At 39.1% G+C, this 133,564-nt stretch overlaps 11 protein-coding genes and 1 pseudogene across 14 annotated transcripts; 1 reads left to right on the forward strand and 11 right to left on the reverse strand.

Moving 5' to 3' along the window:
* Positions 1 to 366: 366 nt before the first annotated feature.
* Positions 367 to 8,458, reverse strand: LOC133733685 (probable disease resistance protein At4g27220). 2 transcript variants are annotated; one of them, XM_062161332.1, is made up of 4 exons: positions 7,771 to 8,458; positions 4,154 to 7,670; positions 2,586 to 4,038; positions 367 to 501 (listed from the first exon to the last, which is right to left on the reverse strand). In XM_062161332.1, the coding sequence occupies exons 1-2, from the start codon at positions 8,283 to 8,285 to the stop codon at positions 4,913 to 4,915; spliced, it is 3,273 nt and encodes a 1,090-aa protein (XP_062017316.1). In that variant the 5' UTR covers positions 8,286 to 8,458; the 3' UTR covers positions 367 to 501; positions 2,586 to 4,038; positions 4,154 to 4,912. The 2 variants fall into 2 exon arrangements, with proteins under 2 accessions (XP_062017316.1, XP_062017315.1); XM_062161331.1 differs by having other exon boundaries at positions 2,586 to 7,670.
* Positions 8,459 to 14,031: 5,573 nt separating this feature from the next.
* On the reverse strand, positions 14,032 to 23,775 carry LOC133728332 (probable disease resistance protein At4g27220). The gene is made up of 3 exons (XM_062155749.1): positions 23,103 to 23,775; positions 20,119 to 23,001; positions 14,032 to 14,348 (listed from the first exon to the last, which is right to left on the reverse strand). Exons 1-3 carry the CDS (start codon positions 23,615 to 23,617, stop codon positions 14,267 to 14,269), a joined length of 3,480 nt encoding a protein of 1,159 aa, XP_062011733.1. The 5' UTR covers positions 23,618 to 23,775; the 3' UTR covers positions 14,032 to 14,266.
* Positions 23,776 to 42,499: 18,724 nt separating this feature from the next.
* On the reverse strand, positions 42,500 to 51,081 carry LOC133731854 (probable disease resistance protein At4g27220). Of its 2 annotated transcripts, XR_009856838.1 has the most exons (4): positions 50,415 to 51,081; positions 47,426 to 50,320; positions 46,614 to 46,728; positions 42,500 to 42,765 (listed from the first exon to the last, which is right to left on the reverse strand). XR_009856838.1 is itself a non-coding variant. In XM_062159283.1 (3 exons), exons 1-3 carry the CDS (start codon positions 50,930 to 50,932, stop codon positions 42,684 to 42,686), a joined length of 3,495 nt encoding a protein of 1,164 aa, XP_062015267.1. In that variant the 5' UTR covers positions 50,933 to 51,080; the 3' UTR covers positions 42,500 to 42,683. The 2 variants fall into 2 exon arrangements, 1 of the variants encoding a protein (XP_062015267.1); XM_062159283.1 differs by lacking the exon at positions 46,614 to 46,728 and having other exon boundaries at positions 50,415 to 51,080.
* Positions 51,082 to 52,381: 1,300 nt separating this feature from the next.
* LOC133731856 (uncharacterized) lies at positions 52,382 to 56,632 on the reverse strand. The gene is made up of 2 exons (XM_062159285.1): positions 55,899 to 56,632; positions 52,382 to 55,276 (listed from the first exon to the last, which is right to left on the reverse strand). The coding sequence occupies exons 1-2, from the start codon at positions 56,630 to 56,632 to the stop codon at positions 54,670 to 54,672; spliced, it is 1,341 nt and encodes a 446-aa protein (XP_062015269.1). The 3' UTR covers positions 52,382 to 54,669.
* Positions 52,852 to 53,172, reverse strand: LOC133730419 (nucleosome assembly protein 1;2-like). The gene has a single exon (XM_062158014.1). The coding sequence runs from the start codon at positions 53,170 to 53,172 to the stop codon at positions 52,852 to 52,854; it is 321 nt and encodes a 106-aa protein (XP_062013998.1).
* A 52-nt stretch (positions 56,633 to 56,684) lies between the features above and the next one.
* Positions 56,685 to 59,681, reverse strand: LOC133731855 (disease resistance protein At4g27190-like). Its single transcript, XM_062159284.1, has 3 exons — positions 59,407 to 59,681; positions 58,779 to 59,241; positions 56,685 to 58,678 (listed from the first exon to the last, which is right to left on the reverse strand). The coding sequence occupies exons 1-3, from the start codon at positions 59,606 to 59,608 to the stop codon at positions 57,367 to 57,369; spliced, it is 1,977 nt and encodes a 658-aa protein (XP_062015268.1). The 5' UTR covers positions 59,609 to 59,681; the 3' UTR covers positions 56,685 to 57,366.
* Positions 59,682 to 73,905: 14,224 nt separating this feature from the next.
* On the reverse strand, positions 73,906 to 79,394 carry LOC133730135 (probable disease resistance protein At4g27220). Its single transcript, XM_062157793.1, has 4 exons — positions 78,977 to 79,394; positions 78,349 to 78,877; positions 75,497 to 78,274; positions 73,906 to 74,891 (listed from the first exon to the last, which is right to left on the reverse strand). The coding sequence occupies exons 2-4, from the start codon at positions 78,831 to 78,833 to the stop codon at positions 74,075 to 74,077; spliced, it is 4,080 nt and encodes a 1,359-aa protein (XP_062013777.1). The 5' UTR covers positions 78,834 to 78,877; positions 78,977 to 79,394; the 3' UTR covers positions 73,906 to 74,074.
* Positions 79,395 to 79,535: 141 nt separating this feature from the next.
* On the reverse strand, positions 79,536 to 82,477 carry LOC133730136 (probable protein S-acyltransferase 3). The gene is made up of 11 exons (XM_062157794.1): positions 82,142 to 82,477; positions 82,004 to 82,070; positions 81,821 to 81,908; positions 81,610 to 81,654; positions 81,265 to 81,361; positions 81,029 to 81,112; positions 80,856 to 80,893; positions 80,659 to 80,724; positions 80,493 to 80,552; positions 80,195 to 80,246; positions 79,536 to 80,103 (listed from the first exon to the last, which is right to left on the reverse strand). Exons 1-11 carry the CDS (start codon positions 82,455 to 82,457, stop codon positions 80,015 to 80,017), a joined length of 1,002 nt encoding a protein of 333 aa, XP_062013778.1. The 5' UTR covers positions 82,458 to 82,477; the 3' UTR covers positions 79,536 to 80,014.
* Positions 82,478 to 84,140: 1,663 nt separating this feature from the next.
* Positions 84,141 to 89,196, reverse strand: LOC133733509 (probable disease resistance protein At4g27220). Its single transcript, XM_062161131.1, has 3 exons — positions 88,753 to 89,196; positions 85,893 to 88,679; positions 84,141 to 85,449 (listed from the first exon to the last, which is right to left on the reverse strand). Exons 1-3 carry the CDS (start codon positions 88,947 to 88,949, stop codon positions 84,651 to 84,653), a joined length of 3,783 nt encoding a protein of 1,260 aa, XP_062017115.1. The 5' UTR covers positions 88,950 to 89,196; the 3' UTR covers positions 84,141 to 84,650.
* Positions 89,197 to 90,213: 1,017 nt separating this feature from the next.
* On the reverse strand, positions 90,214 to 94,798 carry LOC133730420 (uncharacterized). The gene is made up of 13 exons (XM_062158015.1): positions 94,651 to 94,798; positions 94,344 to 94,515; positions 93,818 to 93,848; positions 92,688 to 92,767; positions 92,395 to 92,482; positions 92,197 to 92,241; positions 91,845 to 91,941; positions 91,610 to 91,693; positions 91,421 to 91,458; positions 91,216 to 91,281; positions 91,050 to 91,109; positions 90,491 to 90,842; positions 90,214 to 90,406 (listed from the first exon to the last, which is right to left on the reverse strand). Exons 1-12 carry the CDS (start codon positions 94,796 to 94,798, stop codon positions 90,741 to 90,743), a joined length of 1,011 nt encoding a protein of 336 aa, XP_062013999.1. The 3' UTR covers positions 90,214 to 90,406; positions 90,491 to 90,740.
* A 15,004-nt stretch (positions 94,799 to 109,802) lies between these two features.
* On the forward strand, positions 109,803 to 115,238 carry LOC133728580 (U-box domain-containing protein 13). Of its 2 annotated transcripts, none has more exons than XM_062155992.1 (4): positions 109,803 to 110,241; positions 112,043 to 112,159; positions 112,718 to 113,170; positions 113,588 to 115,238. In XM_062155992.1, exons 1-4 carry the CDS (start codon positions 109,969 to 109,971, stop codon positions 114,776 to 114,778), a joined length of 2,034 nt encoding a protein of 677 aa, XP_062011976.1. In that variant the 5' UTR covers positions 109,803 to 109,968; the 3' UTR covers positions 114,779 to 115,238. The 2 variants fall into 2 exon arrangements, with proteins under 2 accessions (XP_062011976.1, XP_062011977.1); XM_062155993.1 differs by having other exon boundaries at positions 110,107 to 110,245.
* An 8,549-nt stretch (positions 115,239 to 123,787) lies between these two features.
* On the reverse strand, positions 123,788 to 131,712 carry LOC133730421 (uncharacterized; annotated as a pseudogene).
* Between the last annotated feature and the right edge of the window lie 1,852 nt (positions 131,713 to 133,564).

Genomic DNA, 133,564 nt, shown 5'->3' on the forward strand with positions numbered 1-133,564 from the left:
AATTCACTAATATAATACAAGAGACAGATGCTATGCATAAACGTTATGAGTAAGAATTGAACTAGCCACATCATGATGAGTTGAAACAAAGCAAGCATGTGTATTTAAACCAGTACGTAAAGGATGCCAAGTTCTTCTTTTGTATTATTGGCCAGATTCTTGAGGAACTAGCAAAAGCCAAAACAGAGACTAGGGGACGTATTTGAACTCCTCCGAAAGAAGAACACATGAATAATCAAGCAACCTCTATTGGAAGAACTATGACTAATATAACAGCCTTAACAGAGACAGATCAATATCTATGAGAATTATTATTATTACAAGAACATCTAGAAGTTCTTAATCACATGCAGTTTCCCATATCAATAGAAATTGTCTGTGCATATGACAATCTACACAATGTATACTACACATTACATTTAAGAGCCAATTGAGAAATCTCTTTCTTTTTTGGAGAAGAACTGAGGAAACTCTTCTGGATTGAATTGGCGGTGGAACAATCTGATAGCCAATTTGAAATAAAATAGAAGAAAATTAGTGAGCAATATAATGAGTGTCTCAATAAATTACACTACAGTACACTTTCTAATGATTATAATAAGAAATAATCAACCATACAAAATTAATGCAAAAAAAAAAAAATCAGAATTGTATAAATCAAGTCAAAATATAAATTAACAGATATAATATATAAATATTTGTAACGCAGTCTTTTTTCTCAATTTCTTTTGAATACACGCTTTTACCTGTAATTTGTAATATTAGACTTTCACAAAACAAATCAAATTCACTAAGTCCATCTCTAACCAAGGGACTATGGGCTACTTTTAACCCCTCGAACCTCTATTTTCCATCTCCAATAGAAGAGTCATTGGCTAAAGGGCTGAGTTACATTTAACCCCTGGTTTAGCCCTCAACTGATGGAGTGGAACCCATCAACTTATGGGACACACAAAACAGATGAGATTTTTTGAAAAATATGGAGGACTAAGATTAATTGCCGTTGAAATCCAACGCTTAAGGATGCTAGATGATGTCCAATTAAAAACTTTCTAAATGTACCCAGCAAATATCTAAATATATCCAGCAGATTTTTTACACCCAGCAAAATCACAAAATCTCTAACTACACACAGCAAGTTTTCCAATATTACCCTTATTTTAATTAAACCCAGCAAAATTTGGGATGAAGACTAGTAATTCGCTGATGAAACTGGAGCAGAGTAGTGTGGATTCTGATACATGACTCGTGGGAGAGCATTGTTGTTGTTTGAAGGATTTGAAGAAATGGAGAAAAGAGGATTGCTGTTGATTTAATCACCAATCTCTTTGTTTGAGAATCAATGGACTCATGGTTAAAGAAGTAGGGCATGTAATTGGACTTTGAAGCAGATCTAGTCTTGGTGCCATTGTAAAGCGCCGAGTTCAATAATGGTGGTAAACTAGAAGAACCCATTTTAGTTCCATGAGAACCAAAATTCACAAAGTCCAATGATATGGAATTTTTTCCCACAGCAGATTTTTCAAAGACCCTACAAATTATCCATTCGTTCTACAAATTTGAGATCAAATTAGGGTCAGAAACAGAGTTAAAACGGAGGAAATCGTGATTATACTTGAAATAATATAATATGTATTAATCCAAAGAGATGAAACAATTATTATGAAAAGTGAAATTTGGGTTTAAGGTTTTGCTAGAAGAAATAACGGTAACACAGCGAATTGTTGGGTACAATAGAAAAAAGAGCAGATTTTATGGTTTTTTTTTTATATTATTATCTTAATTTACCATGACTTTTAATGTCATTTCTTAAGAGGATACAACTGTCTTTTCATGTAAATTTGATTTGCTGGGTATACATAGATATTTGTTGGGTACATTTAGAAAGACTCAAAAAAAAAAAAATAACAAAATCATTCCCATAAGTACCCATATCATCTCGTTATAATTTCTCACATTCTCTCACATTTTTTTTAGGTATAAGAGGATATAAAATCTAAAGAAGAATATGAACAATTGCTTATAAAGCGACACGTGACACTATCATATCCAAAAATTAATAAGATTTCATCAGAAGAATAACTATATAAAATTAGAAATAGTATCATAATTAAATGATACTATATATTTAAAAAGCATAATAAAAAATTATAAAATATTTAGTATTTAAATTTATAGCATTTAAGTATTGCAAGTAGTCAAAATAATAACCTTGACTATTTACATGGATAATAATTATTGGGAGCTAACAGAGTTGAAGATGACCCAAGATGTGAGGTGTTGATGTTCTATGTACACTTTTTATCTTTTTGCACTGTTGTATCATACACGGAAAGTCATTTGCTTACCAAAATAAAAAGGAATCTGAGTAAGCATTACCGATGTACAAACATAAATACTGTACGAAGTTTGAAATTGAACAGAAATGAAAACAAACATGATAAAATATGTCTTTGGAAAAGTACGGAGAAAAAGAAGACAAAAAAAAAAGAGAATGGAAGTTCGACGGGAAAAGAAAAGAAAAGAGAGAACAGAACAGAACAGAAGAAACAGGCATTAATGAACCTTTTGATATAGGATCATACCTTTCAAATATAATCGCAAAATGTCCTTCATTATTGGTTTGGACGTGGTTCTTGCTTTGGAAGTCAGAAGCAGCAAGGTTTGAAAGTCTGGGGCAACTGTACACGTACAAGTGTTCCAATGAAGGGCACACGACCCCCCCTTTTCTGTGGATCCCTCTGAGACGTGGAAGACTATTTAAATATATTTCCTTCAATTTTGGAAAATTGATCTCGGGTCTGTGGATCCCTCTGAGACGTGGAAGACTATTTAAATATAGAGAAAAATTTAGTCACCGTCCCCAAACTATGCTGCCAAGATCAATTTGATACCCGAACTCTCAAAAGTATCAGTGTGATACCCAAACATGTATTTTGACATCAACGTGATACTTCCGTTAAAAATTCCTAACGGGACCGTCTGTTTGCTGACGTGGCAAGTACGTGGGCCCCAAAAAAAATGTAAAATGACCAATTTACCCTTTTTTAATTCATTTTTTTCCTTTTCATTTCTTTTTCTTCTTTCTCTTCTTCTTCTTCTTCTTTTCATTTCTTTTTGTTCTTTCTCTTCTTCTTCTTCTTCTGGGATTTTCCTCTAGCCAAACCGCCGCAACTTCCGCCGCAAGCTCCGCCACCACATTTCCTTACTTACCTGAAATCGTCATCAGCCACCAGCCACCCACCCCAATTTAATGATTTTAATCATCAATAGTACAATACAAGCCAATACAATTCGATAGCTCGATCAATCTAATCACGGTGAAATTGCTAAGCAATGGCAGCGCCCAACCAACAAACCGGTCAACCAAGCTCCCATGTTCATGTGCTTCTTTAAAAACTTCTTCTCCTCCTCATTTCCTCATCCTTTGAGATATTAAATGCCAAACTCACTTTCTATAATCTGCTTCTCTCGGCATCAGACAACTATCTTCTCTCCAACATCAATCTTCTTCCCATGCTTGCCAACTCTCTCTCTCTCTCTTCTCATTGTCCAGACTATGATGTTCCTCTCTTGCTCTTGCTTTTTGCTTTTTGCTTTGTTTAAGTCTCTGACTTTTGTCAATGCCGAACTACTCATCATCTCTTTTTATCAATTTGATCATCTTTCTTGTTTTTTTTTTATAGTTATTCCCTCCTTTTTCTTCTCCCCACATCTTCCCCATTGTCTGCCACATCTTCCCTTTTTCTTTGTTTACAATTTCTTTTTCGCATGCTTGCACACTCTCCCTCTTTTCCTTGTCTGGTGTATCACCTTCCTGTCATGCTTTTATGTTATTTTTAGTCTCTCTTTTCCTTCCTCTTGCATTTGTTCCTCCACTTTTAACGATCAAGCTCTTCTTTTTGCGTCCAAGGCTCCAAGCACTCTCCATGTTCCAGAGAACGATCTTCTCTACCTTGTCTCCGATCTTGTCTCTGCCGCCTTCTCCGAGCCTCCCAGCGGCTGGTCCTCCCTCCACAAGCTCGCCGTTCTGCTTCTCTTCAATGTGAACACACCCAATCACAATCACAAACCCAATAACCATAACATCAACCATCCTCAATATCACACACCCATAATTTACCACAAAAAAAAAAAAAAATCTAATCTTTACCCAAGCCGTCGATGAACGCACGGCCACCGCCACCATCAAGGCTGCTTCTCTTCAATGTTAACAAAGAAAAATAGTACAAATCTTTGAAAATGGATTGAGGAGGAGGGGAGGAGGTCCTTGAGGGAGGTGTAGGACTCGGAGCTCTTGAGGGAGAGAAGCTCCAGGTCGAGCTGCGGCAGCCGATGGCGCGGCGTCACGGCACCGTTTGGGGTTGGGAAGCTGCAGCTATGGCGGGGCTTACTGGTGGGAGTGGTGGAGGAGGATAAGGAGGAGAAGAGGTGGCTGAGCTTGGTGGGGACGACGACGGAAGTGGAGATGGAGTTGCGAACCGGTCTCCCAGTTGGTTGCGCAGGACATCAGAGCCTCCTCCTTGTCGCCGACACCGGCGACGATCCCCGCTGCTCCGACTGTTCTTCATAAGCCACAAACGCTTTCGATTAAAAAAAAAATTCTCCATTTCGGCTGCTCTTTGTAAACCCACAAATCCATTTCCAGAAAAATAACCAATTGTGATAGAAAGGAGAGAGGATCAGATTGGCAAAGGAAGAGAGAGAGACAGAGCTCGATCTCATTTTTTTCTTTTTTAATGTTTTTTCTTTTTAAATTTTTTTTTTTTATAATTAATTAGTTGAGAAAGACAATTTTACCCTTACCACATCAGCAAACAGACAGAGCCGTTAGGAATTTTGGACGGAAGTATCACGTTGATATCAAAATAGGTCTTTGGGTATCACATTGATACTTTTGAGAGTTTGGGTATCAAATTGACCTTGGCAGCATAGTTTGGGGACGGTGACTGAATTTTTCTCTTAAATATATTTCCCCGCCGCTTCGTTCAATAACTGTCCTCAAATTAGAGCACTCCTCCACCCAAAGGAGTTCCAATTGGAAAAGAGATAGAGCTACATTGTACTCGAACAGATATCTCAGTTGGTGGCAGCCACGAATTGCCAAAATGTTAAGATTACTGAAGAATCCAAAGGGATAATCAATGCATATGCTTCTTAGGTTCATAAGATGACATAATGTTATCTCTCTCAACTTTGGTAACAAAAAAAACTTTGGTAAGTCAGCATCTACTATCCCTCCAAAATCAAACACAGATTCCAATTTGGTTTCTCTCGATTCCTCCGTGTTCTCACAATGTAGTATTTCCAGATTTTGTAGCCTTTGCAACAAATTTGACCTTAAAAGTGCACCCTCCAATGCCAGGCAATTTCTCACATTTAACAACTTTAGATTGCACAGAGACCCAGGTGGTAACTCAGCAACACATAACCACCGCAGGCCACGGACCCCTTCTAGATACAACTCTTCCAAGCTCTCAAACACAGGTTTATTTAGAACCCTTCTTCCTGACTTCATCAACTCTCCATACATATGGCACTCAATTACAGCAAGACACTTCAGCACATGTAATCTGCCATGGTCGTATTCCACAAGAATGTCGTCTAAGCCACTGTACCCTATGTACTCCAGTATCTCTGCTTTCTCTGTCACCACCTCGATAAACCAATCTGGTAAACTCTCCGTGCTTGTGTTTAGAGTCACATACCGAAAGAGATGTTGGCGTGGATCCGACTTGACAGTTAGTTTCCTCTCGAAAAAGCGTCCGTAATAGGACTGTCTCATAAATTCTTTTCTGCTGATACATATATCAAAGTTGACCCAATTGGGATCGAATCTAACTTTTCGGGGCAAGCATTTTACATCAGATATGTGAACTTTCAAACTGTTTAAGCGTGATAAGCCTGTTAACTCATCAAAGCTAGCATTCTTGGCAGGGCCAAAAACAGAAGAAAATAAACTACTGTCCTCAACTATTATACTGCCCCAGTCACAAAAGTCACATTTCATGTACAATTCTTCTAATCCATTCAAGTTTGATATCACTGCAGATGGAACTGTTTCAAAACATGAATCCGTAACATCCAACAACTTAAGCTTGGTTAAGCGTCCTATTTCTTTCGGCAACGCTTTTTGACGAGTTCCTCCCGTATTAATAATGTCAAGGTTCTTCATACTAAGAATCTGAAGGTTCTTCATACTAAGAATCTGAAGGTTCTTCAGTTTTCCTAGTATGGATATATCAACTATTCTCTTGCATTCATCTAAATACAAAGCCAGGAGGTTGGTTAGAAGACTTGATGATGAGGGTAGACACGAAATGCTAGTCTCGCTAAGATCTAAGACCCTCAATTCATTGGGACTTTGAAAGAAAGGGTTTGGAATCTCATTTATACTATTGCTCTGTAGTAATAAAATCTGGAGTTTTGAACATACCAACGTTTTGGGAAGCTCGTGAATTTCATTCCTCATTAGCGAGATTGCAGAGTAGCCTTCATGAGCAATGTTAATCGCTGGCCAATCCCTTAATTCACAACCAGCTTTAACCAAAAACCGTGGGCCATCTTCCAATAATGAAATTGATATGGCCACATCTCGAATGACATCATGCATCTTCACGAATCCGGGGTATGCACCGTCCAAAAGCAAGCTAGAAGCTTTCAGGTAATTGACCACCGAATGGGCTTTGGCTCTGGCTTCTTGTATTGTGTGGGCATCGTGAAATATTCCTTTCCCGATCGCATACATCAACAAGTCTTCGACCTCGATATCAAAATCTTCAGGGAATAGACAGCAAAGCAAGAAGAATGACTTGGCAATGTTGTCATCATCAGGTTTCAAGTAATCATAGCTTAACTTTATACATCTGAACACCTCTCTCTCATCTTCATAGTTAGCAGGTTGAGCAGCCTTTAGTCGTCGAGCTGCTTCTCTCCAATCATATAAGTCTTTATCTCCAAGTGCCCTTGCAACTGCTACCAATGCAACTGGGAGACCAGCACATTCTTTAGCTACCGTCCTCGCTACATCATAAAAGTTGGGTGACTCATCAAAAGACTTTCTTGCTTTCTTCACAAACAGGTCCCAAGCATCATCTTCTGACAAAACTCGGAGAGGAACGCTTGCTTGGTTCTCCATGGTATGGCAAACATTCAATCTCCTAGTGGTGAAGATGATTTTGGAACCACGCTTTTGAAGCTCTGTATGGTTCGGTATTCCGATACTAGACAATTCCATTCTCTCCCAAATGTCGTCCAAGATTATCAGGATCTTATATCCTCTCAATATCTCCGCCACTATTCTAGTGGCTCTTCCAACATTAGTCTCCTCCTGCAATTTTAAGCCCAGCAGATCGGCCAGTGTGCCTTGAATATTTCTCAAGTTGGGTGTTTGGGATACAACAGCCATAATCACACGATTAAAAAGCCCAATTTTCCGGGCCTGTGCACCGACATGATTCACCATGCTTGTCTTGCCAACGCCTCCCATTCCGAAGACTCCAATGGTCGTGACCTCATCATGTTGAAGTGCTCTCATTATCTTGTCCATGGCTCGTTTTGTTGCTTCAAATGCAACAAAATCTCCGGTGCACATTGCCCACTCTATATTAATAGGTCGCACTTTACTGCACACAGTTTCCACAATGTTTTCAACAAGTTCTTGATCAGACCTACAGGGAAGAAGTGTCAAATAATCATCAGATCGATAAATATAAATTCAGAAGATAAGTATAACTCATGTTAAATTTAAAGTAGTCCAATCATTCTTACCCATATTTTTTTGATTCCAACCCAGAGAGATTGGCAACTTTTGTTAAAGCAGCTCTCCACCGATTCACAGCCTCTACCCCGAACCTTTCTTCGTGGCTAGTTAATGCTTCTCCAAAACTCGTTTTCTGATGTCTCACATCAGAGGGATCCACGCCGTAAAAAATTGGGAGAACTATCATGTTCTTGTCTTCCATGCATTCAATAATCATCGCTAGTTCATGCAAACACCATGATGAAGAAGCATAGTTTGGTGATAGGACAACGATCGCTGACCAGGATTCTTTGATTGCTATTAGCAGACTAGGAGAAATCTGCTTCCCTGTTTCAAGCCCTGTATCATCCATGAACGTTTTAATGTCTCTTTTTTGCAATTCATGATTGATAGAGGAGGCAATAGTCCTGCGAGTGTCTACACCCCTGAAACTCAGAAAAACATCATACATCCCCGGAGGAGCAGATGACTCAGCTGATGATGAAGGACGAGATCCAGATGCTCTTTCGGTGCTCAAGGCCATCAAAATAATAAAACCAACAAGCAAGGAACTGAAGGAAGAACCAAATAACAAGAACTGAAGACGAGAAGATGGAAGGAGGTGGTAGGAACAGATGACGGAAAAGAGACAGATCTGAGGCTGTAGGTAGAAGTGAGAGCAGCAAGTGACTAATATTGATCGGTAATATTGACTCGGAGACTTTTCAGAAAAATAGACTCAGAGAAGATTGTTTTTATTTATTTTTTTTTTTTTTTTAAAAGAGGATTGTTGGGTAGGGCCGTGGGGCAGCATAGTAAGAATTTCTCTTCTGTGTCATCTTTCTTTCTCTCTAAAGCCAACCACACAGTGACACTTTGGCAAAGCAGTGTCTTCCCCTAGAATCTAGAGTCTAGACCAACGTCAGCCACTCACCTAGTCGTACCTTATCTCTCTTCCTTTCGGTAACACCACGGTGAACAAGGGAAAAAGATGCAAACACTACCCAACCTATGGTCCATTAGTAACTTCAGTACCCAAATTTTCAAAACTATCACAATGGTACCTGAAGTTCGGACCCCGACCCAACTTTAGTACCTAAAACACTGTTGGCCGTTACGGAGTTAGTCAACTGTCAAACTTTGAAGGGTATTTTCATCATTTCACTAAATTTCTTCTTCTTCCTCAAGCTCTCTTCATCTTCTTCTTCCTCCTAACTCTGTCATCATCTTCTCCAGACCATTGGCAAAAGAATGAAACCCAGAATTGGGGCAAATTAACTTCATTTCTTGGATCTGATCAGGCATCACCCATTTTTCTCTTTTTTTTTTTCTTTTCTTTGGGCTGGGTCACAATTTTTTTTTTCCACTCTTTCTCTCTTCTTCTTCCTTCCCCTGCTGGTAGATCGAGGGTGGGCAGGCTGTAGGCTTGCTGCGCTGGGTGGGCTGCGCAAGCGCAGGCGCGGGACGCAAGGCTGCTGATGCTGGGGCAGTAGCGCGGAGGGAGATGTACGCGCAGAGGGGGGGGGGGGCTAGGCGAGGCTGGGCAGAAGAGAGAAAGAGTGGGTTCGGTGGGGGTGGCTCCAGATTGGGTTCGGTGGGAGTTCGATTACGGCGGCGGCGACTTGCAGTGACGGCGGCAGCATTACCAATGGTTTGGACAGGTTGCTGTTTCGATCTTCCATGGCCGCTGCTGTTGGGTCTGGCTACTGTTTCGATCTGATACAACACCTGAAAAAGCTGCATCAATAAATTCAGTTGGTGGGTTTGTGCAGCTGCTGAGATGTGAGAGAGATAAGCGAATGAAGCTTCGCAACGGCAGAGGTCTGATCAGGTGGGCATTTCGAAAGCGAAACATTCAATGACAGAAGAGCCTCATCGAGCTTCCCAGCAGCCAAGGCAGCACAGCCTGCCTTGTAAGCCTGATCCGCTTTCCGGGCATCAAACTGAGGTTGAGCAGAGCTCTCATTCTTCGAGATTGAAGAAGAGGAAGAAGAAGGGGACGTCGATTCGAGAAGAACAGAGGCGCGTGCGTATTCAAGATTGTAAATTGCAGTGTTGATCTCGGCCATTAGAGCTTCTGGCATTGATGGGATGGTCTTGAGTTTCACGCCGTCGAAGACGCTCCTCCATTGGGAGCTTTTCTGGGAAGAACCCATTTCCCGGAGTTGGGATAAGAACCTGTTTCCAATTCAGGATTTTGAGCAAACACAATCTTTAATAAAAAAAATTGAAAGAAAGAAAGAAAAGAAAAGAAAAAGAAAGAAAGAAAGAAAGAAAAGATGGGATGGTCTGCACTCTGCAGATGGCAACCATGGTGGGAACTGGGAATGCTGGAGGTAAAGATAGAGGGTCGGTTTTACCCCTAAGAAAATGCCACGTGGCATGATAGTTAACGCCGTCATGGACGGCGGGTATGAAAGTTGGGTCGGGCAGGATATTTGGGGTACCATTGTGATAGTTTTGAAAACTTGGGTACTGAAGTTACTAGTGGGCCATAGGTTGGGTACTGTTTGTATCTTTTTCCCTGGTGAACAAATAGAAAACTTGACTTCACCATCATAGTTTGGCAAGTTAGCATCTCCAACCGCTTCTTTATCATTTTTCTATTATAAAAAAGCGAAAATTAAAATTTTTTTAAAAAATTCTGCTCCAATTCCAATAGATTCTCTATTTTAAAGATTCATAATTATTCTCTAAATTCTTCCCTAAAATTTTACAGATTGCTGTAAATATAGAGAATTTTCTTTTCTCTCTCATCACTATCTCTATTTTAGAGATAATTATAGGGAATCTGTTGGAGCAAAACAACCAAATTTTTCCCTAAAATGGAGAAAAATCAAGATATGGGAAAGCTGTTGGAGTTGCTCTAACACTCACCCACTTTTTCTTTCTTTCAATTTCATTTTTTCATTTTTTCTTTCAATACTCCCCAACACCATTTTCCACCATTCTCGAGAAATTTCAAGAAGCAATTAAGAGACTTCTACTATCCACACCATCAAGGGTTCACCAACACAAAGAGATTTTAGTTTAATAAAGAGTGGGGGCTTAATTTCAAGCTTAGTTCATGTTTGCTTACAAATTGTGAACATAGTTTGTGTTCCCTCTCTCCTCTATCATTTCTCTTAATTTCTTATGTATTAGATGATATATTTGATTATGGTTAGTGAGTAGTTCAATTTTAGGAGTCAGAATTGTGAAGCTCTAACTCATATTGTATAAATGTTAATGCTTTAATTGAAAATAATGCAATTTCATTTGTGTATGCTTTAAATTCGAATTTATTGATCCTTAGAAGCATGTTTCTAGGTTTTGTCACCCTTTAAAATTATGTTGTGGGTAATTGTGATGAATAGATTGATAAATTGACAACTTATTAGTCTTGTGGCATCTAGGATTTTATTGTGGTGATCATTAGCTAGCTTAATTGTAGCTAAGCTTGCTTGAGTCTCTATTATCTTAATCTCTAAGCCTCCATGGGGCAAAGGTGGGAAACATGATGATTGTAATTAGAAATGCAATCTCTAGTTTTGAGTCTGTTTCTAATTAAGAGCCGGGCAAAGACCTTAATCTTTGGGAGAATATTTATTTTCCAAATTTTATTCAAAAAAGATGATTTAGAATGAGGAGAAATACGATCATAATTAATGTAACCAAGAGGCACTCTTCAACGAAGGACCCCAAATAAAAGTATCTTGCATAGGAGTAATGGGCAAAGGAATAGCTATGATGGTGTCTACTATATCAATAGGCAAAATGTTTAAAAGAGCTTGTTTATTCCAAGTAGGGTTATGACTTATGAATAAAATGAGCTACCTTAAGAGACCAATCAATATTACCACTGATAAAGAGGAAAAGGATAAACCTAATTGAAGGACCAAAACATTATGAAATTTCCATCTCCGACAATCCATCTAAGGCCTTTGAGGAGAAGGTCTCTTGCATCTAAAATTCCTTTCCAAGTTAAGGAATGGGAAGACTTTTTTTTTCTTTTTTCTTTTTTGTAAAGAAAGAAAATTAGTATGAAATAAGTATTTCTTAGTGACAAGCTTAACCCAACAATTATCAGGTTGAGTAAGAACCTTCCATCCTCATTTAGCCAAAGCAGCTTTATTAAAATAATCTGCAAATCAAATTTCTAATCTGCCTTTCGTTTTAGGGACAATAACTTGAGACCAAGCCACATTAGGAGGAGAATGACCCCCAAAAAAAAAAAAAGTACAAGTGGTATCAATCTTACGGGTAAGTTTAGTTGGACACTTTAAACAATATAAAATATGGTTAGGCATACCTGTAATATTGGCTTTTAGTAGAGTAAGTTTACAATCTCTTACATATAGAAGGCTAATTTTTGTGATACATGTGCACTATGCATATAGAAAGAGAAAAATGAGTTGTTGTCAGTTACACATTTTATTGCAGTAAATTTAGGCGGTAATTATTCTGGTGAAACTGTCTTCGTCTAGTTGTAGTCTCTATCAAACTGACCTTCACATTGAAGTTTAAACATAGTAGTTGCTCCCTGTCATGAGCCGCACTTAAGAGTAGTGCTATCGTGACACTTAATGAAGGAGATGTCTAAGAGGGGTGAACCTTGGGGACCCAATGGCAAGCTTGGAGCTAAATGAAGGTGGAGTGGCATTATCGTAATTAAGAGGAACTTTGTTGGTTTCGGGTTCAAGGCAATTCAGCTTGGAATTTGGGAAAACTCAAAATGCAAGAAATGTCGAGGACCTTGAGGCGAGTCCAATGCACTTGACGACATGTCATTTGAACTTTGTATAAGTTAGTTATGGATTATTAGTCTTCTCGGATATTTTGATGTTTCTTCCCGCCTTAGTCATTTAAGCCCGATATGCTCTATAGGGCCACCTGGTGTCGCTCTCCACCACCCTCGTGTTGGCCTTCATGGGGCTCTAAGTAATACACGCAAAATCATAGGCCAATCGGAGTTTATTTGAGGTTGAAAAGAAATAACAATGTAAAACTGTGCAGGGGCCGGGCATAAGTCGTTAGAAAGGAACATCATATGTTTCCTTGAGTTAGGAAGTCTCGTGGACAGTATCGGCTGAAAAGTAGATATTGCAGGTCAGCGACGAGGGCAAGTTTCATATGTGGGCGATCCTTATACCATCGATGTTAGACAAATATGTGGGCTTATGGTAGATATCGGGACCCTGTGGTGTTCATTGGCCACGAAATAAGCAACATGGGCAGGAGTTTAGGTTCACCCTGCCCTAAGGAAAGTGATGACATCAAGCAAGGAACGAGTGACTCTGTGCTAGACTAAAGAAAGGTCGAAAGGGGCATCGAGGGTGAGTTACTCACTCGAACAGCGTGCCAACATGTGAGATGACATGCCCACTTGAGGATTGGCCTTCGGGCGAGAGCCGGCCTTAGAGCCAGGACGAACACTAAGAAGAGAATATTGTTAACCTCGATAGAAGGGAAGGTCACAAGAACAAGATGGCTTAACAGTAAGTCGCTCAAGGCTTGAATATGTGGGCATGTGTTACCCATGAGCCGAGTGGGTTGTGTAAGTGATGCCCACAAGGCGAATGAGTTGTGCATGCTACTAATGAATGACCCAACGAGGGAATGTGAAAGCCAATTAGGTCTTGGCGCACTGTCATGCTACTTGCTATCGATGTGCAGGATGCACAAGGATCAACAATGGACTGGCAGAAGCCGAGATGACATGAAAGCCTATCGGTTGGGCTAGTGTCTTAGAAGACAACCATGATACCGGGAAGCGATCGGTAAGTCACAAGATGTGAGACTCAAGAGTGACTAGCTTTCATTAGTAAACTCCACAAAGAATGGGGCTATATTTAGAGGGTCTAACTGGCAAGAGAAACACACTGAGGGAAACGAAAATGGAGTATCCAGGCAGAAGGGAAGATAGGCTGACCTCAGTCTAGGGAAACCTTGGCGCCTCACCAGTTAATTCCGCTGCATATGAAGTCGGCCCGTGACACTTCCATTTCTCCAAAAGATCAGTTCATCAGTCTAGTTCATGTTCATGAGTTGCTACGTACATATGAATGACTCTAAACAAGTTTCTATGTCTCTTCAAATTCACCAATAAAAAAGAGACAGATGCTCTGCATAAACGTTATGATTAAGAATAAACTAGACACATCAAGATGAGTTGAAACAGAGAAAGCATCTGTATTTAAACCAGTACGTAAAGTATGTTAAGTTATTCTTTTGTATTCTTGGCCAGATTCTTGAGAAACTAGCAAAAGCCAAAACAGAGACAAGGGGACATATTTGAACTCCTCCAACAGAAGAAAACATGAATAATCAAGCAACCTCTATTGAAAGAACTATGACTAATATAACAGCCTTAACTGAGACAGATCAAGAGCTCATATTTAACAAATAGCAACTATGGACACTGAGGAATGAGGATTATTATCATTACAAGAACATCTAGAAGTTCTTAATCATATGCAGTTTCCCATATCAATAGAAATTGTCTCTGCATATGATAATCTACACAATGTATACTACGCATTACATTTAAGAGCCAGTTGAGAAATCACTTTCTTTTTTGGAGAAGAACTGAGGAAACTCTTCTGGATTGAATTGACGGTGGAACAATCTGAGAGCCAGTTTGAAATAAAATAGAAGAAAATCAGTGAGCAATATAATGAGTGTCTCAATAAATTACATACAGTACACTTATCTAATGATTATAATAAGTTATAATCAACCATAAAAAATTAATGCAAAAACAAATCAGAATTATATAAATCAAGTCAAAATATAAATTAACACATAAATATATAAATATTTGTAACGCAGTCTTTTTTCTCAATTTCTTTTGAATACACGCTTTTACCTGTAATTTGTATTTCTAGACTTTCACAAAACAAATCAAATTCACTAAGTCCATCTCTAGCCAAGGGGCTTTGGGCTACTTTTAAGTTTTAACCCCTTGAACCTGTATTTTCCATCTCCAGTAGAAGAGTCAAGCTATACTAATAACAAATTTGATGGGCTAAAGAGCCAAGGGCTCAGTTACATTTAACCCTTGGTGGGTTCCACTCAACTGATGGAGTGGAACCATCAACTTATGGGACACACAAAACAGATGAGATTTTTTCAAAAAATATGGAGGGCTAAGATTAATCGCCGTTGAAATCCAACACTTAAGGATGCTAGATGTACATACCTCCAACAATATGGAGTATTTGCTATCTCACCAAGCATAAGTAACGCCCTCTTTGGGACACCCACAAGCCATGGTGAGGCCCAACCGAGACATGCATCGTGAAGCCCTATGTTCAAGCTACGCCACGGTATCCGGAAGTGGCAAATCCGTCGCCGGGAAGCCACGTTCCCGCCCTTGCCAAGATGCCTCCACAAACATGGCTTTTCTATACTAGAATAGTGATAATCTCATCCCACATCGAAGAGAATGTAAAGGAGAGGCATTCCTTCATCTATAAAGGAATGTCTCCTCCCACTTAAACAACATCCGATTACATCTCTTGTAATCCCCTTGGGCCGCAAGGCTCAACACACATAGTTAAACATTCAAGTGGACGTAGTCTCCCGCTCATGCGGAGGCGAACCACTATACTTCTTGTGTCTCCCTCTCTCTCTCTCTATCTCTCTCTCTTTGATGCTAACTAGAGATCCCACGGATCACTAACGTTAACATTGGCGCCGTCTGTGGGAAGCCGACACACAAAGGCTTCGTCACCTACCACGAACTTTGACCCGAAAGTGTCGAGTCAACGCTCGTTCAACATCAAATTGGGGCCGGTCAATGCTTGTTCAACGCTGGAGATGGTTGGTCAACGCCCGGCGGAGGCGGTCAGCCCATCAGGGTCCGGTCAACATCTGGTCAACGCTGACAAGGTTGGTCAACGCTGACAAGGTTGGTCAACGCTGAACCTTCAAAAAAAATTGGAGCAACTTGGGCGTCCAGCCCCTATGCCAAGATCAGCGGCAAATGTTACCCATCTTGGGCGGTAACTTAAAAAATAAAAAAAAAATAAAAAAATTTTGATGAGTCACACTGGACACCCAGAGATCTCCTCTGGGCACCCATTCCATTTGCATTCATCACCTCCGCTCCGCTACGCTGCTGCACTTGCTCCTCCGCTGAGCAAAACCTCCGCCAAGCACCCATGAGGCACCACCAGCTTTTAGCCTTACTTCTTGTGGCACCGCCGACAAAAACCACCATGGCCATAGCTCCGCTCCGCTCCACGGATCAGCGGAGGTATCCTCCGCTCAGTATCGTCAGCTGTCACCGTAGCACAACCGCCAACTGCAGCAACCTCCGCTGCACTACCCCACGCCGGGGACTTCCGCTCACCAGCCCCGAGCTCTGCAGCTCCGGTGCTCCGCTGGGAACAGCTCCGCCCGACTCTTCTTCTCCTCCTTCGTTGCATCCTCCGCCAGCAAGGCTCCGCCGCCGGCTAGCTCTTCAGCACGACTGTTCCGCTGACCAACTCCACGGCTGCCCCGGAGCTCCGCTGACCCGCTCCGCTGCCCAAACTCGGCGGCACCGCTAGCCTTTCAACCATCCCAGGTCGGTCAGCCAACAAGTTCCTCCGCTAGCCTTCGCTAGAATCCTTCGCCGGAGCTCCTCAGCTGGGCATCAACACTGCTCCGTCGGTCATGCTCCGCTAGATGCGAAAGCCAACCACCGCTAGATGCGAAAGCCAACCACCGCTGGCATCCTCCGCCGGTGGGTCAATGGGTGCCGGGAATGACCCACTATATTCATGTTAATTGTCATCAAACACAACATTTGCTTGTACACTTTGCTCACAATTTTATCAAAGTACACATGCAAATTATTGGTGTCGATTTTATAAATCCACATATTAATCACCCATTTTGTCTTAAAAGAAATTCAATTATTTCTATCGAGCATTCAACCGCAACTACGAGTTGACGGACATTATCGGAGTACTTTATCCACCACAAGCAATGGACCGTCATGCTTGGCCAATTCCGCTAGCCTCCAAATCGGCATAAGATAAGTCACTATATCTTATCTTTTACGCTCTCGCAATTAGAGCTATTGCCATGTCTATACATGTCTCCATGACCCTTAAGCATGCCTACAAAATGTTATTAGCACCTTTACTACAAGTACATGCTATACACATATGCCATGCTTCTATTTTCATTGCAACTCACTCGAACAACATATTAGTACTTGCTCTATGTGTTTGTCATTTTTTCATGCAGATACAAACTTTACGAGTCTATGGTCTACGACCAACTGCCAAGCGGTAAGGCAACGCCTCATAATAACAATGACCGCTACGCGGCATTGCAGCAAGGGACTAGTTAACACAGCCTACGGCAGCCATTGATCCGGCAGTTAACCCCGACGCTTGGGTACCAAAGATTGGGATCGCTACCCAACACCCTCTGCTCCGTGCAGCTCCCCCTCAACAACCAATTTACCGACCATCCGGAGGTCCGTCGTGGCTGGGGAGTCGGGGACTCCCTGGCGGGCCTAGCAAGGGCCCACCCAAAAGGGCAAAAGCGTCCGCTCGGACCAATTCTAGATGGACGAGCTTCCGCTCATGCCTTCCCGGCACCCATTGAGCTTCCGCTCATGCCTTCCCGGCAACCATTGAGCTTCCCGCTCATGCCTTCCCGGCAACCCATTGAGCTTCCGCTCATGCCTTCCCGGCAACCCATTGAGCTTCCGCTCATGCCTTCCCGGCACCCATTGAGCTTCCGCTCATGCCTTCCCGGCAACCCATTGAGCTTCCGCTCATGCCTTCCCGGCACCCATTGAGCTTCCGCTCATGCCTTCCCGGCAACCCATTGAGCTTCCGCTCATGCCTTCCCGGCAACCATTGAGCTTCCCGCTCATGCCTTCCAGGCAACCCATTGAGCTTCCGCTCATGCCTTCCCGGCACCCATTGAGCTTCCGCTCATGCCTTCCCGGCACCCATTGAGCTTCCCGCTCATGCCTTCCCGGCAACCCCGAGTTTCCCGCTCACGAGCTTTCCGCTCATACCTACTCGACACACCACACGTTAATGAAACATTGAATTCTTCTACCATTTGTCACTTGCGACAAATTGAATTCTTTTCGCGTTCCATTAATGCGACCGACAACCACACAAACACAAAGCGTTCACATATTCATCATTCACGGATTACAAACGCTTACCTTCGCACCGCTCATGCAACTTACATTTATCATATGCAATCCATACGCTCACACGACCATACGCGTATATGCATCAACATGTGTCACGCACCCCATACGTTTATATATGCCAACGCATATCCACACAACTCACATTTGTCGCCCAATGCAACGAGCATTCTACGTATGCCTGTTGTTTTGTCTTTCTTGTGCAAGTTAGACGAGTCCCTTCTTGCTTACGGAGTTCGGGGACTTGTAGGGGCTCCGTACCGCCCGGTCACTTATGCTTGGTGACATCTTGTTTATAACTCCCCAACCAAGAAGCTCCTCTTACTTGGGGACTTCGGGGACTTGTACATACCTCCAACAATATGGAGTATTTGCTATCTCACCAAGCATAAGTAACGCCCTCTTTGGGACACCCACAAGCCATGGTGAGGCCTAACCGAGACATGCATCGTGAAGCCCTATGTTCAAGCTACGCCACGGTATCCGGAAGTGGCAAATCCGTCGCCGGGAAGCCACGTTCCCGCCCTTGCCAAGATGCCTCCACAAACATGGCTTTTCTATACTAGAATAGTGATAATCTCATCCCACATCGAAAAGAATGTAAAGGAGAGGCATTCCTTCATCTATAAAGGAATGCCTCCTCCCACTTAAACAACATCCGATTACATCTCTTGTAATCCCCTTGGGCCGCAAGGCTCAACACACATAGTTAAACATTCAAGTGGACGTAGTCTCCCGCTCATGCGGAGGCGAACCACTATACTTCTTGTGTCTCCCTCTCTCTCTCTCTCTTTGATGCTAACTAGAGATCCCACGGATCACTAACGTTAACACTAGATGATGTCCAATTAAAAAACAAAAAAAATAACAAAATCATTCTCATAAGTACCCATATCATCTTGTTATAATTTCTCACATTTTTTTTAAGTATAAGAGGATATAAAATCTAATGAAGAATATGAACAATTGCTTATAAAGCGACACGTGACACTATCATATCCAAAAATTAGTAAGATTTCATCAAAAGAATAACTATATAACATTAGAAATAGTATTATAATTAAATGATACTATATATTTGAAAAGCATAATAAAAAATAATAAAATATTTAGTATTTAAATTTAGGGAAAATTTCACAAACAGTACACCAAGTAAATGCCACTAATAATTCTTATACATAAAGTTCCAAACCAAACATTTCGGTACACGAAATCTGAAACTCGACCCACTATCAGTACACGTCGTCAATTTTTGACACCAAAATGTCTATTATGCCCTCAGTTCTTTTTTTTTTAATAAATTTTTTTTTCTGTTATTTTTTTTTCCTTCGTTTTTTCTGTTATTTTTTTTTCTTCTTTTTTTCTGTTATTTTTTTTTCTTCCTTCGTTTTTATCTCTTTCTTTCTTTTCACATGACTAAATATTGGCTGAGTTACAAATATAAGCTGTAGGACCATAAATCTCACCAATTGGAGGGCAAGGGCGGCGTTGGAAGCGAGGGAGTGAGCCCGGAAGAAGGAAGAAGGAAGAAGAAAGAGATAAAAACGAAGGAAAAAAAAATAACAGAAAAAATGAAGGAAAAAAAATAACAGAAAAAAAATTTATTAAAAAAAAAAGAACTGTGGGCATAATGGACATTTTGGTGTCAAAAATTGACGTCGTGTACTGATAGTGGGTCGAGTTTCAGATTTCGTGTACTGAAATGTTTGGTTTGGAACTTTATGTATAAAAATTATTAGTGGCCTTTACTTGGTGTACTGTTTGCGAAATTTTCCCTTAAATTTATAGCCTTTTAAGTATTGCAAGTAGTCAAAATAATAATCTTTAGTATTTACATGGATAATAATTATTGGGAGCTAACAGAGTTGGAGATGACCCAAGATGCGAGGTGTTGATGTTCTATGTATACATTTTATCTTTTTGCACTGATCTATCATACACGGACAGTCATTTGCTTACCAAAAGAAAATAAAAGGAATGATTACATTACCAATGTACAAAGATAAGTACCGTACTTTGCCAATAAAAAAAAGATAAGTACCGTACGAAGTTTGAAATTGAACAGAAATGAAAACAAACACGATAAAATATGTCTTTGGAAAAGTATGGAGAAAAAGAAGACAAAAGAAAAAGAGAATGAAGTTCGACGGGAAAATGAAAGAAAAGAGAGAACAAAACAGAACAGAAGAAACAGCACAATAATGAACCTTTGGATATAGGATCATACCTTTCAAATATAATCGCAAAATGTCCTTCATTATTGGCTTCGACGTGGTTCTTGCTTTGGAAGTCAGAAGCAGCGAGGTTTGAAAGTCCGGGGCAACCGTACACGTACAAGTGTTCCAATGAAGGGCACATAACCCTATTTTGTCTGTAGATCCCTGTGAGATGTGGAAGACTATTCAAATATATTTCCTTCAATTTTGGAAAAACTAGGTCGTTGATCTCTGTTCCCCAGCTTGGTTCAATAACTGTTACCAAGTCAGCGCACTTCTCCACCCAAAGGAGCTCCAATTGGAAAAAAGATTGAGCTACATTGGACTCGAACAGATATTTCAGTTTGCGGCAGCAACGAATTACCAAACTATTAAGATTACGGAAGACCCCATCGAGATGATAATCGCTGCATATGCTATCTAGGCTCATAAGATAACATAATGTTATCTCTCTCAACTTTGGTAAGTCAATTTTTTCATCTCCCATCCTTCCAAAATCAAACACATATTCCAATTTGGTTTCTCTCGATTCCTCCGTGTTCTCACAATGTAGTATTTCCAGATTTTGTAGCCTTTTCAACAAATTTGACCGTAAAAGTGCACCCTCCAATGCCAGGCAATTTCTCACATTTAACAACTTTAGATTGCACAGAGACCCAGATGGTAACTCACCAACACATAACAGCCGCATGTCACGGACCGCTTCTAGATACAACTCTTCCAAGCTCTCAAACACAGGGTTATTTCGAACCCTTCTTCTTGAATACATCAACTCTCCATACATACAGCACTCAATTACAGCAAGACACTTCAGCACATGTAATCTCCCATGGTCGTATTCCACAATAATGTCGTCTAAGCCACTGTACCCAATGTACTCCAGTATCTTTGCTTTCTCTGTCACCACCTCGATAAACCAATCTGGTAAACTCTCCGTGCTTGTGTTTAGAGTCACATACTGAAAGAGATGTTGGCGTGGATCCGATTTGACAGTTTGTTTCCTCTCGAAAAAGCGTCCGTAATAGGACTGTCTCATAAATTCTTTTCTGCTGATACATATATCAAAGTTGCCCCAATTGGGATTGAACCTAACCAGTCGAGGCAAGCATTTTGCATCAGATATGTGAACTTTCAAACTGTTTAAGCGTGATAAGCCTGTTAACTCATCAAAGCTAGCATTCTTGGCAGTGCCAAAAACAGAAGAAAATAAACTGCCCTTAACTATTCTACTGCCCCAGTCACAAAAGTCACATTTCATGTACAATTCTTCTAATCCATTCAAGTTTGATATCACTTTAGATGGAACTGTTTCAAAACATGCATCTGTAACATCCAACATCTTAAGCTTGGTTAAGCATCCTATTTCTTTCGGCAATGCATTTTGACGAGTTCCTCCCGTATTAATAATGTCAAGGTTCTTCATACTAAGAATCTGAAGGTTCTTCAGTTTTCCGAGCATGGATATATCAACTATTCTCTTGCATTCATCTAAATACAAAGCTTGGAGGTTGGTCAGAAGACTTGATGATGAGGGTAGAAACGAAATACTAGTCTCACTGAGATCTAAGACCCTCAATTCATTGGGACTTTGAAAGAAAGGGTTTGGAATCTCATTTATACTATTGCTCTGTAGTAATAAAATCTGGAGTTTTGAACATACCAACGTTTTGGGAAGATCGTGAATTTCATTCCTCATTAGCGAGATTGCAGAGTAGCCTTCATGTGCAATATTAATCGCTGGCCAATCCCTTAATTCACAACCAGCTTTAACCAAAAATCGTGGCCCATCTTCCGATGATGAAATTGATATGGCCACATCTCGAATGACATCATGCATCTTCACGAATCCGGGGTATGCACCGTCCAAAAGCAAGCTAGAAGCTTTCAGGTAATTGACCACCGAATGGGCTTTGGCTCTGGCTTCTTGTATTGTGTGGGCATCTTGAAATATACCTTTCCCCATTGCATACACCAACAAGTCTTCGATATCGATATCAAAATCTTCAGGGAATAGACAGCAAAGCAAGAAGAATGACTTGGCAATGTTGTCATCATCAGGTTTCAAGTAATCATAGCTTAACTTTATACATCTGAACACCTCTCTCTCATCTTCATAGTTGGCAGGTTGAGCAGCCTTTAGTCGTCGAGCTGCTTCTCTCCAATCATGTAAGTCTTTATCTCCAAGTGCCCTTGCAACTGCTACCAATGCAACTGGGAGACCAGCACATTCTTTTGCTACCGTCCTCGCTACATCATAAAAGTGGGGTGACTCATCAAAACACTTCCTTGCTTTCTTCACAAACAGGTCCCAAGCATCATCTTCTGACAAAACTCGGAGAGGAATGCTTGCTTGGTTCTCCATGGTATGGCAAACATTCAATCTCCTAGTGGTGAATATGATTTTGGAACCACGCTTTTGAAGCTCTGTATGGTTCGGTATTCCGATACTAGACAATTCTATTCTCTCCCAAATGTCGTCCAAGATTATCAGGATCTTATATCCTCTCAATATCTCCGCCACTATTCTAGTGGCTCTTCCAACATTAGTCTCCTCCTGCAATTTTAAGCCCAGTAGATCGGCCAGTGTGCCTTGTATATTTCTCAAGTTGGGTGTTTGGGATACAACAGCCATAATCACACGATTAAAAAGCCCAATTTTCCGGGCCTGTGCACTGACATGCTTCACCATGCTTGTCTTGCCCACGCCTCCCATTCCGAAGACTCCAATGGTCGTGACCTCATCATGTTGAAGTGTTTTCATTATCTTGTCCATGGCTCGTTTTGTTGCTTCAAATGCAACAAAATCTCCGGTGCACATTGCCCACTCTATATTAATAGGTCGCACTTTACTGCACACAGTTTCCACAATCTTTTTAACAAGTTCTTGATCAGACCTACAGGGAAGAAGTGTCAAATAATCATCAGATCGATAAATATAAATCCAGAAGATAAGTATAACTCATGTTAAATTTTGAAGTAGTCTAATCATGCTTACCCATATTTTTTGGATTCCAACCCAGAGAGATTGGCAACTTTTGTTAAAGCAGCTCTCCACCGATTCACAGCCTCTACCCCTAACCTTTCTTCGTGTCTTGTTAACGCTTCTGCAAAACTCGATTTCTGATATCTCACAACAGAGGGATCGATGCCGTAAAAAATTGGGAGAACTATCATGTTCTTGTCTTCCATGCATTCAATAATCATTGCCAGTTCATGCAAACACCATGATGAAGAAGCATAGTTTGGTGACAGGACAACGATCGCTGAACAGGATTCTTTGATTGCTGTTAGCAGACTAGGAGAAATCGGCTCCCCTGTTTCAAGCCCTGTATCATCCATGAACGTTTTAATGTCTCTTTTTTGCAATTCATGATAGATAGAGGAGGCAGTAGTCCTGCGAGTGTCTACACCCCTGAAACTCAGAAAAACATCATACTTCCTCCGAGGAGCAGATGATTCAGCTGATGATGAAGGACGAGATCCAGATGCTCTTTCGGTGCTCAAGGCCATCAAAATAATAAAACCAACAAGCAAGGAAGAACCAAATAACAAGAACTGAAGACGAGAAGACGGAAGGAAGTGGTAGGAACAGATGACGGAAAAGAGCAAGGAAAAGAGACAGATCTAAGGCTGTCGGTAGAAGAGAGAGCAGCAAGTGGACTAATATTGATAGGTAAAATAGACTCGGAGACTTTTCAGAAAAATAGACTCAGAGAAGATTGTTTTTATTAATAATCGTAGTCATTACGCGTTGAGAGGCGCCATTAATACTAGACACTTCTGTGCATTTTCTCCAATTGCATATAATGAAAGCTTCACATCGTTGTCTTTGACTTCCTCAGCCAACTAATGATTCCAATCTCCGCTAAATCACAATTTGGCATTGTCATGTTGCAGAAGGTTGCACATGGGACAAGCTTTTGGTCTGTCGCGGAGGAGGGAGTCGAATTGTAGCACTGCAATATCAAGTTATCGTTTCCAGGCTCCTGGAGGACTGAAGATCTCTAATTAATGGCAACACCTTCATAAACCGGTCGCTTCATATTACAGTCTAGTATCTACAGGGTTTCAAAAATGATTCGAACAAAAACAACAACTTTCAAAAATGAGAGGATATGACACTAGGAAAAAGAAGTCTCTATGAATAATTTGAAGTGACTGCTGCCTGCAGTTACAATTGCCATATGAGGCTATGAGCTGAGTAATACTGTAGTTGGACATTATACTAGAAAATAAAGTGCATTGCAGAGGAATGAAAATTTACTATATGATTTCAGCTCTTACAGTACATATACACAAAAGTACAACCTTGGAATTGTAATACAAGGCACAAATCAAATTAAGAAGTCAAGCAATGCCAATATAAGCATATAGAGGAACCAAATGGCAACATAATACCATCACCAAATATTCGTCCCTAATTCTAAGTCCTTTGTTATATAAAAGAAAAGTTAAACACCCACTCTGCTAGTAAAACTTCAATTTGTAGATCAAAGCAAGAGATTGCATCAGCTAAATTACACAAACTCAGGGACAAACCTTATAAGAGGGCTGCAGCCCATGCAAATTTTTCATATTGCAATGAACGAATACCGACTCTGACTCTTGCTTATTCAAGTTTAACCTTATAAGAAATCCAAACTTATTTTTCTCTTTCCATACTTCATTTCAGAACACCTACCACGCAATTGGAACCAAACCATTACAGTGCGTAGCTAGAAGAAAGAGTGTATCAGAACCAATCCTATCAATGACAAAGTTCCATGGTATCTAAATTAGGCCAACTCGACTAATAGCACACAAAACTCCTCAGTCACTCGGCCATTTCTGGATTAAATTGCTATAATTTTCTATTTTAGTTTTGTTTAAATTCAGCAATTTTTCCATTGTTGGACCAAACAAGACATTCAACAAAAGATTATATTGACGCTAACCTCTGGAGGAAGCGCATTGGTCCCAATTCAGACATTCAAGCCACAATGTATTAGTTCAAGTGTTACTATTGAAAGTTAATTCACATTAAAACATCTAAATTATCCTAAATCAATCGAGCAATATAACTCCTCTGTCAAAAAGCCTTCCTCTGTTTTTTCACCTCCTCTGTTTTTAAATCATAGCTCTGTCATAAACTTCTTGCCCTAATCACCTTGCTCTAGATACTTTCTTACACACTGCCCAAGCACACTAGACTCGTTTACGTTCTGAAATCTATCACTTACTTACACAGTTATTTTCATCTTGGTCTGGGAAATTTATGTGATGTACTTCACGTAAATTTTGTTAATTGAAGATAGTGACATACTGTTTTTATTTTTATTTTGTATTCCTTAATCAAATTCATCGAAAAAAATGCATTTGAAGCTCGCGAAACCGAAAGAAATTGATGATTAATGGTACTTGGAAATCCGAGAGTACGCCCTGGGATTTGTAAAGCTCATATTAAAAAGTGAAGCAATGGCAATATGAGAATATGAGCTAGGCAAATACCAACCAAAAAATATTATATTGAAAGCTAAGAGAAGACCACAAAGCATAGGCATTGTACGAGTGACTGTAATTGAAATTAAATTTAACCCCAATCAGTAAATCACCGAATCAAACTATTAACCACTCATCGAAGAGCAGCAATCAAGTAGAGTAAAAGTTTCGACTTTACCACAAGAATGAGCGAAGTGGGTAATCTCCATATTCTTTTTTTTTTTTTGGCAAAGGGGTAATCTCCATATTCGAAGCGCCCAGTTCTTCACTTCTTCCGATGCCTACTGCGCGCGATCTTTCCGAGTGTGTGACAAAGACTGGGCCTTTTCTTTGGTCGATTGGACCCACCAATGACCCAATACAATGCCATTCAAATACGGCGAATACCATCTTAGTCTTCAATTTCCTCGGCCAATATTGACTAACAAAAAGTTGGGGGGAACCGGGAACCTCTGGTAGCGGGCATAGACCATAAGTATTGACTGACTAAAAGCATTGGCTAATTTGAATGGCATTGTATGCAGTCGTTGCATATGAAACAAGCTTTTGCATGATCTGTCTCAACGGGAAGTCCAATTTTTGTTCTAGAAATCGTACGCGGGAATTTGAATTTTAGCACTGGAACATCAAGTGATTTAATTTCTACAATTCGTCTCTTTACTTAATGACAGTTGCAGAAAGAATACTGCAGAATCATACATTGCATGGAAGGGGAGTGCTTTGTACAGTAGCGGAAGAAGTCTGTTTCAACTAGATGTAACTTCTCGTTACTTTCTAAACATGACCATGGCACGATCATTCAATTTTGAAGTTGTGACGTTTATGTTACTTTCTAATAAAGATAAAATATGGTTATTGGAACGCCAACACCCTCATTCATAGAATACTCAACAACATAATATCTCACTACTTAGTACTTTTTTTTCTCCCTCACTCTCATGCACAACCCATAAGCTCTATCTATGCCTGAAATGATTTGCCATGCTCTCAATTTATATGCAACTATCATATATCTGAAACAAACGGGCTTAGGACCTGCAATTAAGGAACTTGGGCTGTGGAGGCAAAGCCAGCGAGGTGCGAGGCCCAAAAATTCTCGCCTTTATCGTCAATTAATAGCTTGCCTAAGAACCAGCTTTGAGAGGCACGTGGGCTCGAAACATTAGGTGTGGGGCCTATTGTCGCGGTGCATATCTTGGGTCAAGAGACATGGTTTGAGACACTATAGAAAAAGTCTTGGGTAGGGGCTGCCACGTGGTAGGGCAGTGCGGCCCACCAATTAAAACTCAAAGAAAAAATTTCTTGTTCCAAAACTGTCCTCAATTTGTAAAATAAAATATCCAAAATACCTCCCCTGCTAGGCAGTGATTGGAGAGCCTCACTGCCCCACCACGTGGCAGCCCTACCTAAGACCTTCTCGACACTATAAATACACTTAGCAAGTCGATCCGATAAGATATCATTAACTTTTTTTTATCACTATTCACTAGGCTCATGGGCAGTGCCCTAACCTAGCTCTATATTTTGGGCTATGGATTGGCTCTCTCCAAACTTCCAAACTAATAGGTGTGGGAATTACAAAAGGTACGTTGGTCAATGAAAGTCATCAGCGAATTTTCTTGTACCAACATACTAACATACTGCGTACCATGAACCCGTACCTAAATAACCCACCATCCAACATTGATTGCAACTACTTGACATGAAAAAATCATTTATGCATTACTGATTTGAATGACTAGAAACATTGAGAAATTCACTGGTCACAAGACTGAGATGCTCTGCGACAATTTTATAGTGAATAATTAGACGTATGATGAATTCATGAATTGTAACAAGGCAAGGCAAAGATGTGGATTTAAAGCACTAATAGTAAAGGATTCTGAGTTCTTCTATGTTCGTTTTTTTTCTCTTGCAATCTAGAAAGCGTTGAAAAGAGAAACGAGACTAGAGTTTTGAGGTACTAGCAAAGCTAAAACAGACACCACCGGACAAATTTAAACAACCTTCAACAAAAGAAATATAGCCTAATTGAACAATCACTAATGATATAGATCAAGAACTCATACAATTATGTCAATACAAAGACCGAAACATTACAAGGAATGAAAATTGTTATCAATACAAGCTCAAACAATCATTTCCATATAAAGAACGAACATTTAAAATTTCTTGCATGCAGTTTCCAATTTATCCAGAATGTTAATCTGAAGCTGTCTATGCAAACATATACATTTAAAAGCCAATTGAAGAATCCTTTCCTTTCTCCGCGTGGTTGCCACAATCTAATAGCCAGTTTTAAATAAAACAGAAATAAATAAGTGAGTGTTGAAGGAAATTGACTTATGTGTGCCTATTCAAACTAGGATTAGTTTCATGATTGTAATAGGAGAGAATGTTCTAGAATTTCTAGTCCTATTCGGAATAGTTTTTCTTGTAACATTAGAACATGTACTTTGTAATCCCTATATATAGGGCTTCTATTCTCAATATTGAATACACAATTTTCTCATCAATCTCTCTCAAAACTCTCATTCTTAAACACGTTATCAGCACGAGTTCTAACCACAAAAACCAAAAATCCAAAAACCGAAATTCTCTTAAACATCACCTTTTCACCGTTGCACCTAGCCCGAGCTAGCCTAGCCACGGCTGCCCACCTGCGCTGCACGCTGCCCCTGCAGCCCTTACACACCCGTGTGCCGCCTACTGCCCCTGCAGCATCGCCGCACGCCTGCTGCCCCTGCAGCACAGCAGGACGCTTGTTCCTGTGCAGATCAGCCTGCTTGCACTCCCCAAAATGTCTTGATCGGGACCTCAGATCAAAATTCTTCCTTCATCAAAGTTGTTCGTCTCTGTCTCTTCTATCTGACCTCTGAATATCAGTCTTATCGAAGTTGTTTTGAGACCTGTACTCTTCCGCCAAAGCAAGCAGCACCTCCGGCCGAGCCTAGCAATTTCTTGCCACCTTTTCTCAAGAAACAAGTTTTTCAAATCGACGTTGCAATCCTGCACATCTCGGCCTCACAGCAGGGATTGAAAGATAGTTTGCAATCCCCGACCCAGGATCGATAGCACGTCTGCATCAACACGCGCGTGTATTAAGAATTTCAAGTTTCGAAATTCATGAGTAAGTTTTCACAAGTTGTTCCCGTTTTTGAAATTTAAATCTATTTTTATTTTTCTTCGGGGACTTACAAATTCCCTTCTTCTAGATCTCACCTTTCTGTAACGTGGGTTCGATTTGCTAAAAGCGGAATCGTGGAGATTCACGCTATATACGAACTAAGAGCGTTCGTGATCTTCGGACTAAGAGCGTCCGTGAGCATCGATTTTTACGAACTAAGAGCGTTCGTAGGCTACAGACTAAGAGCATTCGTAAGCATAAAAATTTGACCATATAAACGTCATTGGTTTCAATCCAAATCCAAAAATTTGGAAACTATCAACAAAGACAGTGGTTATAACTCTTTCTCACACTACACCAAAAATGTTATCAGACAACGGCAGAAAACCGTTGTGGGATTTGGAGACCCACCGTTGTAGAGTGAGCCGCTGTCTGATGAAAAATCAGACAACGGTGGAACACAGTTGTCTGAGAAACACACAGACAACGGGTATGTGTTATAATTGTCGGCAGATGGCTCGGCAGATGCCATGCACAGCTGCGCAGCAGTTGAGGCGCTGCCTTCAGACAACAGAACTTGTTTAAATCCGTTGTTTGTTAACCTTGTCAAACAACAGAACTTGTTTAAATCTGTTGTTTGTTAAGCTTGTCAGACAATAGAACTTGTTTAAATCTGTTGTTTGTTTAGTTTGACAGACAACGGAGGTCTAGTGCTTTCTGTTGTGTGAGAGTAAATTAGAAGACTTAATTTTTGATAAAAACCATTGTCTGATATATGAGAAATTTGTTGTATGATCATTTAAACAACCATTTTACCTAATGAACAGTAGTGATCAAATGGAAATAAAATTTGATGCAAACCATCAAATGAACTAGCAGTACTTCAACCCATACTTTAAACTTCAAAATACATTGGATCCACCAAGATATATTTGTATTAGTCATTGTTCCACAGAGTCATGAATCAGTGACAATTTATTGTCTTACATTGCATCAGAGACAAAAACATAAATGTGCTAGAAATGGATCAGTGATTATTGGACTATTTATGATTGCTTGCCCACTTCGGCCACTACTAATGCCTGCTCCTGTTGCTCCTCTTTTCTTTCTTCTACTTCTGCCATCACTGTGATGTAATGTTAGTTAACAAGCCAAGGGAAGGAAACCTTTAAAAAATTGACTGAGAGAATAAATTAACTTCTCTGCAATTGAATAATCTACAACCACAAAGAAAAACATCAACTTATTTCAAGAAGCTGCATACAATATTCCAACATCAAAAGCCACGCTACACATGAGTTGCTACATGCAAGAAGCTGCAGAAAAAGACAAAAGAAAAGGACTTGCATCTACATCTCGTAATGCAAACCCCAGTTTGGAAGACAGGTGATCTTTCAAAACCAAACTGTGGGACAGTAATATCATTTGCACAACTAGAATCCATATGTCTTATATACGACAAGTGATTGCCACATAATCAAACCATAGGCCCTAGAAATAAGATCTTGATACTTCTTTAAACTAACAAGTTTCTTGCTAACCCATAATCAATTCAGAATTAATTCAGGACCGCAATCAGATGAGATAACTTGCCTTTCAATAGACTCTGCAACATACTCCAATGAATCACTGAGGGAAGCCAGCAATATAAGCTTGTTGTCATCACGAATCAGGTTATCCTTTGAAATGGTTAAATATATAGCATCAATTCATAATCTTAATATTAAAGGAAATGATCACTGTTTCATTAGCAACCTCACAACCAACAATACATGCAGACAATTTAAGTCCGACATCTTTGACTGCCATGTTTGACTTCCCAAATGCATTTGATAAAACACAAACTCGACAATAGCTTTACAGAAGAAATCAAAAGCACAACGGACCAAATAATCTACAAATAAAACAGAACTGCTTCCTAAAAGTGGAAATACAAAACTGCAGAGCAAGACACTGCCAGTAAACACTTACTTAATAGACAATAACAAATTACACTCATCATAAGAAGCACATTGGAAAGTCAAAGATGCACAATGAAGGCACATGCAAGGATGCAGAAAATAAAAGAAATTACATACATGCAACAGGAGTACTTAGCTGAGAACAAGAAATAAACTGAGGCATGAAAACTAAATCTTTTCCTTTGCAAATGCATAAGACCAAACCATGGGACTGAAACTAAAAAGTAAAACCTGACCTTATAAAAAGTCACAAACAATTTTTTGCAAGTTATAAACAGAAAGTGTTGCAAATAGAGAAAAGGAAAAAACAGGAAAAAAAAAAAAGTTACAAGTTTCAAGGATAACGTTCATTAGATCACAAAATAAGAAAAACTGAAAAAGTTAAAGACTTGACCATGGACTTGGAACAATCGCTACGTTTAAAACTCTAAAAATGTAATCTTGCCATAAAAGTCTAAAAATGGAATTGAAAATCTCAGCACAAGAACAAAACCCCAAAAAATACAAAACAAGCACATGCATTTCCATGAAAACCTATAAATGCTAAGAATACGGAAAAAAAAATTACTACCTTAAAAGCACAAAAAAATTACTACCTTCCGCATACCCTGCAAAACAAACAGAGATGGATCATTGGTCTCCTTTGGATTTTAGGATGCCCTATTCCAGAAATAAACAAGTGTCACCAACTATTGAAGTGATAGATGGTAAAACTGGATTATTTTGGAACTGTACAGTCTGAAGGTTTAAGCATAGTAAACGTTGGCCAAACAAGCTAAAAATTTCTAGAAACAAACTTCAAGATGTACTGAATACATCCCAAAAAAAACAAGTAAAAACGATGAAAATTGAGAGAGTTATGCTGAAAACACTTCAGCTTGTCAGAAATTGCACGAAACTGATTTGCATTCCAAGTTCTTTGATTAGGCTGAAAATAACAAGCTTTGGATATTTGGCTTTAGCAATAACATCACAACATCACTACGGTGAAGTAAAGGCTTCACATTACTTACAAAGTATAAAGCCAGAGCCAAAGCATAATGAAAACACAATCAGTTTTGTTGATGTCTTATGACAGAACAAATAGAGTCTCTTGCAAACTGAAATTCACAGAAAAAAGCTTTGATATGCTAAGAACTTCAATCCAAAAAGGATTTTGTTGGTCCAAAAACGAATAAAACTCAAGGAGCTTGAGCAAGTGAACAGAATTCCGGGCCTCACATTTCAATCCCCTTAAGAAAATGTCGTCCTCAAAATTAATGGAACTATTCAAGTGAATGCAGTTACTTATTTCAGATGTTGGACTCCAGTACCCTAGTGCTTATTCTGCCCTAGCATTTGTAGTGGTGATCATATAAATTCACAATCTTGATTTGCTTCAAGCATAGTGAATTGGTTCTGTATTTTCTGGAACAAGATACTGAACACAAGAAGCCCTGTGATACTCTTAAGACCATGAACTATATGATCTTTAGCATAAACCCCACACACTGAATGCCTATAGAACGAGATATATAGGCCATACTTACCTGGTCTTGATAGTGATGAGTCTGTGTCAACTGTGAAATACTGGAATACGGAGCTGCCCTTGGTAGCGACATCCCTTTGCTTTGCTACTAGGACATCCTTCAGTAAGTGGCTAACCTCTTTGGCCAAGGAAGGAAACAACAAATTGCAGACAACTTTGAAGGAAACTTACTGGTCTCTCATTAATTGGTACATAATTTTCAACAGGAGATATAGTCACAACCTGATCAACCATTGTTGCTCCCTGCAATCCAAACCACAAGTTTTTTTTCAATATCCACAGCCAAACAGAAGAAGATGCATATGCTCATTGAAAATGACTCCCAAACACAAATTCAAAACCCTTTCAAAGTATACATTGAAGACTCAATCTCAAAGTATACATTGATGAGTTAATGAAGGAAGCGACCAAAACACAGACTTATTAGAAACAGTACTGATAGCCTATATCATGCAAAAATAAAAAGGAAAACACAGCTCCTTAAACTTCTCTATCTTTATTCCTCTTTCTTCCTTCTAGTTTAAAAGTTTAAACCCTGTCTATATTAAGGCAATATTCAAATTCTAAGCAGAAATGTGATGCAGTACGTTAAAGTGACCAAAACGTAAAATACACACAACATGAGGAATCAAATTACTTTCTAACATTACTCGGAGATGGCTCAGGAATCATTGCCTCCATATAAGCCTCTGTCAACTCTTTCCTCTGGCTATCTTGGATAGGAGCTCAAATTGCTACATATATTCTTTGACACGAAACTACGGCAATAAAAACATAGAAAACCAATGCAGCAACTCTTTTAGGTTCCCATGTCTTGATATCCTGAGAATAACAAATGACAGTGTTATCAGTAAATCAATTAATTGAAAGTTACACTCAGTTCCCGCCACAACTTGATCAAAACAAAAGACTCAAGCTTTGTAATAACTTCCATTATCTTCCAACACATTGCAACAACAAAATGAGAAGCTAAAACTAAATACAAGAACTTTACCTTCCATCTTTCCCACTGATTCCAACTCACAAACTCGGGCACTAACTCGGTCCTAAACCGTTCCAACTTAGTCCCACCTCTCTTTAATCCTTCCCCAGCTTGCCCCAAATACTCCCCCACCTTCACATTCACCTCCTTCCAATCAAACCCAGTTTCCTTCTTCACCGAGTCACCAAAATTGGACTAGAACTGCTCCGAACCGCGGCGTATAGACTGAGCCAGACTCACCCAAGAAAACCCATCAGGCCCATTTGGGTTTGCAGAGGCTTTAACATGAAAGTTTGACACCAGTCTTGGAGTTTGTCTTTCCAAGCCATGTTGACAGGAAGCATGGAACTAGTATACTAGCTAATTTGCTTTAAACATTGAGATAACAGATTCACAACGGGGTTGATTAAGTCAAGACTAAATTTTGAGCGATTACAATAATCACCATTTATACATATGTTATACAGGAAGTCTCACTAACCAGTAACCAATCCCTCTATTTTCTTATATTCATGTGACTCATTGCAAGAACAATTTCGGATTCACCAATTCATGGTTCTTACGTTGATATGTTATCAAAGAGTAAACTTGGGTTAATCTTCACTGTCATCCCTACCAAGTACTACATTTATGGTTTCATGTTACCATGCTTTTTTCCTCTTCTTGTTTAAGAAATTATTGCCCTTTTCCAAATTATTTGGTAACAACAAACAAATTGATGAAAACAAGGCACAAAAACAAATGAATGCAGTGAAATTTCACTTAAACTTCTTTGCCTCATTAAATTTGTTGAGACTAAACACAACTAAACTTCAAGAAATGTTACTTTCATATTTCCTGGCCTAATACAACAGCTATCCAGTAATATGGAAATTCAAGTTCTCAGCCAAGTCACCAAGTGACAGATAGTAACTTCCGGATTTGTAAAATTCTGTTATTTGATTATCAATGGGTTCAAATAGGTTCTTTATGCATAAATGAAGCATCTACAAGTTCAATTGGTACTTTTTAGCTTTCGGATGCCCGAATCAACATCATCTATATTCTCAATTCAATCAAATTTTCCCAAATACAAGCAAATGGGGTTAGGATTGTACCTGTAGAAGACCCATTAGATAGGCGAGACTGAGGAGCCATGTGCATTTGTTTCGATGCCGCATTCGAAACTTTGGAGATTTAGGGGTTTCCACTGGCATTGTAAACGTTTATTGAGTTCTGCAACCCATTCAACAACTTCTGAACCCTGGTCTTCTCTTGCTCCACTTGAACCTTCTCATGGTCCAACACTTTCTGCTCCTTCAATGCTATGTACTTGATCAGAATCTCAGACAAACTCAGCAAGCTCTTTGACACCTAAAACAAATTAAACACCCAAAATTAAAAACATTGAATTAGAATTTTTTTTTTTTTTTTTTTTTTTTTAAGATTTTAGTCTAAATTGATTGGGGAAAAAGAAGTGGGTACCTCTCGAATCGAAGACTAGGAGAAGAGCGAGGAGGCTTCAGTTTGGAAAACGAAGCAGGCTTCGATGTAGCCTGTTATCGGAGAGATACTTGTTGATGAGGAAGGTGATCTAGATGAGGTGCCCTGGCCCAGATTCTCTGATTTCTGGCTTCAGATTGCTTCGCCATTATTCTGAATTGGGAGAGAAATAACCGCCGGGGAAAAATTAGGGGATGGAGTTGAGATATGAGAGAGATTAACATAAGGGCGCAGTCTAAAAAGGATAGGCTAAGGCCACAAAGCGGGAATTGTGTTGGAGTGCGGTGGTGTATTAGGGGCTCGCGAATGAGTTGGAGAGAGCGAGTTAGGGTTTCAGTGGAGTACGAGGGAGTGGTGAATCAGTTGAGGAGTTGACAATTGGGGATCTGAGGGATGCAGGTTTCACTGGAGAGAAGGTGAAATCCATTGAGCGCTTCGATTGGATAAGGGATTTTCTTTTGAGTCGGACGAAGGTTGGCTGTTGATGAAGAAGAAGGTACTTGTGTTTCGGGGAGAAAAGAAGACTGATTAAGAAATTGTGTTTTCATTGTTTTTTGAAGTACTGGAAATAAATGAAGAGGGAAACAAAGTTGCTAGCCTTAACTTAATTAAGTTGTCAAAGGCCGAGCAGTCTGCTCCTTTTTTATTTTGTATGAATCAAACAACACATGAGTGAAGTTCTGTCGTCTGATTCTACACACATAATTTGAGCTGAGGCAGCAAGGCGGGGAAGCTCCCGCTATATGCAATCAAAATTTCAATTTGGGTGGGAAATGAGCGGCATTTGGAGGCAGATCCAAACCTCCCAATATATCTTCCTAGATCATACAACACAAAAACAAAAACTGTTGTATGACATTTTACAAGCTACACTCATACAACAGATATAACTATTCTGTTGTCCTTTGGAGCACCAATTTAGAGCCAAATTTGAGTTAGGCTAAGGGGGAAATCTGCCGCTATTTTTTTCTTCATTCACATAACGAACTATTCTTATAACTGTTGTGCAATGATCTACTAGCTAAAAAGTTCAGAATTTTAACCACCTTATACAACGCAAGTTTTGTAAACGTGTTGTGTGATTCACTTTTCTTCATCACACAACACTTTTTTTTTTTTCGTTGTGCAAAAAGTGTTGTGTGTTTAAGTTATTGGTGTAGTGTCACTAGGCGTACTCAAGAGTAATTGTGATGTCTAGGAAAAGTTTGAACTGAGAGAACGGTTTTTAAAGTGAGCAACGCTCCACCAAAATCTCGCCTTACCTTACCTGGTCACAACCAAATTGGAATTACCAAACGGATTGAGTAATTACTACTTGTCTAAGCTTGATTATCCTTTTTGGATTAAATTTAGAAACTTTGACGTAATCATTGGCTTTCATTGAAATAAAGTGTCGATTTTGATTCGAACTTTATTCATTCAAGTATGTTTTTCGGAGAGCTAGAATACCTCGTGGATAGTGCTACCACGCACACCATACTTCGAAATAGGCAGTTATTTCTTGAGATGACGCCTACTCGATCTTCAGTGACTAAGATGGCAAGGTCATCTAAATTAATTCATGGTCGAGGACCAGCTCAATTCTTGTTGCCACATGGCACAATCATTAATGTCACTGAAGCTCTCTACGCTCCTAGGGCTGAAAGAACCATTTTGACATTCAAAGATATAAGAGCCAATGGTTTTCATGTGGAAACACATTGTGAGAATGGACAAGAGTTCCTTTGCATCACCTCTAATGATTACGGACACAAAAGAGTTTTAGAGAAACTTATGTGTCGCTCTAGTGGGTTGTATGCAACCACTATTCGAGTAATTGAATCCAATCATGTTATGAGAGATGATTTATGGGATTCCGACACATATAGGCTTTGGCATGACCGTTTGGGACATCCAGGTCGTGATATGATGATCCGTATATTAAAGACTTCGCACGGACATCCATTTTTCAGAACGAAAAGAAGTAAAAATCTGATTTTGGACTCCGAAAGAGCCCCTGAGCCTCACGGCGCCGTTCACCCCCAAAACCGGCCTTCACTGGCCAGCGCCGCCATCCCTCTGCGGCCCAAGGGTGGCTTTGACGCCACCAATGCTCTTTTGGCTCCAAATTTTACTTCTAAAATCAATTGTGACTTCGTGGCTCAACCAAAATCCTCATTGGTTGTTTCTCAAGCCCATCATTCATTCTGCAAAGCCTGCTCTTTAGCAAAATTAGGATCGAGACCATCCTATGCAAAGGACACTACAGAAAATATACTATTCTTGCAAAGAATCCAAGGTGATATTTATGGACCTATTCAACCACCATGCGGACCATTTAGATATTTTATGGTGTTGGTTGATGCATCGACACGCTGGTCACATGTCATGCTATTTTCCACAAGGAACGCTGCATTTGCTAAACTCCTAGCCCAAATTATTAAGTTAAGGGCTCACCACGTACCCTGATCATCCTATTAAGTCTATAATTAGACAACGCTGGGGAGTTTACATCAAAAACTTTTGATGATTATTGGGATTGATGTTGAACATCCCGTTTCTCATGTTCACACCCAAAATGGTTTCGCAGAAGCCGCCATTAAACGACTACAAATGGTTGCTAGAGCATTGGTAATGCGCACTAATCTCCCTATTTCTGCTTGGGGCTATGCTATATTGCATGCAGCTGTGCTTATTCGTCTGAGACCCACTGCCACTCAACCCTTCTCTGCATCCCAGATGGTGACTGGGTATGAGCCTGATGTCTCACACTTAGGCATATTTGGGTGTGCAGTTTATGTGCCAATTGCGCCACCACAGCGCACCAAAATGGGTCCTCAACGACGATTAGGCATTTATGTTGGATATGATTCTCCAACTATTGTCCGCTATGTAGAACCCTTGACAGGCGATCTCTTTACCGCTAGATTTGCGGATTGTCACTTTGATGAGACAGTCTTCCCATCGTTAGGGGGAGATAAGAACATAAATTTTCAACAAGAACGACAGGAATTGTTGTGGTATGTCCCCACTTTGTCTCATCTTGATCCCCGAACTGCACAGTCCGAAATTGAAGTGCGGATAATTCTCGATCTTCAGAACGTAGCAGAATCGATGCCTGATGCGTTCTTTGATATCGCTAAAGTGACGAGATCACACATACCTGCTGCAAACGTGCCTGCAAGGATTGATGTCCCTAAAATTAGAAGACATGACGCCATCTCAAGGGCAACTGAGCATGGAGCCAACGTCCCCTCTCACTGTGATGGTGACGTTGTGGCTAGGCCCACGGCTCCTGCCAGGAAGCGCTGGAGGCCCATAGGTTCGATGGATTCTCTCGCCCAAGAAAGAAAGCGAGTTTGGCACAAAATAATCCATTAATCATCGATGTGAATAATCCATCTCATGAGGATATTCCGGATTATGGTTATATCCGAGAGACATCATTGGGGGACGCTCCAATGTCAGAACCAATTTCAGAGAATAGAGAGATCTCCATGAATTACACTAGTGTACATGAGATGATGGATAGAAATTCTATGACAATTGATGATGCATTTGCATATCATATTGCAAAAGGAATTATAGAATATGATGATATCGATCGAACCTCGCTCTGTCGAAGAATGTCAACGAAGAGCGGATTGGCCTAAATGGAAAGATGCGATCCAGGCTGAATTAGATTCACTAGCAAAGAGACAGGTGTTTGGATCTATAACGCAGACACCCCCAGATGTAAAACCTGTTGGCCATAAATGGGTCTTTGTTAGAAAGCGTAATGAGAAAAATGAGGTGGTTAGATATAAAGCCCGCCTTGTGGCGCAAAGTTTCTCACAACGCCCCGGAATCGACTACGAGGAGACGTATTCTCCGGTAATGGACGTTATAACGTTCCGCTACCTTATCAGTTTGGTAGTTTCCGAAAAACTTGACATGCAGCTTATGGATGTCATCTTTCTATCTATGGAGGTTTGAGTTAGATCCAACGGTGATTTCTAAAAGGCTCGTTTTACTATCGGTATTCTGGGAGGCGATTCGTATTGTCGAGGTGTGTGGGTTGTGTAATATGTTTTAAATATTCTTATTTTGTATAAAAATAGTGGAAAAGTATGATTTTATATATTTGTGAAATATCTCTTTATTTTCAAGTGAAGCATGTCTATTTGGGAAATATACGGAGTTTTTATATATTATGTGCTGGATCCATTGTTTGACTAGTCATGGAACATGAGAACTTCTTGATTGATTATGCTGAGGTAAGGATGTGTCACACGGTGGTATAGGGCTAGAGAAAGCCATTAGGGTTCTTGTGAGGTACACTAAATTGAAAGATAATCAATAAGAAGAGATGATGTGATGAATTGATGTGAATTGATGTGTATACAATATACTACTTTCTAGCGTGTGTAAAATGACACGGCTTTACTGACATACTACATGATCTACTCACTGAGCGCGTAGTTTTGTTCACCCTCCCATTTCTAATACCTTATGCAGAGAAGTATTTAGATCTTGACGAGCCTAGAATGAAAAGCCTAGAAGGAAAAACTTATTTACATTCTGCTTTGTAACACTCAAACCTTGAATTTGGCGTTAGGTGCTTAAAATTCACTGTCACTGGGTCCGAGACCTGACAGAGAAAAAGACCATACCTCAATAGCATACACGCATTGTTTAAAACCTTGATCTATAGATTCTGTATATTGATTACACATGGGGCAAAGGTGGGAAACACATAATGATTGTAATTAGAAATGCGATCTCTAGTTTTGAGTCTGTTTCTAATTAAAAGCCAGGCAAAGACCTTAACCTTTGAGGGAATATTTATTTTTCAAATTTTATTCAAAAGAGTTGATTTAGAATGAGGAGAAATACGATCATAATGTAACCAAGATGTACTCTTTATAGAGAATTGTCCAGAAGACGAAGGACCCCAAATAAAAGTATCTTGCATAGGTGTAATGGGCAAAGGAATAGCTATGATGGTGTCTACTATATCAATAGGCAAAATGTTTAAAAGAGCTTGTTTATTCCAAGTAGAGTTATGAATAAAATGAGCTACCTTATGCAGACTAATCAATATTACCTCTATCTTGTTCTGAAAGGAACTGATAAAGAGGAAAAGGATAAACCTAACTGAAGGACCAAAACATTCAAATTTCAAAGGAATTTTTTGTAAAGAAAGAAAATTAGTATGAAATATTTATTAGTGACAAGCTTTTGAGGAGAAGGTCTCTTGCATCTAAAATTCATTTCCAAGCTAAGGAATGGGAAGACTTTTTTTGTAAAGAAAAAAAAATTAGTATGAAATAAGTATTTCTAAGTGACAAGCATAACCCAACAATTATCAGGTCGACTAAGAACCTTCCATCCTATTTTAGCTAGAGCAACTTTATTAAAACAATCTGCATATCGAATTCCTAATCCGCCTTTCGTTTTAGGGACAGTAACTTGAGATCAAGCCACATTAGGAGGAGAATGACCCCAAAAAAGGGAGCTACAAGTGGTATTAGTCTTACGAGTAAGTTTAGTTGGACACTTAAAACAATATAAAATATGGTTAGGCATACCTGTAATATTGGCTCTTAGCAGAGTAAATTTACAATCTCTTATATATAGAAGGCTAATTTTTGTGATGTGCACTGTGCATATAGAAAGAGAAAAATGAGTTGCTATCAGTTGCACATTTTATTGCAGTAAATTTAGGCGGTAATTATTCTGGTGAAATTGTCTTCATCTAGTTCTATTCTCTATCAAACTGACCTTCACATTGAAGTTTAAACATAGTAGTTGCTTCCTGTCACGAGCCGCACTTAAGAGTAGTGCTATCGTGATACTTAATGAAGGAGATGCCCAAGAGGCGCGAGCCTTGGGAACCCAATGACAAGCTTGGAGCTAAATGAAGGAAGAGTGGCATAATCGTAATTAAGAGAACTTTGTTGGTTTCGGGTTTAAGGAAATTCAGCTTGGAATTTGGGAAAACTCAAAACGCGAGAAATATCGAGGATCTCGAGGCGAGTCCAACGCACTTGATGGCATGTCATTTGGACTTTTTATAAATTAGTTATGGATAATTAGTATCCTCAGATATGTTAATGTTTCTTCTCGCCTTGGCCATTTAAGCCCGATATGCTCTATAGGGGGAGACATGGTGTCGCTCTCCACCACCCCCGTGCTGGCCTTCATGGGACACTAAGTAAGCTTCTCCTAGGCACCCAATGAGGCCTAGAGGACGAGTATAAGTCGTTAGAAAAGCACATCATATGTTTCCTCCAGTTACGAAGTCTCGTGGACAATATCGGCTGAAAAGTCGATATTGTGAGTCAGCGACGAAGGCAAGTTTTGTATGTGGGCGGTCCTTATGGCATCGACGTTAGACAAATATGTGGGCTTATGGTAGATATGTCGGGACCCCGTGGTGCTCATTGGCTACGAAGTAAGCGACATGGGAAGGAGTTTAGGTTCAACCTTGCCCTAAGGACAGTGATGCCAGCAAGCACGGAATGAGTGACTCTGTGCTAGACTAAAGGAAGGTCGAGACCGGCATCGAGGGTGAGTTTCTCACTCAAATGGCGTGCCAACATGCGAGACGGCATGCCCACTTAAGGATTGGCCTTCGGGCAAGAGCTGACCTTAGAGCCAGGACGAACACCAAGAAGAGAATATTGTTAGCCTTGACAGAAGGGAAGGTCACAAGGCCAAGATGGCTTAACAGTAAGGCGCTCAAGGCTTGAGTATGTGGCAAGGTGTTACCTATAAGCCGAGTGGGTTGTGTAAGTGATTCCCACAAGGCGAATGAATTGTGCATGCTACTAATGAATGACCCAATGAGGGAATGTGAAAGCCAACTAGGTCTCAGCGCACTGTCATACTACTTGCTATCGATGTGCGGGATGCCAGAGCATGCCTTAGAGCCAGGACAAACACCAAGAAGAGAATATTGTTAGCCTCGACAGAAGGGAAGGTTACAAGGCCAAGATGGCTTGACAGTAAGGCGCTTAAGGCTTAAGTATACTGCAAGGTGTTGCCCATGAGCCAAGTGGGTTGTGTAAGTGATGCCCACAAGGCAAATGAATTGTGCATGCTACTATGAATGACCTAATGAGGGAATGTGAAAGCCAACTAGGTCTCGTCGCATTGTCATACTACTTGCTATCGATGTGCGGGATGCACGCAGGTTAGCAATGGACTGACATAAGCCATGATAGCATGAAAGCCAATCGGTTGGACTAGTGTCTTAGAAGACAACCATGACAACGGGAACCGATTTGTTAGTCACAAGATGTGAGACTCAAGAGTGACTAGCTTTCCTTGGTAAACTCCACCAAGAATGGGGCTATATTTAGAGGGTCTAACTGGCAAGAGAAGCACACTGAGGGAAACGAAAATGGAGTATTCAGGGGGAAGGGAAGACAGGCTTACCTCAGTCCAGAGGAACCTCAGCGCTTCATCAGCTAATTCCGCTGCGTATAAAGTTGGCCCATGACACTTCCATTTCTCCAAAAGATCAGTTCATCAGTCTAGTTCATGTTCATGAGTTGCTACGTACTGATATGAATGACTCTAAATAAGTTTTTATGTCTCTTCAAATTCACCAATAAAAAAGAGACAGATGCTCTGCATAAACGTTATGATTAATAATTGAACTAGACACATCAAGATAAGTTCGAAACAAAGAAAACATTTGTATTTAAACCAGACGTAAAGTATGTTAAGTTCTTCTTTTATATTCTTGGCCAGATTCTTGAGGAACTAGCAAAAGCCAAAACAGAGACAACGAGACATATTTGAACTCCTCCAATAGAAGAAAACATCAATAATCAAGCAACCTCTATTGGAAGAACTATGACTAATATAATAGCCTTAACAAAGACATATCAAGAGCTCATATTTAACAAATAGCAACTATGGACACTGAGGAATGAGGATTATTATCATTACAAGATCATCTAGAAGTTCTTAATCACATGCAGTTTCCCATATCAATAGAAATTGTCTGTGCATAGGACAATCTACACAATGTATACTACGCATTACATTTAAGAGCCAATTGAGAAATCTCTTTCTTTTTTGGAGAAGAACTGAGGAAACTCTTCTGGATTGAATTGGCGGTGGAACAATCTGATAACCAGTTTGAAATAAAATAGAAGAAAATCAGTGAGCAATATAATGAGTGTCTTAATAAATTACACTATAGTACACTTATCTAATGATTATAATAAGAAATAATCAACCATAAAAAATTAATGCAAGAAAAAAAAAAGAATCGTATAAATCAAGTCAAAATATAAATTAACAGATTTAATATATAAATATTTGTAATGCAGCCTTTTTTCTCAATTTCTTTTGAATACACGCTTTTACCTGTAATTTGTATTATTAGACTTTCACAAAATAAATCAAATTCACTAAGTCCATCTCTAGCCAAGGGGCTATGGGCTACTTTTAACCCCTCGAACCTCTATTTTCCATCTCCAATAGAAGAGTCATGCTATACTAATAACAAATTTGATGGGCTAAAGAGCCAAGGGCTGAGTTGCATTTAACCCTTGGTTTAGCCCTCAATTGATGGAGGGGAACCCATCAACTAATGGGACACACAAAACAGATGAGATTTTTCGAAAAATATGGAGAGCTAATATTAATCGCTGTTGAAATCCAACGCTTAAGGATGCTAGATGATGTCCAATTAAAAAAAAAAATCATTCCCATAAGTACCCATATCATCTCGTCATAATTTCTAACATTCTCTCACATTTTTTTAGGTAGAAGAGGATATAAAATCTAATGAAGAATATGAACAATTGCTTATAAAGCGACACGTGACACTATCATATTAGAAAATTAGTAAGATTTCATCAAAAGAATAACTATATAACATTAGAAATAGTATTATAATTAAATGATACTATATATTTGAAAAGCATAATAAAAAATAATAAAATATTTAGTATTTAGATTTATAGCCTTTAAGTATTGCAAGTAGCCAAAATAATAATATATTTATAACAAATTACATATAAGTTATTGATAAAAGATAACTTAACAAATACATCATTTAAAGTTTGAATTAAACATATAAAAACTAAATCTTACAAATAAGGACAATTTACTCTCCACTTGTCACATGTCATGAGTTAATTTACTTTTTACCCTTAACTACTTCTTTTGACTTCTAATCCCTTTATAAGGATTAAATCTTACAAATAAGGACAATCTGCTCTTCACTTGTCACATGTCATGAGTTAATTTACTTGTTTACCCTTAACTACTTTTTTTTTTTAACTCAATCATCAATTTCATTCATGCTCAAGCCAGAATGGCACGGATACATACCTTCCTTTGCCATACCAAGGACAAGTTTAGGACGTGGTATGCTAGCATCACCCATTAGACAACCAGTGCTCACTTATTTAAGAAAAGCGAGCCTAAGAACTATGACAAAACTAGCACATAGTAATTAGGCAAAGTTTAGAAGAAAAAACAAAATTAAATTTGCTCCTTGCCCTTAACAGTTGGGCTAAGAGGTTTAGAAAGATAAGCAAAGCAAGTCTCTTGCGCATCAGTCACCTTCTTCGACTTTGGAGGGTTCTTATTCTTTGCCCCTAATGGCCTTCCTTGTTTCTTTTTGGCATCAGAGTGAGCAGAGACCAGCTCCTTGGGGACGAGGATATTGCCAGGCACTTCAACCATCCCTATGGACTTAGCAGAGAACCTACTGGTGAACATGGGGATCTTTTGTTTCTTGGCATGAACCTCGGGGAGGAGAGGTTTGAACAGCTCCGGTAGCAGGAACTTGAGCTTTTGGGGAGATTTTGTAGGAGAGGGAGGTAGGTGACGCTTGTCACCCCTATTCTCCTTGGTCACTGCCTCCAACTCTGCAGGTATACCTGTGTTGTCAGAAGTTTTCAGGCTAGGAGTGCTCTCTGCCGGTTCAGATGGTGACACCTTCTCAAGCTCCAAGCCCTCAGTCAGAGTTGTCGACTCAGAATTGGGTACTTGGTTAGCTAGGTCTGCAAGCACCGCCAGTGCTAAAGGTTGGTGGACTTCCTCGTCAGTCTCAGAGAGATTGAGGTCTCTTGTACGCAGTATAATTGGCTTGCGTGGTTTGTTTGCTTCCTTGGGTTGGAATAGAGACCTGCAAATATTCGGTAGGATCGATGTTTGCACACCCTGAAAGCGAAAGGTTCCGTCAACAAACTTGTTACCAGCCAACGAAGCAATGTTTCTAATCATGTCAGGCTCCTCAAACAGCGGTGGGATGTTGTTGATGCGAACCCAGAAGAAGAGTAGGGTCAGAGCGATATCTCCAATGGGTGCAACACCATCATATTCCTGAAATACGATCGGGGCTTGTTGGAACCTCCACGGTCCACCCTTTAGAACCTTATTGCGATCTTTCCTCAGATCAAAAGCCAGAACAAACCGATCTGGTGCACGTTCTTGAATCTTAAAGTCCTTATCCAGGACCCATACTCGCCGGAGAAAGCATTTCAGGTCATTCAAGGCGACCGGCTTCTTGACCAGAGGACGTGCCAAGAGAAAAGACTGCTTGGCTCGTCGTTGGATTCCCCCAGAGGTGTGGGAAACATCGATGACGTCCCTACTAGCAATTGCCAGCGACGCAGCAAAGGAGGAGGTGACGGCGTCGATGTTGGACATGTTGGCGGCATTGAGATCGGAAGGGGAGCGACAGACGTCGCTCAGTTTTCTAGGGTTTGACGGCTGCACACAGAGCGCTGCCTTAGGGTTTTCTAGGGTTTACTACTATACTTATTCACCCTTAATCACTACTTTACCCTTAACTACTTCTTTTGACTTTTAATCCCTTTATGTCACTTTTTTTTTAGAATAATCTCTTTATGTTACTTTATTGTCATGTGTCAATAAGACATTTACAATTCTAACATTCATGCATGAATAACTAAATTTTAATTATTTTCTTTAATCCAAACTCTTTTTTGTTCAAATCTTGCTGCTTGCTACTGCACTTGTATTAGTATTCTGCTACTGCACTCGTCATCGCCTAATCCTGCTACTGCACTCGCTGCACTCATACTCGTCCAGTTCTGCTACTACACTTGTACTTTTGTTCTGCTACTGCACTCATCATCGCATAATCGTGCTACTGCACTAGTCCAATCCTACTACTGCACTTGCTGCACTCATACTCGTCCAGTTCTGCTACTGCACTCGTCATTGCCTAATCCTGTTACTGCACTCGTGCAATCCTGCTACTGCACTCATACTCGTCCAGTCTTGCTATTGCACTTGTCCAATCCTGCTACTGCACTCGTTGCACTCATGCTCATCCAGTTTTGCTACTGCCCTCATACTCGTGTTCTGCTACTGCACTAATTCAATCTTGCTACTGCACTCATGCTCGTCCAGTTTTGCTACTGCATTTGTACTCGTGTTCTGCTACTGCACTCGTCATCGCCTAATCCTGCTACTGCACTCATACTCGTCCAGAAATGAAAATGTTTGACCTAACTTTCGTCTCTATCGTCAGAGATTCCCAAATGTTTCAAAAGACCTGTTCTTTGGAAAAGCTGGATCATAAAACCTAAGACCTATTCACCGGGAGGAACAATAAAAAACAAAAAAAAACCTTTTTTTCCTTTAAATGAAAATGAAAATAAAAATGGCTACTACTACTAGTACAGTAGTAGACTCCTCAAGTCTCTCTCTAATCTCTAAAAGACTTGATCTTTTTCTTTTTTTTTCACTTTTGCTCTTCAAATTGATACTGCAAAAACCACGAGTCTGAGAAAGCCAAACCATAAAGCAAAATAGCCAACACAAAAAAAAAAAAAAAAAAAAGTGAGAGAACGAACCCATCACAAAAACAACCTCACACCCCAAAACCAAACCATAAAGGCATCCTCTTTACGAAACCCATGCATCAGCTAAAACAAAACACAAAACCTAGTTGCGAATTCTCTAAATTAAGAGCTGCAGAGGCAAACCTGGTGCAAAGGAAATATGCCTTAATGGGGATTTTTCCTGTTTCATCATCTTCATTGGGTTGTTCGTGAGCACAATAGGCAGGCCCGGATTCAAAATCAGTCGGGTCAATTGAGACTGCAGATGAACAAGAAGTGAAGAAGATACGTAAGTATAAGCGTAGAGGGAAAATTTTGAATTTTGATTCCTCAAGTGAAGCGTTGGATACTGCTACTGTGGAGGAGATGGGGCCTATGCAGATGGGGGAAGCTGAGGTTGTGAAGGAGCTCCCTGTTATGGAGGGAGAGCTGGAAGGTGACACGTCACCTTCTAGGGCTAGTTTAATTTAATTTTGGTATGGGTTGCAAAAACCGGAGCCTTAGTTGAAACAATTTTATGTCTGCTTCGAGGTTTCTGGGTTTTTGTACGAATAAAGGTGCGTGGACTTCCTAAAAGGTGGGTGTACTCGGGATTTGTTGGGGTTTTATTCTTCTAGAATAGGGTTTCAGGAGGTTCTAAGGAACGATTCTTTCTGTCGACCCCCATAGGGGTGTTTCGTTTTTGTACTGCTTGCTGAATATTAATGAAAGGACTGACCTATTACCATAAAAAAAAAAAAAAAGCATTACCAATGTACAAAGATAAATACTGTACGAAGTTTGAAATTGAACAGAAATGAAAACAAACACGATAGAATATGTATTTGGAAAAGTATAGAGAAAAAGAAGACAAAAAAAAAAGAGAATGAAGTTCCACGGGAAAATAAAAGAAAAGAGAGAACAGAACAGAACAGAAGAAACAGCACACTAATGAACCTTTTGATATAGGATCATACCTTTCAAATATAATCGCAAAATGTCCTTCATTATTGACTTGGACGTGGTTCTTGCTTTGGAAGTCAGAAGCAGCAAGGTTTGAAAGTTCGGGGCAACTGTACACGTACAAGTGTTCTAATGAAGGGCACACAACCCTATTGTGTCTGTTGAAGATCCATACGAGACATGGAAGACTATTCAAATATATTTCCTTCAATTTTGGAAAATCTAGGTAGTCGATTACTGTTTTCCCCTGTGGGTCAATAACTGTTACCAAGTCAGAGCAATCCTCCACCCAAAGGAGTTCCAATTGCAAAAGAGATTGAGCTACATTGCGCGTGAACAAATATTCCACTCTGCGGCAGCCACGAATTGCCAAACTGCTAAGATTACGGAAGAATCCATTGGGAGGACAATCATAGCATATGCTTCTTAGGTTCATAAAATAACATAATGTTATCTCTCTCAACTTTGGTAAGAAAATTTGTTCTGTTCCCATCCATCCAAATCCAAACACATATTCCAATTTGGTTTCTCTCGCATCCTCCGTGTACTCACAATGTAGTATTTCCAGATTTTGTAGCCTTTGCAACAAATTTGACTGTAAAAGTGCACCCTCCAATTCCAGGCAATTTCTCACATTTAACAACTTAAGATTGCACAGAGACCCAGGTGTCAACTTACAATAACATAAGCACCGCAGGCCATGGACCCCTTCTAGATACAACTCTTCCAAGCTCTCAAACACAGGTTTATTTACAACCCTTCTTTCTTGGTTCATCAACATTCCACTCACATTATGGCACTCAATTACAGCAAGACACTTCAGCGCATGTAATCCCCCAAGGTCGTGTTCCAAACGAATGTCCTTTAAGCCACTGTACCCTATGTACTCCAGTATCTCTGCTTTCACTGTCACCACCTTGATAAACCATTCTGGTAAACTCTCCGTGCTTGTGTTTAGAGTCACATACCGAAAGAGACGTTGACGTGGATTCAACTTGACAGTTAGTTTCCTCTCGAAAAAGCGTCCGTAGTAGGACTGTTTCATAAAATCTTTTCTGCTGATACATATATCAAAGTTGACCCAATTGGGATTGAATCTAACTTTTCGGGGCAAGCATTCTACATCAGATATGTGAACTTTCAAACTGTTTAAGCGTGATAAGCTTGTTAACTCATCAAAGCTAGCATTCTTGGCAGTGCCAAAAACAGAAGAAAATAAACTGCTGCGCTCAACTATTCTGCTGCCCCAGTCAGAAAAGTCACATTTCATGTACAATTCTTCTAATCCATTCAAGTTTGATACCACATTAGATGGAACTGTTTCAAAACATGCACCCGTAACATCCAACATCTTAAGCTTGGTTAAGCGTCCTATTTCTTTCGGCAACGCTTTCTGACGAGTTCCTCCCCTATTAATAATGTCAAGGTTCTTCATACTAAGAATCTGAAGGTTCTTCAGTTTTCCGAGCATGGATATATCAACTATTCTATTGCATTCATCTAAATACAAAGCTTGGAGGTTGGTTAGAAGACTTGATGATGAGGGTAGACACGAAATACTAGTCTCGCTGAGATCTAAGACCCTCAATTCATTGGGACTTTGAAAGAAAGGGTTTGGAATCTCATTTATACTATTGCTCTGTAGTAATAAAATCTGGAGTTTTGAACATACCAACGTTTTGGGAAGCTCGTGAATTTCATTCCTCATTAGCGAGATTGCAGAGTAGCCTTCATGTGCAATATTAATCGCTGGCCAATCCCTTAATTCACAACCAGCTTTAACCAAAAACCGTGGGCCATCTTCCGATGATGAAATTGATATGGCCACATCTCGAATGACATCATGCATCTTCACGAATCCGGGGTATGCACCGTCCAAAAGCAAGCTAGAAGCTTTCAGGTAATTGACCACCGAATGGGCTTTGGCTCTGGCTTCTTGTATTGTGTGGGCATCTTGAAGTATTCCTTTCCCAATTGCATACACCAACAAGTCTTCGATCTCGATATCAAAATCTTCAGGGAATAGACAGCAAAGCAAGAAGAATGACTTGGCAATGTTGTCATCATCAGGTCTCAAGTAATCATAGCTTAACTTTATACATCTGAACACAGCTCCATCATCTTCATAGTTGGCAGGTTGAGCAACCTTTAGTCGTCGAGCTGCTTCCGTCCAATCATCTAAATCTTTATCTCCAAGTGCCCTGGCAACTGCTACCAATGCAACTGGGAGACCAGCACATTCTCTTGCTACTATCCGCCCTACATCATACAAGTTTTTTGACTCATGAAAACGCTTTCTTGCTTTCTTCACAAATAGGTTCCAAGCATCTTCTTTTGATAAGACTTGGAGAGGAATGTTTTCTTGGCTCTCCATGGTATGGCAAACATTCGATCTCCTTGTGGTGAATATAATTTTGGAACTGCACTTTTGAAGCTCATCATGGCTCGGTATTCCAATGCTAGACAAATCTATTCTCTCCCAAATGTCGTCCAAGATTATAAGGATCTTATATCTTCTTAATATCTTCTCCACTATTCTAGCGGCTCTTCCAATAGCTGTCTCCTCCTGCAACTTTAAGCCCAGCAGATCAGCCAGTGTGCCTTGAATATTTCTCAAATTAGGTGTTTGGGATACGACAGCCATAACCACATGATTAAAAAGCCCAATTTTCCGGGCTTGTGCACCGACATGTTTCACCATACTTGTCTTGCCAACGCCTCCCGTACCAAAGACCCCAATAGCAGTGATCTCATCATCTTGAAGGGCCCTCATTACCTTGTCCATGGCTTGTCTTGTTGCTTCAAATGCTACAAAATCTCCGGTAGACGACAATGCCCACTCAACATCAAGAGGTCGTAATTTACTACAAACGGTTTCCACAATGTCTTCGACAAGTTCCAAGTCAGATCTACAAGGAACAAGAGTCAAACAATCATCAGACAAACTATAAATCCAGAAGATTGAGAAACTATAACTCTGGTTAAGATTAAAAAAAATCTCACCTATATTTGTTTGATTCCAAGCCAGAGAGACCGGCAACTTTTGTTAAAGCAACTCTCCACTGGTTCAACTTATATGGGTAGTCATCGTCTTGCGCAAGCCCTTCTTGGTGCTTAGTGAAGGCTCTTGCAAAACTCCCTTTCTGATGTCGCACATCAGAGGGAACCACATCATAAAAGATTGGGATGACTGTTGTGCTCTTATATTCCATGCACTGAATGATCATTGTCAATTCGTCCAAACACCATCTAGAATACGCATAGTTTGGTGAGAGAACAACAATCGCTGACCTGGATTCTTGGATTGCTGTTAGCAGAGTCGGAGCAATAGACGTCCCTCTGCTAAGCCCTGTGTCATCCATGAATGTTTCAATTTCTCTGTTTTGCAATTCCCGGTATAAAAAGGGGACAATAGTCCTGCGAGTATCTTCACCCCGGAAACTCAGAAAAACATCGTACTTCCTCCGAGGAGCAGATGATGAAGGATGAGATGAGGATGCTGTTTGGGTGCTTGAGGCCATTGAAACTAAAACAACAAGAGAAGCGAAGCAGAAACCACACCAAAGTGATAAGGGGCGAGAGAGAGTTTAAAATGATGTGAACGCGCAGGCTGTGAACCAATGGGTTGACCAGTTTTTCCTACCTAATTCCAGAATGAAACTGTCGACATGGCTTTTGGACTACAACACCTCTTGGGCCGACCTTCAACTTGAACACCCTGTACTCTAGGAAGCAAGAACAATAACAAACCCAAGTAGGCAACATATGGAAAACTTGCAGTGTACCTTTTGATATTAGGTGACACCTAGGTGGATCAAATTACTTAAAGAGACCTTCTTTTTTTTTTCTCTGTCTCTCTCTAATATGAAGCTCAGATTGAAAAAGCAAGCAACTCAATATGTGAGAATAGGAGGCAGCCAGAACCAAAACATAGAGAAGCTAAGAGAAGACAACCAAGCGTAGACATCGTAAGAACAATGAAAAATTGATATTAAAATGATTTGCCCCAATCTCTAATATTTAGTAATATATCACAGAATTAAACCATTAAACCAGTCCTAGAGCAATCAAATTGAGTAAAAGTTTCAGCTTTACCACTAGTCTAAAGGGGGTGTATTGTATTTGGATTTGTACAGACTTTTTTTAAATGACAAACTTTTTGAAAAGTCCACGGACTCTTTAAAAAGTTGATAGACTGTTATGGATTTCTTAAAACCCTTGATTTTAGCAACAGACTTTTACAGATTATGAAAATCTATATACTTTATTATATGAATGACTTCTACAGATTTCCTAGGATGTACAAAATATATATATAAAAAAAAAAACAAATGCAGCCCAAACTCAAAACAAAATAATAACTTGTTGTCTCTTCAATGCTCCAGTATCTTCTAATCGAAATTGACTCAAATAAATGATTGTTAGTCTGTCTAGCGAGTTTGTTCTCATTCCTAATCTTCCAATAACATAAATATACAATATAGATCACTTGATGTTTATGGTTAATTATTCTCATTAATTTTGTTTTTGCCGATTAACATATATTGTAGCAATATTGGTCAATGTCTTGATCTATAATCAATCAATTGAAATTCAATTGTTCAACCTTTTTTTGAACCATAATATAAATTCAAATTAATTAATAAGATAAAATTTAGTATGGTTTAAGGTCTTAGGGTTAGACCACAATTTTTGAGTTTTAGGGTTTCATAAATCATTTTTATTGCTATTAGTGTTCGAAGTATCACAATTGAAAAAAAACAAAAAAAAAACAAAAATCACATTCAACAACTACAATGAAAATGTTGGGTATCAAAAAAGGTTGATATCATAAAAGATTAGAGAAAAGACAAAAAATTAAGAAAGAGAGATGATGAAGGACAAACTTCTTCGTGCGTAGAGAGAAGAACTTTGATAGACCTTTTTTTTTTTTTTTTTGAAGAGGAAACTTTGATAGACTTTTTGAAATCTTTGGTCTGGAGGCTGGAAAATTATTGGAGTTTGGTATATATAGTTAACACTACATAGTCCATGATTATCCATGATTTTCTAATTCCATAAGTATGAATGATATTTTGAATACCTCTGTACTTTTATTCATTTTTAAAAGTCCTAATTGAATACCCCTAGATTTTGGTGGAATTCATGAAGTCTTTAAAAATCCTAATTGAATATCTCAAGACTTTCATGAACCGTTAAAAGTCTATCCAAGACTTTTAGGGGGATGTATTGTACATGGAATTAGTGGAACTTTTAAAGAAATCTATGGAATTTAAAAGTCTTGGTGAGTTGATGTCTCTAAGATATTTAAGAGCTCCTTCATCACACTCGGAAAAAGTTGGTGAGTTGATAAATTATATAACCTATCAACAAATCAGAAGCATTACGTAACAACTTCATCAGAAATGCTGGGAACTTTCAAGTCTCCCAAATCATCTTCCTAAAATGCTTCTCCAGTAAACCACGAAACTGCATGTGGGATGATCTTATAACATATGGTTGACCCAACATCATAGTCTTGTTTCTTCTGGTTTTTGAGTTCCTCGGCAGCAACTTCATCAATAACTTCATCGTCCTTGGATACTTGAGGTGGACTGAAGAAATTGAAGAAACTTTTACAATTTTTAGTTTTAGTCAGAAGCTTAGAATTCTTTGATCCCTTCTTATGCTTCTTCTTAACAATCTTCTGTGTCAGGTATTTTGCTGGATACCATTCAATCTCCGTCCCTGCTGTGCTGTTTGGTTCATCTTCATCAATCATGTATGTTTGGCTCCAATTTTGTTGCAGCTGGTCAACAGTCTCTTTTCTTGCGCGGGCGTGCCAGCACCGTTCGGGTGCGGTCGTCGGGGGTGTCCATTGACCTGACTTCTGTCAAGCGATTGTAGACGAGGAGAGCACCAACCTCGTCGTGGGATTCTTTGTGCCTCGTGGTGAGGACTTTGCTGAAGTTTCTTCTTGTTCACAATTCGATACTCAATATTGCAGATTGAGCAGAGCGAAATCACCGGGAAGTATTGAGATCTTGCTAAAGCGTGACTTTAGCTTGGCTGGGTTGCTAGGGCGTTACCCTTGCTTGACTGGTTCTGTAACCGTTGTGGTCGCGGCACTACCGTCGGCTCCCGAGGAGACTAGGACCGAAGCACGTTGACAGAGGGTTTGGTGGCACTGAAAGTCGGCTTCTGAGAAGACTAGGACTAGGAGTGTGATCACCGGTAAGAGAAAGAGAAGGAGAGGAGTTGCTCTTAGAGAGGTTGCTCTAGAGAGAACTTAGATCATCTTAGAGATGTTTTGATGTTGTGAATGTGTATTGGTGTCGGTGTTTGGTCGTGGTACTACAATCGTCTCTCGAGGAGACTAGGACCGAAGTACATTGACAGAGGGTTTAGTGGCACTGAAAGTCGGCTTCTGAGATGACTAGGACTAGGAGTGTGATCACCGGTAAGAGAAAGAGAAGGAGAGGAGTTGCTCTTAGAGAGGTTGCTCTAGAGAGAACTTAGATCATCTTAGAGATGTTGTTGTTGAATGTGAATGGGTGTTTTAGAATGAGAGGAGAAGGTGTTTATATAGGGAAGAAAAAGAAGAGTGAAATGATGAGTGGAAGAAAAATAATGAAAGTGGAGTATGAAAGTGATTTGTAAAATATGGAAAAGATAGAGAAATGATGAAATGAAAGCAATGCATGAAGGTGCAAAAACATGGAAGTGATGATGATCTATTAAAGAGATTGTCTTGAAAAATATATCCAAGGAAAAGAAGAAAAGCATCTAGCTTTCTTCATGTGGGTATGAAACATGAACATGTGAATATTGAGCTGGTTTTAGGTCAGTTTCTGCCCCTTTATTCCTTCAATTATTTCTCCAACAGGACTTCAGAATGAGCCTTCGACTTCTTCATAAAAAATGTTTCACTATGAGTGTAGATCATCCTGACAAATTTTCAGAGCTTTATTCCATGCGGTTGGGCTGGAAATGCTGCTGGACCTCTTACAGGTCCAGTTTTCCAGTTTTGCTTCTGTAGAAAATTGGACTGATTGTTTGAAGGCCTTCCACTCAAAAAAATCTCTGGCACTATTCAGAAGAAATGATCCTTGGGCTGTCTAGAATGGATCTGCAGAGTTTCAGCTCATTTCAAGTTCATTTGGTCAGTCTGCCACCCCTCCTTCCTTGTTTAGCTCGGTTTCTCCTAGCCGAAGTAGGAAAATGTGCTAAAGTTGACTTTTCATGCTTCCATGCTTCCATAGTAGGCTTTATTTAGCCTCTAAATATATATTTCGAGCTTGTCGACAATATATAGCTTGAGCCACTGACATTGGCTCAATTTCTCCAACACATGCCTTGTCAGGCCAAAATGTTCATTTTGGGTCCAAACAATGTATGTCTTTGTCAAAACAGAGTTTTTGAAAAATGGATTGGTGTCAAAGTCGAACTCAATCTTGAACCCCTTGGAATTATGTATCTTAAAACACTTGATGTCTCTACGATATTTAAGAGCTCCTTCATCACACTCGGTAATCTCCTCGGCTAGCACTGCATTGTTCTTCAATGCATTCAGCCAGAAATCAGGCACTCCTCTCTCTTTTGCAGTTTTGTTCTCATGATCTGTTGTTGTTTCAGGGGCAACTCCTTCAGTTTCAACAACACCATTCACAATCAAGTATCGCCTGCTGTAGAGAGTCTGATATAATTTCTGATACTTGGCTTCAAGTTCAGCTTTCTCCTTGAAAAACTTGGCCTCTAATTCATCACGTTGACTCTCAATTTCTCTCATGAACTCAAGCCGCTTTCTGACATTATGAGGTAGGCTCTCAAGGATGTCCATGGTGTGCTGGCCAGCTAAATTGATGTTATTTAAGTCTTTGCTCATCCTGGTTCGTAAGTTACCATTTATAGAAAGCGGGGAGGTCAGAGGAAAAAAACAGAAGACAAAGCAATGTCAGAAATTTGAAGTAAAATGCAACATCAAAATACATTAATGAAAAGAGCGTGGAAGCAGAGTTGCCAGGAAAACAAGAACTATGAACAAAGTCCAGCAAGCTCAGAACATAATGACTAACCCCACAGCAGTAAACATAACCAAACCAGGGGAACAACATAGTTAAGATTAAACATGATTATTTACTAAGAGGGAAAAAAACATTGAAAAATACATTAATTAGGCTAAGATAAACATGATAAAATATATAACGTATCAGATTTCTGAAGCATCCCTTTTCTCAAATTTGAATATACCTTTTGAATATGTAATTTATTATTACAGTACAGAAATATAAATTCAATCAGATGCCATTTCCGGTTTGTCTTATCTTTTCACACAAAGTTGATTACCAAAAGAAAAAAGAAAGAAGAGGCAATCATAGATATTAATATATGCTTAGTGTGATGTGGGAACCTAGTATTAATCAAACTTAGGAATGCAATCAGAACATACTTACGGAAAAAGAAAAAGAAAAAGGCAAAGCAGTTTACCGACTAATAAGTTTATTATACCTCAAATGTCGTAGATCATTGACTTGGATGAATCGATTCCCGCTGTGGAAGTCAGAAATAGAGGTTGTAAAATGGGGGCAGTCCTGCACATGCAAGTGTTCCAATGAAGGGCACTCAATGGTAGCACTTTCACTACTGCAGAACCTTGTGAGCTGTGGAAGATATGACAAAGCTAAGTTTTTCAATTCAGGAAAAACCATCTTCTTGTTGACTGTTTCCTTGCTAGGTTCGATAACCCTGTCCAAGCTAGAACACTGAGTCACCGAAAGATCTTCCAAATGCAAAAGACAATGAGCTATATCGTATGTGAACAGATGTTTCAGTTTCTTGCACCCATATACTGCCAAACTTTTAAGACTATGGAAGACTGCATTTGGAGCAGGACCATTGCATATGCCTATTAGATTCTCTAGATTCCACAATATCATCTCTCTCAATTTTATCAAGATAATATCTTCTGACTCCATCCCCTTGGATCCAAAAACATACTCCATTTGATTCATATCTTCACAAATTAGTTTTTCCATATTGTGTAGTCTCTGCCAAAAATTTGATGGTAAGAGTGTCTTTACCAAGTCATGGCAATATTCCACCTTGAATAACTTGAGATTGCATAGAGACCCAACGGGTAATTCACCAACACATAATTCCTTCAGGCAACTCACACCAAGGAGATGCAACTCTTCCAACTTCTCAAACACAGGTTTATTCGGCACCAGTGTTATTGTTTCCATCAACACTTCCAAGTTCTCATGTGGACCAATTACAGCAAGATTCTTCAGTCCATGTAATCTGCCTCTGTTATGTTCCACAAGAATGTTCTTTAATCCCCTGCACTTTAGGTACTGTAGTTTCACTGCTTTCTCTGTCACTGTGTTGATAAACCAATCTGGTAAGCTGTTGATTGTTGTGTTAAGAGTCAGGGTCCTTGAATGATCGTGTGAGAAAATTGGTTCTCTAGATGGTGGTTCTCTGCTGATACATATATCAAAGGTAACAAATGCCAATCCCAGAAAAGATTTTTAGGCAAGCATTCTGCATCAGATATGCGAAGCTTCACGGTGTTTAAAAGTGGCAAGCCAATCAACTCATCAGGACCAACATTAGTTTCTTCTCCTCCATGAATTTTGCTTCCCCAGTTCCCAGAATTACATTGCATGTACAGTTCTTCTAATTTACACAATCTTGACAGCACACTATATGGAAATATACCAATATTGTAACTCCCACTTAAGTCCAGCATCCTTAGATTGGTCAAATTTCCCATCTCTTTTGGTAACTCCTTGAGAGGAAATTCTATCATACTAAGAATCTCAAGTTTCTTCAAGTTTCCGAATATTGATATGTCAACCAACTCATTGCAATGGTCTAAAAACAAAGCTCGGAGGTTGGTTAGGAAACTAAATGACCTGGGTAGTGATGAAATTCTAGAGAAGCTAATATCTAAGACCCTTAGTGCCTTCGAACTTCAAAAAAAAGTTTCTGGGATCTCATCTATATGAACATTGTTTTGTAGTAACAAAATCTGGAGTTTTGGACATACCAACTCTTCAGGAAGCCGATCAATATCATTCATCATTAGTGAGATGGCAGAGCAGTCTCCATGCCCAGTGGTCCCTCGAAACTCCTTTAATCCACAACCAGCTTTTACGCAAAATCCATGATCATCCTCATACCTTGGAATTGACTTGGCTGTATCCCGAACAACATCATGCATCTTTACGCATCCCTCCTTTGGACTGTCCAAAAGTAAGCTGGAAGCTTTGAGGTACTTGATCACCGAATTTGCTCTATCTCTGGCTTCTTGGATTGTGGCGGCTTCTCGAAGCAATCCGTTCCCGATAGCATACTTGAACAAGTCTTTGATAGGGATATCATAGTCTTCTGGGAATAGGGAGCAAAGCAAGAAGAATGATTTGGCATCATCAGATCTCAAGTAGTCATAGCTTAACTTTATACATTTGAACGCAGGACCCTGATCATCAAGACTGGCAATTTGAGATGCCCTCAATTGTTGAACTGCTATATTCCATTCAGCCATGTCTTTATCTTGAAGTGCCCGTGCAATTGCTTTCAATGCAACGGGCAGACCACCACATTCTCTAACTATCGCCCTCGCTCGATAGATATTGGTAGATTCATCAAAAGATATTCTCGAACAATCCACAAAAAGTTTCCAAGAATCTTCTTTAGATAATATACTGAGAAGAAAACTTGCTTGGCTCTTCATGGAGCGGCAAACATCCAATCTTCTTGTGGTGATTAGGACTTTAGAGTTGCGTCGCTTAAGCTCATCGGGGTTGGGAATTCCTATAAGTGACAAGTCTATGCTTTCCCAAATGTCGTCCAAGATTATAAGGATCCTCTTTCCTTCCATTATCCTCTCCTTCAATCTATCGGCTGTTTCAGATTCCGTCCCCTCCAATCTCAAGTCGAGCTGCTCTGCCAATTGCTGTTGACTCCTTCTAAAGTTGGGGTCTTGGGATACGACAGCCACAATCACATGATCAAAGAGCCCATTTTTTCGTGCTTGTAGAGCAACATTTCTCACCATGGTTGTCTTGCCAACACCTCCCATGCCATAAACCCCAGCGATGGTGACCTCATCATCTATCAGCGCCTTAATCAGCTCATCCATGGCCTGTCTTGTTGATTCAAATATTCTAAACTCTCGGGTGGACGGGATGGTAATATCAATTTCGACGGGCCGTTGTTGAACTTCAAGTGTTGTTTTACTGCTGACATCTTTCGCAATGCGTTTGACAAGCTCACTCTCGGACCTACCAATGAAAAGGAGGTACAAGGTCAAATGATAATGAAGCAAATAATAAATCAGAGTAGAAGGATTGCTAATTAGTTAGACAGTCTCCAAATGCTTACCCAAAGTTCTTTGTATTCCACCCAGATATATCGGCCACTTGTTTTAAGGCAGCTCTCCACTGATACAACTTTTCTTCGCTTTGCCTAGACTTTCTTTCATAATTAGTGAAAGCTGTTGCAAAACTCCCCCTTTGATGTCGTACATCAGCTGGATCCACATGATAAAAAATTGGCAGAATTCTGTCTCTGCCTTCCATGAATTGAAATATATGTGTAAGCTCATCCAAACACCATGGAGAAGAAGCGTAGTTTGGCGACAAAACAACAATTGCCAGCTTTGATTGTTCAATCGCCCTGAGGAGACTTGGAGAAATTGACATCCCTGCTTGCAGCCCTTGGTCATCCTTGAATGTTTTAATTCTTCCGGTGCTTTCCAATTCATCGTATAAATGAGATACGAAACCATGGCGGGTGTCTTCACCCCTAAAGCTCAAAAACACATCATGCTTCCAGGCTGTTTTAGCTGAAGAAAGAGATTCAAATGGCGGTTAGGGTGCTCAAGGCAATTAAAACTAACAAAAAAAAAAAAAAGGAAAAAAAAATTAAAAAATAAACCCAAGAACCGAGATGGTACGCTGGTACGTAGAAACTGATGACTGAAAAGAGATCGAAAAACCTAGTAACTTACAACTGCTTGTGTAGGTGATCCATGGCTTGGGTTGCTTCAAGAAATGGAAGCGTACTAGATTATCCTTAGGTTGCGTTGATTCAGAATCTTCCAAGAGCTGAGGATCTGGTCTAACAGGTAAGGGATGAGATGCAGAAGCACTTGCATTGCTCAAAGGCTTTGATCGAGAACGAGAAGAACAAAAAAGGAAAGACAGAGTCATGATAAAGCAAATTAAGCAGATTGCAGAAACCACACTGAAAAGAAAAGAGGTCGTGGGACAATGTGCCTATGGTCTGCGCACTCTATGAGTCTTTTTTTTCTATATTTTTTGGGAATTTACCGACTATATTAGTTAATTCAATAGTACAGTTGAGGACACTTTTGGGTCAAGTCAAAAGTAAATTTGGACCGCACACTGACCCGTTCACTAATAAATAGAAATGCAGGCTGCATTAATTTGAGACAAGCTTTTGCTCCGTCATCTCAACACTACTTAAATTATTTATTTATTTATTTATTTTTTTGGGTAATGACGGACTACATAAATTAGATTTCCATTAGAGACTTTGAACCGCAGCACCCCAATATTCTCAGTTCTGATTTCCATCAATAGTCAGTCTCTTTATGGTGCGTTTGGATGAGAAAATTATAAAATCCGTAGGAATTTATAAATGATGGAATCTTTAACTCCATCAATCTAAAATTCCATTAATTGCAATTTCTATTGTTTGGTTGCATCTATTTAGGATTTGAAATTTGTAATAAATTAAGAAAGTTTAAAACAAATAAAAAGATAAAATAGAAAAAAGTCTTGTTTTGGAAATAAAAATTGAATACTGCAAAGGAATTCGTAAATGACACATATTTTGGTGGAAATTGAAGTGAGGAATTTAAATAACGAATTCCTTCGTTTTTTTTTCCACAGAGAAATTTAAAATTTCCAATCTGATAATGCCAAACGAGAGAATTGGCTTTTAGGAATTATGAAATCCTCACTTTCAATTAAATTCCATCATTTTTTCTCTCATCCAAACACACTCTTAATGTTGAATTTGCCTTACTGGTTTGATTTTCTATTTGAGACTTTATATCCTTATAGAAGAATTTGTATAATTTCAAGCTGTTGGATTGCTGTTACGTCATAACTTGTTACGAAAGATCTCTAAAGGGAAGACCATAACCCATTCAATGTATCATGTTCATAATTACACATCCTAACTATATATGTACGTTGAAATAGTCTCCTTTATACCGTAACTTAAGCCAAAGGACACGTATAGTATAATCTCTGCTCAGCTAGATCAATATGAACATCATGAGCTGTCCCGTAATAAAACCGGTTGTTGTTGATACTTTCTTTTCAGTTCCTTCTTCTCCTTCTTCCATAACCCGAGCTCGGAGAAAGAAGAGATAAGAGAGACCCTATGGAGAATGTGGTCAGAAATCTGTAATAGAGTCCAACCACAAAGACCGAATTGATTGAGGAAAAATATGGTGGAAATTCCCCTTTTAATATGTATGTGCAGAATTTTGTTAGGAATTTTGTTAGCTTTCTGAATGATACTCAAATGACTTCTGTCAAGGCTAAGGATATACCTTTCACCTGGACCAACAAACACAAAGATCACACCGTGACTATGAGACTACGAGAGAAAATAGCAAAAGCGAGGAACTTTATTAAGACAACCCAAAATTCGTCGCAAAAGCTTGGCAAATACGAGGAATTTTCAGTTGTCGCACATGATTCCATCAGCGACAACCAATTTATCCCATAAAGTATGTGTTTGCAAGAAATTTACAGTTGTCGCCCATATGACATTATGCGACACTCAATTCCTCACAAAATGTCAATTAGGCAACAATTTCTACCAATTGTCGGTTAATGTTTATGTTACAGCTTTGATTTCCTCGCAAAAGATTAATTAGAGGATGACTTATGCGGATTGTCGCTTAATTTTTATGTGTAAACTAGATTTTTGTCGCCAAAGACTGATTCAACGACAAATTCTGTGATTTGTCGGTTAATGCTTATGTGACAACCTTAACTTCCTCGTTGAAATCAATTGGGCAACAACTTTAACGGGTTGTCGTTTAATGTTTATGTGACAATTTGAACTTCCTCACTGAAAACTAATTAGGCGACGATTTATACTAGTTGTCGGTTAATGTTTATGTGACAAACTTTAATTTTCTTGCAAAAAAACAATTAAGCAACAACTTCTACAAGTTGTCACTTAATGATTATATGACAACTTGGACTTCCTCACTGAAAACAAATTAGGCGATGACTTCTACGAGTTGTTGGTTAATGTTTTATGTGAAAACTTTAATTTTCTCGCAAAAGACCAATTAGGCAACGACCTGTACGGGTTGTCGCTTAATGTTTATGTGACAACTTGAAATTTCTTTCTAAAAACCAATTAGGCAACGATTTCTATCAGTTGTCGGTTAAAGTTTATGTGACAACTTTAATTTCTTGCAAAAGACCAGTTAGGTGACAAATTCTATAGGTTGTCGCTTAATGTTTGTTTGACAACTTGAACTTCCTCGCTGAAAACTAATTAGACGACGACTTGTACAAGTTGTCGGCGAAAGTTTATGTGACAACTTTAATTTTCCAACAAAATACCAGTTATGCAATGAATTATACGGTTTGTTGCTTAATGATTATGTGACAACATGAACTTTCCAGTCGAAAACCAATTAGGCAACGACTTATATGAATTGTCATTTATTGTTTGTGCAACTAGTGGTACTTCATCGTTGTATTTTCTTGTCGACGTGAAAATTTTCTTTCCTAGTTAAATTATTTTACTTATAGTTTGATTAGATAATATATTCCTTACTAGAATATGATTCTAATTCTAGTCAAATTTTATTTATTTTAGGAGAAAGTCTAAAATCTTATTGAGGATTAATAACGAGTACAAAATCATCATTTTCTTGTGTAAATGAAATCAATCGATCAAATAAATAGGCATGGAGCAAGGATTAAAATATCTGCAGAATCTCCAATATATTCCTGTTTGGAGGGACGGATTTATTATAAAGGAAAACTATCTTATCTTTCATTGTCTCTCTAAAATTTCTCCAATATATATTGTCAAATATCTCCGATATATTAGATATTTGAGATATATCCCGATAAAATGAAGAAATATCTGTAAAATGTGATAAGAGAAAAAAATCAAAAATTTATTCGATTATTCATAGAGAAACATACATTATGAAATATAGAGGTTATGTGGAGGAATAAAAAAAAAAGGGATTTTGTCCATTTACCCCATTTCTAGGGATTTTTTTCCCACTTACCCCATTAAGTTTTTTTTAATTCCCCCTTACCCAAAACACTCTAAGCAAGTCTTCTCTAATACCCCAGTAAGTTTTTTTTTATGTTTTTTTTAGACTATTTTACCCTCACTCCTTTGTTACTTAGAGAGAGAGAGAGAGAAATTATAGAGACTTCGCCAGAGTTCCGTCACCGGTTCCTGGATTCCCGTCAAGATCCCCGGATTCCGGTCAACGGTCGCCAGATTCTGGTCACCGGTTGCCGGAATCCTGTCACCAGCCGACGCCCACCAGACTTCTACGAAAACCTCGCCGGAAGTCCCCAAAGAGGTCGCCGGAAAGATTTATTGCCCCCAAAGACGTCTATCGCCCCCCAATCGAGGGGCAATAAACCTCGATTGCCCTCCAATAGATGTCTATTGGGGGGGCAATAGAGGTTTATGAAACCTCGCCGGAAGTCTCCAAAGAGGTTAGTGTAGATCTCATATGGGGCCGGAGAGGTTTACTGTCTCCTGAATAAGTCTGTATTGCCTTCCAATAGATGTCTATTGCCCCCTAATAGAACATTCGGTCACTGGAATGGTAACTAATCTCCGTAAAATTAGACAAATAAAACTTCAATTAAGGAAAAAAACGAGGAGATTATATCAATTCAAAACATTTATTGCCCCCCAATAGACGTCTATTGCTCCCCAATAAAACTTTTTTTTCCTTTCTTTCTTTATGGGCCTTCTGCCCCATTTTACCCAAAAAAAAAAACATATTTGATTTGGGCACCCACTTCCTCTTCTCCTTCCAGTTGCAGAACCAGGACCGGAGTAGTCTTCAAGCTGACTTACCTGAGTATATATCTATTATTTCTCACTTATTGGTTTATGGATTCGTGAATATCTTGGCGTGTGGGACACGTCGTTGATTCATTTGTTTTCTCATGAGATTTTTCCGAGTACGGTTGGGAATCGTACTCATGATTTCATTTGCAAGATTTTGGGGACGCTTTACTTGTTTTCAGTTTTCTATTGTTTTCTTCACCATGGGTCAATTTATTTAGTTCTCCTCCTCACGTGGGTGTAGCCGATTGATGGCTGAACGGCGAAGAAACGCCGGAAAAACTAGAGAGGCCGAAGAGAGGGAGAGAGAGAGTTACCGAGTGGGTAGGTTTCCGGAAATGGAAACCTACCACAGTAATTTTCCGTTTTAAATCAAATTACCATGAACAGTAACTTTAGTTTTTCGGCTATAACTAATAACAAGGAAGACTTTAAATCTGGACATAACAGAGGATTAGAAGCATTGGTTGAAAGAATTGAGTTCCAAGGAACATTTAATTCAGATATGGAGTTCCCAGACCTTGGAATTAAGAAACATTGGTGAAGCTGCAGTCAAGGCTAAAAATAGCTATCTTTATTTTCAAGTTTGAATAAGTAGTCTTTCTGTTTTCCTAGCCTTACCCTACAAAAGGGGGATCTGCTTTCAATTGTGGACAGACTTGACTTTTATCAGAAATAAGAATTCATATTGGAGAAGAAGTTCTTCCCAATTGTTATTTAAACTATTATCTCTCAGGTGGATTCCTAGAGTGGCGAGTTTGCTCTTATCTTATTGGTGGATTCCTTGGAGTGGCGAGCATAACCTATCAGCTGTCCTATCTTCCAGCAGTAAGTTACTTCCAGCTGCTATATTCCGGTATCAGTTCTGGTATCAGAGCAGATGGCTGGGCGTCGTGGTGGACATGGTCGTGGTGGTCGCCGGTTGCAAAATGATGAATTTCGTGATCGAGACCTTGAGATCGAAGAATTAAAGAGTCAAGTGCAGGAACTTCAAGAACGTTTGGATCGACGTAATCTTCATGACACAGAAGATGAAGTAACCAGCGAAGATGGTGATGATGAAAATCCTTTCCACCGAGCCTCAAGTCGAAATTCCAGTGAAGAGGATTCTCCTCCTACTCGTCCTAGAAGAAATCATCATCGGCAACGAGATTTTGATATCAGGGTAGACATTCCAGAGTTTGAGGGTCGTTCACAACCTGATGAGTTCATTTATTGGCTTCATACTGTGGAGAGAATATTTGATTTGAAGGAAGTTGCAGATCATCGAAAGGTGAAAATTGCTGCTGTGAAGTTGAGGAAACGTGCCTCCTCTTGGTGGGAAAAACTTAAGAGTCAGAGAGCTCGAGAAGGAAGAGGCAAGATAGTGACTTGGGAGAAGATGAAAAGAGAATTGAAGAGAAAGTATTTGCCAGAAAACTATCGGCAAGATAACTTCCTCAAGTTCCACAATTTTAAACAAAAGGAGATGTCTGTAGAAGATTTTACTGGAGAATATGAGGATCTCATGATTAAATGCGATCTAGTGGAGCCAGAAGAACAGACTATAGCTCGGTATCTTGGGGGTTTGAGACCTGAGATTGGTAATGTGGTTCAGTTGCAGCAGTATTGGACCTTCAATGATGTCTGTAAGTTGGCCCTCAAAGTTGAAAAACAGCAGAAAGGAACTCGTGGCGGTAGCTTTCGGTACTCAGGCCGTGATGCCTCAACTAGCAAAGGAAATGATTCTTATTCCAAGGTTTCACAAGCTGCCAAACCTTTATCCAAGACCTCATCTAAGGGTGAAAACGGATCTGGTCATAAGCAGCAGCCCAGTTCTTCGAGTACTAGCTCGCGTCGATGTTTCAAACGTCAAGGATTGGGACATATTGCCTCAGAGTGTCCTAATCGCAGAATTGTATCTCTTGTGGAAGAAGTTGAGGAGGACACTGAAGAAGAAGGATTTGCAGGGAACAATGAACCTATCTTTGATGAAGGAGTCACATATGGAGATCAAGGGACAAGTTTAGTGGTTCGTCGTAGCCTAAACACTTCTCTTGTAGAGGAAGATCAGTCACAGCGAAACAATCTTTTTCATACAAGGTGCACTGCTCATGGTAAAGTTTGTGAAGTTATCATTGATGGAGGGAGCTGCGAAAATGTGGTTGCTACTACCATGGTGGAGAAATTAAATCTCAACACTGAGAAACACCCTCGGCCTTACAAGCTATCCTGGTTACGAAAAGGAAATGAGGTAAGGGTTGACAAAAAGTGTTTAGTTCAGTTTTCAATTGGTCCAATTTATAAAGACGAAGTTTGGTGTGATGTTGTTCCCATGGATGCGTGTCATTTATTGCTGGGAAGGCCGTGGCAATATGACAGAAAGGTTGTTCATGATGGGTACAAAAATACCTACACTTTTGAGAAGGAAGGAGCAAAGATTATTCTTGGTCCTACGAAGGAAATTGAAGCTTCAAAAAGGCTAGAACCTGCTAAGAAATCTGATGATGTTGTGAGTAGAAGGAGCAGGAATAACAACCTGCTTTCAAGATCAGAATTTCTTGAAGAGCTACAAGGACAAAGTGCAGTTTTTATGCTTGTGATTTTGGAAGCACCCCAAGAGCATCCAGAACCTTCACTAGAGTTGCAAAAGATGTTTGACAAGTTTAGTGACGTTGTCATTGACGAAATTCCTGCTGGGTTTCCCCCAATGAGAGGTATCCAACATCATATTGATTTTGTTCCAGGAGCTATCATTCCTAACAAGGCAGCGTACCGAATGAATCCTAAGGAATTTGAAGAATTGCAAAAGCAAGTAGATGAGTTGATGTCTAAGGGGTTGATCAGGAGAAGCATGAGTCCATGTGCTGTACCAGCTTTACTTGTACCTAAGAAAGACGGATCATGGAGGATGTGTGTGGACAGTAGAGCAATGAATAAAATCACCATCAAGTACTGATTCCCTATTCCTCGGCTTGATGATCTACTTGACCAGCTTCATGGAGCTACAATCTTCTCCAAAATTGACTTGCGAAGTGGTTATCATCAAATTCGCATGAGACTAGGAGATGAGTGGAAGACTGCTTTCAAGACTCGAGATGGTTTGTATGAATGGATGGTAATGCCTTTTGGATTGTCTAATGCCCCTAGCACGTTCATGAGGCTTATGAATCACATTTTTAAGTCTTTTATTGGTCAATTTGTGGTTGTCTACTTTGACGACATTCTCATTTACAACAAAGACCAAAGTTCTCATCTTAGACACCTACAACAAGTATTGCAGATGTTACGGGAGCAAAAGCTATTTGTGAACCTAAAGAAGTGTGAGTTTCTGACCTCCCAATTAATCTTTTTGGGATATGTCATCTCCTGCAATGGAATCACAATGGATCCAACCAAGGTCGAAGCAATTGTCAATTGGCCTATTCCTACGACACTTCATGACATCAGAAGCTTCCATGACTTGGCTTCTTTTTATCGACGATTCGTAAAAGAGTTCAGCACCATTATAGCTCCAATAACAGAGTGTTTGAAAGGAGGAAAGTTTCAGTGGAACACAAAAGCGCAGCAGAGTTTTGAGTTAATAAAGAAAAAAATGACAGAAGCCCCAATCTTAGTGCTTCCTGATTTCAGCAAGGTTTTTGAAGTGGATTGTGATGCTTCAAATGTGTGGATTGGTGCTGTCCTCAGTCAAGAGGGTAAACCTGTTGCCTTTTTCAGTGAGAAGTTGAATCATTCTCGCACCAGGTACTCTACTTATGATAAAGAATTCTATGCCATTATTCGAGCTTTAAATCATTAGAGGCATTATCTTATTTGCAAGGAGTTCATTCTTTTTCTGATCATGAGGCTTTGAGGTTCATTAATGGACAGCATAAGTTGAATAACAGACATGCTAAATGGGTGGAATTTTTGCAAGCCTATACTTTTCATATCAAGCATAAGTCTGGGAGGTTGAATCAAGTAGCAGATGCATTGAGCAGGAGACATTCCTTTCTAAATACAATGCAAGTTAAAATTTCAGGGTTTGAAATTCTTAAGGAGCAATACGCGGAAGATCCATTCTTTAAGCAAGTCTGGACTAATTGTTCTAAGGGTCCTGTTGGCTCTTATTTGTTACAAGAAGGCTATCTTTTCAAAGGAAATAGACTCTGCATTCCTGAGGGGTCCTTGCGAGAAAACATAATTGCTGAAACACATGCTAGAGGTTTAGCTGGACACTTTGGTAGAGATAAGACTCTTTCACTAGTCAAGGAGCATTTTTATTGGCCTCGATTGGAGCGGGATGTTGCTCGGCATATTAAAAGATGCAGAACTTGTCATATGGCCAAAACCCAAGGTCAGAATACAGGGTTGTACACTCCTCTGCCGGTTCCCACAGCTCCTTGGGAAGATGTTAGCCTTGATTTTGTGACGGGTTTGCCCCGGACTCAGAGGAACAAGGATTCAGTCATGGTGGTGGTTGATAGATTTTCAAAAATGACCCATTTCATACCATGTAATAAAACCAATGATGCTTCTAATGTTGCTGATTTATACTTCAGAGAAGTTGTCAAACTTCATGGCATTCCAAAAACAATCACTTCTGATCGGGATTCAAAATTTGTTGGGCATTTTTGGCACACTTTATGGAGGAAGATGGGAACCAAGCTACAGTTCAGTTCTTCTCATCACCCTCAAACTGATGGGCAAATTGAAGTTCACTACAACAGAAAGGCTTTTTAGCGACTAATTTTTTTGCGAGGAATTTATTTTCCTCAGTAAATGTCACTTTTTACGAGGAATATTTTGATTCCTCACAAAATATCATTAGGTTTTCTGCGAGAAACATATTTTCCTCACTATACACCACTTTCTACGATGAATATTTTAGTTCATCACTAAAGGTGACCATAATTTGATCGTCTAAATCATCATGTTATTAGCGAGGAAATATGAAACTTGGGTGAGGAATGTTTTCATCGCGAAAACAATATTCAACGAGGAAATAACGATTTCGTCGTTATTACTTTGGCGGAAAATTATGTAAAACCCGCCAAATCCAATGGTGACAAAACTATGGTTTCCTCGCTAAAAGTACGTGTTTTACGAGGAATTATTTCCTCGTCAAAAGAAGCAATTAGGGAGGAAATAACGATATCGTCGTTATTACTTTGGTGGAAAATTATGTAAAACCCGCCAAATTCAATGGTGACAAAACTATGGTTTCCTTGCTAAAAGCACGTGTTTTACGAGGAACTATTTCCTCGTCAAAAGAAGCAATTAGGGAGGAAATAATGATTTCGTCATTATTTGTTTGGCGGAAAATTATGTAAAACCCGCCAAATTCAAGGGCGACAAAAGTATGGTTTCCTCGCTAAAAGTTCGTCTTTTACGAGGAACTATTTCCTCGTCAAATGAAGCAATTAGGGAGGAAATAACGATTTCGTCGTTATTTGTTTGGCGGAAAATTATGTAAAACCCTCCAAATTCAAGGGCGACAAAAGTATGGTTTCCTCGCTAAAAATCCGTCTTTTACGAGGAACTATTTCCTTGTCAAAAGAAGCAATTAGGGAGGAAATAAGGATTTCGTCGTTATTTGTTTGGCGGAAAATTATGTAAAACCCGCCAAATTCAAAGGCGACAAAATTATGGTTTCCTTGCTAAAAGTCCGTCTTTTACGAGGAACTATTTCCTCGTCACAAGAAGCAATTAGGGAGGAAATAATGATTGCATCGTTATTTGTTTGGGAGGAAATAACGAAGAACTTTTCTTTTTTACAGAGAAGTTTGTTATTTGTTGATTTTGCATTTTTTATAATAGTATCACAAGATATGCTGTTCCAATGTGTCTAACATCCAAAAGGCTACTACTGGTATGTATTGTATTTTTTTTATAAGTTTATTCATTTAGTTGATTGATTAATTAATAATTTAATTTAACATGTATGTATAACAACAGGTAATGCACCGAGTAAACGCTCTCGTGTGCAAACTACTGATCAACCATGCCCAAATGGATCCAGTTCTACTTCAGGTAATTCTTCAATTTTTGTTTTGCTACAACAATATTTACAGAAAGTTAGATTTAACTTATTTATTTGACTCATATTGATTAATTTAACATGTGTGTGTAATAACAGGTAGTGCAATGAGTAAACGCTCTCGTGTGCAAACTACTGATCAGTCATGCGAAAATTCTGTAGAAGATGGACTCAATTATGCTATTATTGGTTTGACTATTTCAATTAGTTTTAAATATTTTCATGTAATATGGTAGAGAACAATCGGTGACAAAACCATATGTATTTTCCTCGTAATAAGCAATCAATTGTAACAAAAAAGAATTTCCTCGCTATATGCTATAGAATGTATAACGACGAAAATAAATTTCATCGCTATACAATACACAACTTATGACGACAAAAATAAATTTCCTCGTTAAATATTATATTATGTATGACGATGAAAGTAAATTTCATCGCTATAGGTTATACAACTTACAACGACAAAAAGTAAATTTCCTCGCTATAGAATATAGTATCTACCGCGATGAAAGTAAATTTTCTCGCTATAGACTATACAACCTGCAACGACAAAAGTAAAATTCCTCGCTATAGACTATACAACCTACAACGTCAAAAGTAAATTTCCTCGCCATAGACTATACAACCTACAACGACAAAAGTAAAATTCCTCGCTATAGACTATACAACCTACAACGACAAAAGATAAATTTCCTCGCTATAGACTATACAACTTACAACGATAAAAATAAATTTCCTCGCTATAGCAAATACAACCTACAACGACAAAAGTAAATTTCCTCGCTATAAACCTTATAACCTATATCGACAAATGTAAAGTTCCTCGTCATTGAGTACTTTTGGCGAGGAATACACCATATAACCTACATCGACAGATGTAAATTTCCTCGTCATTGAGTACATTTGGCGAGGAATAGTTTTCCTTCGTACAAGATACATATAAGGATGAAAATACATTTCCTCGTTAAAGATTGCTTATAGTGAGGAAAGACTTCCTTGCCAAAAGATACCTACAACGACGAAAATGTTTTTTCAATTTTTTTATTATTTATAATTTCTAAATTATTTACATATCATTAGCGAGGAAATAATACTTTAGCGATGAAATTTATTTTATCGGGAAATATATTTAACGACTATTTTCTGGTCTTCAGAAATTTTTAGTGAGAAAAAAGTATGAGTTTAGGTGAGGAAAAAAATTGTAGCTAAGGAATAACGGCGAGAAAAAAATATATTCATCGAGAAAAAGGATTGGCGAGGAAATAGTATTTTTCTCGCGGAAACTTTTCTTGACCACCCTACCGCGAGGAACTGGTGACCAAAATATTTTCCTCGCGAAAACACTACGGCGAGGAAATCAGAGTTTTCAGCGACAAATTTGTTCCTCGCAAATTAGCATTTCTGTTGTAGTGGTTGTCAACCGTAGCCTAGGTAACTTGTTGCGAAGTTTGGTTGGAAAGAATCTGCGTCAGTGGGACTTGATCTTGGCACAAGCTGAATTTGCTTACAACCGATCTCCCAGTCAAACAACTGGTACCAGTCCTTTTTTTGTTGTCTATGGAAGAAATCCAATGAGTCCTTTGGACTTAGCTCCTCTCCCAACAACAGTTCAATTCAGCAGTGATGCGGCAGAGCAAGCCAAGAACATCAAGCAGTTACATGAGCAAGTGCGAAAGAATATACTCCAGAAAAATGCTAAATATCAAGCTCAAGCCAACAAACACCGGAAGCCAGCTGTTTTCAAAGAAGGGGATCTGGTGTGGATTCATCTTCGCAAAGAGAGGTTCCCTAGAGGAAGGCATGGCAAGCTGAAGCCTAGAGCAGATGGTCCTTTTAAGGTACTCCAACGCATTAACAACAATGCTTACAAGATTGAACTCCCTGGAAACTATGGTGTCCAAGCAACTTTCAATGTTGCGGATCTTTCTCCATACTATGGGAATGACTGTGAAGAGAACTCAGTGACGAGTTCATGCGAAGCGGAAGCGAATGATAACGAGGAAGACTTTGAATCTGGACATAACAGAGGATTAGAAGCATTGGTTGAAAGAACTGAGTTCCAAGGAACATTTAATTCAGATATGGAGTTCCCAGACCTTGGAATTAAGAAACATTGGTGAAGCTGCAGTCAAGGCTAAAAATAGCTATCTTTATTTTCAAGTTTGAATAAGTAGTCTTTCTGTTTTCCTAGCCTTACCCTACAAAAGGGGGATCTGCTTTCAATTGTGGACAGACTTGACTTTTATCAGAAATAAGAATTCATATTGGAGAAGAAGTTCTTCCCAATTGTTATTTAAACTCTTATCTCTCAAGTGGATTCCTAGAGTGGCGAGTTTGCTCTTATCTTCTTGGTGGATTCCTTGGAGTGGCGAGCATAACCTATCAGCTGTCCTATCTTGCAGCAGTAAGTTACTTCCAGCTGCTATATTCCGGTATCAATAACTTTCGCATTAGAATTCTGATTTTTGCGTACCACATATGCATGGACTTGGTTTAATGTCCTCTACTACTTTTATCAAGAAAATTTCTCAAAAACTTATCCAAACAAAAAATCAACTTTTAGGACCACTAAAAGTATCGAAACAAAGTAAAAGGTGAAAGTAATTGTCGTCTACCATCCAAATGACTAGTAAACCAGTAGATTGAGATATGGAACGTAACAAGTAGTGTTAATAAAATTAGGGTGATTGGCTCATCTTCAAATTTAGAGCGTCTAGTGTTAGTGTTTCTAATGGGTAAAGTAATGAGAATTATAGGACCATGGTCTGAGCCTATAATGGGAAGGTTCTCTATAGAGGAATTTGGATAAAGCTGTAGTCAACTGGGATTGACTACAACACTATCCAACCTCTCACTACAAAAGAAAATGTCATTGGTGACAATCAAAAGTTGTCGTAAAAAGTCTAATTTCTCGTTAATTGAATGCGACGACTTTGGGTTGTCGCTTAATGTGTTTTATTGATTGTCAAAAGCGACGAAATTACACATTTGTCGCTTCCTATTATAGGCTCAGACCATGGTCCTATAATTCTCTTCACCCAAATTCCCCTTGAGTGGTTTACTTCTCACTTATTGGTTTATGGATTCGTGAATATCTTGGCGTGTGGGACACGTCGTTGATTCATTTATTTTCTCATGAGATTTTTTCGAGTATGGTTGGGAATCGTACTCATGATTTCATTTGCGAGATTTTGGGGAAGCTTTACTTGTTTTCGGTTTTCTATTGTTTTCTTAACCATGGGTCGATTTATTTAGTTCTCCTCCTCACGTGGGTGTAGTCGAGCATTATTATTACTTCTCTCTGCTTACTATGTGTTTGTGGGTGAGTTTAGCATAGAGCCTGTAAGGCTCCTTTCATTACATGGTGATATTTTCTTCCCCATATCCTTCTATTACTTGACTAGTGGGATTAGTCCGATCTTGTTCAATCAACGGGGTTGTGGTCTTATTTTCTTGAGTACCGGAGTTTCAGTCTTTTTACTTAGTTGTTTGTGACTAGCAGGGTCGGTTTTCTTGAGCTGAACATCATTTAGATTACTTTCCTTAATTGTTGCATGCATCAGGTTTTTTAAAGGAATAAACGTGGGAAAGTATAAAATCCCTTTTCTTTACAATTACTTATTTTTGTCCACTTACGCTAACATTTTTATGTACTTTCCCCCTGGGCCCTTCGGTTTCAAATACTCATTCTGCAGAGTAGCTGGTTCGGCATAGTAGGATTCGGGGCATAGCATCTGCTGCTGTTGTTTTCATATTGTATGTTAATCATTGAACCTACTTGTATTTTGAATTCTTTTCCTTTTAGACTACTCTGATAACCTGTGGGACAATTGTTTTAAAGTTTGGAAGATACATTTGTGTATTTGGAATATATTGTATTTCGGTTTTCAGTTGTTTATTGTGGAGTTGTTGTGGTTTGGGGAGCAGGGTGGCTCCAAGAGATTAATGATGTTTGTTTAGAAGTGTAAATTTGTTTTAATAGGTTTTGGGTTGTCCACTTTTAGGGGACGTTCTGCCGAAATTTTCGGTAAAATTTTTCTTGGAAAGTGGGTCCCACAGGGCCACATCGGATTTCAGGGTGAGATTTCGGGGCGGAACCTGTCATTACTAACCGCATCTGGTCCCAAAATGTTGATCCTAACCCCGTTAAGAATTTCTTGGCTACTACTGGTGCTTTCTCTCATCAGTTGATTGTCTGGAATAGAGAAGTGTTTGGCAATCTTTTTAGAAAGTTAAATTTGCTTCAAAAAGACCTGACCTTCTATCAGAACCATCTAATGTTATTTCCCCATTCTAATTTTCTTCAAAATAAGGGTTTCTAGTATTTCTAATGATCTGCATAACTGCATATCAGCTTTCTTATTAGCAGAATACGAGCTTCCCACAATCTAATACTCAATTTGAAATCAAACAATTTGATAAGGGTCCTCGATAAGTAGATATACAAGCAACTAAAACATTGTTTGGAATTTCCAACATTCTAACATGCTTCAACAAATCAGAAGCATTGCCTATCAACTTCATCACGAATGTTGGGAACTTCCAAGTCTCCCAAATCATATTCCTAAAAAGCTTCTCCAGTAAACCACGAAACTGCATGTGGGATGATCTTATAACAAATGGTTGACCCGACATCATAGTCTTGTTTCTTCAGGTTTTTGAGTTCCTCGGCAGCAAATTCATCAATAACTTCATCGTCCTTGGAGACTTGAGGTGGTCTAAAGAAATTGAAGAAACTCTTACAATTTTCAGTTTTAGTCAGAAGCTTAGAATTCTTCGATCCCTTCTTACGCTTCTTCTTAAGAATCTTCTGTGTCAGGCATTTTGCTGGATACCATTCAATCTCCGTCCCTGCTACGTTATTTGGTTCATCTTCATCAATCATGTGATATGTCTTTGTCAAAACAGAGTTTTTGAAAAATGGATTGGTGTCAAAGTAGAACTGAAGTTTGAACCCCTTGGAATTATGTATCTTAAACCACTTGATATCTCTCAGATATTTAAGAGCTCCTTCATCATGCTCAGTAATCTCCTTGGCCAGCAATTCATTGTTCTTCAATGCATTGAGCCAGAAATCAGGCACTCCCCTCTCTTTTGCAGTTTTGTCCTCTTGATCTGCTGCTGCTTCAGTGGCACCTCCTTCAGCTTCAACAACACCATTCACAATCAAGTATCGCTTGCTGTAGAGAGGTTGATATAATTTATGATACTTAGCTTCAAGTAAAGCTCTCTCCTTGAAAAACTCTGCCTCTAATTCATGATGTTGGTTCTCAATTTCTCTAATGACCTCAACCCGCTTTCTGACATTCTGAGGTAAGCTCTCAAGGATGTCCTTGGTATGCTGGCCAGCTAAATTGATGTTGTCCATGTCTTTGCTCATTCTGATTCGTTTAGAGAGAGGGGAAGTAAAAAAGAGAAAGGTAGAAGCAAAAGCAATGTCAGAATTCTAAAGCAAAATGCAGCATCAAAATATATTAATGAAGAGAGCGTGGAAGCAAAACGCTTGCCAGGAAACCAAGAACTACGTACAAAGTCCAGCAAGCTTAAAACACAAGACCATTCCCACACCAAAAAAACACAACAAAACGGGGGAGAACAACAAAGCAAAAAGTAAAAAATGATTATTAATTAAGGAACAAGAACATCATAGTACATTACTCAAGCTAAGATAAACATGATTGAATATGTAGTGTATCAGGATTCACAAGAATCCCTATTTTTGAAATTTGAGTATACTTATTTATACATGTATTCAAAGATACTAATGCTCAGTATTCAAAGATTGACAGAGCAAATTAATCATAAATATTAAACAAATTTAGGGATGCATCAAAAGTTTGAATGCAATCAGAATTATATCTTGCAAACCGATCGAGTATGCATGTCCTTGGAAACATATGGCATGGTCGGAATTTTATGAAACCTGAATCAGAAAAAAGGAAAAAAGGCAAAGCAATTTATGTGGGACTAATGAAGTTTATTATACCTCAAATGTCGTAGATCATTGACTTGAAATTGCTTCAAGCAGTGGAAGTCAGAAGTAGAGGTTGTAAAATGGGGGCAGTCCTGCACATGCAAATGTTCCAATGAAGGGCACTCCATAGTAGCAATTCCACTACCGCAGAACCTAGTGATCCGTGGAAGATACGACAAAGCTAAGTTCTTCAATTCTGGAAAAATGATCTTCTTGTCCACTACTTCCTTGCTTGGTTTAATAACCATGTCCAAGCTAGGACATTGAGTTACCGAAAGGTCTTCCAATTGCAAAAGACATTTAGCTACCTCATATGTAAAGAGACTTTCAAGTTTTTTGCAACCTGAGACTGCCAAACTTTTAAGATTATGGAAGACTGCATTTGGAGCAGGACCACTCCATAGGCTTATTAGTTTTTCTAGATCCCACAGTATCATCTCCCTCAATTTTGGCAAGATAATGTCTTCTGGCTCCAGCCCTTCGAATCCAAACACATACTCCATAACATTCATGTCTTCACAATGAAGTTTTTCCAGATTTTGTAGTCTTTGCAACAAATTTGATGACAAAAGTGCATTCACCAAGTCATGGCAATATTCCACCTTTAATGACTTGAGATTGAATAGAGACCCAAGTGGTAATTCACCCACACATAACTCCTTCAGACAACTCACACCAAGGAGATGCAACTCTTCCAAGTTCTTGAACACAGATACATTTGTCACCCGTGTTATTGTTTCCATCAACACTGCCAAGTACTCATGGGGCCCAATTACAGCTAGATACTTCAGTCCATGTAACCTCCCTCTGTCATGTTCCACAAGGATGTTCTTTAGGCCTTTGCACTTTAGGTACTGTAGTTTCTCTGCTTTCTCTGCTACCACTTTGATAAACCAATCAGGTAAGGTGTTGATTGTTGTGCTAAGAGTCAAGGTTCTTGAAAGATCATGTGAACAGTAAGGTTTTGAAGAGTAGTCTCTAGATGGTGATTCTCTACTGATACATATATCGAAAATTAACCAATTGAAATTGAATACAACATTTGTAGGCAAGCATTGTGCATCAGATATGCGAAGCTTCACAATGTTTAAATATTGCAAGCCAATCAACTCATCAAAACCAGCATTAGTTTTGTATGGTCCTCCTCCCCAGTCCCCAAAATTACCTTGCATGTACAGTTCTTCCAATTTATACAATCTTGACATTATATTACATGGAATGCTACCAATATTGTAACTCCCACTTAAGTCGAGCATCCTTAGATTGGTCAACTCTCCTATTTCTAATGGCAACTCCTCAAGAGGAAATTCTTTCATACTAAGAATCTCAAGTTTCTTCAAGTTTAAGAATATGGATATATCAATCATCTTATTGCAATAATCCAAATACAAACCTCGGAGATTGGTTAGGTGAGTGAAGGATCGGGGTAGACATGAGATACTGGTGAAGCTAAGATCTAGGACCATCAGTCCATTCATACTTTGAAAAAAGTTGTTTGGGATCGCACATATACCAGCGTTATTTTGTAGTAATAAAATCTGGAGTTTTGAGCTTACCAACTCTCTGGGAAGCTTGCAAATTTTGTTCCTCATTAGTGAGATTGCAGAATAGCCTCCATGCGCTTTAATCCTTGGCCAATGCTGTAATTCACAACCAGCTTTTACCAAAAATTTATGACCTTCTTCAGAAAACGAAATCGACAGGGCTACATCCCGCACTACATCATGCATCCTTACACATCCCTCCTTTGTACCTTCCAAAAGTAGGCTGAAAGCTTTGAGGGACTTGATCACCAAATTTGCTGTTGCTCTGGCTTCTTGGATTGTGTTGGCATCTTGAAGCAACCCTTTCCCGATTGCATACTTGAGCAAGTCTTCGAATGGGATGTCATAGTCTTCTGGGAATAGACAGCATAGCAAGAAGAATGATTTGGCATCATCAGATCTCAAGTAATCATAGCTGAACTTTATGCATTTGTATACATCTCCCTCATCCTCAAGATTGACTGTTTGCGACCTGTCTAGTCGTTGAGCTGCTTCTTTCCAGTCTTCTATGTCTTTATCTCCAAGTGCCCCAGCAACTGTTATCAGTGCAAGTGGGAGACCACCACATTCTCTAGCTACCGCCCTTGCTACATCATAGAGCTCGGTAGATTCATGAAAAGACTTTCCTGATTTCTCCACAAAAAGGTTCCAAGAATCTTCTTCTGATAAGATAGAGAGAGGAATGCTTGCTTGGCACTGCATGGAATAGCAAACACTTTTGCTCCTTGAGGTTACTATGAGTTTGGAATTGTGTCTTTGAAGCTCGTTGTAATTGGGAATTCCTATGCTTGACAAATCTATTCTCCGCCAAACGTCGACCAAGACTATGAGGATTTTATTTCCTCCCATTATCCTCTCCTTCAATCTAGCGGCTCTTCCAATTTCTGTCTCCTCCTCCTCGAATTTTAAGCCCAGCTGATTGGCCAATGTGCTTTGAATATTTCTCAATTCAGGGCTCTGGGCTACAACGGCCCTAATCACATAATGAACAAGCCTAAGTTCTCGGGCTTGCGCGCCGACATGTTTCACCATAGTTCTCTTGCCAACACCTCCCTTGCCGAAAACCCCGATGACAGTAATTTCATTATCTTTCAGCAGCTGAGTAAGCTTATCCCTGGCCCGTGTTGTTGATTCAATATATTCGGTAGGCTGCGCTTTGAACTCAATTGGAATAGGCTGTGGTGATACTTGAAGTGCCTTATTGCAGACAAATTTCACAATGCGTTTAACAAGTTCTCTTTCAGACCTAACATGGAATCGAAGGGTTAAACAATTTTCAAGAAAACAGTAATTCCAAAAGTACAAGGATATGATTCTTACCGCAAATTCTTTGCATCCCATCCAGAGAGATCGGCCACATTTTTTAAAGCAAGTCTCCACTGGTCCAACTTCTCTTTGCTGTGCCTAGAATTTTCTTCATGCTTAGTAAAGGCTTCTGCAAAACTCCCCAGTTGATGTCGTACATGAGAAGGATCCACATGATAGAAAATTGGCAGGATTCTGTCCCTCCCTTCCATGGATTGAAGAACCTTTGCAAGTTCATCCAAACACCAAGGAGAAGAAGCATAGTTTGGCGACAGAACAACTATAGCAAACCTTGATTCTTCAATTGCCATTACAAGATTTGGAGAAATAGCCTTCCCCACTTCCAGCTTTTCCTCATCCATGAATGTGCTAATCATTCCTGTGCTTTCCAATTCATCATATAAATGGGATACAAAACCATGGCGAGTTTCACCCCTGAAACTCAAAAACACGTCATACTTCCACTGACGAGCAGAAGCACTTGGGATGCTCAAAGCCATTGAAAAGCGCCAAAAGTAAACCGTACGTACGTAGTCTCAATCAACTGGCCAGAAACCAAAAACAAGGAGATTAAGCAGAAAACAGAGAAACAAACACTGAGAACACCAACCCACAAGAAGGGAGTTGGGACGAACAGATTTACCAAAAAGATAAATGAGGTTTTGGTCTCGAGTGAGAGTTGGAGAACAACGTGAAAGTAACTTCGAAGCACGTTTGGTATAAAATTTTTGGAGAGGAGACTTTCGGAGTTCACATATGCAGGCGAAGTTTTTTTCTTTTCTGCAACACATGCAGGCAAAGTTTGGACTTTGGAGCGATGAACTTTAATCGGCAACACGGAACATGAAGTCAACTATAGCTTAGCTGTTTGATATGGTGGTACAAGTTAAAGCGTGGACTAATTCTAAACATTGACCATTCATGGAAAATTATAATGCTCTGGTGACCAGAACTATGCATTGGCTTTGGTTATCTCAACATTACCTATACGAAACATTACCTGGTGTCAATTTCCATCTGTATTCAGTCTGTTTAACTAGGAGCTTTGGTTGACCTTACCATAAGAATAATTTATAATTACAGGCTGTTGCATTGCTGCGACGTAAACTATAGTTCTGGTAATTGCATTTAGATCTCTAATGGAAAGACCTTAAACTGTGTCGCTTACTTTCCCCTTATAATCTACTCATTTCAGAGGGATCTGGTATAGATTGATTACTTTTATTACACTTAATCATTGTTCACATATCCAATTCCAGAACTATTGTCTTTAACAACAACAACGACGACGACAAAATACAGTATAATAACAATTTATTGATTTTTTTAGTTGCAGGTCACATAGACTCCAGCCCCCCAATAAATCCATTAATTAAGGTAAAGCTTGAACTTGAAGCAATCATTGCTGTACTTCTGGCATCTTGACCTTAATTTTGGAGGACCTGGTGTGAATCTGTACGGGCCGGGTAGAATGTTTTTGAATTTGTCAAACATTTTAATTTATCTCAATGCTTTTGTACTAATCCATACCTCCCAAAGGCTTGCCATGTTGCTCCAAATGCTGGAATATATATAGAAGATGGAATATATATAATAAAGGGAGACTGCTTTCTTCATGGATGGAACAATGACGACTATTCAAGGATTCTGCAGTAACAAGCATTGACAACTTTTATGTTCTTTAATGCTGGATGGCTAGAAACTCCTTCACATTCTGTACAATGCCTTTGTCATATGGATTCCAGAACCTAATATTTCTGAAGCTTTGTCCTGGATAGTGAAAAGAAATCAGATACTGTACTGAGCATACAGAGTGCGAGAAATATGTAGATCCAGAATTGATGCTGCAAAATATATTTACCTGGTTCGGGTGGAATAACAAGTTGGAACTCTGGATACTTCTTCCATTTTATCTTGAAAAGAAAACAATAGAAGATATTAAGAATATTTCACACTCAAACGAGAGAGTAGTCATCAATAAAACATATATTTTTTTTTTTATACTTCTACGCCATTGAATCATAAATTGATCACAAAGTCAGTTGTTATAATAAAGGGACATAGTCGACAACTCTCACATACAACCACAACCAAAACCATATCAACCCAATCTCTTTTCTCTTATTATCTGCTTATTCATTGATTTATTAAGGACTTACCCACTCATCAGTTCTGATGTTTGCACATACACAATATATGTGCCAAATCACAAACACCACCTACACACAAACCAATGGAGATTATTAGAATTCATAAGAAGCAACCTAATTACCAATAGATATTTCAGAAAGGAGCAAAGCATGATAAAGCATTAGTGATACAAACCTGCCACAGCAGTTGGAGAATGGTGAACAGAATTGTGCTAACAGCTAAATTTTCAGAAAGAGTAAGCTACACAAGTAAAAACAAAAAACAAAAGAAGTACGTGTAAGTTGCTGAGGCATATATAAGTTATTCTTTGAGTAACTTGACATAGTGATGATATATATTAGTTGGCTGAGTTGCACAGTGCAATAACCTACCTCTGAGGGTCTATCCAAGATCCTGGATTTGGCCGCAACTGAAAAAATATCACAAGAATTCAAAACTGAATTAAAAATGTAACCAACAATAGTTTTCAAAAGACAATAAACAAGAAATCCAAAGATTTTCTGTGAAGCGGGATCAAAACCAGTCAGAAAGAGTATTAGCTTACAGAGTGACGAGCACACTAGATAAGAAGCTTCGGTAACAATAAGTCCAAACAGAAGAATTAAGAAAAGGGGATGATTATTTTGGCCTGCACAGCAATCATAACAACATCAGTAACCACCAGCTTAAGGAAATTACATATGATATGATCTTTTCAGTAAGTAGCGTGAACTTTCAAATTCCTAATATTCGAATATAACTAAGAAGGAGAATACTAATAAACAAAAAACTTGTCATTACCTATACAATTTCCAAAAGCAGGACAATGATGGTCAAGACCCTTTATGTATGCCTTGCAGGTTTCGCAATATCTAACCCTCATCAACAAACCTGAATCCTAAGAATGACCAGCATCCAGATTACAACAGATATGATTACTGATTAGTTACATTCTCTAAAGCAAAATGCAACTCACCAAAGGTTCTCGTTTTTTTTTAACAATAATCACTTATCAAAGGTTCTCTTTTTTCGGTCTCAACCCATCGAAGGTTCAAGATTGATAGTATGACAACATAGCAGGCATGTTTCATAGTCCAATGAGAAATTCTGTAATATTCAAAGAATAAAGAGAGTAAAAAGTATTACTTGAGTTGACTCATGGCCTAAACCACTTGCTAAGGGCTCCAACTCCTGCACACGTAAGAAGGTCATCAACTAACTGCATTTCCACTATGAACACAATTGATAACGAAGACTCGTCTCTTCTTTCCAAGAAAATAGTTTTGCAGAAAGAGAATTTTCCCTCAAAATTACATCTTCAGTCAAAAGAGATATACCCAAGATGAAAATTTCCAACCTTATCAACTTGAGAAAGTGAGCTCTCCATAGTCTGGTCTGGAGAGGCAGACCCATTTGTAACAATGCCAGGGTCACTTGTTATGATACTGCCATTGACAACACCATTATTACAATCAGTATCTGTCAATTTAATATAGTTTTGAGTAAATAAGCAAATAGGAGCCTAAAATTAATTACCAACCTATAGAGACCAATAAAGAGGAACACAACTCCACAGTTGAAAACGGCATCGTTTAGTTGCGGCACAGCTGCAGATAAATTATTCAAAACTTCAAATCAATTCCACAAACCCAAAATAGTTGAAGTCAATTCAGTGTACCTGGTCGGATAACAGAGAAGTAAAACCCCCAAATGAAGAGAATATTGAAGAAGACGAAAGCCGGAGCCGAAGCTTTTGCTCTAAGAAGCGTTCTTCTGCACCATCCGCCAAAACCCACGAGCAGCAGGAGCAGCAGAGCCGAGAGAGCGAGTTGGGTTAGAAAGGAGAAGGCGGAGAAGAAGCGAGGGATCACAGAGAGAGCCAAGTGAGTGAGGAAGACGAAGATACAGGAGACTATGCAACGGCCAATTAGCTTGGACCGACTTAGGGGATTGCTCTGGTTCTGTGTTTCAAGCATCGCTCTTGGGATTTTCATTCATAGTTTCTAAGCTTCTACAGGAATTGAACGGTAAACATTTAAACCTTGTGTAGACTGTAAACTGAGCCTGTGGGGTAAATTTTGTTTCACTTTTGACTGTTTTGCGCTTCACTTGTTACGCAAGTTTTTGTTTGGAACTCAGCTTCAACAAAAGACCTCAATTTAACTTCACTAATTTTTTTTTTTTTTTTAGAAGAGTTTAACTTCACTATTGCTTCTCGGAGGGAATGATATCGCCCTAAGAAATCTATTGATGACACAGTTCATGGTCCATAAACAGTTAAGAAATGACAATGATTTCAAGTCGATCGAAACCAAGTATCTCCCACAATAATGTCATTGGAATTATTTTTAAGTTCATACTTGCATACAGTTTCGATATCTTTCTTTTGATAGATCATGTCAAAACTGACATCAAGAGTATGCACGACCCAAACACATAGAAACCAAAAACCATATATACACATACGAACTGAAATTTTGTTGTGAAAGGTGATTGATAACATTCGAAGAGTTGACCACCAAATTAACAACCAACTCGGCAGGAATCCAAATCTGCTTCTGGACCCTTGACTGTTTCTGTTTCTTCTACCATCATGAGCTCTTCTTTATATCTTCTGCATCCTCCATACCCTGATGATCAATTTGAAATAAAAGAAAAGTAAATAAGTCGGCAATTTACCAAGTGTCTCAACGGTAAAGTTAGAGATTACAGTAGACTTCTTCAATTAGAATGAATTATTGAACATTCAACGCCTCACAAATTCACAAAACAAGAGTTTCTTCAATTCCTTGCAGTATCCAATTTTAAGTAACAATCAACCAACTCTTTTTGTGTATCGACCCAACTAAGTGGATCTTAACTTCTCCATTTGACTTCCAACAACCAAGCTATTAGTTACAGTTCTTACTGTTCTGCACAATCCTTACAGACATGATAGATCCTACCATACACGGTGTCTGGCATACACCACCCTATTTTGACGTTGAGATCAGCTTATAAAAGCAGATCAAAACAGTCGAAAAGTGTAGTGCATGGTAAAAGGTCACCAATTCTTATATTTCTGTTTCTGCTTAAGCCAACTCTTCAAAATGCTTGCCACAAATAGCTATAATGGCAATATCAGTGAAGCACATCTATAGCAAACATCATTTGTATACAAAAGCATGTCTTAACATCTTTACACCTTTGACCAGAGAAATTAAAGAAGAAACTTGGGCAAACAGAAAAGCTTATCGACGGATGGAAAGAACATACTTCAGTACTCACCCACTTACAGAGATTTTACACAGCGACATGTGACGATTATTGTCATTAGAATGATGGACGACCATACATTGAAAGAGGCCTCGGAAAAATTTCAAGCTCACAAAATTTTTCCATAGTAATAACAGAAAAACATTTTACATTTTACCTTTTGGAAGTTCTTATATGCAGTTTGCAACAGTGGAGGCAAAATTTGTTACATGCCAACATAAACAAACCACAAAACCAGACACATGCATTAACAAAATTTGATATATAGAAACACAAATTTAACTTTAAAGTTAATTAAGTAGACATTCAAAGCCAATAGAGGAGTATTCTTTTGGACCAATATTGAACATCTCTTTCTGTTTCAACTCTGCCAATAGTAAAATATGGTTCCCCATCTAATAGTCAATTTGAAATAAAGAAAATTGTGTTTCATCAAATATTTTCTTTCTTACCAGAAATTACACATATCGTTAATATACAAGCAACTAAGCATGTTGTATATAACTTCCAACATTCTAACATGCCTCAAAAAATAACAAGAACCTGTCAAACATCTTGATCAAATGCGCCCCCTTTTAAACAAGCAGAAAAACAAATAAAGAGGAAGACTCCAACTATGACTTCATGCAACAAAAGCTAAACAAGTATATTGAAGCAATGAAACGTACCAAGTAAAACTGCTCAAAGACGCTTTTGTATCAAAAGAGACTGAAAGTTCCATTAAGAACTCTCAGCTGCTCAACCATCTTCCTGCATCAATTGTATTCTTCTACTGCTGTTTGCAATTGGAGGCCGCTTGTTTCATACTCTTCCACCCTTCTTCTGCCCACCGATATCTTCTTTTTGGTTGTTTTCTTCATCTTCATCAAATCTTCATCTTTCCCATTCTTATCTTCAATGAATGTCTTCATCTTTATCCCCGAATCACCTTCCTAAAAAGCCTCACCCGTAAACCATGAAACAGCATGTGGGATAATCTTATATCGAACGATTGACCCAATAACATAATCTTGTTTCTTTAGGTTCTTGAGTTCCGCAGCAACATCTTCATCAACATCTGCATCATCCTCGGGGAGATGAGGTGGACTAAAGAAGTTGAAGAAACTTTTACAACTTTCAGTTCTAGTGAGTGGCTTAGAATTCTTCAATCCCTTAAGGATCCTCTTTGTCAGGCATTTTGCCGGATACCATTCAATCTCCGTACCTACTGCTTTCTGTGGTTCATCTTCAATCATGTGATATGTCTTTGTCAAGATAGAGTTTTTCAAAAATGGATTGGTGTCAAAGTAGAACTCAAGTTTGAACCCCTTAGGATTATGTATCCTAAACCACTTTATGTCTTTAAGATATTTAAGAGCTCTTTCATCACGCTCAGTAATCTGATTGGCCAGCATGTCATTATTCTTCAGTGCATTGAGCCAGAAATCACAAACTCCTCTATCTTTTGCAGATTTGTCCTCTTGATTTGCTGCTGCTTCTGTAGTAACTCCATCAGCTTCAACCACACCATTTACAATCATGTATCTCTTTCTGAATAGAGGTTGATATAGTTTCTGATACTTGGCTTCAAGTGCTGCTCTCTCCTTGAAGAACTTGGTTTGTAACTCATCATGTTGACGCTGAATTTCTCTAATAACCTCAACCCGCTTTCTGATATTCTGGGGTAGGCTCTCAAGAATGTCCGTGGTATGCTGACCAGCTAAATCGATGTTGACCATGTCTTTGCTCATTCTGATTTGTAATTTATCAAATAGAGAGAGAGAGAGGTCAGGAGAGAGTTAGAAATACGAGGCAAAAATACATTAATCAAGCTAAACTAATAAACATTAAATATATAGTGTGTCAGAATTCACCAAGCATCCCTTTCCGATTTAGGGAGACCTTTTCATACATGTACTGATCTAAAGTAACGAAAGACAAATCCAATCAGATGCCATTTCCGAGTTTTATCTTATCTTTTGACATGAAGTTGATCCCCAAAGCGAAAAAGAAATAAGGAGTGATCATGCACAATTGCACATTAATCAAATTTTGTGGATCCATCAAATGTTTGCATATAGATTACCGTGTATGTCCTTGCAAGCATACTTATAGCATCTTGGAGTTTTTCAGTCTTAATAATAGAACAGAAGGAAAAAGAACAAAGAAAAAAGCAAGGCAGGTTATGTAGATACCTCAAATGTCGTAGATCATTGACTTGGAATTGCTTCCAGCTGTGGAAGTCAGAAATAGATGTTGTAAAATGGGGGCAGTCCTGCACATGCAAGTGCTCCAATGAAGGGCACTCAATAGTAGCACTGTCAGTACTGCAGAACCTTGTGAGATGTGGAAGATATGACAAAGCCAAGATCTTCAATGCTGGAAACCATATCTTCTTGTTCACTGCTTCCTTGCTTGGTTCAATAACCCTGTCCAAGCTAGGACATTGAGTCACTGAAAGGTCTTCCAAATGAAAAAGACATTCAGCTACATCGTATGTGAAAAGACTTTTCAATTTCTTGCACCCGGACACTGCCATACTTTTAAGGTTACGGAACACTGCATTTGGAGCAGGACCATTCCATATGCTTATCAGTTTCTCCAGATCCCACAATATCATCTCTCTCAATTTTGTCAAGATAATACCTTCTGGCTCCAACCCTTCAGATCCAAACACATACTCCATTCCATTCATATCTTCACAGTGAAGTTTTTCCAGATTTTGTACACTCTTCAACAAATTTGACTGCAACATTGCACTCACCAAGTCATGGCAATATTCCACCTTTAATGACTTAAGATTGAATAGAGACCCGGGTGGTAATTCACCAAGACATAATGCCTTCAGGCAACTCACGCCAAGGAGACGCAACTCTTCCAAGTTCTCGAACACAGGTTGATTTGGCATCCATGTAATTGTTTCCATCAACACTTTCAAGTTCTCATGGGGACCAATTACAGCTAGATACTTCAATCCATGTAACCTTCCTCTGTCATATTCCACAAGAATGTTCTTTAGGCCCTTGCACTTTAGGTACTGTAGTTTCCCTGCCTTCTCAGTCACCGTGTTGATAAACCAATCTGGTAAGCTCTTGATTGTTGTGCTAAGAGTCAAGGTTCTTGGATGATCATCTGAAAAATATGGTTTTGAAGAGTAGTCTCTAGATGGTGATTCTCTGCTGATACATATATCAAAGTTTATCCAACTCAAACTGTGTATAACAGTTTTAGGCAAGCATTCTGCATCAGATATGTGAAGCTTCACAATGTTTAAATGTGTCAAGCCAATCAACTCATCAGGACCAACATTAGTTTCTTCTCCTCCTCCATGAATTTTGCTTCCCCAGCCCCCAGAATTACATTGCATGTACAGTTCTTCTAATTTACACAATCTTGACATCACATTATATGGAAATATACCAATAGTGTAACTCCCACTTACATCCAGCATCCTTAGATTGGTCAAATATCCTATCTCTTTCGGTAACTCCTGAAGAGGAAACTCTCTCATACTAAGAATCTCAAGTTTCTTCAAGTTTCTGAATCTGGATACGTCAATTAACTTATTGCAATAATCTAAAAACAGAGCTTGGAGGTTGGTTAGGATGTTAAATGACCTGGGTGGTAACGAGATATTAGTGAAGCTAATATCTAAGACCCTTAGCGCATTCAAACTTAGAAAAAAAGTTTCTGGGATCTCATATATACCAGCATTGTTTTGTAGTAACAAAATCTGGAGTTCTGAGCATACCAACTCTTCAGGAAGCCTGTCAATATCATTCATCATTAGTGAGATTGCAGAGTAGCTTGTATGCACTATGATCCTTGGCCAACGCTGTAATGCACAACCAGCTTTTACCAAAAAATTATGACCATCTTCAGACAGCGAAATCATCATGGCTGCATCCCGCACTACATCATGCATCCTTACACAACCCTTTGTACCGTCCAAAAGTAAGCCAGAAGCTCTGAGGGACTTGATCACCGAATTTGCTGTAGCTCTAGCCTCTTGGATTGTTTTGACATCTTGAAGCAATCCTTTCCCGATTGCATACTTGAGCATGCCTTCAATTGGGATATTATAGTCTTCTGGGAACAGGCAACAAAGCAAGAAGAATGATTTGGCATCATCAGATCTCAAGTAATCATAGCTCAACACTACGCATATGTACTGATCTCTACCATCATCAGGATTGGCTGGTTGGGACATTTCTAGTCGTTGAGCTGCTTTTTTCCATTCTTCTATTTCTTTATCTCCAAGTGCTCGTGCAACTATTATCAGGGAAAGTGGGAGACCATCACATTCTCTAGCTACCTTCCTTGCTACATCATACAGCTCGGTAGATTTATGAAAAGACTTTCCCGATTGTTCCACAAAAAGGTTCCAAGAATCTTCTTCTGATAAGATATCGAGATGAATTCTTGCTTGGCACTCCATGGAATAGCAAATATGCATTCTCCTTGAGGTTAGTATGAGTTTGGAATTGCGTCTTTGAAGCTCGTCGTAGGAGGGAATTCCTATTCTTGACAAATTTAGTCTATGCCAAACGTCGTCCAAGACTATGAGGATCTTATTTCCTCCCATTATCCTCTCCAGCAATCTAGCGGCTCTTCCGATTTCTGTCTCCTCCTTCTCGAATTTTAATCCCAGCTGATCGGCCAATGTGCCTTGAATATTTCTCAATTCAGGGCTCTGGCCTACAACAGCCCTAATCACATAATTAACAAGCCCAAGTTCTCGGGCTTGTGCGCTGACATGTTTCACCAGAGTTGTCTTGCCAACTCCTCCCATGCCATATACCCCGATGGCAGTGATATGATTATCTTTCAGTGCCTTAATGAGGTTATCCCTGGCCCGTCTGGTTGATTCAAAATCATCAGTGGGCTGCGCTTTGAACTCAAATGGAATAGGCCGTGGTGGAACTTGAAGTACCTTATTGCGGACAAATTTCACAATGCGTTTAACAAGTTCTCTTTCAGACCTACATAAAATCGTAGGGTCAAACAAATATCAGGAAAATGGTAAATCCAAAAGTATAAGGATATGATCCTTACCGAAAATTTTTTGTATCCCATCCAGAGAGATCGGCCACATTTTTCAAAGCAAGTCTCCACTGGTCCAACTTCTCTTTGCTTTGCCTAGAATCTTTATGATGCCTAGTAAAGGCTTCTGCATAACTCCCCAGTTGATGTCGTACATGAGAAGGATCTACATGATAAAAAACTGGCAGAATTCTGTCCCTCCCTTCCATGGATTGGTGAATCTTGGTAAGTTCATCCAAACATCAGGGAGAAGAAGCATAGTTTGGCGACAGAACAACTATAGCCAACCTTGATTCTTCAATTGCCATTAGCAGATTTGGAGAAATAGCCTTCCCTACTTCCAGCTTTTCCTCATCCATGAATGTGTTAATCCTTCCTGTGCTTTCCAATTCGTCATATAAATGGGATACAAAACCATGGCGAGTTTCACCCCTGAAACTCAAAAACACATCATACTTCCACTGACGAGCACTTGGGATGCTCAAAGCCATTGAAAAGCACCAAAACGAAACCGTACGTAGTCTCAATAACTGGCCAGAAACCAACAACAAGAAGGAGATTAAGCTGAAAATAGACACAAGAAAGGAGTTGATAGGAACTGATTCACCAAAAAGAGAAATGAGGTTGTGGAGAGAGTGAGAGTTGGAGAACAACGTGTGAAAGTAAATTCGATGCACGTTTGGTATAATATTTTCGGAGAGGAGACTTTTGGAGTTAACTGATGCAACCAAAGTTTTTTGTTCTCAGCAACATATGCAAGCAAAGTTTAAACTTTCGACTTTGGAGCGATGAACTTTGATTGGCAACATAGTCCACGCTTTAATCCGTAAAGAGCATCTTGCCTAGACATGAAGTCAACTAGCTTAGCTGTTTGATATGCTGGTACATGTTAGGTAAAGCGTGGACTAATTCTAAACATTGACCATTTATGGAAATGCTCTGGTCATCTCAACATTACCTATACTCTAGCCTTATACCCACAGTAGTGAATGGAGAAATAACATGAAAATTTCCTGGTCACCCATTTCGTCAATATTTCATATTCATGCTTTCTCTGCATTTTTATTTTACTGTAATACACATGTAAGATTGTGTTACTATGAGTTTTAATTTTTATTTTCGAAGGGTATTTTGGACATAAAAAAATTTGGTGAAGCCTTTGACACCAAACTTGATGCTTCCCTTTATAGTATAGTATAGATAGACAGATAGATATATAGATTACATTACCTGGTGTCAATTTCCATCATTATACCGTCTTTTAAACTAGAGCTTTGGTTAAATTTGCTAATGATTTGAGACTTTATGACCTTTCCATAAGAATCTTTATAATTTTAGGCTGTTGCATTGCTACCTCCTAAACTATAGTTCTAGTAATCACTGCATTTAGATCTCTAATGGCACGAACTGTGTCGCTTACTTTCCCCTTATAATCTACGCATTTCAGAGAGATATGGTATAGAATGACTATTTTTATTATATTTATTCATTGTTCACATGTTCAATTCCAGAACTAATGTCTAGTTGTCTACCCAAAAAAAAAAAAAAGCATCATACTTGCAGGTCACGGACCCCAGCTCCCCACTAAATGTAAAGCTTGGACTTGAAGCAATCATTGCTGTAATTCTGGCATCTTGACCTTAATTTTGGAGGACCTGGTGTGAATCTGTACAGGCCGGGTAGAATGCTTTTAAATTTGTCTCACTTTTAAATCAAATCAGACGTAAAATGCTTTTGTACTAATGCATACCTCCCAAAGACATGTTGCTCCAAATGCTCGAATATATAAGAAGCAATAAAGGGAGACTGCTTTCTTCATGGATGGAACAATGACGACTATTCAAGGATTCTGAAGTAACAGTATTCACAGCTTCTATGTTCTTAATGCTTGACTGCTAGAAAGTCCTTCACATTCTGTACAATGCCTTTGTCATATGGATTCCAGAACCTAATATTTCTGAAGTTTAGTCCTGGATAGTGAAAAGAAATCAGATCTGTAGTCAGCATACAGATTGCAAGAAATATGAGATCCAGAATTGGTGCTGCAAAATATATTTGGGTGGAATAACAAGTTGGAACTCTGGATACTTCTTCCATTTTATCTTGAAAAGGAAATAATGGAAGATATTAAGAATATTACACTGAAATGAGAGAGTAGTCATCAATAAAACATATTTTTTCTTTTATACTTCTAGGCCATTGAATCGTAGATTGATCATAAAGACAGTTGCTATAATAAAGGGACATAGTTGACAACCCAATCTCTTTTCTCTTATTATCTGCTTATTCATTGATCATTAAGGACTTACCCACTCATCAGTTCTAATGTTCGCGCATACACAATATATGTGCCATATCACAAACACCACCTACTCACAAACCAATGGAGATTATTAGAATGCATATGAAGCAACCTAATTACCAATAGATATTTCAGAAAGAAGCAGACCATGATAAAGCATTAGTGATACAAACCTGCCATAGCAGTTGGAGAATGGTGAACAGAATTGTGCTAACAGCCAGACTTTCAGAAAGAGTAAGCTACACAAGTAAAATCAAAAGACAAAAAACATAAAAAAGTACGTGTAAGTTGCTGAGGCATAGATGAGTTATTCTTTGAGTAACTTGACATAGTGCTGATATAAATTAGTTGGCTAAGTTGCACAGTGCAATAACCTACCTCTGAGGGTCTATCAAAGATCCCGGATTTGGCCACAACTGAAAAAATATTACAAGAATTCAAAACTGAATTAAAAATATAACCAACAAAAGTTTTGACAATACACAGGAAATCCAAAGATTTACACAGGAAATCCAAAGATTTTCTGTGAAGAGGGATCAAAACCAGTCACAAAGAGTATTAGCTTACAGAGTGATGAGCACACTAGATAAGAAGCTTCGGTAGCAATAAGTCCAAACAGAAGAATTAAGAAAAGGCGATGATTATTTTGGCCTGCACAGCAAGGGTAACAACATCATTAACACCAGCTTAAGGAAATTACATATGATATGATCTTTTCACTAAGTAGCGTGAACTTTCAAATTCCTAAAATCCCAATATAACTAATATGGAGAATACTAATAAACAAAAGATTTGTCATTACCTATACAATTTCCAAAAGCAGGACAATGATGGTCAAGACCCTTTATGTATGCCTTGCAGGTTTCGCAATATCTAACCCTCATCAACAAACCTGAATCCTAAGAATGACCAGCATCCAGATTACAACAGGTATGATTACTGATTAGTTACATTCTCTAAAGCAAAATGCAACTCACCAAAGGTTCTCCTTTTTTTTTTTAACAATAATCGCTTATCAAAGGTTCTCTTTTTTCGGTCTCAACTCATCGAAGGTTCAAGATTGATAGTATGACAACATAGCAGGCATGTTTCATAGCAGGCAAGATTGAGAAATTCTGTAATATTCAAAGAATAAAAAGAGTAAAAAGTATTACATGAGTTGATCCATGGCCTAAACCACTTGCTAAGAGCTCCATCTCCTGCACAAGTAAGAAGGTCATCAGCTAATTGCATTTCCAATATGAATACAATTGATAACGAAGACTCCTCTCTCCGTTCAAAGAAAATAGTTTTGCAGAAAGAGAATTATATCTTCAGTCAAAAGAGATATACCCAAGATGAAAATTTCCAACCTTATCAACTTGAGAAAGTGAGCTCTCCATAGTCTGGTCTGGAGAGGCAGACCCATTTGTAACAATGCCAGGGTCACTTGTTATGATACTGCCATTGACAACACCATTATTACAATCAGTATCTGTCAATTTAATATAGTTTTGAGTAAATAAGCAAATAGAGACCAATAAAGAGGAACACAACTCCACAGTTGAAAACGGCATCGTTTAGTTGCGGCACAGCTGCAGATAAATTGTTCAAAACTTCAAATCAATTCCACAAACCCAAAATAGTTGAAGTCAATTCAGTGTACCTGGTCGGATAACAGAGAAGTAAAACCCCCAAATGAAGAGAATATTGAAGAAGACGAAAGCCGGAGCCGAAGCTTTTGCTCTAAGAAGCGTTCTTCTGCACCATCCGCCAAAACCCACGAGCAGCGGGAGCAGCAGAGCCGAGAGAGCGAGTTGGGTTAGAAAGGATAAAGCGGAGAAGAAGCGAGGGATCACAGAGAGAGCCAAGTGAGTGAGGAAGACGAAGATACAGGAGACTATGCAACGGCCAATTAGGTTGGACCGACTTAGGGGATTGCTCTGGTTCTCTGTTTCAAGCATCGCTTTTGGGATTTTCATTCGTAGTTTCTAAGCTTCTACAGGAAAATCGAAAAGAAAGAACGGTAAACATTTAAACCTCGTGTAACTGTAAACTGAGCCTATGAGGTAAATTTTATTTCATTTTAAACTATTTTTCGCTTCACTTGTTACGCAAGTTTCTGTTTGATTACACTACTCGTCCGCGTTTAGACCCAAAAACCTGAAGAACCGACCCAAATTGGACTGAAATTGACGGTTCGGTTCGGTTCGGTTTATCAAATTCAGGTTTTCTTTTCAATTTTTGATTCGGGTCTCAGTTTTCAAATATAAAATATTCGGATTGGTCTCTCTAAATGTACCCAACAAATGTCTAAATACACCCAACAGATATTTTACACCCAACAGATATTTTACACCCAGTGAAATCTGAGAACCTTTAACTACATTCAGCAGTTTTCAATAATACCCTTATTTTTAATTAAACCCAACAAAACTCACACCCAGCAAAACCTCATCGGGATATGAAGAATAACGCTCCAGCAAATCTTTCGTTCTTCTGAGATAATTTGGTATTCTGTATTGACATTTTTAACACTGATCTGGTATATTTATGCGAGAGCACCGCTTTGATGCATGGTATGGTTGTACAGTTAGATGAGAGTTTTTATTCGATTAATACTAACCAACAAACTTGAAGGAAATATATGAAGTCAACATCATTATTATTCTCTCTACTCATAAGAAAGAACGTGACTACCATAGGAATGGAATTAATACATCTCAATTGAACTCAAACACAATCATACAACAATCGCAAGCAGATTTCGCAAGTAGATTTTGTTATACTTCTCACCTGGATGTCCATGGCAATAAAGCAAACCATACTGGAGGACCATCAAATAGACAATCATGCTTCAATTCAAAGAGAAGAAATTAAGCACAAATTTGATAGTCGAAGAGAAACAATCAATATGGAATTTCATATCAAGATCTAGAAGGTGGATATTGACAAAGTTTGGTATTTTTCGTCAGGGTGAATCGTTTTCGCTGGGTGTATGAAGGTTTAATTTTTTTGAAAGAAATGTGGATTTCATTAAACGCATGCCAAGATGACCATTACATATCATTCTGCTGTCTTCGACTAGACAGATCAAGAAAGTTGTAGTAGAAAAACTACTGTGATACATAGAAGATAGACCATCTATATTCGAAATAAAATCTCACTTCTTTAAGTGAGCCTATAAACTATGGAGATTTGTAAGACATAGTATATAGGCCCCTACCACATTAATTTATATTTGTTCTTGCGCTTCAAGCTAGGGCTAGGAGGTTTTGTTGGGCATAATCGCTTCCCGATCCATAGAGAGATTAGGCCTAACAGTAGAGTGAAGCGAGCCCCATAGCTGTTTTTGAAGACTCGAATGGACTCGGATGCTTCGTTAATGAAGAGCCCAAGCCCATCATTTTCATCCTTCTTCTTCCTTTCCTGGCCCACAGTAGCATTGATGAGCCCATTTCCAAGAGCCATAAGCACAGGCCCAATAATTTGACCTAGACAAATTGGGTCCAAGCCCTTTATCACTAAGGCAGCAGCACCGCTGCCACAGTCCCCACTCCATCCCCGTAGGGAAGCACTCCGCCCGTCGTACGAGATATTGGATCACTGCCGAAGACTAACCCAACCACCTGACACCACCGGGCAACCATCACCGGAACTAATTTGGACACCCAGCTTGTCACGATTAGCTTTGACATCTCCAGCAACTCCGGTCGAGCTCTGTATATCATTCCTACCAGCATATCCAAAATTAGCTTCTCCGCTGGACACCACCATGACGACTGCACCGCCATAAATTTTGGCCAATCAGACAGCCACCACAATGAGAGCACCCCTGCCATCGACGTCACCCAGAACCGGCTTAGAACTTGGGTCCAAACAGCCACCTAAATTGATCTGGACACCCATCGCGAGGCACCTCGAAGCCTCCTTCGTCGGACCACCGGTGTCCTCTGGATATCTGTCTCCGCCGTATCGCTCGCCGCGTCCAACAGCAGCCAAGCTCTTCCCACATTTGCGCCGCCGCACCATAGCGGTGCTCCTTCCTCTGCCTCACCAAATTCCGGTCCCAGCTGCTCATGCGTCAAAGCATCGAGGCCAGCCACCTGTGATTCTGCATCGAGCCCAGAGTAAGGAGGTAATCCAGATAAGGAAAACCGGTCGCCACCCTAGAAAATCCCATCATCACCGCCGTAGTTATCACCAGCCCAAACAATCAGAGCTCGAGCACCGTCGCTACTAACACCACCAATCGAATCCGGTGAAAGTAGATAGCATCTATGAAATGGATCAGAGGAAGGGCAGAAGAGCTTTGCGTGGGGAAGTCGGCCAGAACTGTTGTGCGCATCGCCGGCAAAAAGCGGCGGCGTTAGTGTCAGCGTGAGGAAACACGCTGCTAGAGAGAATAGAGTTTTCATCTTCGAGGGATACTAGAGTAAAAATAACATAGTACATAACAAAAACATATGAAGGTTTAATTAAAGAAAGGGTATTGTACGTAGGAAAACTTACTGGGTGTAGTTAGAAATTTTATAAATTTGCTAGGTGTCATAGATATTTGCTGAGTATGTTAAGAAAACCCTATTCGAATTACCTGAACCCAAGGTTCGAAAAATCGCTAGGAGTTAGTCGGGCGGTGGGCTGGGGAGGAGCGCTGAGGGTAAAAAAGCAAAGCTCTCTTACGTAGGTTTATTGAAATAAATAAAAGTTACAGCCCAAAAAGGGAAACAATAACCAAACTTCTCAAGAACAAAACATAAGGATAAATGGATAATCGACAATAATGAAACAAGGGAAAAACAAAAAGTTGAGCTTATCACGTCGGCAATGATCGATCAAGAATTAAAATGAGGAGGCCCATCCCACCACTTTAAAACTAGACAATGACAAACCCGCATTAGCAAGAATATCAGCAACTTGATTACCTCACTAAAGATATGAGAAAACTAAAACTTGGTCAAAGAGATGCAATACAAACAAGTACTTCACGCCACACGTAATCTTCATGGAACAATATGAAAATCAGACAATATGAAGCACAAGAGTTGAATCCACCTCAAGCCATTAATGCTTCCCACTGCCTAACTCATGCTAGCTCATTTCACCATTTTAGTTCCCAATCGCCACGCGCCGATACACCTTTGCAACTTCTTCGTACATCTACTCCCCCCCATCAGCTTCAAAGATTCATATTTCAAACCGGAAGCTCAAAGTTGCAATGGGAAAATCATTTCAGAAAGAAATTGATGGTGTATGTGATGGTGGTAGTTTTCATGTTCATAATTAGGGTTTTGACTTGCTGGATTGGACTTATGCGATTATGTTCTTGGGCCAACCCAACTATTATCGTGTTGCCAAATTTCCTTTGAGGCACTTGAGAAACTTCCACCTTCTATAATAGATCATGCGACTAAAGGTTAACTGAGAGCAACTTTCAAACCTAAATTCGAACATGATCCTAACATTTCAACCAAAAAACCTTTAAGAAAGACAATAAAACGATCAAATAGTATTCACGTGTATCACAATTTGTTTCTTTCCCTCTGTTTTTTTTTTTCCTTTTAATTTCCATTGTTGGTGACCTCGTGCATCACAGCTTCGTGCACTCAAAAAATTACAACAGGTGAGAGATCAGTACCTATCCTCACCCACGTGTGACGCAATACGTTTCTCACAGTTTAAGGAAAAAAAAGGAGGGACTCCAGGGCCGTTCACCGTTGCGCTAAACACCAAACCCATCTGAGCTGTCGTTCCGGCGGGTCACATGAACCTGCATCACCCCGCGGGTCCCACAGCTAGGGGACGGTGGATATTTTACGATATTCTCGTAGATAAACCCGAATCGTGAGATTCCCAAACGCGACGGTCATGCTTCGCTCTCCGCTCCGAGGACGGATCACCACGGTGGACAGTACGCGCCATCATTGCCTACACTTCGACCATGTGCCGCGGTTTTCGCCATCGGTGGGGCCCCAATTAGGGTCTTTCACGACTTTTTTCGTTTGCTCGGCCGACTTGATCGAACCGCCAGTGGCCGCGGTTCATGGCGGCGGCTCTTAGAGCCGAGAGGAAATGTTCTTTATTTGGCGCGCCAGCCAGGAATTCAACCAGTCCCATCGTGACACCTGTATGTGATGCCAGACTGGTCAGGTCAGGGATAGGGATCGGACGGCTTGGGAAATCCCGTGAGGGTGGTACGTGTATGGGCTTGATTTGTCGTGTGCCAGCAATCTCAGTTAGGTTGGTTAATTTGCTGTGGGATTTTGTCTCTGTGTCTTGTGCTCAACCCCAGCGCACCATGTGGACTTTCTTTATTTGCAGTGTCGTTCCATATACATAACAGTTTGTTTTTGCATGAAATTTGGATTTAAAGCTCTTTTGATCTTTTTTATCAAATAAAAAAAATTTGTTTTTGTTATAACGATACTGTAATTTTAACTCAATTCGCTATCTTTTTTCATCGTTTGAGATAATTGAGACTCTAAAATAAAAATGAAGGTACTTTTTTCTAACAGTTTTCATTTTTTTTAATGTTTTTCGGTTGTATACTCAAATCTCTGGAAAGTATGCATTATGAGGCCGATGAGTTTTGTATACCAAAATCGCTCAAAAGTATGGAATATGAAGTGTACATAGTAGGATGAAAATTTAAGAGAGTAAGTAACATCTTCTAGATTTTTATTGTTAAATTTTAAATATTGTTAAAGCATGAGAGACATCCAGTTATCTTGCTTCATGCAAGAAAAGAAAGACTTCGTCAAGTCAATTTTTTTTTAAATTTTCCGAATGCTACTACTGCAAATGTATTATTAAAGGTTATTGAATGTATTGAATTAAGGACCACCATTTGGCGACTTCATACAGGGTTTAAAATATGAAGTGGTTTAGTTATTAAAGTTGCTTATTTACTATCTTTTTGTCACAAAGAAGTGAAGAACCAACTTCACTAAGAAATGGTCATGATTTTGATGTATTTTTGTACCCAACATAAATAGTTGGGAGGACTCCTTGCTAAAGAGGCTTGAAGGTCAGCAGCGGAGGGCTGAGAAAGTGAGAATCAAATAGAAACGAACAAACATTCTAAAAATTCTAATATGGACCAATTAAGGTGTAGGTGGACCATAGGCAAAATGAAGGGCAAAATGGGGCATTTGGTGGCAAAATATCTGATTTTTTTGCCTAGGTGCAGGTGGACCTTGGTCCATGGCATTCAAACAATAAAGAAGAAGAAAAATGGGGAGGAGTTTCTATCAATTGTCACATGCATGGAGTAATTTATAATTTGCTCATTTTAATAGATGCAACATGTTGTTCTAAAAGCTTATCTTAATTCTTTGCTGTTCTTTCACTAATAAGCATGTTCTAAAAATATCTCTGCGACAACCAAGTAGAATAATTATCTTTTAATCTTGATCAACATTTCTTAGTTGTTACTAGCTGACATTGTTTTGATTGCTTGTACGAATCACTAATGAGATTTATACATTGTCTTCCACTTGTAACTTGGTGCATTTTTTTGTTCATCGTATATATTTTATATTTATCTCGTCAAAGTTGTTTTCTTTTATTTTCTTTTATTTTCTTTTATTACAATAAAGAATGTTATAAAAAAAATCAAATAGAAGCAAACAAGGTTGGAAAGCAGAGCCTTAGGGTTTTTTGGGCAGAGCGTGGCGGCGGCAGGATAGCCGGCTAGCACCGGCGACTCATAGTCGTGAGCCGTGAGAAGATGACCTTGGCGTCTGCGATTAAAGAAGGTCGGAGAGATCTGATTTGTTTGGAGCAGTTCTCGGCAACGGAATTTGCAGGGTCTGATCGAATCGGTGGTGGTCTAGGGAGGCAGAGGGAGGCCGACTTGGCGGGTTGTCGTTTTTCGCACCGGCTTCGATCGAGAGGCGTCTGCAAGGGTTGCGTTCTCCGGGTTGACTGGTTTGCAGGTGGGATTTGATCGGTGTTTTGCTAGTTGGTGTTTGACTGCAGAGAGGCTTTCACGATCTGATGGTTGGCTGGAAAGGTCGCCCGCCGGAAAGTTGGCTAGCGGCGACGATGGCATGGCAGAGGGCGTGTAGGGTTTCTGCTAACTTGGCTTGGGTTTGGGTTTGGGCTTGGGCCTTTGGGTCTGGGCTCCAACTTCAGCTGGTGGGCTCTATTTTGTGGGCCTTGAAGGAGGGTGCCTTGCCACTCTCATTTATCACTTAATGATGAGGGTGGGTCTGGCCTAAGAGGTGGACTTTCTTGGGCAGTTGGGCTGATATCTTGTCCATGACCGATCGTTTGCGGATCATGACTTCTGTGGGAGTTGGTAATTATCTGGAATAAGATTGGCATTTTTTTCAAGCGGCTTATGGATAAGGAATTGCTCCTATTTGTTTGCTAGGAAGTGGCTCTCTGTTGGTACCGCAATTGCGCGCCTGGCTAATAGAGAGACTAGTCAATGATTTTGCCCTAGAAGACACAGAGTTGTTCTTTGTTTATGGGTTCGCTTTACAAGCGAGCTCAAATTGACTTGTAATGAGTTTGCATTACTTAGATAGGAGCTTGGTTGTTTCCTCGCCATTTTTCTGTCTTTAAGTGTATGTTAGACTCTGACTTATTGGCTGGTCATTTAATGCAATGAACCTTTATTTCAAAAAAAAAATAAAGAATGTTATAAAACAAGGCCATGAACGTCAAGATAATCAAAGTCGACTAACGATCAAGTTATAATGATCAAGTTAGAACTAGAGTAAGTCATAGATTCAGTCATTTCAATGTAATAAAAAATAGGGCTAAATACTGTTTACTCTATGAACTTTCACAGAAAAAAACAGTTCAATCTCTCACTTTTTAATTTCACACGCTTACTTCTTATTCTTTTAGTTTTACACCCAACATGTATATTCCGTTACTTTCCATCCAAATGCTCCGTTAAGTCACCAACGTGACAATCTCTACCATGCTTAAATGTCTATTTTACCCTCACTTACTCTTTTTTTTTAAAAAAAAAAAAAATTTATATATATATATATATATATTTTTTTTTTTTTTGGGTGGTTCTAGTTGGACCTCCAAATTTGATATTTGGACCTCTAACTTTTTTCAATTATTAATAGATTTTGTCAAATCATATGAAAAGACAAATCAGGACAAAGAGAGAAAAATAGAAAAGAAAAAAGAAAAACAAATACTCTTCTTACCTCCCCAAATATAACATTCAATTAATTTTTTTTTCCGGATTTCCTTATATTGCCTATGTAGTTTTATAATTTACCAAAAATAATTAAGTAAAAATAATAATTATCATTTAATGTAAAAGTAAATTCAAAACAATATGATATAAAATTTCCTTAGACTAAATTCATTCAATATTATGATATAGTTATTAACTCGGTGATGGTCAGAAGGTTTCTTTTTGGCTTGATAATTGGTTGGGTGAGCCTCTTGCCTCTACTATTGAAATAGGGGGTTCCATTCCTCCTCAGGCTAAGAAGTTGCAGCAGATTTAGTTCATTGGAAAGGGTCATCTTCAGGGGTTATAACAGCAAAGGAAGCTTTTACTTTCTTCTCGGATCATAATCCTAGTTGTAAGTGGGGTAAACTTATTTGGAATAAAGATATACAACCTCGAAAAAGCCTCGTTGTCTGGAAGGCTTTTCATAGGTGTTTGCTCACTGATGAGAATCTTCAACGTCGCGATTTTTCTTTGGCATCTTGTTGTACCCTATGTTGTAATCATGCTGAGTCACTGCTCCATCTTCTCTTGCATTGCCCGCGAGTTGTGGCTTTATGGAAATGGGTTATGCTTCTTTCTCTCATTCTTTTTCTCCTTAGAGCTCTGTGGATGATGTTTTTTTTGGGACTTTTTGAAGGAATTGTGTCCTAAAACAATCATTTTGATGTAATTATTATTGTAATTATTATTAATCAAAAGGGCAAGTTTATTGTTCATTACTTATATTTAATATTTGATTGAACAAGGTCCAAGGAATATGAGTTAAAGAGAAAGTAATCTAAAGAGTTAGATGTGTGAGACATTTACTCTTTCACACTCTTATCCTAAAAGGTTCCTAATCATAGGATTATCACTTGGACATTGATAATCCGGAAAGACTAGCACATACTATGTATGCTCAATATGGAGGATGATATGTCTCTTGTCATTTGTGTAGAGACACTAATACAAGTATGTGGGTGCTCTTAACTTAAAGAGTACACTGAACGCGATCATTAGAGTTCTTGTATGGAGTCTTACTTACATGTCAAACTTGAACTCTAAATTGCAATAATACAAATTAGTCCTTTGACCTGAGACACCATAGTTGTCTTATGAGTGAATGGATTATCTCTTGATGATGCAATAATATTGTGTCCCTTAATGGATATAATAGATGCATTCATTGGTATAATCAATTCGGTCATGGAGACATGTAAGTGTACAACAAGGAATCTCTATCCTTAAGTAAATAAGGTGTATGTTCAAAGATGTGATTCAATGAGTCTTTGGCCAAAGCATTGAATGAGATTTAAAAAGGAGTTTTTAATCACATTCTAAGAATCACATAAGAATGAAAATCACATTAGGGGATTGACATATCAATTCCATACCCCGATGATGTGATTTAGAACATCGTGTTAGAGAATGACCGTATTGTATTGTAATTCCAATTGAATAGGTTCTTTGTCATTCTACATTAACTAGGGTAGTCATGATATGTTGCAAGATGTCACTCATGACTTGTGAAGTCCCCGAGGATTAATAAATATTTATTATTCTAATAACAAGGGAGAATCAAAAATGGAGTTTTTGATTCGTAAACAAAATATAATGGTTTCTATAAACTTCACTGTCTTGTTAATTAGAACCTAAGAGATCGCACACCATATAAGTGGATCCTTGAGATTGTATATGAAGAAGATTAAACAAGAGTTGGTTATGAGCAAATAATTAATTAGATTTATTATTTGAACATAATTAGGATTTTCGGGTAAAACCGAACCTATTGGGCCTAAACGATTGTCGGGTTTTTGGTGTGGACTTGGGCTTCACTAAATGAGATTTAAATGAAAACCCAAGACACATTTTTAGTGCCCAATAACATGTATGGACCAGCCAAAATATTGGCTTTATGAAAGTCAATATTTTCTTTTAGTAATTGGAGTTATTTCCTATTATATAAAAGTGAAAGCATAGACATGATAATGGTAGTGTCTCCACACTATTATTTTCAGATTAGAGAAAGAGAAAGAGAGTTCTCTCTTGGTCCATTTTTCAGAAATTAAAGGAAAGAAGAACACTTGCATAATTTCTTCTTTTCTTTCATCTTTCTTCATCTCTTGATTCACTTGGTGAAGATCCTTAGAGGCCATATATTTTTGTGGCTTTACTTGTTACATCAAGGAGGAGATTACAAGCACAAGAAGGAGTACAAGAAGGAGTTCTTAATTCAAGGTGCTTCAAGGTGGAGGAAACACACACAAGGAGAGATCAAGGAGAGGAACTTTGGTGGTTCACTTGGATAGGATTAAAATCACACTCTAAGGGTGAGTAGAACATAAACTCCCTCTTTATTCTTCCTTACTATGCATGCTTTGTTTATATACATATCACAATAAGCCAAGATCATGGGTTAAAGGAATGGATTTTATGTTTAGTTAGTAGTTTAATTGTTAAACTTATTCCGCACTAATTAAAAAGTTTTGAAATTCATCCATTCCTTCACTTTTGCCTCATCACTATCTAAGTCTAAACGACGTCTCTGGACCATAGTAGCCTGCACTTTGATTTGGTATATTTGGACTACTAGGAATCTGTTGCGCTTTGAGGACATCAAGTTCAATTTAATGCATGCCCAACGTCAGCTTTTGGGACTTTTCAAAGAATCTGCAACTCTTTCTTTTCCTCCCAAACGAATGCATTCTTCTGTGACTATTTTCTCGGTACTTGGAGTTTCTCAGCTGTCAGCTAATGCTATTAGCTTCATTCCTGTGTTTTGGCGTCCTCCTCCAGCATGATGGATTAAAGTTAACACTGATGGTTCTCTCAAGAACAATGGTAATGCAGGGTGCGGTGGTGTCTTTCGAGATTCAGGAGGATCATTCTTAGGGGCTTTTGCCTCTTCTATATCCTTTGCTAGTTCTATTGCCGCTGAAATTCTTGTAGTCATTGAAGCTATACAATTAGCTTCGACACGGCACTGGAACCATCTTTGGTTGGAGACAGACTCTGCTCATGTGGTTCGTTTGTTAAACTCATCGCTGGATGTTCCATGGTTCTTACGGATTTCTTGGGCTAATTGTTTGTTATTGCTTAAACAAATGAATCTGAAGGTTTCCCATATTTATAGAGAGGGAAATAGCTTAGCTGATGCCTTTGCTGACTTTGGAGCAACTCATGATTCAAAGCATTGGTGGTCTGAGGTACCTGATTTTGCTTCAGAAAGATTTCGGCGTGATCTTTCTAGGCTTCCCTTCTTTCGGCAAGTTTAGCATTCTTATGCTGCTTACGTCATAAGTTTTCTCCTTTATGGAAAATGGTTTGCAGGCCTTGGTTTGTGGTAGTAATTGGATGCCTATATTTTTCCTATTTTGCTATATGGTTGGGAAAGAAACAGTAGCTTGTCTCCTTTCTTCAAAGGAATTTCAAATCTCATGGAGATTGGTTGGTTGGTCTGACGACTCTTCTTGGATTATGCTCTTCAAAGGTTCCAGCAGCTGGGCCCTTTGTATGATTTTAAGAAGTGTTTCTCCTCTCTTTTGTTTTTTACTGAGAAAGATTTTGGCCTAGTCCCTCTTTCTCTTCTGTATTTTTTCTCTTTCATTCAATAAAATTTCGAGTAAGGGGACATAATACTCCCTTATCTCGCTTCAAAAAAAAAAAATTAAAAAAAAAAATTATGATATAGTTATTACTCGATCTTCCAACCCAAAACCCTTGAAATCCTTCTTTTAGCAAATTCAAAGGGATTCCAGCAACATATCAAGATCGAGAACCAACTCTCTGATTAATTTTAGTGGAGGAGAGACCTACTCATAAGAGAGCAATATCATATGATTTTAATTCATTTTTTTTCTTGTGGTTGAAGATACAGATAAAAAGTAGAGTAACAGATTGTTGTATCTCATGTTCAAGGGTGTTTTGGTAAAGATAAGGAGGTCTACTTAGCTTTTTAAGTATCTAAAAAGTAAATTAGAGGTGTACTAAGTATGAGAGATCCAAATAGCAAATTTGGAGGTCTAACTAGAACCACCATTTCTGTTTAGCTCTTCTTCTTCCACCTCTATATCCTCGTCCTGTTTATATCCTCGTCTGTGGCCTTCTCTTCGACATCAGACCAGATTGCCTCGCTCTTCATCACAAGAACCCTAAACCAAAACCTCAACCATCTTCTCCAAAGATCTTCCACCACCACCGTGCCCCCAAAATCAAAACCCAAAAAGTGTAAAACCCCAAAACCAGTAATCATTCCCACACTAGAAATCTCAACCCCATCGGAGTTCTCCACCGCCATAGCCAGAACGGTTGTCGCCCAGATCTTCGCCCTCGAAACCCTAACCCACATCGCGGTCAACTACCTCATGGTTATAGCCAAATCCTCTGCCTCATACACCGCCAAGGCTAACCGCACCTACTCAAAAACTCTTCGACTTCACAACGCAATCCATGACTTGTCGTCGGTGCTGGGATTCAACGGCACTGCGGAGCTTCACAGGAGCTGCGTTTTGGGCTCAACTGTGTTAAAGGATCTTGCCAAGTTCGTGGAGTATACTAATGAGACTCTATTTATGTGGCCGATTCCGCGGTGTGAGAAAATGGGAGCTGAGGAGGAATTGGTTTTTAGGAATATCGAGAATCGGATTCCGGGAGGGGTGTTGAGTTTCATGTTCCGAGATGGCTGCCTGAGTTCCCAGAAGTGGCTGCCTGAGTTCCCAGAAGTGGGGGAGTCAAAATTGGTTAAGAGGAGGAGCTGTGGTGGGAGGATTTGGTAGTTGAGAATGAAAATATGAATGGGGATGATGGGAATGAGTTTGATCGTTGTCGGGGTTAGCTTAAGGAGTGGGCGGCTGAGAGTGATTTAGTGATACGGATGCCATGTCTGGAAGAAGGATTAGTAATGTTAAGTCTGGGGTTCGATATGGTAGATGGTGTCGAACAGAAGAAAAAAAAGAGAAGAATAAAAACAATTAAAAAAAAATAAAGAATGAGAAAGTCAGGGCTATTATAGTAATTTTATTCTTAAAAATGTGAAGTTAACGGAGCATTTGGATGGAGAGTAACGAAATAAATCTATTGGGTGTAAAATTGAAAGAACAAGGAGTAAACGTGTCAAATTAAAAGGCGAGAGACTGAAGTGTTTTTTTTTTCAGCAAAAGTTCATGGAGTAAACAATATTTAACCCTAAAAAAATAATAGTAGATTACCGAACTAACTAAAGCATGTATACCGACAATAGTAAGTACTAAACACATTATTTATTTATTTTGTTTTATTTGAGAATCAGATATATCTTTTTTATTGATAAAGTCAAAATTACACATACATCAGATTTCCAGACTTAACTCATATAATTGAGGACCAAGCAACAAGCAACAACTGAATCTGACAAACACCGCTCATTAAAACCTTGTCACTCACTTATTAAAAGCGAGCCTACAAACAATGATAAACATTTGGAGGGGAAAAAAAATCTAACTCCTAACTAGATGGTTTACAAAAGCCTAGGCACTCTTGTGGTGCAATTGTAAACTGTAGAATTAAGTAATTCAATGACATACATCATTGTCTGAAGGCAGAGAAAAATTTCTTGGACTTGCCCTTGTACTTAGGGCAAGCCAAGCCATCATCAGCAGGGTAAGTCCTGAGACCAATCTTGTTGTAGTCCTCCAAACAAAAAAGGGCCATGTTGAAAGAGTTGAGAAATAAATTACTTAACTTCTTTTGGATTTGACATGATTTGTCAACCACCTAGATTCATTGAAAGTCAAAGCGTAGATCAGTCGCAACAAACTTCTTATAGGTTAAAAGGCTTGCCCAACGAATAGGATTGAGATTTTTGAGCCAGCCTACCTCCAATCCTAATCAAATCCACTGCACCACCATCCTTGGCCAAAGTGAAGGAAGTGGTGATGCTAGCAATGATGGAATCAATGGTCATCATGGGAAGAAACTCAAAAAGATGGAACTTGGGTTAGAGTTTTGGTTTAGGAAAAAAATCACCAATGGTCACTAAGTTATGACCCGTTCGACACTTAACTTACTGACTTTTCAAAAATATCACTTAACTCACTCACTTTAATGTCGTCTTTCACATAACTCACTCCCGTCTATTGTGTTATTAAAAATTTGTACAGAGGGTTATTTTCATCAAATTACATATAAATATTTGAAAAAGAAATATTAAAATTAAAAAATGATTTTTTTGAATAAAGTTATTTGATTTCTTTTTCAATTTTTTTTTATAGTTTTCTGATAATTTCTAACAAAACCAAGAATTAAAAAAATTGAATTTGAAAACAAAAAAAGTAATTGTCATTTTTTTATTTAGAAAAAATTGTTTTTCAAGTTAGAAATGTATACTTTAGTGTTTAGACAAATATACCCTCAACTTTAATGACTTCTAACGAATGATTTAACAACAATAAGTTAAGTATAAGATAATGGTAAATGTGAGTGAGTTAAGTGATATTTTTGAAAAATCAGTGAGTTAAATATCAAATGGGTCATAACTCAGTAAGTATTAGTGATTTTAACCACTGCAAGTGGCCTAGTGGTTCTTGCCTATTTGGGTGTGCTCCCCAACCTAGGTTCGAACCCCGAAGCTGTCAAAGTGGCGAGGCACTGTGCTGCAATGCATAGTTGAAGCATTTCACATGCGCCGAAGGGGTTTATCTTGGGCCTAGGAAGCCTTTGGGTTCCCCTTGATAAAGTCAAAAAAAAAGTATTAGTGATTTTTTTGCGTTTGTTTAACTTGAAGGATGTAGAATATGAGAGAGTTTTTTTCTCTCCTAGGGTTTTTCGCAAGTACTAACACATTTTTTTTTTTTGAACAAACTCAAATAGGGCGACTAATATTCATCTAAAGCCAGAAATGGTCATTACATATCCTTCCTCTACTATCATGGGGTAGATAAAAAGTTTGTGGTAGTAGCACAGTGATACATAGATTAGGTCCAATCATTTGACGGTTCCATGCTCATAAAGGGAGCCTATAGACTATTAACTACTACATAGTAAATAGGCAGAGTAAACTGGATTCAATGACGCTTACTAAAAACCTAGAAGCATAGCTCCCTAACAAAGTAGGGAATTATTGTAATTAAAGTGACAAAAACTACAAACAGGGCCTTGGTCAAAAACAACATCATGAGAGAGAGAGCCCAGCTCAAGGCCCAACAGACATGGGTGACCCAAGCCCAAAACAGCATCATCCAGCCTCAAGCCATGAGCACAGTTGCCGACCACCACCAGCAAGTACCCAGCCGCCGCTCCCACCCCCACTAAATCGCCCAGAACAACTAAGCCACGCCGCCTCCACGATCCGCCCCAACACTTCATAGCCACGCTGCCACAGCAATCCACCAAGACTACCAATGTTGCGTGTCAACAAAGCTCTGACCAGAAATCGCCATAGCCACCGCCGCCCTTAGTCCTGGAAATCCCATGACGAAGACGCCGCCGCAGGTCCTTGATGAAATCCGACATCCCTGTACAGTCCGACCCCGAGTCAGAAAGTGCCGCCCGGACTCACCTTCACCCATGCCGAAAAAACCCCAAACCAAACCACTCACTCATGAAACCACCCAGGCAATAACAGCCAAGGTCCCATCCGGCAGCAGCCCAAATCGGCATGGTAGCGCCGACGAGCGCCACCGGACGAGAGGAGCATCTGAGTAACCAAGACGCAGTCCGGGTTATTTGGAGCAAAACTCTAAGTCTGCACTAATAATAATAATAATAACAACAACAACAACACACACACACTAAACACGTTGAGAAAGTATTGAAGAGATATAACAAACCAACAATGAAAACTAACTAGTTAAAACGAACAAATCTCATCTTCTACAAAAACACTCACCCTCATCAATTGGAAATTACTTGCTCATCAAGTTCTTGGTCTTATCACTTTTAAAATCACTCCAAACAAATCTTAAAACTCTGTGTGTGTATGTTTTTTCTTTTCTTTTTGGCATTTTGCATAAAGCATCTGTCGTTCTTTTTTGAAAAAGAAAGAAAGAGAGGATGTTGGCAAGCAAATGTAAGCGTTGTGAGAATTGCAATTCTAATTCCATCTGTTCTATTTATAGTCGGAGGACAAAAATCTTGACCTAAATAAAAGAAAGTAAAATTCAAAGCAAGTGTATCTATCACAATTCGAATATTGTATTGCATTGGACATTTCATAGTGATGCCCACATAATGGAACAATTGGGATTTGAGAAGTGGTTGTGTTGTCTACGCGTATGGTAAGAGATTAGATTATCTAATCATGAAAAAGAAACAAAACAACTGATTTCGATATCCGGTAGTCCCACCTTTTATTGAAACACAATGTTTTGTGTGACGCAATTGGAATGCATAGCTTCTCATGCATCGTTTAAGCATTATATTCCCTTTCTCATCATTTCATGTTGCCCCCTCTTCTCTTTAGCTTGACTTGCCGGCATCATGTTGCCTACAAATATTGGTGCAAGCTTGCTTAATGGCTTCCAGAAGATCATCATGTTAAATTCGGGTAGTTCATCTGAAGTACAACCGGTCAAGTAAGAAAAAGGTTTCTGCCTAAAAAGAAAAGAAATAAATCGAGGACACAAATCGGTAGGTAGAGATGACGTCTTAAATGTCATCATCAATCCTCAATTTCAAGCTCTTTATAAATAGAGGAAGAGTGAGAGAAGAGAAAAAAGTTGATGCGTGGTGAATAACTCCAGTGACATACACATGACCTGCAAGTATGAATAAAAAAACATGTTGCGTTTTTGCCAAATTAAATTTTAATCTACATAATAGTCTAATAGATATACTTTACTAGCACTTTCAATGGTAAAACTTAGAAAAAGCCTCATATGTAAATTTTCATCTTCTTATTCACGTGTTGAGTTTAGGTGAATGAAAAAGAGTATACGATACATTCTTATGTTAAGTGTCAGGTGAAATTAAAGGTGGAAGTGGAGGAAGCATTGACATAAATTAAAATTTAAAGAAAAATAAATGAAAAAATGATCAAGTGATAATATTGACAACTGTGTAATTAGTTTTAGCGGTAATATGAAAAATAATTAAAGCTTACTAAAGAGGAAAATTACACCACAAGTCTAACCATACACGTTATCTTAGTTAGTGGGTGTGTGCTGTGAATTTACTGTCTTTATCCTTCAAAGCAGCTCTTTATACAGAAATCTCAGTGTGATCAAATTAATGCCAGATATCTTTCCTGATTTTGCGTCATTTGATTCTCTATTTGACTAATTTCACTTTCATCATTTCCTTTTTTGGCTGTAAAAATCCCCTTCCTTTTACCTTCCCCAAACACTTATTTTATTCACTTTCTGACAAGACTCCAGAAGTCCGGGTGAAATTTACCTGCCCAGAACCAGAATTGGCGCAATTTACCGGCGGTAGTTAAACCGAAAAAACCGATCGCCTAACAAACCAAACACGCCGAGCCGAGTCGAGTCGAGTCGAAGCCACTCAAGTCAACCACAAGTCCACCAGAGTTAAATTCCTAACCATGGTTAAATTCCACCCCTAGTCCACAGAACCAGCCACTCAGAGCCGCCCCACATAAAAACAAAGGACCTCTCCGCGCGTCCCACACTCCTCTCTAAAACAAAACTCTCCTCTTTGTCTGAGACGACCAATAATACCTGCTCTCATTTCCGCCCTCTTTCAAAACCCAAGTCCTCCCCCAATCACTCAAACCGGACCTTCAATACGGTGCCGTTTCTCGAGATCGGACCGGAAACACAGCATGGAAGAAGATAAAAGTGCTCTGGTGCAGAACCTGATTGAGATAGTCAACGAAATAGCTTCGATCTCCGACTACAGATGCACGGTGAAGAAGCAGTACTGTAATTTGGCGAGGAGGTTGAAGCTATTGACTCCAATGTTCGAGGAGATTAGGGATTTGAAAGAGGCGGTGCTGCCTGAGGACACTGTGAAAGCTTTGGTTTCGTTCAGGGAAGCGCTGGAATCGGCTAAGGAGTTGCTCAGATTCGGCAGCGAAAGCAGCAAGATTTACCTGGTGTGTGCGTATCATTCGATTCTCCGTTTTTCGTCCTCACATTTTTGGGAGTGTTTTTGCTGATTATAGCTTTTAATTTTTTTTCTTTTCTTTTTGCTTTGATTTCTAAAATCTGTTTGATTGCTGAGAAAATCGAAAATTTGAAACGGAAATTGAGAGCTTCCTTTGCTTGTTTTAGATGATTAGTGTATCTATAGTCTTTGAAGATTGACATAAAAAAAATATTTGGGAATTTCGTGATGAACTTTTGGATTCTGATGAGGAATCCTTCAGTGAAATTGTTGGATAAATGCAGTAAAGACTAATTTTAGTGCATGCTTCACCTTTTTGAATTTGACAGAAAGTTCTTAGTCTTTTATTTTGGGGGTGCAGTTAAATCTTCTGATTAGTAGCAAAGGAGGAGAACGTCATGATTTAAAATTTAAATCATTGTATTTGGTTTTCAGAATGTCCCTTTGTATTTGGTTTTCAGAATGCCGCTTTTTCATCTATGAAATTTTCAAATTATTGATCGTATGATGATGTGATACTAGAGGTTAGCTCTGTTTCCGGTTAAGGTCTATGCTTTTTGTTTGTCTTCACACCTTTCACCTATTGTGATGGGCAAGTTGCTTTGGTATTATTAAGAGGTTGTCAGTGAAATTGTTAGCTCCAAATGGAATTTCTAGAAATGAGAGTGCAGAGTGAGAATTGATATAATAGTGGAATATCCTTGGTTGCTGGGTATCGCTTAAATTACATGGTGGAAGGCAGATGTTACAACTCACAACACTTTATTTTGGTTGTTCTTTTCTTTTAGTTTTGGTGGCACTTTCGTAGTGTGATGTTACAACTTGCAACACTTCTTATTTTGGTTGTCCTTGGCTTTTAGTATTGGTGGCACTTTGAAAGTTTGATGTTACAACTTTCAACACTTTTGGAGAACACAAGTTATGTTCGAGAGAGAGGAGAGATGAACAAATTATATTTTGTTGTTCCTCATAACCATAAAATTTTAGCAACATCTAGATGTATTTTCTGATCATATGTCTAGCAAATGTATGATTTATTGTGCACTCTTTAGCTCTTGATTTGGCTGTTATTGTATTAAGGTTTCTGTATAAATGGTGATTCTGCTGCAAAGTTTCATGGAAAAGCTGCACTGAAAATAAAGGGAAAAAATATTGCTACTTCTTCTTTTCATGTTCTTCGATAATGATGAATTCAACATAGGACCCAAGGGAAATGCTCTCTAACTTGTCGAAAATAGCTGCATAGTGTTTCCGGAGCTTTGAGTATCTAATCGAGTTATTGACATGAATACTGCCATATACTGCATGGATAATAGTTGACTCTAGAGATAGTTTATGATAACATTCGAGATGCCATCTCTTCCATAGGGTTTTGAATGTCATGTTCAATCTCTTTCTCACACATTTGTTAAGTTGTTTGTGGTTGAGATTCAAACTTAAATTTTATAAGAACTTTTTAGATGCTCATAGTGAATATTATTTCCATAGGAAATTTGTTTGCATTACAATTGCTGATGGATACATTTATGCATTTATATGTAGGATCTTTCAATCTTCTCAATTTCTATAAGGATGTTGTATGCCCTACGGTCTTATTCCTTGCCGTACTTTTTTTTTTTCTTTTTCCTTTGCCTGGGCCTTATAGGATGTTCCCTGCATTTGATTGGTGATAGTTTTTCCTTTATGGCCAAGTTTTCTTTTTCAGATTTTTTTAGCAATATGGATGGTTCAAACTTTTAATCTTGCCTTGATTGTATCTCTCTCATCATCCTATTTCTCCCTACTTGCAGGTCCTGGAAAGAGAGCAAACTATGAATAAGTTCCATGAGGTGACAGCTCGATTGGAACAAACTTTAAGTGGAATTTCCTACGAAGAGCTTGATATATCAGATGAAGTGAAGGAACAGGTATATATACAATCCTGTCATGTGTTGGGAGGCAATAAGTGATAATCAAGCACCCAAATGGAATAGTCGTCTAATTTTGTCAATCTGACCTCGACATGATTTCTTTCTAATCTCTGTCAGTCACCTTTGTAGTTACCTGACAGGAATTTGATTTTGAAAAGGTTGAAATATTTATTTTTAATATAGATTTCTTTCTAATCTCTGTCAGTCAACTTTGTGGTTCGATAAAAGGCTATAGTATGTTAACATTTCTCATACATCAACTATTTTTACCACTTTGAGGACTCATTTTACTACTTTAAGGACTCAGTTTACCACTTGAGAACTCATGTAGTAACTAAGAAAATTTACCACTTTGAGGACTCATGTTACCACTTTGAGGACTAATATTACTATTTTGAGGATTCATTTTACCACTTTTAAGGCAATTGTATGCATGTCATACGTTAACACATTGTAGAATTTTCCAAATTGGAGTAGGCCCCAGAGTAGAACTCAACTTGATTTGCTACATTGTTTGAGTTATTAATACATTCTTGAACTCTTTCTGTATTGCAGGTTGAGCTTGTGCTTGCTCAGTTTAGAAGGGCCAAAGGAAGAGTTGATTTACCCGATGTTGAGCTATATGAGGATCTCTCATACCTTTACAATAGAAATGATGCAGCAACAGATCCAGCAGTCTTTAGACGACTGGTTGAAAAGTTACAATTGGCAGGGATAGGTGAACTTACACAAGAGTCACTAGCATTGCATGAGATGGTTGCCTCTAGTGGTGGGGATCCTGGAGCAAGCATTGAGAAAATGTCAATGCTATTGAAAAAGATTAAGGATTTTGTACAAACAGAAAATCCCAACATGGATGCTCCTGCTACAGAAAAGAGTGTCGTTGCAACTTCCAGCGGACAAGCATCCACTGACAGGTATCGCAAGGCCCCAGTTATACCTGATGATTTTCGATGTCCAATATCATTGGAATTGATGAAGGATCCAGTCATTGTTTCAACGGGGCAGGTATTTATTGCTCTCTTATACCAAGAACTCAATTACACCATAATTAACCCTATTCTTTTTCCCTCATGTATTATTGAATAAGATTAGATGTTTTGGGCATATTCATTCATTTTTCTTGTAGAAAATTGTTGACACATTGAAATTCAATTGTTCGACTATACTGCATTTTTCATTCTTAGAACCAATCAATTATCCCACGATTTCCAACATTCATCTGGGATCAGCCTGGTGATTGTATGTACTTTAGCTATGTTTGGAGATGAATACCCAAACTTTTGGTTGGAAGTCTGAAAACATGTTGCACAGATTTGTTATTCGTACTTGTGTAGGGTTTTTTTTTTTTTTTAACTTAATTTAGACTTCATGCTCACAAACATTACTATCAATTCTAAATGATCTTGTTTTCCACCGATGCAGACATATGAACGTTCCTGTATTGAGAAGTGGCTGGAACAAGGGCATGGTACATGTCCGAAAACACAACAGACCCTCTCTAGCACCAGTCTCACACCGAACTATGTTTTACGTAGCCTTATAGCCCAGTGGTGTGAGGAAAATGGTATTGAAGTGCCAAAAAGGCCCAATCGACCCAATAAAACTGCATCTGCTTGCTCGCCCGCGGAACGTACTAAGATTGAAAATCTTCTTCACAAACTAACATCAGCAAACCCTGAAGACCAAAGGTCTGCTGCTGGTGAAATCCGCCTTCTTGCCAAGCGTAATGCAGATAATCGTGTGGCTATTGCTGAAGCTGGTGCAATCCCCCTACTTGTAGGGCTGCTTTTAACCCCTGATTCCCGCACCCAAGAGCATGCTGTGACAGCGCTTCTCAACCTTTCAATATGTGAGGATAACAAAGGAAGCATCATTTCCGGTGGAGCAGTTCCTGGTATTGTTCATGTGCTCAAGCACGGTGGCATGGAAGCACGGGAAAATGCAGCGGCAACCCTTTTCAGCCTTTCTGTTGTGGATGAAAACAAGGTTAGAATTGGTGCTTCGGGAGCCATTCCGCCACTTGTTACACTGCTGAGTGAAGGTACTCAAAGGGGGAAAAAGGATGCTGCAACAGCACTATTTAACTTGTGCATTTATCAGGGGAACAAGGGGAAAGCAGTAAGGGCTGGTGTTGTTTCAACACTAATGGAGCTGCTAACCGAAACTGGAGGGGGAATGGTGGATGAAGCACTGGCCATTCTAGCAATACTAGCTAGCCATCCTGAAGGGAAAGCAGCCATTGGAGCTGCCGAGGCAGTGCCGGTTTTGGTTGAAGTCATTGGGACTGGATCTCCCCGAAACCGAGAAAATGCAGCTGCAGTTTTGGTGCACCTTTGTTCTGGGGACCCACAACATTTAGTGGATGCTCAGGAACTAGGAGTGATGGGTTCATTATTGGATTTGGCACAAAATGGCACAGACAGAGGCAAGAGAAAGGCCGCACAGTTGCTTGAGAGAATGAATCGGTTTATTGAGCAGCAAGCTCAAGCTGAGGCTGAAGTTGAGACTGAGACTGAGGTCGAGGTTGAGGCTGTGATTGAACCTCGGCCACTGGCACAATCTGAGACCCAGCAGCCACAGCCACTGTCTGCAGTGAACGCAGATGACAGCTGAGTGTTCATTTTGCTCTTCTTTCTTGTTTGGTTGGTTTCTTTTGTTCTTTTTTAGTATCAAAAGAGGCGGCTATGCTTTCACAAGGGAGGTGGAAGATCACCTTCCTAATATGTAAGTCAATTCTTTTTATTTGTGTGGGATGAGAACTGTACTTTCGGGGACTAAACTTATAAGAGCATCATGGGTTAGGGGGTAAAAGTAAAAACAAAAGGAAGAAGGGCTGATATATATAGCTGACATGTATTTTGTGAAATGTACCGTTGACTGTAATCATCCTCAGTTTTTAGTGAAGAGATGTGCCTGTTACCTTTCTGCAGAACTTGTTTGCAAATTTGCAATTAGTAGCATCTGCTCAAGGTTATAGTCAGTGCTTCTAGTATAGAGAGAGCATGAGCTCAGAAACATAATACACTGTATCAATTCGAATCAATTTAAATGTGTTAAGAAGTTCAAAGTCACATATCTGGGATTTTATTTGTTATTTTCATGTTGTGCTAGAAATGTGAAAAACGTTTACATGACCCAAATATTGATAGACAAGACTGATCTTTCCCCAATTACCCACTAAGCAAATTCCAAATGAAAAGTAGCCTTTTTCACGGATATAAATTTGTTGTCCACCCTAACTCATGAAAGGTACCCTTTGTCACTGATAGAGGTGCAAAACACAGTACAAATCAACTGATAAATATAGTTTGGTTAAGATTTTTTAACTTTAAAAATTAAAAGTCGGTTCAATACCAAATCAAATCATTTATGAACTTAGTTAGCTCGGTTTCTCTTGTGCTTAAATCGTAGAATCCGAACCGATTGGTATGTTGGAAATATAATAGAAAAAAAATTTAAGTTTGTTGTAGAGAAACTGAAATTGAGAGAAATTTGCTGTGTATTCTCATTGATAATAGGAGCCTCTTTATATAGAGGATTACAATACATAGTCTGAATCATACAAGGAAAGATAATCTCTAGATTCTTCTAATTAAACCCTATTACCACTAGGTTAAGTAAGCTAGAGTTTGGGCCAAACACAAATTAGGGTTTTACTTGAACACTCCCCCTTGTGTTGCCCAAACGCGGTGCTTCTCTCGTTGCCTCGCTAAAAACCTTGCCGAGTAACAAAAACCCAGTGGGACAAAAATAACCTCGGTCGAAGGGGAAAAAGAGCACAACACACCATTCACGCTTCGAGACGAACATGTAGACATCTCCCCCTGATGTCTGCGCCTCCCCCTGATGACTATGATCATGGGAGTTCAGATAATTTCCGCAAGCCAATTCTTGCCACATGTTTCTCGAACATGGATTTGGGCAATGACTTAGTAAATAAGTATGCCACATTGTCCTCAAATCGAACCTGGTTCACTTTGATCTTGAGGAGCTTCTGTTGTTGCTGATTGTAGAAGAATTTAGGCGATATATGCTTGATGTTGTCGCCTTTGATGTAGCCTTGCTTCATTTGTTCAATGCAAGTAACATTATCCTCATAAATGCTCGTCGGCTCATCTGTGGTAGACTTCAGACCACAATTGCTTCGAACATGCGTAACTATGGATCGAAGCCATATACATTCACGAACTGCTTCGTGAAGAGCAATAATCTCTGCATGATTCGAAGAGGTAGCGACTAAGGTCTGCTTTGTAGACCTCCAAGATATCGCGGTCTTTCCCATGATGAAAACATAACCAGTTTGGGAGCGACATTTGTGTGGGTCAGAGAGGTACCCAACATCAGCAAAACCTTCCAAAACACTTATATTGTTTTGGGATAGGGAGAGGGAACACAGTCTACCAAGTGTGGCGTCCCTGACATTTGATGGGTCCGAATCCATCGTCTCTCTATAGGGATAGAACAAGCCCATATCTATCGTACCACTTAGGTATCGAAAGATATCTTTAACACCAGTCCAATGGCGTCGTGTAGGCGCAGAGCTATATCTAGCTAGCAAGTTCACAGCGAATGAGATGTCCGGTCTTGTGCATTGTGCTAAGTACAATAATGCGCCTATTGCACTTAGGTATGACACTTCTGCCTCTCGCACTTCTTCATCGTCATCTTTTGGACGAAATGGATCCTTCTTTGGATCAAGACTACGAACGACCATTGGGGTGCTTGAAGGCTTAATCTTGTCAGTGTTGAAACGCCTGAGCATCTTTTGGGTATAAGCTGATTGATGAATCAGGATACCATCTCTAGGGTGCTCAAGTTCTAAACCGAGGCAAAACCGTGTTTTCCCAAGATCTTTAATCTCAAACTCGGATTTCAAGTGTTCAGCGGTTTCCCTTAACTCTTTGAGGGTGCCAATTATGTTCATGTCATCGACATAAACCGCTACTATTACAAATCCGGAACTTGTCCTTTTTATGAACACACATGGGCATAGTTCATTGTTGACATATCTCTTACCAATCAAGTAGTCACTTAGACGGATATACCACATCCGTCCGGATTGTTTCAATCCATATAGTGAGCGTTTCAATCTAATCGCAAACGAGCTCAGTGGTTTAGAGCCACTTGATTTGGATAACTGAAGTCCATTTGGGACCTTCATGTATATTTCTGTATCTAGATCCCCATATAGATACGCTGTAACCACATCCATAAGCTGCATGTTCAGTTTTTCGGAAACTACCAAATTGACAAGGTAGCGGAACGTAATGACGTCCATTACGGGAGAATAGGTCTCCTCGTAGTCGATTCCAGGGCGTTGTGAGAAGCCTTGCGCCACAAGGCGAGCTTTGTACCTTACAATCTCGTTTTTCTCATTACGCTTTCTAACGAATACCCATTTGTGACCAACTGGTTTGGTGTTGGGTGGTATTGGTACAACATTGCCAAATACCTTTCTTTTCGCTAGAGAATCAAGTTCCGCCTGGATCGCATCTTTCCATTTTGGCCAGTCAGCTCTACGTTGGCATTCATCAACGGAGCGTGGTTCGATGTCATCGGTCTCAATAATCTCACGCGCCACTGAATACGAGAATACATCATCAATGATGATGGAGCTTCTTTCCCACGTCCCATGTACACTAGTGTAATTAACAGAGATCTCTACGTTCTCAGGGATAGGTTCTGACATTGAGGCATCCCCCAATGATGTCTCTTGGACATAACCATAATCCGAAACATTCTCATGGGACGGATTTTAAGTATCGATGATCAAATGATTTGTTTGTGCCTCATTCACTCTCTTTCTAGGGCGAGTATCCTTTGAACCAATCAGTCTACCGCGCTTCCTTGCGGGACCTGCGGCCATAGATGCCACATCATTGCCATGCTGGGCAATGGCGCAATCTCCTGGTGTCACAGGAGTGGCGTGATGTTCAGTATTCGGGACATCGATCATTGCAGGCATGTTTGCAGCAGGTATGTGTGATCTCGTCACTTTGGCAACATCAGAAAACGCATCAGGCAGAGTGTCTGCTACGTTCTGGAGCTCGATTATTGGTCACACTTCAAGTTCGGACTGTGCGGTACGGGGATCGAGATGAGACATAGTGGGGACAGACCACGACAATTCCTGTCGTTCCTGTTGAACATCTGTGTTCTTATCTCCCCCTAACGATGGGAAGACTGTCTCATGAAAGTGACAATCCGCAAATCTAGCGGTAAAGAGATCGCCAGTCAAGGGTTCAAGATAGTGGACGATGGTTGGAGATTCATATCCAACATAAATGCCCATTCATCGTTGTGGATCCATCTTAGTACGTTGTGGCGGCGTAATAGGCACATAAATGGCACACCCAAAAATGCGTAAGTGCGAGATATCAGGCTCGTACCCAGTCACTAGCTGTAACACAGAGTAAGATTGGGTTGCAATGGGTCGGAGACGAATTAGCGTCGCTGCATGCAATATTACATATCCCCAAGCAGAAACAGGGAGATTGGTGCGCATAACCAATGTCCGTGCTATCATCTGTAGTCGTTTGATAGCAGCTTCTGCGAGACCATTTTGGGTATGAACATGGGGAACTGGATGCTCTACATCAATCTCCAGTGACATGCAATAGTCATCGAACGTTTTCGATGTAAACTCCCCAGCATTATCAAGTCGAATTGACTTAATGGGATGGTCAGGGTAGTGAGCCCGTAGACGGATAATCTGGGCGAGGAGTTTAGCATGAGCAGCATTTCGAGTGGACAACAGCGCGACATGTGACCAGCGTGTCGACGCATCAACCAATACCATAAAGTATTTAAAAGGTCCGCATGATGGTTGAATTGGTCCACAGATATCCCCTTGGATTCTCTGTAAGAACGGAATGAGTATTTTGGGATCCTTTGCGTAGGACGGTCTCGGTCCTAATTTCCCGAAGGAACAGGCTTTGCAAAATGAGCGAGGGGCTTTTGAAGCAACCAATGAGGATTTTGGTTGGGCCTGAGCGTCTGTACGTAGCGCTATTAGAAGCAAAATGTGTGACTACATCTCCCATCATGGCGGTGGAGCCATGGGAATTGTTGTTTATGGCGTCATGGCCATTGGGAGGAACAACCATGGCGTCATGCTCATGGTTGGCGCCATTGATGGCGTCATCACATGGGACTTGGGCGGCCCTATGGCGCCCCAAGACGGCTGCAACGCCAGATGCTGCAATTGTTGCTGTCTTGCTAAGTCCAAGAATCAATTTTCGATTATTGCTTCTTCTCACTCTGAAGAATGGATGTCCGTGTGAAGTCTTTAGTATACAAAGCATCATATCACGACCAGGGTGCCCTAGTCGGTCATGCCAAAGCCAGTATGTGTCAAAGTCTAAGAGATCTTCTCTTATGACATTATTGGATTCAATAGGTCGAATTCTAGTGACATAAAGTCCACTAGATTGACACATAAGCTTCTCTAAGATGCGCTTTCGTCCGCAATCATTAGAGGTAATGCAAAGGAACTCTTTTCCTTTCTCATTATGCGTTTCCGCATGGAATCCGTTGGCTCTTATATCTTTAAAACTCAATAAGGTTCGATTTTCCTTAGGAGCGTAGAGAGCTTCAGTGACTTTAATCAAGGTGCCATTTGGCAATAGGAATTGGGCCATTCCATGTCCTTGAACTAAACCTGATGGCCCAGCCATCGTAGTCACAGAGGAATATGTAGGCAACATCTCTAAGAATAATTGCCTATGTCGTAGAATGGTGTGCGTAGTCGCACTATCCGCAAGACATTGCAGTTCATCCATTCCTAAAAGAAAAGCTCGTAATTAAAAAGGAGTCATAAAGAAAAGAACTCAACTTTTATTAATAAGCCAAACAGAATTACATCATCGTTTCTTTAACCAAAGAAAATCTAATCCAATAGACTAGCTAATGCAAAACAATGGCGGTCATCCAACTCCTTTCGATAATTCCAATGTAAATATGACCAGGTGAGTAGAGAGATGTCGGTGGAGCAAAGCTCGCTTAAGTACCACGTATCTCAAAACCTTCCTAGACATCACACTTACATTGAGTACGCCTACTTTGAAGAAAGATTAAACCATTGGCATCTACTAAAAATAATATGGCAATTGCCTACATCTCTTGGAAAATAAAAAGACTTAATCAAAATCGCCAGTTTCTGGGTCTTGATCCTTGAAGTCTTCCACCCTTAGATCGAGATCGCCATCTTGATCTTCTTGTTCCATGTAATTTGCCTCCCTTGCTTCACGAGACATCTTGTATGCGTTTGCAACATTCTGGGATGCTTTACACGCCCTTGCCCAATGTCCTGGTAGTCCACACCTGAGACAAGCATCATTATGGTCAGGTTCCCTTGATCGAGGCGCTCTGGAAGCGCTTTGAGGACGGTTATTGCCTTTGGTGGCATCACCACCATAACCGGAGGCTTGGCCTCTCTCTCTCTCTTCACACATTTTCCTCCACGGTTTCGTGTACCCCTATCTTGGCGGTTTCCTTCCTCTTTGGGGCGAGAATATGGACCAGAACGTCCAGAATTATCCCTATTCTTAGGGTTTCACTCCTTGCGTCCTCCCTTGGAGGCGCGACTATAATTAGACTCCGGAATTGACTTGGTTCCCACGGGTCTAGAGTTATAGTGCTTCACAAGTATGTTGTTATGCTTTTCAGCTACGTTCATGGCACCAATTAGCTCATGAAATCTTGTGATGCGTCTAGCATTGACATCAATCCGATAGTTTTGGCTATCATCAAAGCAGAGACGGGGAAGGTGGAGAGAGTCTTCTCGATCAACATCGTATCAGTGATTTTCTGTCCACAGAATTCCATCATAGACTTGATACGAAGTGCTTCTGAATTGTAGTCAAGTACAGACTTGAAATCACAGAAGCGGAGACTATGTCATCTCACTTCTAAGTCTGGAAGCAGGGAATCACGGATGTTGCCAAAACGTTGCTCAAGTTCTACCCATAGTTTTCTTGGGTCTTCCTCATTGAGGTACTCATTCTGGAGCGCGTCATTCATGTGTCTTGTCATGAGAATGATGGCTTTAGCTTCATTCGCCTCTCTCTTAGCTCTATTTGCTTCAAAAGCAGCAGCTTGTTGAGGAGTAAGCACATCCTGACTTGGCTCTTGGATCGTACTCAGGATCCCATCAGCCTTAAGATGCTGGCGCACATCACGGGCCCATTTGTGGTATTCTGCGCCTGTTGTCTCTAGTGGAGCGAAGCTCAACTTGTTCAGGTTACTCATCCTGAAAAACAACAAGAAAATAGGGTTAGTTTCGGAGCGAAATAGGTTACCACGAAAACAATAAAAATTTCTGAGCGTAGTCGCTTCCAAGAAATTAGGAGTTTTCCGAGCGTAGTCGCTTCCAAGAAAAATCCAATTCCAAGAGGGGTTTTGGATTAGATCGAAACAATGATGTATGTGGTCGATCATTTTCTTTTTAACAAACTCTAAGTTTGGAGGATTCTACAAGCTCCAAGATTGGAATGAGCACGAACCCCCACAGTTCGGCTATTGGTCTCCCCTATGAAGAAGAAAGGGGGGTAGAAGAAGGGATGTTGGAAGTCCCCGAGAAAAAGAAGAGCAATGTAATAAAAACTTTTAAAAAACGGGAACTTTTAGAAAAATTTACCTTGAAAAGTTGCCGGAAATCTTGACTGAAAAAATTGGCCGGAAAAGTCGCCGGAAAAGGGTTGACTGGCGGTGTTGACCGATCTGCTGACGTGGCAGGCTGAATGGACGCTGACTGTGTGTTGACTGGATGCCTGTGTGGATGCTGACGTGGCTCTGGGCTAACTTCTTGGCTTCTGAGCCTGGGCTGGTCCTTCTTCTTCTGGGCTAGCTTCTTGGCTTCTGGGCCTAGGGTTTTTGTTTCTTCTGTGCCTGGGTTGACTGAAGCAGGGCTGAGGATGCAGGCGGCGGTTCGGTGGTGCAGTATCTTCAGGCGGCCGGTTCGGATGTTTCTAGGCCGGTTCCCGGAATCTGGAGACAAGGCTCTGCTTCTGGTGGAGGATGGTAGCAGGAGGCGTTGAGGAAATCTTTGAACCGGGCAGAGAGATTTGCGTCACTTCCGGTGGCCGGTTTGGTGTTTTTCCGGCCGGTTCTGGACTCCTGGAGGTGAGAGCTTCAAGGTGGGCGGTGGTGGTTTTTGGGATTTGAAGGCTACGAATTTAGAGTTTCAGGGTTAGGGCTTCGTGCTGATAACGTGTTGTAGAGAAACTGAAATTGAGAGAAATTTGCTGTGTATTCTCATTGATAATAGGGGCCTCTTTATATAGAGAATTACAATACATAGAGTCTGAATCATACAAGGAAAGATAATCTCTAGATTCTTCTAATTAAACCATATTACCACTAGGTTAAGTAACCTAGAGTTTGGGCCAAACACAAATTAGGGTTTTACTTGAACAAAGTTTAGATACATAATAAATATATATTCATTTGTCAAGTCTGTTCTAAGTAAGTTCTAAATTTTCAGTTATAACTTTATTCTCAAATGATATCCTACCATATAAATTAAATTCCTCGTATATAATCACTACAATTCTTTTGATCCTCTCACATCACATCTCTCAATCTCTCATTTTCTAACCTTTAATACTACCATATTAAGCTAGTACTGATGAGCCATTACATAAGTGAATCACTTTGAATCTATTCTAGATTTTGGTTTTTGAATATTAGTTTTGGATTTTGATTATTGAATTGTAAATTTAGATATTGTTTATTTAACAGAACTTTTATTATTAAGATTGAATTTTACTATAATTTTTTTCATAAACAGCATGTTAATATTAATATATTGGGGAAATGATCATTTACCCAATTTCAGCTTAAAAATTGCTCACTTGCTCCACTAACAGTTTTTTAACCCCATTTACCCAAAACACTCTAAGAGATTATTTCCCTAATACCCAATTAATTCTTTTTTTATTCTTTTTATTTATTTTTGAGACTTTTTTGCCCTATCCTTCTTTCTCACTTAGAGAGAGAAGTCATCCTCCACCTTGCTGTGCTCCGGTGACCAGTGGCCGGCCGCGGTCTTCGGCGGCCAGTGACAGGACTCCGGCGACCGGTCACCGGACTCCGGCGTCCATTGACCGGAATCCCGAATCCGACTGCCAGACTGGTGACCGGATTCCGGCGTCTGATTTTATTAACCCCTAATAATCATATTATTGCCCCCCAGTAACAAGTTCATTGGGGATCAATAATTAGTGAAAAATGAAGATGTTTTTAATTTTGAATGTTTTAGTAGGTTTATCCAAATAAATAATCTTATTATTGCCCCCCAATAATCTTATTATTGCCCTAATAAACATTTTATTGCCCCCCAGTAATATTATTATTGTCTCCCAATAATCTTATTATTGCCAACCAAATTATAATAAAAAAACAGGAAAATGTCTTTTTTCTCAGTGAGTGGCAAGTCTTATTCTCTGGCTCTCTCACTTTCAGATTAAAAATGTTATAAGTGCATGATCAAGTTACTTGTTTTAAGAAAAGATCAAAAGAAAAGAACAGAAAAAAAAATATCTGTAGATTATAGGAACTATACACATGATGAAGAAGTGAAATATCTGTAGCTATTCACAACCCAAAAAAAAAAATTTTTTTGCAACAACCATAAATGCAAACAAACACAATTATTGCAAAGCATAAGAACTAAACGCTTTCAAAATCTTTAAACCATAATCAAACACCATTCGAATTGTATAACAACATCTCCCTACAAATCCAGTTTCTCATTCAAATAGAAGAAACCAGAGATTTTTTCATCTTAATCTTCCTTACTTGAGGCGGCGCAGGGCTGCAATTCAATCCACACCCGCACTGCGGACACTCGTAGAAATTGTCAATTGGAAACGACGCCGAAGCGATCCCCACCGAGAAATCCAGGTCGTCGCCGGTCCGAGACACCTCAACGATATTGAGCCACAAGAACAAGACCTAGACGCTGACTCCGGTCAGGTCCTTGAGCCTGTTCTCGGAGATAGTGCCGGTGATGGTGGACTTGTACTTGAGCTGGTACGAGCCTTCGAGCGCGAAGCTACCCGCGCCGTCGAAATAGGCGGCCCACTTGCCGGTGCTCCAGTCGAGGTCGTAGCCGGTGACACCCTTGGGGAGAATCCCCATCGGGAAGTTGAAGTCCTGGATGATGTCGTAGGCTGATCGGGTATCGTCATCGGCGACGGCGACGGCGAAGGAGAACGGTGAAAGGAGGACGAGAACGGCGAGAATGGCTGGGAGACTTGAAATTGAAAGAGGAGAGAGAGAGAGAGAGAGTGTGTGTGTGTGTGTGTGTGGCATGCTTTTAATTTTATAATGAAAATTTATCTAAAATAGTCTTTTTATTTTTAAATGGGTAAGTGGGCACAATAATCTCTTACTGGAGTAAGTGGGCAATTTTGATGCTGAAATTGGGTAACTGGTCACGACCCCTAATATATTATATAGGTTAAAACCGCCTAACCAACCTAACCAAACCATCTTTAATTGGATTGGATTGGATCGGATTAAACTTATATTTGTTTTAAGACCAGTTGTCAAAAATGCTTAAACCACTCACTTTGGCAAAAAGACGGTTTGGAGTCAAAATCGATCCAATCCAATCTGTTGTGCAGCTCTAGTCACAGATACATTTTTTTAGGCCTGGGCATTTTAGCCCAAAAACCCGGATTTGACCTATCCGGACCGTTAGGTCTGGGCCGGGCTTTGAGAAAAAAAATACACAAAAAAAAAGGCCCGGACCGTTTTAGTTTTAATGGGGAGGTGCGGGCCCTGATATCTAAAAGCCTGAAAGCCCAAAAAGCCCTATTCAATATTTTCCTTTTTATTTTTTTTTATTTTTCCGGATTAGTATAGTTAACATTCAACCCTAGACCTAAAAGAAACCTCTTTCTCACTTTCTCTCTTTTTTATTTCTCTTTCTTCTCTTTTCCTTCCTCTTTCTTCGTTTTCTCTTTCTTCTGCTTCTTCTTCTTCCTTTCTCTTTTCTGAAACTCATGGCCGCCATAACTATATGGCTAATTGATATATATTGCTTCTTCTTCCCCATAATTATATGGCTAATTGAAACAACTTCTCTTTGTCATCTTCTTCTTCTCTTGCTTTTTCTTTTTCTTTCTTCTTCTGCTTCTTCCTTTTCCTATTCTGCAACTCATGGCCGCCATAATTATATGATTAATTGAAACCACTTCTCATAGATTCAATGGTTTCTGGGTTGGATTAGTGAAAGATTGAAGTTTTTGTATGGGTTTTGTTGGATGATTTCAAAAGCAGCTGACAGTTGGTGACTTGATGTGATGAAGTCGTTCCAATCTGGCAGGTCATCGGTATCTTGGCCGGTGAGTTTCTAAACCAAAGCCCAGAATTCGGAGGCATTGTAACATTCATCGGGTTTGATATCTAAACCACCTTGATCAACCTCTTCTTGGATTTTCCGCCGGAGCTTCTCGTCTTTGGTTTTTCTCTCTAGCTATCGAAAAGCCCGAAGGACCTGCCTGTTTATTAACAGTCCGGGCCTTCTTAGTCCCTGAATATGAAAAAGGTATTTTGAGCCCGATCCGAGAATTTCGGGCTCAGTCCCAAGCCCTGTAAAACACATGCTGGGGTCAGCCCATGCCCAGGCCTACATTTTTTTTTTTTGCTTGAGAAAATGAATTACAAAGAAGAGCCTCTCCTACAACCGGTCTGAAGCCGATCAAGATTGTGGGCAGAGGAAGCCCTCGAGGGGATCATACCAAACCATGTCCTAGTGTCCAAGAACTCATGACTTAAGTTAGCTAAGGCATCATCCACACTATTGGCTTGTCTAAATACATGTTTGAAGGAAACAAAATCAAAGTTTGCAATGAGACTTTATATTAGGGCAACTCCAACAATAGGTTCTATTTGTTGCACTATTCTCATTTTAGCACCCCCTTGTTGCACTATTCTCATTTTAGCACCCTCTTGTTGCACTATTCATATAGGACTCAAAGTTCATCTCCAACAATGAGGTGCTATGTGGGGGGTGCTATTTTCACTATTCTTGATTTAAATAGTATATGACTACAATGTTTATCAATATTAAATTAAAAAAATGTTAATCTAATTAAATAAGGTAAAAACTTGCATTTTTATTTTTATCATAATATTTAAAAATGGGCCAATGATAAAAGATGTCATTATGAAGTGTCTTATTATAATTCAGGATACACAAATGTGCCTATGATAATTAAGGTCACCTCTTCACAACCTACCACTAGAGTTACATTTAATTACAAAAACTGCTACCGCATCCATCCCTCCCTCTCTCCCTCTCTCTCAAGCGCGTATGAACCCATGTCAACTGCGCCTTCGAGGCCGTCGCCTTCCGCTGCTCCGCTGACAACTTGGTCCTCTGCCACGAGTGCAACAGGGACTTTCAGGTTTCTCATCAAAAAAACTAATATTGATAAGAACCATTGCTGAATTTTCTTATTTGGTTTCGCAAATAAGAAACTTCAGCAATGGTTTATCCTTGTGCCGTTGTGCCACACAAGTAAGGTTTCTCATCAAAAAACTAATATGAAACTTTGGCGTTTTCAATTTTATTTTTGGTTTTGAATTTGAGTTACTTTTGTCTTGTATTAGTTCTCTGTATTGGCTTTCGGTCTGTTTTGAAAATTTTCTCGTAATTTTGAATTTAACCAGAAACAAAAAATTTCATTTGTTTTTGGCTTTGAACTCAAGAATCTCCCTACCAACTATTGAGTCTTTGAATGGCTCAAACTTTAAGAAGTGGAAAGAGTCTATAGATTTGTACATTGGTCTCTAGGGCATTGATTTTTGCTTGATTGAACCTGAACTTGTCATAGATGACTTTAATCCAAACCAGCTTTAATGCGAAGCAAGATGAGCTTGGTCATCCTATTTGCTCTAACTCACTATCCATGCTTCACAATAAGTTGGTTCGGATTAAAGTCATCTATCACAGGTTCAAGTTCAGTGAAGCAAAAATCAATGCCTTGGAGGCCAAGGTACAAATATATAGACTCCTTCCACTTTTTAAAGTTTGAGCCATTCAAAGACTCAACAATTGCACGACATGAAGTTGATGAGAAGGCTATTGCAACAACACTAGATCTTCGGCGACGCGGGGACGCAAGAATACTAAATCTTCTCTCTCTCAGAAATTACTCATATTCTATCTATAGGGCAAGATAACTTAATAGCTTGTAGTTAGAGAGATGATATGGATCTTGTATTTATAGTGATCAAAGTAATACAGTCCTTCACATAAAATGGAACTGTATTTTTGTTTTTGTTTTTGAGGAATAATGTTTATCTTGATACAAAGCAAATAGATTTCCAAGCTATTTAGATCTCCTATTATATTTACAAGATTTGCAAATAAATTTAAGGGTCCTTGACCCAAAGCGCCAAAATTATCTCACTTACTCCACCAACAGATTTTTATTCCCACACCCAATTTTTTTTAAAAAAATTACAACTTTGCCCTCGACCTAATTAAGGAATTACATCCATGGCACTCTCTCATCTCTCTCTCTCTCTCTCTCTCACACATCCCTCTCAGGTTGGGCAAGAAGGGGCAGAGGTCGCCGAACAAGGTGTAGCCAGAACAGTTGGAGAGGAGATTGAGGTTGAAACTGGAAGGGAGCAGCCGGATGTGGATCGAACTGAGTTGATGGGGACCTCCAACTTTTTTCAATTATTAATAGACTTTGTCAAGTTATATGAAAAGACAAATAAGGACAAAAAGAGAAAAATAAATAAATAAACATTCTTCTTACCGCCTCCAACCAAATATAATATTCAATTAAATTAATTTTTTTTCCCGAAATTTCCTTATATTGCCTATATAGTTTTATAATTTACCTAAAACAATTAAGTAAAAATAATAATTTCTATACATGGCTCATCATTTAATTTAATACAAAAGTACATTCAAAACAATCGGATTTGGAATTTTCTTAAACTAAATTAATTGAATATTATGATATAGTTATTACTCGATCTTCCAACCCAAAACCCTTGAAATCATTCTTTTAGCAAATTCAAAGGGATTCCAACAACATATCAAGATCGAGAACCAACTCTCTGATTAATTTTGGTGGACAAACCTACTCATAAGAAAGTAATATCATGTAATTTTGATTCATTTTTCTTCTCATGGTTGAAGATAGAGATAAAAAGTATAGATTATTGTATTTCATGTTCAAGGGCATTTTGGTAAAAATAAGGAGGTCTACTTAGCTTTTTAAGTATTCTAAAAATTAAATTAGAGGTATACTAAGCATGGGAGGTCCAAATAGTAAATTTGGAGATCCAACTAGAACTACCCTTTGGGTAAAATTGGGGCAGAAGGAAAGAAAAAAAAAATCTACGTACTGGGGGGCAATAAAGGTCTATTGGGAGGCAATAAATGGTTTGAATTGTTATAGTCTCCTCGTTTTTTTTCCTTAATCAAAGTTTTATTTATCTAATTTTAGGGAGATTAGTTCTTATTCTGGCGACCGAAAGGTTTGTTGGGGGGCAATAAAGGATTATTAGAGGGCAATAAACCTCTCCGGCAACAAAAAAGGGTAAATGGTCAAAATCACTAAATTTAAATTACAAGGAATATAAATTCTAAATTATCTCAAATTACTTATTAAGTAATATAAGTTCTCACAATATATAGACACTTATAAATGTTCATCTCAAGTCTTACATAGACAACATCTGCTATAATAGCTGCCATTGTTTTAGGAGATTTGGGAAATGTCATATTGCGTTTATTGTACGTATGTGCTTGACAAACAAATTGATTAAGACACTATTTGCTCTTCAATACATAGAAAGAATAGATAAAACATGTTCATGCATGCTGATGAGCAGTGAAAGAAAAAGGTGGTGATGATCTATAGAAGAGAGTAACTGTCACCTAAGATCATGGGCGTATTTGATTTAACAAGATTCGAATTGAAATTCTAAAAAATCGAACTTTTACTTAGCTCGGATTGGGATGTATCACCGAGTCCTTTAAAGTGTACTCCACCACATAAAGGTCTTAGAGTGTCAGTTTAAAAGAGAGGAAAGAGCAAGATCATTACCACATGATTCAAACATATTAGAAAGGATCATTAAAAATCATGTACCTTCTGCAGAAAATCATGCCAAATCATAAAGAAGACGAATAGACATGAGATATTGAGATGCATGATAGTACGTTATAAATAAAGAGATGCCCACGAAGTATCTGTCGGCACTAGTCTGGGCGGAACCAGGATTTGTAACTTGGGGGGGGGGGGGGGGGGGGGGTCCAGAATGAGAAGGGGAAAAAAAAAACCAACACTAAACAAAGTTAAGCACTCGACGTATATTGCGTAATTAATCTCGTTAAGAAAATAAACCATATTACATAATGTAGATATATACAAAAAATTAATGTCCTCTTAACACTTAAGGTTCATGCGGCGTCCATTCTTTATACATTTTTGATTTGTTTCCTATATAGATTTAATCTCCCCTAATCGAATTCTTTTTAATTTTAGTAAATACTTAATGAAAAGTATTTTTTGGTAAGTACATAATTATGAGATTTAATTAACATTTCTATCTCTTCTATTACAATTTACTTTTGAGTTTCTTCTTCATCATACGATTTAGATTTATGTATTTAATATATAATTATGACTACATAAGAAGACTGGAGGGGGGGTCCAATTGGCTAAGATTGTGAAAGTTATATATGATTTCATAGAAATCATTCATTAATTAGCTAATCAGCCTAAGTCTTTGGGGGGGGGGGGGGGGGGGTCCGAACCCCTGCAGACCGAACAGTGGTTCCGCCACTCCTAGAAAAAAGAATACAAATTTGCTGATGAGTTTTCGTCGAAAAAAGACTCCCTTAAAAAAAATACACATCTGGGCCGATGACAATTCGTTGGTAAAAACCTTCAAAAAAAATATAAAAATGGATATAGATTGCTTAACGAATTATTTGCTGCTAAAATCTTCCCACAAAAAGTAAAATTAAGATAAATGCACCTTTGCCAACAAACAATTCTTCCCACATTGATTTTGTACTTCTATGGGGTTATTTTTGCTGAATTTATTTTACACCCGATGCCTCAGGACATCATGCTAGTACCAATTCTGAATGATTTTGTGGATCCACTGATATATGCAGATCGATTTATGAACGTTCTTGTATTGAGAAATGGCTGGAACAAGGGCATGGTACAAGTCCTAAAATAGAACATACCCTCTCTAGCACCAGTCTCTTACGGAAGTGTGTTCTGCATGCGTAGCCTCATAGCCCAGTAGTGTGAGGAAAATTATTGATTGAACCACCAAAAAGACCCATTGCACCCAATAAATCTGTTACCTTTGCTCGCGTGCAGAACGTATCGAAATCCTCATTTGCAAACTGACATCATCAGCAAACCCCGAAGATCAAAGGTGTGTTGGTCTTCTTACCAAGCGTAGTTTACATAGTCGTGTGCCTATATATTGCTGAAGGTAGCTGGTGCAATCCCCTCGTGTTACTATACAGAACTTGGAGGTAGAATGGTGGACACTGGCTATTCTAGCAGAACTTGCTAGCCATTCCGAAGGGAAAACAGCCATTGGAGCTGCCGAGGCAGTGCCGGTTTTGGTTGAAGCTGTTGGTACTGGATCCCAGAACAGAGAAAATGCAGCTCCGGTTTTATTGGACCTTTGATGTGGAGAGCAACAACATTTAGGTCGTGCTCAAGAACTTGGAGTGATGGGTTCATTATTGGATTTGGCACAAAATGGCAGTGGCAGAGGCAAGAAAAAGGCTGCACGGTTTCTTGCGCAAATGAATCGATTATACTGAGAGAGCATATCAATCCTCAAGCATATTGTGCTAGTGAATTTGTAATATTGGAATGTATTATTGTATTAAGCAGTTCAAATTTTTAATCCTCTATTCAGGATATTTTATGTTCTCATTTCTCAACATGGTAGATCATCATTTTGGTGTTGTGCTAGAAATGTGAGTAACAATAATATCCCCAAAATAATACGATACTACTACTGTCCATTGTTAGTTTTCTCGTGTTAAATGGAAAAGATCACTCTAGTGGATTTGGCATATATATAAAGCATATACCCAGAGATAATAGAGTACTGATCTTGCCCTAATCACACCAGCCCGGTTGGTTAGTACATTCCAATACGCAATTACCCTATTTTCACTCTTTCTTGGAGTGGTTTTGTCCTCCAAGAAACCCTTCTTGTCATAGCCATTCCTGAAGAACGGAAAGGCAAGAATGTGATTCTGATTTTTGTTGAATGATATATTATATCATCCAAAATGCATGGTTATGGATAATTATGACTCATCTACCCTGAATTTTTTTTAATTTATATTATTTTTTATGGAATTGAAGTACTTAGCATTGTTTTGCAGCAAATAGTTTCAACTTGCTTCTGCTATGATAGGAACTGCCATTGTTGGGCGATTCGGGAAGTGTCATGTCACATAAATGGTGCGTACCATCCTTGACAAACAATTGATCAAGACCCTTCTTCCTCTTTATATCCATAATTCCGTAGAAAAGATTGGAATTATTGATCAAACGTGTTCATGCATGCATGTGTATTCTGTTGATGAGATGTAAAAGGAAAAAAAAATGGTGATGACGATCGATAGAAGAAAGTAGTCGTCAATTACAAGATAAGAAAGATCACGAGTGAATTTAATCGTAACAAGATTCGAATTGAAAGCCTAAAGAATCCTCTCGCTTAACTCGGAATGGGAGATGTCGCTGAGTTTTCAAAAGTGTACTGTACAGTCTCCACCTTATAAAGTTCTTAGAAACTTCAACCCTTTTTTTTTTTTAAGAATCATGTAGGTTCGTTGATTAATCAGCGACATTACACATAACGATCTATCTCAGTTGGATTGATAAAAGAGTCATTATCTAAGTAATTTAACCTTTATAAGGGCAAAGAAGCGCATCCAAAACTATCTTACATCACCCATGAAATACTCAAAATTTCATAGGAGATCTGGATACTCTTGGGACATATCTCAAACCTGAGAAACTATGAACTTTTGCCCCATATGAGGAGAAATTTTGACATAATAAAAATAAACATGTTGCCCAAGCCATTGACTGGCCCTAAAGATAAATAACTCCAGCCTATAAACCTAAGAAAAACCCTAGCCCACACCCACGAGCCGCTGCAACCTTTGCCAATGACATCATCTTCAGCACCACACAAGCAGCTACTATTAGCATTAAAGCCACCCGTAAGTGTAAGAGGTGCAAGTTATAGAATCGCGGATTAAGTAAGGATGTCTAACCCACGAGGATTGGCAAATCCTTTCCTAACTAGGGAAAACCTAAGGAAAACTAGGAAGATTGCACATAATTTACAAATTCAAACCAAAACTCATTACAAGATATGGCATATGAAGGATGATATGCACAAATGGATAGTTAATTGTGTGTTTGTTTGAGTATTAGTTGATTGACTAAAGCTAAATGCAAAGAAGGTAAACTAATACTAAGTTAAGCTAAGGTTGTAGAGAAATGGATGGGAGTTGGGGGGTTTGGATTGTCTACCACTAACCACCCAGCTTGATGCAACAATGCAATTGTATATGAATGATGCTAAGCCTATTGTCCAATTATCCTCTTAGCATCTGCTTAAGACTACTGAAGACTAAACTCCTTTGATTTTATCAATTCCAACTGGTTAAGTCTAGAATTAAATACCTGAGAACAAATTCTATTACTGGTTAAGTCTCAATTCATTGTTCCTAGATGCATAAAAATTAGAGTTTAGATAACCAAGAAAGCAAATCAATCCTAGTTCTAGGTTATTTTTACTCAATACTCTCACATGCAAACATGGTATGCTTCCATGCACTTAATGTCTAGAGGTGACTAATCTCAAAACACTAATCATGAGATGACAAATGAATTATACTTAAACTAATCAAATTCAAATATAAGCATCCACTTTTTTATTTAGCATGTGGAGGTGACAACATGAATTTCTTCAAATCATAAACAAAACATCAAGGGTAAATTCCTTCTATGGTACTTTGAGGTATGGCCAATTGGACAATTTGGTATCTAGTCTTTAAAAGAGGACAATTTGATACCTGAACTTAGGCCCCGTTTGACCATTTGGTACTTCTGTTAATTTTTCAATTAAATGTAAGGATAAAATTGACATTTAGAACCTATTTATAAAAAGAAAATAAATAACATGAGTTTTATGTGCTGATGACCATCATCTTGGGTCTTCATCATTTTATGGATTCTTCGGGAGCAACTGAACTTAAATTAATGCTTTTGGATTATGTTGAAGATTACATAATTGAATTTTATTTTAAAAATTTAGTTGTCGTGATTTGAACACCCACATGACTACTTTCGGTGG

This window comes from Rosa rugosa, chromosome 2, assembly GCF_958449725.1.
Source record: "Rosa rugosa chromosome 2, drRosRugo1.1, whole genome shotgun sequence".
Classification (NCBI taxonomy): domain Eukaryota; kingdom Viridiplantae; phylum Streptophyta; class Magnoliopsida; order Rosales; family Rosaceae; genus Rosa; species Rosa rugosa.

Bases quoted from the DNA above. Each gene is read 5' to 3' on its own strand.
- LOC133733685 (XM_062161332.1), bottom strand. From the start codon at position 8,285: ATGGCCTTGAGCACCGAAAGAGCATCTGGATCTCGTCCTTCATCATCA. The intron at 7,671-7,770 runs GTAAGAATGATT...TCTTCCCTGTAG, and splicing joins TTGGAATCAAAAAAATATGG to GTCTGATCAAGAACTTGTTG.
- LOC133728332 (XM_062155749.1), bottom strand. From the start codon at position 23,617: ATGGCCTTGAGCACCGAAAGAGCATCTGGATCTCGTCCTTCATCATCA. The intron at 23,002-23,102 runs GTAAGCATGATT...TCTTCCCTGTAG, and splicing joins TTGGAATCCAAAAAATATGG to GTCTGATCAAGAACTTGTTA. The intron at 14,349-20,118 runs GTATGATCCTAT...ACTGGCTCTCAG, and splicing joins TTTGCGATTATATTTGAAAG to ATTGTTCCACCGTCAATTCA.
- LOC133731854 (XM_062159283.1), bottom strand. From the start codon at position 50,932: ATGGCCTCAAGCACCCAAACAGCATCCTCATCTCATCCTTCATCATCT. The intron at 50,321-50,414 runs GTGAGATTTTTT...TGTTCCTTGTAG, and splicing joins TTGGAATCAAACAAATATAG to ATCTGACTTGGAACTTGTCG. The intron at 42,766-47,425 runs GTATGATCCTAT...ACTGGTTATCAG, and splicing joins TTTGCGATTATATTTGAAAG to ATTGTTCCACCGCCAATTCA.
- LOC133730419 (XM_062158014.1), bottom strand. From the start codon at position 53,172: ATGATTGATGAAGATGAACCAAACAGCACAGCAGGGACGGAGATTGAA.
- LOC133731856 (XM_062159285.1), bottom strand. From the start codon at position 56,632: ATGGAAACAATAACACTGGTGCCGAATAAACCTGTGTTTGAGAAGTTG. The intron at 55,277-55,898 runs GTATAATAAACT...CTTACGAACCAG, and splicing joins AATGATCTACGACATTTGAG to GATGAGCAAAGACTTAAATA.
- LOC133731855 (XM_062159284.1), bottom strand. From the start codon at position 59,608: ATGACTCTGTCTTTCCTTTTTTGTTCTTCTCGTTCTCGATCAAAGCCT. The intron at 59,242-59,406 runs GTAAGTTACTAG...CTCTTTCTTCAG, and splicing joins GATCACCTACACAAGCAGTT to CTAAAACAGCCTGGAAGCAT. The intron at 58,679-58,778 runs GTAAGCATTTGG...TTTCATTGGTAG, and splicing joins TGGAATACAAAGAACTTTGG to GTCCGAGAGTGAGCTTGTCA.
- LOC133730135 (XM_062157793.1), bottom strand. From the start codon at position 78,833: ATGGCTTTGAGCATCCCAAGTGCTTCTGCTCGTCAGTGGAAGTATGAC. The intron at 78,275-78,348 runs GTAAGAATCATA...ATTCCATGTTAG, and splicing joins TGGGATGCAAAGAATTTGCG to GTCTGAAAGAGAACTTGTTA. The intron at 74,892-75,496 runs GTATAATAAACT...TAAACGAATCAG, and splicing joins AATGATCTACGACATTTGAG to AATGAGCAAAGACATGGACA.
- LOC133730136 (XM_062157794.1), bottom strand. From the start codon at position 82,457: ATGAAAATCCCAAGAGCGATGCTTGAAACACAGAACCAGAGCAATCCC. The intron at 81,113-81,264 runs GTAATGACAAGT...ATTGCTGTGCAG, and splicing joins TGCTTTTGGAAATTGTATAG to GCCAAAATAATCATCCCCTT. The intron at 80,247-80,492 runs GTAAGTCCTTAA...TTTCTTTTCAAG, and splicing joins ACATCAGAACTGATGAGTGG to ATAAAATGGAAGAAGTATCC.
- LOC133733509 (XM_062161131.1), bottom strand. From the start codon at position 88,949: ATGGAAGGGAGGGACAGAATTCTGCCAGTTTTTTATCATGTAGATCCT. The intron at 88,680-88,752 runs GTAAGGATCATA...GATTTTATGTAG, and splicing joins TGGGATACAAAAAATTTTCG to GTCTGAAAGAGAACTTGTTA. The intron at 85,450-85,892 runs GTATCTACATAA...ATTACAAATCAG, and splicing joins AATGATCTACGACATTTGAG to AATGAGCAAAGACATGGTCA.
- LOC133730420 (XM_062158015.1), bottom strand. From the start codon at position 94,798: ATGGTGGTGTCCAGCGGAGAAGCTAATTTTGGATATGCTGGTAGGAAT. The intron at 92,768-93,817 runs GTGAGAAGTATA...AACGCTTCTTAG, and splicing joins TTATTGCCATGGACATCCAG to AGCAAAAGCTTCGGCTCCGG. The intron at 91,110-91,215 runs GTTTGTATCACT...GTTTGTGAGTAG, and splicing joins TTCTCCAACTGCTATGGCAG to GTGGTGTTTGTGATATGGCA.
- LOC133728580 (XM_062155992.1), top strand. From the start codon at position 109,969: ATGGAAGAAGATAAAAGTGCTCTGGTGCAGAACCTGATTGAGATAGTC. The intron at 110,242-112,042 runs GTGTGTGCGTAT...CCCTACTTGCAG, and splicing joins AAAGCAGCAAGATTTACCTG to GTCCTGGAAAGAGAGCAAAC. The intron at 112,160-112,717 runs GTATATATACAA...TCTGTATTGCAG, and splicing joins CAGATGAAGTGAAGGAACAG to GTTGAGCTTGTGCTTGCTCA.